Source organism: Ammodytes marinus (genome assembly GCF_949987685.1).
Source record: "Ammodytes marinus genome assembly, chromosome: 23".
Classification (NCBI taxonomy): Eukaryota; Metazoa; Chordata; class Actinopteri; order Uranoscopiformes; family Ammodytidae; genus Ammodytes; species Ammodytes marinus.
The window spans coordinates 4,347,142-4,452,298 of NC_137227.1; the positions used below are offsets into that span (position 1 = coordinate 4,347,142).

At 40.3% G+C, this 105,157-nt stretch overlaps 6 protein-coding genes across 14 annotated transcripts; all 6 read right to left on the reverse strand.

Annotated features, from left to right (window-relative positions):
* Positions 1 to 19,259: 19,259 nt before the first annotated feature.
* Positions 19,260 to 30,180, reverse strand: LOC307269263 (uncharacterized protein). 2 transcript variants are annotated; one of them, XM_080052167.1, is made up of 6 exons: positions 28,390 to 30,180; positions 22,221 to 22,384; positions 21,921 to 22,144; positions 21,234 to 21,360; positions 21,030 to 21,130; positions 19,260 to 19,726 (listed from the first exon to the last, which is right to left on the reverse strand). In XM_080052167.1, exons 1-6 carry the CDS (start codon positions 29,819 to 29,821, stop codon positions 19,507 to 19,509), a joined length of 2,268 nt encoding a protein of 755 aa, XP_079908293.1. In that variant the 5' UTR covers positions 29,822 to 30,180; the 3' UTR covers positions 19,260 to 19,506. The 2 variants fall into 2 exon arrangements, with proteins under 2 accessions (XP_079908293.1, XP_079908292.1); XM_080052166.1 differs by having other exon boundaries at positions 19,262 to 19,726; positions 21,234 to 21,363.
* Positions 30,181 to 32,262: 2,082 nt separating this feature from the next.
* Positions 32,263 to 42,097, reverse strand: LOC307269265 (uncharacterized protein). Of its 5 annotated transcripts, none has more exons than XM_080052170.1 (9): positions 41,935 to 42,088; positions 40,884 to 41,280; positions 37,817 to 38,717; positions 36,027 to 37,535; positions 35,749 to 35,912; positions 35,434 to 35,663; positions 34,710 to 34,839; positions 34,355 to 34,455; positions 32,263 to 33,857 (listed from the first exon to the last, which is right to left on the reverse strand). In XM_080052170.1, exons 4-9 carry the CDS (start codon positions 36,991 to 36,993, stop codon positions 33,623 to 33,625), a joined length of 1,827 nt encoding a protein of 608 aa, XP_079908296.1. In that variant the 5' UTR covers positions 36,994 to 37,535; positions 37,817 to 38,717; positions 40,884 to 41,280; positions 41,935 to 42,088; the 3' UTR covers positions 32,263 to 33,622. The 5 variants fall into 5 exon arrangements, with proteins under 5 accessions (XP_079908296.1, XP_079908295.1, XP_079908298.1 ...); XM_080052169.1 differs by having other exon boundaries at positions 37,817 to 41,089; positions 41,184 to 41,280; positions 41,935 to 42,084; XM_080052172.1 differs by lacking the exon at positions 37,817 to 38,717 and having other exon boundaries at positions 41,935 to 42,097.
* Positions 42,098 to 43,701: 1,604 nt separating this feature from the next.
* LOC307269262 (uncharacterized protein) lies at positions 43,702 to 61,348 on the reverse strand. Of its 2 annotated transcripts, XM_080052164.1 has the most exons (7): positions 61,218 to 61,348; positions 47,648 to 49,592; positions 47,392 to 47,555; positions 47,092 to 47,315; positions 46,437 to 46,566; positions 46,233 to 46,333; positions 43,702 to 45,835 (listed from the first exon to the last, which is right to left on the reverse strand). In XM_080052164.1, exons 2-7 carry the CDS (start codon positions 49,572 to 49,574, stop codon positions 45,616 to 45,618), a joined length of 2,766 nt encoding a protein of 921 aa, XP_079908290.1. In that variant the 5' UTR covers positions 49,575 to 49,592; positions 61,218 to 61,348; the 3' UTR covers positions 43,702 to 45,615. The 2 variants fall into 2 exon arrangements, with proteins under 2 accessions (XP_079908290.1, XP_079908291.1); XM_080052165.1 differs by lacking the exons at positions 47,648 to 49,592; positions 61,218 to 61,348 and having other exon boundaries at positions 47,092 to 47,526.
* Positions 61,349 to 62,309: 961 nt separating this feature from the next.
* On the reverse strand, positions 62,310 to 70,656 carry LOC307268950 (uncharacterized protein). Its single transcript, XM_080051763.1, has 7 exons — positions 70,562 to 70,656; positions 67,596 to 69,534; positions 67,308 to 67,471; positions 66,433 to 66,656; positions 64,257 to 64,386; positions 64,052 to 64,152; positions 62,310 to 63,602 (listed from the first exon to the last, which is right to left on the reverse strand). The coding sequence occupies exons 2-7, from the start codon at positions 69,514 to 69,516 to the stop codon at positions 63,383 to 63,385; spliced, it is 2,760 nt and encodes a 919-aa protein (XP_079907889.1). The 5' UTR covers positions 69,517 to 69,534; positions 70,562 to 70,656; the 3' UTR covers positions 62,310 to 63,382.
* Positions 70,657 to 72,909: 2,253 nt separating this feature from the next.
* LOC307269382 (leucine-rich repeat LGI family member 2-like) lies at positions 72,910 to 76,691 on the reverse strand (the record flags this gene model as incomplete). Its single annotated transcript, XM_080052342.1, is given in 9 exon segments — positions 72,910 to 73,727; positions 73,820 to 73,984; positions 74,161 to 74,330; positions 74,524 to 74,595; positions 74,782 to 74,853; positions 75,250 to 75,321; positions 76,082 to 76,153; positions 76,428 to 76,651; positions 76,653 to 76,691. Coding segments are annotated over 9 exon segments (1,704 nt in total).
* Positions 76,692 to 79,709: 3,018 nt separating this feature from the next.
* Positions 79,710 to 91,314, reverse strand: sepsecs (Sep (O-phosphoserine) tRNA:Sec (selenocysteine) tRNA synthase). 3 transcript variants are annotated; one of them, XM_080051749.1, is made up of 12 exons: positions 91,200 to 91,240; positions 90,306 to 90,421; positions 89,937 to 90,091; positions 89,263 to 89,381; positions 88,171 to 88,329; positions 87,445 to 87,598; positions 87,260 to 87,362; positions 86,956 to 87,085; positions 86,257 to 86,348; positions 84,372 to 84,465; positions 83,627 to 83,717; positions 79,710 to 81,505 (listed from the first exon to the last, which is right to left on the reverse strand). In XM_080051749.1, the coding sequence occupies exons 2-12, from the start codon at positions 90,417 to 90,419 to the stop codon at positions 81,259 to 81,261; spliced, it is 1,458 nt and encodes a 485-aa protein (XP_079907875.1). In that variant the 5' UTR covers positions 90,420 to 90,421; positions 91,200 to 91,240; the 3' UTR covers positions 79,710 to 81,258. The 3 variants fall into 3 exon arrangements, with proteins under 3 accessions (XP_079907875.1, XP_079907874.1, XP_079907873.1); XM_080051748.1 differs by lacking the exon at positions 91,200 to 91,240 and adding an exon at positions 91,073 to 91,150; XM_080051747.1 differs by having other exon boundaries at positions 79,711 to 81,505; positions 91,195 to 91,314.
* Between the last annotated feature and the right edge of the window lie 13,843 nt (positions 91,315 to 105,157).

Below are 105,157 nucleotides of genomic sequence, written 5' to 3' on the forward strand. Positions count from 1 at the left end.
TTCAAAGGGGTCTCTGAATTCCACCCTTGGGTCTTGGCAAATTTGTAAACACATCCAAAGAGTTCAGGAAACATCTCCATCAAATCAATGTTGGCTGCATCCTTGGCACTGCAAACACAATCATCATGCAAACAAGGTAATGAACACCCATGGCCAAAAGAAACCATCTTAATGACTCATGAACAACAGTCATTTTGTAAAGTTTGAATCAAATTTATTGCCATGATATTATTTTTGACTGTCTTCAATTTGCTGTAAATATAAAGCTTTGTCTTAATTATTTGAACACTTTTCTTTTCTTATTCGATACAGATGCAAAGTATGAGCAGCACTGATACTTTGCATCTGTATTACATTTTTTTAAATATTATTTTGAATATATTCCTAGAAATTCATTTGTCTTAAAGATGTACACAAACTGTAGTGTGTCTTTGTAGTGTATAATCATTGTTTCCGTGTTTATAAATCATGGAGAACCGTTTTTTTCCCATATTTAAATTCAAATTCACATTTCAACTCAGTTTCACTTACTGGTGATCACAGAGGTTTCGTATGAAGCGGAGTAAGGCCAGTGTGTTGTCAGGATAGGCTTTGTTTTTGGGATCCATCTTCTGAACGACCTCTGGTGAAAACTGTAACGCCAAATGTTATAATTATAATTAGTGATAAACTGGACTTTGGTAATACAAACTAGGTTTATTCCAAAAATATATATATATTGTTAGGTTGTAGTCACCTTATCTTTCCATAGTTTGAAGGTTCCCTCCCCAGCACATTTGTCCAGGCGAGAAATTAATTCTAGGGGCCTATCCGAAAAGTCCAATCTCCTAACCTATAAGCCTCCTTTCCTATGCCTTAACCCCTAAACGTCATCGGGGTTAAGGAGAGATGAAAGGTGCTTCCTATCGAACATAGGAAAGGACAGCGCTGTTTCAAATGAATTCGACTCCACTTTTCCTAACCGACGTCATTGCGCGACGACGAGTATTGCTGACGTGAGTCACTAGCGTGAAACTACGTTCTATAGCCTATTCTCCGAAAATTGACCACAACAAGCGCTCATTTGATCCATGCGTTCTTTTCATATTGATTTTAATCAGGTTGTCGCCAACAGAGTGAGAATCACTCCCATATATCCCAATTCACATGTGGAATAAAAAGAGGCTACACTTGTGTTGATGTTGAAATGAACTGCCCCCAGTAACTTCATTAAATGTGAAGTTGGTATTTTATTTTCTTATGGTGTAAATTATGTGCTACGAAAATAACTATTATGATGTTGGTCTTTTATGAGTTCTTTATTATCTTTAGCCTGTGTGTGTGTGTGTGTGTGTGTGTGGGGGGGGGGGGGTATTTTGTTTTAGCCGAGTTAAATCTTCCTCTCTTCTCCTCTCCTCTCTTCTGTTTTACCTCTCGTTCGTATTCGTGTAGAGTCGGTAAACTCCGGCGGTGGCCTGTTGCTTTAAATCTTGCCGCCGTAAAGGATTATGGGATACCACTATCTCCTTTCCTTTAGCATAGGTTGGTCAGGAGGAACCTATGCTAAAGGAGGGTTAAAGGATGAATCGAGGCTCCTTTCCTATGCCTTTCCTAAGCATTTGGAGAATTCGGATCACCTATCCGCCGAGTACTTCCGGTTCATCTCGATAGAAAAGGAAATTTCCTATGCAAAAAAAAGTTTTCGGATAGGCCCCTGGTCAGCATCTCGATACTTTGCCACTTCCTCCCTGTTACCAATCTTCTTCAAGTATTCTACTCTCCTGGAAAAAAAAATTACTTAAAGTTATATGTTTTGCAAAATAACAGAACAGAAATTCATGTAATATGGATTACAAATGGTGTTAAAGATGGAAACTAACCATTCCCTATCCTACTTGACCTCTAATGCCTCCATGGTTGTCATTCGTGATTTGTGAGAACGAGAAAAATGTCTGAACAACTTTTTAATAACTAATGATATTCTCTGCACCTTAAACTGGCAAATAGATAGTTCTTATTAACAATTTATAATATGCTAGCACCAGAGGTGGAAAGAGTACAAAAATATTCTACTCAAGTAAAAGTATGATTACTTGGATGAAATTTTACTAGTCTAAAAATCTACTGAAGTAAAAGTAAAAAAGTAGCTGATTTAAAATGTAATTAAAGTACAAGTTACTAGTTACTTTTTAACAGCGGGAGGGGGCGGGGGTCTCTTCAGTGTAGGGCATTATATATATATAGACAAACTAGTTTTGTTTAATTAATGCAACACTTTTACAAATTAAAGTGCACAAATTAAACAAATCATGTCACCACACATGTATGGATGTATACTGTGTCATTATACTTTAGATAAGCAAATATGGAGCAAATAGTCTGTTAATGTTGGAATCTAACCGGTCTACAGACCTAAACAGACTGCAGCTGCAGTTCTAATAATGTAATTGTTTATAATTGATCTAAACCATGGACATTGCAAGGTTAGGCTGCTCGATTTTGACAAATCATTATCATGATTGACATTGTGTAATCACAATTATTATAGACAATTATTCATTGATTTAAGAACTGCAACATGCACTTATTTAACATTTGAAACCATGACTTTAAACATAGCCTATCCTAATTGAACTGAAAACAAGGAAAATGCAAATAGCCTAAATAAAACATATTTTTAATAATTAAATAAGTGTCAAAATCAAAATAAACCGCAAATGATGTTGATAGGGCACGTCTGTTGTTGATAGGGCATATTTTATTTATATCTCATGGAGCTGGCTGGATAAGCAAGTTGCATTGTAGCCTACAGTGTTCTTAATTGATGATGTTTGGCTCTGCTGTGGTCAAGTCGCAACAGACCAAGAGATGCGATTTCCGGTAGGGCCTACTTGAAAATAGAGTTATCCTTAAAGTAAGTTAGGTTTTGGCAATCCTATTAATTTGCTGTAAATATGAAACGATGTGAAAAAGATTCAGCCAAAATCTTCAGAAATAAAGTAAGCTACTAGAGCGTTCCTGAAGTGGAATGATCAATAACAAGACGGAAATTGAAAATGATTTCACAAAAAATAAAAGCACACAACCTGTCACTGTAAACATGACCACTTCCGCCAGCGTCTATTCGCTTGCGTCGAAAAGCTACGCTGCCCTGACACAGCCCCCTCCTTTTCCGGTTGCTGGCTTTCCCCTATTGTGATCCCCCTCAAATTCGGAAACAATTCGCTCACAGTCAACCCGTGTGCTTATGTGCAGCGCTCTCTCTCACACACACTCACAGGGTGTGGGAAGTCACATTATTGTAGACAGAAATAAAGTGTGGCGATACTTCGGCGGTCCGGGACGCATCCTAGCTTAGCCTAGCTGTCCAACTTCATTGTACAACTACCCCCGGGCAGAAATACCCTCATAAACTCTGGAAAATGAAGCGTGGGGGTTTGAATTGAGCACCGGACCTTATAACCAGCTAGATTAAGATCCGCCGTTCCCTTTCTTTGGTGAATTAGGGACTAAGCAGCGGTGTTTTAGCGACGGGGAAAGATTCCAACGGCTTCCACTATCACCTAGCAACTTACGGCTACTTGCTGCAGTTGGTGTAGCGCTCACAACGTCAAAACCCTGTTCTGCCTGTAAACAGACGGACTACGGCTCTGACTACAGCGATAGGAGGTGGTGACATAAGTTCTCGAATGCTATAAATTCTACTCGACCGCCGTAGCCGTCCTCTCAACCGCCGATGATAATGTTACCAGAGATAACACTACGTGGCAAGTTAACTCCGGTTAAGTTATCCCGTGAGCTCCTCGGGGGCTAAAGTGTATGGTGTCTTGACATGCTGGTTAGAAAGCAACACACTATGTATATTCCTTTTGTCTTTAATAGTTTTTGTGTGGCGTTTGCGGGTTCAGCCATTTCTCTGACAGTCTCTGGGCGTGAAGACGGTCCATCAAAATAAGTCCCCCCCCCCCGGCACTATTTTGCAGGACACCGCTGCTGCTTCCCGGGGTTAGCCCCGCCCTAGATGATTGTGATTGGTTTAAACAAATACAAACAGGCTAGCCCAGTTTCCCCCGGTTTCCCCACCCGAATAGACGGCTCTAAACAGAGTGCTTCCAGACCATACTACTTGCTGTAGTTTGGTCTGGCTTTGCGAGACTACTGTAAACATGTCAATTATATTTAGAGTGATAGGATCAACTGTGCTTTGTTGATGCTTTTTTTAATCTATTTATTTAATGAGATGCAGGTCTTACGAATATAGCATTCTTAATACAGTGAGTATAGCCTATTGTGTTGGCTCATTAGGCCTACGAAGAACCTCATTATCATTATTACATACATTTCCAAGTGGCATTGATGGTCTGGTCTTAAAAGGTTAGCCTGCATAGGCCTAACAGCCAGTATAATGGCGAGGCTTCATGACGATCACATTTCTTGAGTGGCTAATTGAGAAGTCCACAATCCTGCCTCAATAAAGCTGGGAACACACCGCACTGGCCGCGCGGCGAGATTACATACAAAGTCAATGTACTAGCGCGTGGCCGCGCGTCCACCCAATAATCGGCGTCCAGCGGCCGGCGGATGAAATTTTTCATCTTTTTCTGCAGCGCCGCCGGGCACCGCGCCTCCACAGCCAATCAGCGTTGAGATTGCCCGGTGGCGGTGGTCTGAAAGACGAGGTGGGCGTGTGGAGTGAGGACATCGGGCTTCCAATACATTCTGCAAATATGTGTAGGCTATTTTGCATCTGTTTAGCTGTTGGTTGTACTTTAGCCAAGGTAGCGCCGGTTAGCATAGTGAAACTCACCAAGCTGTGTGCTGTTCCTGAGGATAATATACCCAAACTTGACGGCGGTGTCCGTGTGGAATTCCAATATAGTACAGGGAAGAACCGGTGTTGTCCTCCGTCAGCCGGCACACTTTCACTTTCAGGTAGGCTGATGTTTGCCTTTATTTTAGCCGCTGAGCACACATGCTGTTGTTAATGTGTTTAGTATGTTGCTGAATTGCTGTTAATGTGTGTGTATTTGAGATCGGGGTGCGTGTTCAGGCTGTTTTAATGATATTTGTGACAAGACTGCCGCTGGTTACACAGTGAACCTACATCTGTATTTTTTGGCACAGCTGGACCATGTTATTGTTGTTGTTGCACCGTAAGTGTGACGGGTCTGATCTCGGCGTCGGCGTCAGGAATATATGGCCCAATATGATCAAGCGGCGAGCCTCCTGCTGTCACGCGGCCAACCGCTGCCTACGATGAGGCTGCGGTTGGCCGCGGCGGCGACTGCGGTGAACATGGCCCAATATGACCAAGCGGCGAACCTCCTGCATTCACGCGGCCAACCGCCGCAGGCGGCCAATGCGGTGTGTTCCCAGCTTTACTTTTTGAGACAAAAAAAATCACGAATGCTAATCACTTTTATTTAATTTATATCTACCTCTTTAGCTCGATTTACAATTACATAAACTTACTATAAAAACAAACAAATCCATAAAAAAACAGATTTCATGTGAGTTTCACAAAACTGAATCAAGACTGTTTACGTACTTTTTTCGTACAAGCTGCAATAAATGTAATTTTTTTCATATACAGAAAACAAAGGAAACAAACATCTTTACTTAAATACATTTCAGACAAATTGAATTTATTGTCCTTTGACTTTAGCTGTTACCCTCCAGACCCGTGGCAAGCTTCCACTATTGGATTTGACGAAGAACAAAATCAGCACTGGTAACTTTATCAGAAGGAGCTTTTTTTGAGATAGAACGAGGAGCCAGGCCTGCAATATCAAGGATTTCAGATGTGATTTGCAACACAGTTTCCTTGGTATCGCCAGATCAATGAATAATTATTCGTCCCGCAACAGGGAAATTTAAATGATTTACAAGATTAGAAATAAAACTAGAAAATGCATGTCCACACTAATTAAACTGAATGGGGTTATTTTTAACATACTTCCATATTGTGTTGAAATGCAAGCTGCATCGATTATTACATTGTTCATAGAAAGTCATGTTTGTGACAAGAAAAGCCTTTTCTCTTAACAAGCTATTAAAGATGGTTATTCATCTGTTGATTGTCTTTAATGATCATCACACAAGTAGGAAGTGATTCGCAAACTGAGTAGCAAACTCAGATCTATATACAGGTGATACTCGTATTATTAGAATATCTTGGAAAATGAATTGGAATTGAGGCAAGAATTCATGCAAAAGGGGTCCAAACCAAGTACTGAGTACATATCGATGATTATACTTTATAGAGGGCCGACATTTCTGTTTTTAAAATCCCTTTTTTATTGATTTTTATGTAATATTAAAATGTTCAGATCTTTTGAATGTGGGGTTTTCATAAGCTGTAAGCCATAATAGATACAATTATGACAAATGAAGGCTTGAAATATCTCACTTTGCATGTAATGAGTCTATATAATATTTTAGTTTCCCCTTTTAAGTTGAATTACTGAAATAAATGAACTTTTACACGATATTCTAATTTTTCGAGTTTCACCTGTATGTATGTGTGTATATATATATATAGTATATATTTTAAAGTCACCCGTGGAAATGTACATAAAAAATGGTTGCATCGAGATGCATCGATAATCGGTTTAGAAACTAATCGTTGACCTTTGAATCGGAATCGAATCGTGAGGTGCCAAGAGATTTCAGCCCCTAGCAACTAGCCACTAGGTTTCAGAATCTTGAACTGAGATGTTGATTGGCTTTATGGAAAACCTTGTTCCAAACATTTCCTTCAGGGGGGTCTCCCCATTCCACCCTTTGCTGTTGGCAAATGTATAAACACATTCGAAGAGATCAGGAAACATCTCCGTCAGATTAATTTCAGCCAAGTCCTCAGCGCTGCAAACAGAGAATTAAAACTGTATTATTAAGATAATCCATTAAAATCATCCACGAGGTTTATGGGATATGGTAATGCAAAGGTAAAGGTGGACAGGAATGAACTTATACCAAGAAACCAAGAAATCTGTAAATGAGTGGGGAAAAACATTTAAATAAATACTGTCATTAAAAATAGTTATCTTAATCATTAATATTCCAGAGACTATAGGCATTGTGAAAATAATCAAAGTCTCAGTCCTCTGAGCATTTTGTCTCACTTTTGCCCTATTTATTTTCTTAACTGTTGTATCCTTTCTCTGGTGTTTTAACTGATGTTTTGTAAATGCATTTTAACTGTTTTTTTTTGGTGATTTTGATTGTTTTAACTGCACTTGTTTTTATTGGAAAGTGTATTGGGACCGTGTACCATGGTGATTTTGCACTTTAAATAATAAATTGATTGATTGATTGATTGATCTGCCATCACCCCAATATGATTTGGGGAGAATTAATGATGGAGCTCTGGGTAAAGTTAAGTTACAATTTCAAAACTCAGCATGAACATGTCTTAGTTTCTCTGGGTACACTTTTTCCTTTCTTCCAGCAAAACAACAGTGAGAGAAATAAGTCAGAAATCATGAAGTTGAGTGTGAGTTGTAAATCAAGACCCTTCATTAGCTTGAACTTACTGGTGCTCATGGAGGTTTCGTATGAAGCGCAGAAGTCCCAGTGTGTTGTCAGGATCAGGGTAGGCTTTGCTGTTGGGATCTATCTTCTGGATCAGCGTAGATTGAAACTGTAATGCAAAATGTTAATTTGTATTATATTTACGTAGTTATAGAGTAGACTACAAACAAGTGGAATTCCAAATAAAGCATACATTTGTGACATTGCAATCACCTTCTTTTTCCACTCTTTGAAGGATCCTTTGGCATCATATTTTTCCAGTGAATCAATTAATTGCTGGTTAGCATTTTGCCATTTTTCCACCTCCTTCCTGTTTCCAGTCCTTCTCAAGTATTCTACCCTCCTGAAAAATAAAATTGTACATTGTACAATTGTGCATGTTTCACAGAAAATAGTCAACTTAAATCGTCTTGCTATATATTGATATATTTAAAAAAAGTGGTGATCTACAGAAGAAATGTTGTTGGAAAAAGAACCCAACATGAGGCATGACTTTTGGTATATACATTTTTAATTAATTCCTTATTATTAGATTTTTTCGGATTCCTAGCAGATATATGGATGGCCAGTCCTACACTTCAGTTCAGACTGGAATATCTAAATGGATGGATTGCCATTGTATGGACAGACATTCGTGGTACCCAAAAGATGAATCCCAATAAATGACTTTTCCTCTAATGCCATCATCAAGTGAATTTCTTAATGTCTACAATACTTTGGTTGATGAACGAACACCTGAGCTAATGACATTCCCATCACTCAAGCTACACTATGCGTTTAGTACAAATTAAATATTTGTTTATCTTAACTCTAGTTAATGCTATGCTTGCTACAAAAGATAAATTATAGCGAATCAGTTAAATTACTGAGACTTAATTGTCCTTGGTAAAATGTATTCTACCTTTCAGTTTTCCAGAAAAGGGGGTGACTCAAACATTGTTCCACTGTGGGTCTGTCCTTTGGTTCTTCATTGATCATCCACTCAATGAGATCTTTTGCCACCGCATCTTGAACATGGTCCAGATTGTACTTCCCCTCACAGATGTTGCTCTCAACTTTATGGGGTATGTCACAGTCACCGAAAGGATGGAGTCCACCAGACAGGATATAGTAAATCAGCATCCCTGCCACCTTAACCATTAACAGAACTTGTCAGCAATTAAGGAAGTACTTTTCAGTGGTCATGTATATAAGTTTGTAAAGCTGAAAAACTGACCTGAATATCAGTGCTTCTTTTGTATGGTATGTCATCTCCTCCTGCTAAAGTCTCTTTGGCCCTCCAGCATGTTGTTCCTGCACTGCCTGTTCGATGAGTTGTTTGGCCTTCGATTAGCCGTCTGCTAATTCCAAAATCAGCTAATCTTGCTCTCCGAGTTACATCTGCAGGAGAAATGATGTAGACCAATTCAGCCATGCTTTAAACAAGATATAGTCTAATGTTCTTTGAATTCAGATAATGAGTTATGTAAGAGTTTAAATGTTAACTTGTCTTACCGATCAAAACATTCTGTGGTTTGAGATCCCGGTGGAGAATGGGAGGGTCGTGACAGTGAAGCGCCTTTAAACTTTTGAGAACCTGTTTGACATGTGTTTTTCTCAGGGCATCACCGTCATATTTTGTGAGGTATTCTTTCAAGTTGTATTCACAAAGTTGGAGAAAGAGATATCCAAAGCTGTCATCCTTTGCTCTGCCAACATATCGTACAATAGATGCATGATCAAGCTCTGGGAGTCGTATGAAGAGCTCTTCATGCTTCAGCACATCATAGTTGGTGCTAGTCATTCTCTTCACAGCAACTTCAATGAAATCGTCTCTCAGCCCCAAGAAGACTTCAGTTCCATCACTTCCCTTGGCTATGCGGAATTCAATATCTTTCACGTAACGTATGTTCTCAACTATGGTTGGGTTAGAATCCAGAAGCTTCTTCAATTCTTCTCTCCATCTCTCACTGATCGGTTGCCATTTGGGTTTCAGGTCTAACTGGGCCATCCTCTCATTGAGCTGGTTATCGGAGCTGTGAGGGGTTTGAGGGGCAGAGCTGGATGAGGTGGTGGTGACAGGTTTCCTCTTCTGGTCCACCGCAGCTTTGAACGAGGGGAAATCTTTTTCAAAAGTCTCCATGTTGACTTTGTTCCCTTGCACCATGACCGTTCCATTGGTGTACAAATGGATGGTAAGCAGAAGCTCATCAGTCCTAGGGCGTCCATCTTCAAAGATCTGCAACATGTGACCATCTTCGTCAGACTTTTTGATTTTCTTTTTATAATGTCTGCATAGAGTGTCTTCCCAGTGGGCGATGGAATCAGTGAAGAACCTGTTGTAAGTATTTGATTCTCCTTCGGTGAAGAGTTCCTCTGGGTTATCATGTACTTTGTTCTCCCTGAATTTTTTCTTTTCTTTATCTGTCTTAACTTCAGCAGGGTAGTCAAACTTCCTGCCCATGACGATTACGTGTTTAATCCAAGGGGAGCTAGGCTAACTGTTTATTTTGTTATTTTGTTTAGCTTATGAAATGTTTGCCAGTTTACCAGATATATAGTGTATTCAGATTGTGTGACCTGTTCAAGGGCTAATGTTACTAACAGGGATTATTTAGTTTTTGTTCAGTCTTCTGAGAATAACTCGTCTTCGTTTCTTTGGAGCGGTTTCCCCTTTAGGATGTTGGTAGCAGTTGGATTTTATTAGTTTTTAATTTAGGAAATATTCAAAGAAAGATTACATTTCCTCTTCTGTTCTTGGTTATAGATGCTGTTACCTTTTCTTTAGAGTCCTTTCTGAATAGAGGGTATCTGAGCATCTGGAGGTAATTCAGCAAAATCTCTCACTTTTAAGTCCCAAGTTTGAGATGGAGGAAGTCCTTTCTCATGCAGCTACTTCTTGGAATCTCTCTCTCTCTCTCTCTCTCTCTCTCTCTTACTTCTCATGAGCTCCAAAAACTTTGCTTCAGTTTTCCTCTCAGGCTGCTTACACAGTTGTTGAACGCAGCCACAGACAGTATCCAGGGCTGCAAAAAGATACGACCAGATTAGACGATACCAGCACAATGCTCTTTGCAATGAAGACAATTATTCAAAAGAATAAGGAAACACAACATTTTAAGCAGGTTGTATGCATAATAAAAGCTTTAAATAACATATTTTTGTTTTTTATACTACAAATATTATGAAAAGCAGAATATAGTAGCCTACGTTATCATAATCTGCTATTATGCTAGATCGTCTCCATCCCCCTGCTTTAATGCGAACTTTGAAGTAGGCTATCGAATCGGTAAACGTTTAATGGAAACGCCCAAACAAATGTAATGCCACACCTTGCCGTACTTAACTAACACACAACTATCAACAAACCATCTTCAATGACAATGAAGGAAGTATTGTGAATGTAGGCTTTATTTAGCATATTTAGTCTATTTACGATCAAATCTCCTCCAAGGCTCCAATACTGGTTTGCGTGCCCTCTAGGCTGTTCTTTGTTCAAATCAAACCCACACAGAGGATAAGGAGGAAGTTTCACATTCCATCACGTATCATTCATGTAGGCTACGTACTTGATGAAATGTAAAACTCAAGGAAAAGGAAACTTAAGAAAACTCAAAACTACCATAAATGACCACTGGAAGGCAGCAACTGACTAGGGATCAGCACAATAGACATTTCTTTTAAGATAGACAAAAGAAATTAACTTTGGAAATGAAACGTATAGCATTGAAGTCAAAATTCAAACTGTCACCATTTCTCAGACAGTATTTCTCTTACAGTATAGTTTAACATTCAATATTCTTACAATAAAATCCATCAAAACAATCTGCATTTTGATAAGTTTACATATTCCATAGGCCTATGTTTTCTGAAATAGAGAAAATACCAAGGTGCAGTGTGTAATACCTGAATATTTAGTGGCATCTAGTGGTGAAAGTTCTAGAATGCAACGCTCCCTAAGTAACCCTATCCCGACCCTACTGATGTGTGTATATTTAAAAGGCTCATTCTAAGGATAAATATATATGCTTCGGAAATAAAATAAATACATTTATTTTCAAGCGATTGTATACTAATTAAAACATACATGTGAAGTCGGAAATTTCTGAGTTCCCTGTACAACTGGAACGCACCGTCAGAAGCCGGCTCATGACATACATCACGACCAAACGTTATGCGATTGGTTGGCTGATCCAGAGTGGCACTGGGTAGATCCAATTGTTTTAAACTTCAACAGACAACCGCCTCCAAGTGAGTGAACGATTGCCAATAGGGCAGTTCCAGACCTTCTGTACAAATGAAATGAAGTACGATGGTCTGGTTGGACCAGGCTAACAGTAGCCTATAGTCCAAAATCAATCAAAAACAGTATGTTACATTTCTATTTGGAACTCTGCACATAACAGACACAATATGTTTTCTCTGAGGAAAACTCTTCACAGGACTCTCAAACTGTCAGTGTTCCATCTTTACACACAATGAAAGTCGTGAATGTGATATCTGAGCATGTATTCTTTCTTGCCCCACACTGTGCCCATGTTATCTGGCTTTACGTAAATACAACCATCTGAATTCATTTGTTCCAACAGAGCAGCAACAAGCCCACTATGGACTGACAACTGACTGTTACAACTTGTGGAGGAAAAGGGATAACACCAAAAGGTCTGTGCAGAGAAATATAGCAAAGAGGTGCTAACTCTGAGGACAGAATGCACGGTCGGACATGGACGTATCCAGGACATCCTCTATCACTCAATACATAAAGTAATTTACAACTAGAGTGAAATGTATCACACAAATAAACACACTGCCAAATAGGCTACAGGCACTTAAACATTTCATAGAACAACTTGAAACTTTCCTATATTCATTATGTTTGCTGAGAAAAGCAGCTTCGACTTTTTAATGCCCAAAGAGTGCCACACCTTGAGGTCACTGACTGATAACATTGAACTTCCTCATTGAAGTCTGAGGCCTATAGTATAACTTTGAATAAGCAGAGCAGTGAAATGTCTATATACACGTTTTGCTCTTAGTAGGCGTACAAATATATAAGATCATACATAGGCTATTGATATTATTTCAGTAAGTAGACATAACATTGTAAGGTAATTGTTGGATTGTAAGAAATGTACTTACGGTGTCCTCTGTAGTAGCCTATGAATAATATCTAACTCAACATGGTGTGCTTCTTTTGTACATCTATCCGCTCCTCCCATTTACAGTAAGTAAGAACAGTTTGGACGAGTCAGGGGCAGACTTGTTGGCAGAGATGGGTTGGGCATTCAAAGGAGATGTGGTGGCATTTTTGCATATGATATATCTCTGGACTCAAATGTTGGAATACTTATTAACCCTTGTGCCACCCTAACTTTTTTGTTACACAGGAGGCCCTGGCGGCCACAAGAAGCCACTCCCAATTAACTTACATAAAAACCTTATACAATAATGTTTTTTTAACTTTTTTTTTATAAACCATTTACCCCACTTGAGCTCTTTACATACATATTTAATATTAGTTGATTTTCATTTGCTTTTAATGCTTAAAATGATTGTTTTTGTGTCAAAGTTAGTATTTTTTCCCCCCTAAAAACGAAGAAAATGATTTTTTTCTGATATAATAGATGCAAAGTTGATTTTTTTAAGTGGAATAAGTAGAGTCTAGGGCAGGGGTGTCAAACTCATTTTGGTTCGAGGGCCACATACAGCCTCTCGGATCTCAAGTGGGGCGGACCAGTAAAATAATGGCAAAATAACGTAAATATGTCAAATCCAAATCTTTAGCTTTGTTTGTTATATGCTTTATAACTCAGCCTACATATGTAACCTACATTATCACGGATCACAAGGGATCTCTGTAGCCACCACGAAATGTCTTAGTAAAGGTTGCTGCTGGCCATGGGAATAGGAGGTGCGGCGTATTTGTGTATTCAAATAAACAACTGTTTATTTGAATACACAAATACAACAGGCACTGACCTTACAGTTGTCCAATTTTGTTTACTATATGTACAGGGACACATTTTGTGCAAACATGCAGACAGTACAAAATACAATTAAATAAAAGTGCAACTTCTACTGTTTTGATTTATTTTTAAATACAGAGGTTATTTGTTGTTTTGGAATACGTTTTTCCCAATTTGATTTAATTTTAATTTAACTTACTTTTTTTTTTTAAATGCTCAGAAATGTGTGCTCTACAAGTCGCGGGCCGGATGTTTGACACCACTGCCTTAGACACTTGACACAATCAATCATCAATATTAGCATGCTATTTGGCCACATATATTGGCCTATTTACAGCCCTCAAAAAACTGACAGCTCTTCTTAGATGCAAGTTCATCAATTCATGGCTTAAAATCCTGAGCTGTAGAACTTTCAGCAGACATTCCTAGCTGTAAGCCACGTAAGTTTCCTAACAGTTGGGAGCATATGCGACGTGCGGATATGGCACAGGCTCCATGAAGAAGGAAAAAAAAAAATTATTTATTTTTTTTATTTTTTTCAGAATTGATTCAAATCGGCCGAATTGATTCGCGGGCCACATCTGGCCCGCGGGCCTTGAGTTTGACACATGTGGTCTAGGGCATATGAATGATTTCCACAAAAATTTATTTTGATGCTTGTTTAGTTTTTGCGCATGCTCAGATGCAAATAAATTGTTACACAGGAGACCCTGGCGGCCACAAGAAGCCACTCCCAATTAACTTCCATAAGAACCTTATACAATAATGTTTTTTTTAACTTTTTTTTTTATAAACCATTTACCCCACTTGAGCTCTTAACATACATATTTAATATTCATTGATGTTTCATTGTTTTTTACCCTTTTCAGGCTAGTTTTTGTGATGAAATGACACTTTTTCTATATATAAAAATGAAAATAGCTGAACCCTTTCCATACAATAGATGCAAAATGGATTTTTTTGTGTGGATGTTTACGAGATAGGATCTATTAATGATCAACAAAAAGATTGACATTCTTGCATTTTTAGTTTTTGAGAAACAACAACATTTATATCACAAAAAACATAAATCGAACAGTAGAACAGGCTAGAATAGATATATATGCAGCTAAAAGGTGCTATTTTGGGGCTTACAGGTGGCTGCTCACCCAAAAGTTCACTGACACTCCCAAAAGTGTGTGTGTGTGTGTGTGTGTGTGTGTGTGTGTGTGTGAGCGTTTGTGTGTGAGCATGAGTGAGTGTGTGTGTGTGTGTTTGTTTGTGTGTGAGAGAGAGAGCGAGAGAGAGAAAAAGACATTCAATGGAAGAGGAACACACTTCGCTGGCAATTTTTGCAAATGTGTCTGTGACATTGGTAATGCTTGGCCATGCTGTAAATGAGCAGTGTGCCCTACACCCATACTTAAAACATTGGTCAATGTTGCACCTGTGTAAACAAACCCAGACTTTCCCAGACTTTTGTTTTCACTTCATCGGCATCTTTGTAGCGCTGCAAGTTGCAGGAGTGCGCATCATTTCAAAGAGTATTTACGAAGGATTTTCCATTATCAAAGAGGCTCTGAGCTGTTCTTTATTCTTATCCACATGAATACAATCTATATAAACTACTAAAAATTATTTGTTTTACCACAACAAATGTGGCCTTATTACACACACACACACACACACACACACACACACACACACACACACACACACACACACACACACACACACACACACACACACACACACACACACACACACACACACAGTTTTGGGAGAGTCTCAGTGAACTTTTGTGCATGCTGGGTGAGCAGCCACTTGAAAGCCCCAAAATAGCACCTTTTAGATGCATATATATGGAAGCACACAAAGACACACACATACGCACACACAATAATTTCACAACAAACACACAGACACAACCCTTAGGTATCCATATGGATCCTAACCTTTCATGTGTTGCTCATTTTTTTATGTATAGGTCTGCAACTCTAAAAAATTACAAAAACTATAAAAAATCATGTTTTTTTCTTGTTTTGTTTTAGGGAGCATTTTGACTTATCAGTAAAAGGTGAAGTAAATGAATAATTCAGCTAAGTGGGGGTAAAAAGTGTAATTTTGGTGTCTTAAGTTTGGGTTGCATGCCTAATATCATCACATTTACATATGTATGTCAACATGGCTATGGTTTGAAAAAGATAGGTTTTTACAGATTTTAATGCTTTCAAATTGAGCCATTTTTTACATACAAGTTTGGGTGTTTGAAGTTTGGCTGTCTGTACACACACACACACAAACCATAATTTCTCAATATCTACATATACACCACACACTGGTATCCCTACCAACACATCAACACCATTTAGGTTGAAATATTTTTTGACATTGACCTTTGGGGGGCGACAATATTGCAGGACTAACAACCAGGAAAATAGCCTGTCATTCAACCCCATGTAAAATATACCTAAAGGGCACCAACTAGTAGTTGGGGTGAAAATCACACATTTTGATGCCTTTTGTCAAGGATGAAAGCACAAAATAATAGAAAAATATATTTTATGCTGGTTTGTCAGCAGGATCAAATTTGGAAAAAACGGCTGTTTTAAATGGAAGTCAATGACGGCAGAAAATGGTCCCAGGGTCTCCTGTGTAACAAAAAAATGTCCTGCCTTTATTATAGGTGCTATGAAGTTGCTGAGTAGAAATTCAGAAATGATCTGCATAAAAATTAACCCTGGCCAAAATGTATTAGGCTAACATAAGCACAGCCAAAGTTATTCAAAAAACTAAACAAAAAAAAAGGCCAAATGGTCCCAGGGTGGCATGAGGGTTAATGCAATAGGAAACATTTGCTATTATCTTGTATAGACTCATGAGGATAATGAAATATATTGCATGTTGGTATGTCCCCCACCATCCCCCCTCACTCTCCCGTGTGGAGGGAGAGTAGCCAGCCTGACTATACATTTGAAAGGAGACAATGTTCCTACAGACAGCCTCCTGCTGTTCTGGGTCAGCCTGCCCCACCCACGATTATAATATGAAGGTATATCTCAAACCTGTCTGCCTTCCAACCTCTCTCCCCCTCCCTTCTCCCACCCAGCTTACCTGTCTCCTACTCCCCTCCCCCCCCCCCCCCCGCCTGTTCCTCCAACTCAGATCAAACTGACCCCTCCCAATGGTTTACAATAACAATGTATATACATTAGAACTATCTGCCTCTCAGCCTGTCTCCCCTCCGAACCACTGTTAGACGCCTCCCCCCCTGGGGAGCAAATGTCCCTTAAGTAGATGACGATTTTAAGGGAACAGGGCCACTCTTCGTTACACAATCACGTGTGTTGGAACAAGTGCGCCACTCCGCGGAGTCTTCTTGCTTATTGATTGAAAATAAACCTGTTTCCTATCTACAACGTGTAGATAGGAAACTGTGCTTGATTTTCTCACCACAGAGACAACACCTTTCACTCATATTGTTTCAGGCTGATTTTCTTCCTGAAGTCTTTCGAAAAGTTATTATCTGACTGTCCAGTCGCCATTGTCTAAATTTGAGAAGATCTGAGATGATGATAAAAATGTTGATATTCTCAGCTAAGTGCTAATACTTATTACCTTGAGCTATAGGGATATGCTTCATGAGCAGCACTGAACTTTAGCTTCAGTTAAACATTTCTACATACAGACATACACTCACCGGCCACTTTATTAGGTACACCTGTTCAATGGCTTATAAAACCAAAAAGCTAATCAGCCCATCCTCCACTGACCTCTGTCTTCAACAAGGCATTTAAAGTACGTCCACACAAATGCCGCTCCATGGATATTTTTTCTTTTTCGCACAATTCTCTGTAAACCCTAGAGATGGTTTACAGTGAAAATCCCAGTAGATAGGCAGTTTCTGAAATACTCATGCCAGCCCTCCTGGCACCCTCAACATTGCCATGTTCAAAGTCACTTAAAACCACTTTCTTCCCCATTCTGTTGCTCGGTTTCAACCTCAATAAGTTGTCCTGTCCAGGTCTACATGCCTAAATGCATTGAGTGGCTGACATGTGATTGGCTGATTAGTTATGCGTGTTAACAAGAAACTGAACCGCTGTACCTAATAAAGTGGCCGGTGAGTGTACATGTATGTACAAATTGGTGGCTATACCGATCAGGGCTGAAAAAGTTAACCACTATCTTAAAAGACACAAGAGGCGAAAATCTATTAAAAATTAAATTAAATGGAAGATAATACGAGACATAAATACAGAAAAGGATATGCCTTTCTCTCAATAACACCAATGTTATTTAAGTATGTGTCTGCTCAGTCTGGTGAGACTGAATCAAAACAGTGAAGTTGTGGCCTGTTATTAAACCAAAGGCAGAAGCTCAAAGTGCTGAAACCACCTAACTAGAACTGAGAATTGTTTGGTCACTTAGGTTCGTCATAATGAGTGACCTCTTTCACATTAAGTCTTTAAATATGTCAATATAGAAAAATAGTGTTTGTTACGGATCATGTCCAAAGACAGTAAAATAAATACATTTCACTTTAAATTGTGTTGACCACAACAAAGTAATTATTATTCTCAGAGGGGAGAAAAAATAATATTGTCAATGCTATTACCCTAACGACTAATGAATGATAAAACACATCTTACAATCATACTTTTACACGTTTATTTTGATACTCAACTGATTATTTACAGTATATTTCAAGAGTAACATTCAATATGCTTAAAACAAAATCATATAAAAGAATCTGCATTTCATAAAGCTTGCATATTCCATACTGTTTTTTTTAAGTTGCAATACCATTCACTTAATGAGTAGAAGCACTTGTAGACTTCTCTCCAGTTTTTGGGTTAATCTAAAAAGAATTTGGCAAACACCCTTTTTTAAAAAAAAAACATGCTCTTGCAAGCTGCAGTAACATTTTATTTTAAAGTAAGTGCAAAGATCAGTTGGGACTTTAGTGAGACAAACAGGTAGTGGCAATGCAGCCTTTGTTTTATGTACATGTTGAAGCTTGTTAGTCAACTTTCAGTATTTTTAAAGAACAGAATGACAGACTGAAAAAGCCTCTCAACTTGAGTGGAAATATTTACACAAACATTTTGTTTCCTTTGTTTTTGGGAAGATTCATTTATTAGATTCCACTGACTCCTGCTGTGGGGACCTTTTTATACAGTAGTTTTAACCTAAAAATAAAAGCTAAATCATGTCAGTAGTCTTTTCTAATAACTTGTAAGTAGGTTTCATTGCCCTGACATCACCTAAACACTGAATGGATAAAAAGAGCTTCTATCTGCTTTGCCACTTATAGTTCGTCTGAGCTAAAAAGTTATCTACCAGTAAGTAGGGATTTTCCATTCATATCTTTTTCTAAAAAGGCATTAGCTATATCCAGTCCTGAATATATCTCTTCCTTTCTTACTTTACACAATATAATCTAAAGCACCTACAGTATCAACTACACTCTAAGTGCTGGGGTCCCAGCTATGATAATTAAAGGCTTGTGCTTTCAAGACATTCCCTGTATGAAAAAAGCAAAGGGGTGTGATATTCTATCACGGCCAGACAGGGGCACTGTGGGTCCATCAGAACACAGAACCCCAGTGTTGATAAGGCAACATACTGTACATTACCACAGGGTATGAAGTAAATGACAACCAAACCTCTTAGACCCTTAGCAGGAAAATGATCTTTCACTCAGGTCCTGGTGTAAATTGTTGGGCTATGACAACAGGTCAAGTGCTAATGCGAAAGTCCAAAAACCTTACAGGCTTATCTCACTGTAGACATTTTGTCATCTCACAATAATAAAATGAACGATGACTGAATTCCATTTAGCTGCTTCAGTTTCATGGTGTATTTTAGCACACCATCATGGCTTACTGGGACGCTTGAATAGAAGAAAGCCATCTTTAAGGTTATCACTGATATATGTGTTTTTTCCTTTGTGATAGGTGTGTCAATGTCAGAGGTGAAGTAAAGCCCACTGGACTTCATTTCTGTGCAGTCCTGTTGCATAGTGGTGCCTTGCTTTTGAAGTTCTAAATCCTTTTTGAATTCAACTTCACTTGAAGTCACTGGGTTGAGACTCTTGAACTGGGGCACCCAGGTCCTCCTGAAGGTTCATGGATAGCTTTGTAAAGCTGGTGGTGATGTCTTCTCTATGAAACATTTCCTTCAAAGGGGTCTCTGAATTCCACCCTTGGGTCTTGGCAAATTTGTAAACGCATCCAAAGAGTTCAGGAAACTTCTCCATCAAATCAATGTTGGCTGCATCTTTGGGCCTGCAAACACAATCATCATGCAAACAAAGAAACAAATGAACAGCCAGCTTAAAAACGTTCTAGTCATCTAGTTTTAAGATCACACCCATGACCACATTAGGTCGTCTTAATGACTAATGCACAACAGTCATTTTGAGCCATTTTCAATACAATTTAATACCATGATTTTCTTTTTTACTGCCTTCATTTAACTGTAAAGAAAAAAAGAAAAAAACTCAAGAATATTTGCCTTTTGAAAACTGTGTTCTGTAGATGTACAGTGGCTTGCAAAAGTATTCATACCCCTTGAAATTTTCCACATTTCCACATCACGTTACAACCACATGCGTACATTTATTTTATTGGGATTTTATGTGATACACCAATACAAAGTGGCGCAACATTGTGAAGTGGAATGAAAATGAAACGTGGTTTTAATTTTTTTTTTAAATAAAAAACAGAAAAGTGTGGCGTGCAAAAGCATTCAGCCCCCCTGAGTCAATGCTTTGTATAACCACCTATCGCTGCCATTACAGCTGCAAATCTATAGGAGTATTTCTCTACCAGCTTTGCACATCTACAGACTGATATATTATGTCCATTAAAAACTTCACGTTTGGTCTCATCTGAGTATGCATGTCTTTTGGCAAGGGTTGGAGGAAGGTGCTCTGTTCAGATGAGATGAAAATTGTTGGCCTAAATGCAAAATGCAATGTGTGGTGGAAAACTAACACTGCACATCACCATATACACACCATTCCCACTATGAAACATGGTGGTGGCAGGTGGTCTGTAGATGTGCAAAGCTGGTAGAGAAATACTCCAATAGATTTGCAGCTGTAATGGCAGCGATAGGTGGTTCTACAAACCATTGATTCAGGGGGCTGAATACTTTTGCACGCCACACTTTTCAGTTTTTTATTTATAAAAAAATTTAAAACCACGTTTCTTTTTCATTCCACTTCACAATGTTGCACCACTTTGTGTTGGTGTATCACATAAAATCCCAATAAAATAAATGTACGTATGTGGTTATAACGTGAGAAAATGCAGAAAATGTCAAGGGGTATGAATACTTTTGCAAGCCACTGTATATTCATAGTATCAGCAATTAGTGGAATTTAATATTATTTGGAAAATTTCCATGATCTAAAAATGTGTCGCAAAGATGTTCTTTTCTTTTCTTGTAAGAAGACTGAACAACACAACTATCTGACTATATAAGAAAAATAAATAAATGTGCTTAATTACTGTTTCAGTGTTCGGATTCTTTTCTTCTTCACATTTTAAGTCTGTGAATCAATTTCAACTCAGATTCACTTACTGGTGCTCATGGAGGTTTCGTATGAAGCGGAGTAAGGCCAGTGTGTTGTCAGGATAGGCTTTGTTCTTGGAATCCATCTTCTGGACAATCTCTGGTGGAAACTGTAACGCCAAACGTTATAATTATACTAAGTAGTAAACTGGACTTCAGTAATACCAACTAGGTGTATTCCAAATAAAGAATGCAATGTTATGTTGTAGTCACCTTATCTTTCCATAGTTTGAAGGTTCCCTCCCCAGCACATTTGTCCAGCAGAGAAATAAATTCCTGGTCAGCATCTCGATACTTTGCCACCTCCTCCCTGTTACCAATCTTCTTCAGGTATTCTACTCTCCTGGTGTAAAGGAAAAAATACTGTTAAGGCCTTAATGCAGAAATTCAGTAGAAACTTACAAGATGTGATAAGGGACACCTGTTTCCTGTGGTATGCAGTATGCTATCCTCCCCCACACATCCTGTCTTCAACTCCCTAGTTTTGGTTTCCTCTAATCAAGAGCTACATGTTACCTTTTACAGACAAAGTGTTTCTTTCAACTGTCCTCTATATGACCCAGTGAATTGACATAGTGATGAAGAGATGGACTACTGTATAACAACTGATGCATTTGTCTAAACTCCAGAAATGCACTACCGTAGTTTGCAAGTAGAATGTTTGATCATTCTCTTGTTGCTTCTCTCCTTGCGTGATTAAATACTTAAATACATGTTTGATGTTATTCATGTTCTTTATTCTGAAATACATATATGATGTTACATTTCCATAACACTGGGAGAATAACTTTACGTTAGGATATATAAAGTGCAAAATAAACAGAACAGAAACTCATAAAAAACCAGCTGACAGGGATTTTTATCCATAAACGTATCAATCAATCAGTGTTTCTCTCGTACCTTTCAGTGGTCCAGAAAATAGGATGATTCAAGCATTCTTCCACTTTGGGTCTGTTCTTTGGTTCTTCATTGATCATCCACTCAATGAGATCCTGTGCCACTGCATCTTCAACATGGTCCAGAGTGTAAATCCCTTCATAAATGTTGCTCTCAACTTTAAAGGGTAAGTCACTGAAAGGATGGTGTCCACCAGACAGGATATAATAAATCATCATCCCTGCCACCTTAAAATTAACAGAACAATTCAGTAAGTATTTTTCAGCAAGTCATAAAAGAAGTTTGTATATTGGAAAAATGTACCTGAATATCAGTGCTTCTCTTGTACGGTGTGTCAGCTCCTCCTGCTAAAGTCTCTTTGGCCATCCAGCATTTTGTTCCTGCACTGCCTGTTCGACAGGTTGTTTGGCCTTTGAGTAACCGTCTACTTATACCAAAATCAGCTAATCTTGCCCTGCCGTTAACATCTGCAAGACAAAGTAAATAGACAATCTCAGGAAACAAGATTATGTTTAATAACGATAGTTACGTATGTAACTACGGTTCTATGAGTTCCGGATGACCGCCAGAGGCGGTGCTTACAGCACTGGATGTTCCATCGCGCGCATGCGCAGGTCGAGATCTTTATACCAACAAAGTCACCTGTGACACCTAGGTGACCCCGGAATGTCTATATATTCCGGAAGTCACCTGAGGATCTGTTCCACTGGATCTTCTCGCGGTGTCTGAGAAGTCTGAGTGACAGAGAACTCTTGCGGTCATCCGGAACTCATAGAACCGTAGTTACATACGTAACTATCGTTCTATTTCGTTCCTACTGACCGCCAGAGGCGGTGCTTACAGCACTGGATGACTTATACCAAAAAGGTCACGAAGAGTACTCACCACTTAAGGGCTTGCAGCCATCAACAAGACAGCCGTCTCCACCGGATGAGGAGCAGCGACATTCACTCTGTAGAACCGCGCAAACGTACATGATGAAGACCATGTAGCCGCGGAGCAGATATCCTGAAGAGGAACCCCCTTCAAGGCCGCCCATGATGTAGCCATACTCCTGGTAGAGTGGCACTTAACGGCCAAGGGCACAGGGAGCCCCTGTGCTCTATATGCATTCAACACTAGATCCACAATCCAGTGAGAGAGTCTCTGCTTGGACAGGGCAGCCCCTTTCCTGCAGCCCCCGTAACAGACAAAGAGGTTATCTGTCTTACGTAAGCTGGTTGTCGCTTCAACATACGCCCTAAGCGCCCGCACCGGGCACAGCGGGTCGGACACTCCCTTTGCACCCCCCGGAGAGCCTGGGGGATTGAAAGCAGCCAACTCAATTGGTTGGTTTGCGTGATGGGGAGACAAACGTTTGGGCAGGAAGGATGGATTCGGCCAGAGCACCACTCCTGACCCATCTGCGTGCCAGCGCATACACGCCTGGCTCACTGAGAAGGCATGGAGTTCACCGACCCGTTTCGCAGTCGCAATGGCGAGAAGGAAAGCCGTTTTCATAGACAGCCGCGTCAGATCTGCCTGACTTAGCGGCTCAAATGGGGGTAGACATAAGGACCTCAGAACCACTTGCAAGTCCCATGATGGTGCCCTCAGGGGTCGTGGTGGTCGAAGCCTCTGGGCTCCTTTTAGAAACTGCCTGACTAGGTAGTGGGATCCTACCGTCTGGCTATCAACCCTTGCATGTGCAGCCGAGATTGCAGCCACATAAACGCGCAGGGTCGAAGCAGCCCTGTTGTTGTCCAACACAGACTGCAGAAAGTTCAGTATCACCACCACCGAGCAGGTCTCCGGGACCTCGCCCTGTGTCACGCACCACTGTGAAAACAACTTCCACCTGTTTGCATAGAGCAACCTAGTGGAGGGTGCTCTAGCACTAAAAATGGTACGGACCACCGACTGGTCGCAAGACGTCAGCAGTGGGTCCTGGCTCTCAGGGGCCACACGCACAGCCGCAGGCGCCCCGGATTTGTGTGCCATATACGCCCGCCGACCTGAGACAGAAGATCCTGTCTCTCTGGAAGGCGCCAAGCCTCTCCGTTGAGGAGTTTCAGCAATGCTGGGAACCACAGCCTCCCTGGCCAATGTGGGGCCACCAGAAGTAGGCTGTGACCGCCACGCTGGACTCTGTCCAGTGTTGCCAGTATAAGGGGAATTGGAGGAAATACATAGAGCAGGCTGTCTGGCCAAGCATGAGCCAGAGCGTCCTGTCCTAAGGGGCTGGTCCTCTCCATCAAGGAGAACCAGAGGGGACAGTGGGTCGTCTCTTCGGAAGCAGAGATCTACCACTGCCCTGCCATACCTGTCCCAAATCATGCCCACCACCTCCGGATGGAGCATCCACTCCCCGGAGGGTGGCCCTTGGCGAGAGAGAAGGTCTGCCGCTATGTTCTGGACACCTGGAACATGGGCAGCCCTCAGGCTTAGGAAATGGGGGAACGCCCATGTAAGGAGCCCCTGCGCGACCCGCAGGTTCCGCCTCGATCTGGTGCCCCCCTGGTGGTTGACGTGGTAGACTGTGGAAATGTTGTCTGTCCGGACGAGAACATGCCGGTTTCTCAGAACTGTAAGGAAGTGCTTTAGAGCCAAGAACACCGCAAGGAGTTCCAACACATTTATATGCTCCAGCCTCTGCTGGGAATCCCACTGGCCTCTGACAGTCCTGTGGCGCCATACTGCGCCCCAGCCGGTAAGGGAGGCGTCTGTCTCTACGACCTCCCGCCAGCAAGCCAACCTCCCTAAGGGCGCCCCCGCAATCAGGTACGCCCTCTCTCTCCAGGGTCAGAGGGCCAAAAGGCACTGCCCAGACACCCTGACCATCTTGTCTCTGCCACTTGGGGTCCAAGTGGAGACCATTGGCCCAGATCTGCAGAGGCCGCAACCTGAGAAGGCCTAGCGGGACCACGCCGGATGCCGCGGCCAGCATATCAATCAGTCGCAGGAAGAGGCTGTATTCCAGCAACCTCCCCCGCCTGAAGCGCTGTAGTAGCTGCAGAATGGTAGCGACGCGCTTTGGAGAGAGGCAGGCTCGCATGTCCACCGAGTCGAGCACCAGCCCCAGATAACTCACCACCCGACATGGTGTAAGGTTGCTCTTGGAAAAGTTGACCGTGAGGCCAAGCCGATCCACATGGCTGAGGAGCCTGGCTGTGTCCCTGACTGCCTGCTCCCGAGTTGGGGAAATGATTAGCCAGTCGTCTAGGTACGGCAATATCGCCATACCACCGGCCTGTAATGGGGACAGGGCTGCTGCCACACACCTTGTAAATATACGTGGGGCAAGAGACAGCCCGAATGGAAGGACCTTGAATTGGTACACCTTGCCCAGAAATGCAAAGCGGAGGAACCGCCTGTGACGCTGTGAAATAGGGACATGAAAGTAGGCATCTTTCAGGTCTATCGACACGAACCAGTCCTCCGGAGCGATAGCCCGGAGGACATCTGCAACACGCAGCATGCGGAAGGAAAAGACCTTGAGGTACCGATTCAGCCGTCTCAAGTCCAGAATGGGGCGAAACCCGCCATCCTTCTTCGGTACCAGAAAGTAGGTTGAGTAGAACCCCTTGAGCTGTTCCTGTGGCTCTACTACCTCGATGGCACCCTTCCCCAGGAGGGTGGCCACTTCCTGGGTCAGGACCAGGGATCTGCCGGGATCTTTGACCACAGGAAGTCTGATCCCGCTGAAAGTTGGGGGCCGGCGTCGGAATTGTAGTGTGTACCCGTTGGACAGCGTGAACACCATCCACGGGTCTGTGGTCTGTTCTTCCCAGTAGTCCAGGTGCTGCTGAGAAAAACGTCCGACGGCCGGCCCTTGAGCTTCAGTACCTACCCCCCCTGCCCCTAGGGGCCTTGGGGGGGCGGCGGCTGGGCGCCGGGCCTCTTGGCGCCTGAAATGCCTCCCGTGGCGGCGGCGCGGTGGTACGGCGCCGGCCAACCTGCTCGGAGAAACGCTGGCCCCTCGATCGTCCAGCTGGACATGGTCGAGGGCTATTGGCACAGGGTACCACAGAGGCCCCTGGTCTGTAGTAAGGTGGCGGTGGACGTCGCAAACTCGCAAAATGCTGGCTGGCCTGGCCAGCCTGTACACTCCGCTCCAGGGCCTGAAGTGCAGCTGGCCCAAACGTCTGGCCTGGCACAACCGGGAGAGACCGGAGGGTCCGACGACACACCTCCGACAGGGGGGACTGCGCCAGCCAAACCTGGCGGCGCGCCAACGTAATTGTTGACATTAATCTGCCTAGCTCCCTAGTCATAAAAGCAAACGTCTGAAGAGAAATCTCACTTAAGGTCTGAGCTGAGGGATCAACCTCTGACCCCTGAATGGTCTGGGACAAAGCCAGAACGGTATGCGAAAGCGAATTCCCGAGACGGCCCATACGGGCAGCAATGCCGTAGCTTCTGGTAAGCAGGTCGTCCGTAATTCGGCACTGGGGCCGAGGGCAGCGCGCATCGGCCCTCAGCGCCTCATCTGGGGAGACAACCAAGGATGCTATCGCTGGCTCAATTGGCGCTAACCGGTCCAAGCCATAAGCCCCAGCGTCTCTCATAGCTGCCAGAGCTCTGCTATCGCTAGAGTGATGGGACCAAACCTTGGCCTCCGGCCAGCACCTATGCAGCTCCGCAATGTACGGCTCAGAGGGGGGCAACGTGAAAACAGAGGGTTGAACGGCCTGCGGAAAAAAATGCACTTACCGGTGCAGATGAAACCGGAGCCTCGTCTAACCCCAGCTTTGCCAGCGCCATACGCAAGGCTGGCCTAACTGTGCAGCGGCTGGGCACTGGCCCTCTTGCCGAGCTGGCCGCCGACCCCTGGGAGAAAGCCTGAGAAGCCAGGGACGCTTCGTCGATCTGTTCTCCCTCCTCTGTAAAGAGACTACAGGATGCTGTAGACAGCATATCATCCTCTGAATAGGAAAGTTGCGCAGCCGCGGGAACACACGCAGCGGTTGGTACACCCTGTGCCCGTCGGAGGTTCTCCAAGAGGGCTTTGATTTGAGCCAAGTCCCCCGATAGCGTGCTCACTTGGGTTGTCAAATCGTCTACCCTATGGGACTTCCCGGGGGGTCCCCCAGCTGCCGAGGAGCGCCGCTTGGCGCCACTAGGACCCGCACCCGACGGGGGCAACCCTAGTCCCTCCACCTCAGCCAGCCTAGCCAGTCTTAGTGCATGAGGCATGCAACTACAATTCATGCATGGATCATCCGACAGTGCTTCCCTCAGGTGCTCAACCCCCAGACATGCAGAGCACTGGTCATGGCCATCCTCTGTGTGCAGGGAGGCCAAGCAGATGACACAATTATGGGCGCTTGACATAATGGCAAAGTTAATTACCCTATCTCAGTAACTAATTAGCAAATAGCAAATTAATTAGTAGGCTATGCAGCCGGGCTCTAGGCGAGAGCACCGAGCACCGGTGTGACACCCCAAAATTAACCCCTTGAAGGTGACTCTGCTACCCGCAAGCCGCCTACTGGAGGCAAATTAACACAGGCTTAGGCAATCGAGCCCTAGGCGAGAGCACCCGAGCACGACGCGCCCCTGCAAAAACGATAAATCAAGTACGCAACTGGCCTAGGCGACACACACCCAAGCAGCAGTGCAGCAAAGCTAGCAAATACCGTGGCGGCGGCTATGCCTCGCAGCTCACTAACAGTTAAATCAAAGTAAGCAACCGGCCCCGGCGAACTCACCACCCGAGCACAGCGCAACAGCTAGCAAAAAGAAATTAGAACTTACCGTGGCGGCGCTAACCCCAGCCGCTCACTGGCAACTAATCAAGTAGCAACTGGCCTAGGCGACACAGCACCCAAGCAGCAGTGCAGCAAAGCTAGCAATTACCGTGGCGGCTATGCCCACGCCGCTCACTGACCTGGCACTCTTTAGAAAACAATAGTCGAGCATACAATCAGCACCGGGCTTAGTGAAAGCACACAAGCAACGGCGCGACTGAAATAATAACACGGCGACTGTGAAACTAGTCGCAGACTGTTACGAGCTCAATAATGCAAGGTGGAAGGTGACAGCTACCGCGGTAGCCGGCGGCCACGCGTAGCCTTCACACTTACTCACCCCTGCCCGGCCGCAGCCGTAGTAGAAACAATTGCCAGTCGCAGCCTTTGGTGGTCGACGTTAGATCGAAGCACCAACCCGTAGGTACAAGCTACTTGCGACAAAGCTATTCGGTATATTCTCTCACACACGCTCTGTGTGTGTCCTGCTAATCCGCGAGAAAATAGAAGGAACAGATCCTCAGGTGACTTCCGGAATATATAGACATTCCGGTGTCACAGGTGACTTTGTTGGTATAAAGATCTCGACCTGCGCATGCGCGCGATGGAACATCCAGTGCTGTAAGCACCGCCTCTGGCGGTCAGTAGGAACGAAATAGAACTATGATTTCAAATATTGCTGTACTTTATTTGATTTTCAGAAGGTGAATTCTATAATTTCAGGATATTTGAACTTGTCTTACCAATCAAAACGTTCTGTGGTTTGAGATCCCGGTGGAGAATTGGAGGGTTGTGACAGTGAAGAACCCTTAAACTGTCCAGAAGCTGATGGACAAAATTCTTTCTCATCAGACCACCATCATTGATTTTGAGATCAATGTATTCTTCCAATGTGTATTCACAAAGTTGAAGACCAAGATATCCAAAGTTCTCATCCTCCGCATTGTCAACATATCGTACAATAGATGGATGATCAAGCTCTGGGAGTCGTAGAATTCCTTCCTCATTCTTCAGAACTTGAAAGTTGGCGTTATTCATTTTCTTCAAAGCAACTTCAGTGCCATCGTCTCTCAGCCCCAAGAAGACTTCAGTTCCATCACTTCCCCTCGCTATGCGGAATTCTGCATCATTCACATAAACCATGCTCTTAATTCTGGTTACTTTACTTTCATCAGTGCTCAGAAGGTTCTCTAATTCTACTCTCCACCTCTTGCTGATCTGTAGCCATTTGTGTTTTATTGATGACGTAGTGGTGTTGACAGGTGGTAATGGCTTAACATTTGAAGTTGACTCCATAATGGGAACTGCTATTGGATCAGTTTCAGCGGTGCAAACTTCGTCTCTTTGCTCTTCTTGCGTTCCCTTCTTTTTCTTCTTCTTTTTCTTCTTCTTTTTCTTGGATCCAGGTCCAGCTGCACTGTCCTCGTGTTCCAATGTTGGTTTGCTGAAATGATTATCCAGTCGTCTGAGCGCTTCTTTCATATCTTTTAGCATGAGCATATCTGCAGATGTCAGTACGTCCTCGGGCACTGAGGTGATCCCCACTGATGTAAAGATTTCAGATGCATGTTCAAATGAAAGCATGTTTCCAAATATACCGTAAGTGAGGATTCTAATGGTAATCTCGTGTTTTTCTTGCACAAAAGGAGCAATTGTTTTGCCTAACTTCTCAGTAAAGTTGCAGTCCCAGCCATCCGTGCCTTTTGTTTTCTGTGTTATCACATATAGTGTTTGCAGAACAAGTTGCCATATAGCAGAAATCCCTTCTGAGCTAAGATGTTCCAGTAGATGGGGGATTATAGCTAGTGCTTGTTCATTTGGTATCTCTTCCACAGTGCACAGAACTGCATTCAAACTTACAATTGCAATATTGACATATATCTTAGGGATGTTTGGAAAGCGACAAACTGCACCTGCAATGTAGGAGTTCAGATTTCCAGTGTCCTTTAGCCATTTGATACTTCTCCGGCGGTATTCTTCTTCACCTTTTCCAGTAACACTAAAAAGTGGTTCAATCATGGTCAGGTGAGTCTGAGGATGCTCCAACAGCATGTGACTGTCAAATGTTTGCAACACTTTTTCAGGTGGCCCCCTTTGCAAAGCAATTTCCATATCTAGGAAATATCTGATTTTGGAGCATAATTCATGTCCTTTCGAAGCTAGGTCATCAATCATTTTGGTTATTTTTACATTGTGAGTACTATGTTCATGACTGACAGGTAACACTGAGATTGTTGCACCAGCAGAAATGAGCACTTTAAAGACAGACTCCCTGTCATTGATGGCAGCAGTTTGCAGCGGTGTGAAAGGCTGGAAATTACATCCATCTGGATCAGCTTTTGCTTCAAGCAGCTTCTCCACAAACAAAACTGGTCCTTTGTAAATTGACACATAATGCAAAGGTGTCAATAATGTGTTGGAGGCACAGTTGGGGTTTGCACCCTGCTGCAGAAGGAAAGTAAAAATATCTCTTCTATTATATACAACAGCAGCAATCAGTGGTGTTATGAAGTCCTTCAACTCAATGCATGGGTGAGCTTGATTAGTGTTGTCGTTGTTTAAAAGTTTTTTTAGCTCCTTGAGCTTGTTGTCAATTATACACTGTATTATAGGGTGTGTTTCTCTTGGGTAGACTGCCACTTGTAGCTGTTGGAGTAAATTCATTTCTTTGCTTCAGAGTACCTGAGAAAAAGACAACATTAGGATATTAATATTCCAAAATGTAGGATCCATTTTTAACTTTTGGCAAACAGAAAGCCATTTATTAGAATTTCAAGCATAATGTTTAATTGATTTTTAAGTATTTTTTAAATGCTTCTAGAAGCTCAGACCAAACTCCTTTTACCAACAGCAACACAGTGGATATGTAAATGTATTTTATATTATTATTATTATTATTTATATTATCTTCAATGAAATAGCATTTTTCTACTCTTAAAATATAATCCAAAATCAATCAAAAACAGGATGTTGTATTTCTATTTGAAACTCTGCTCACAGACAAAATATGTTTTCTCTGAGGAAAAATCTTCACAGGATTCTCAAACTGTCAGTGTGTCATGTTTACACAGGAAACTGACTGTTATAACACATGGAGAAAAAGAGATAAGCTCCGCTCAGAGAAATATAGATGAGAGGTGCAGATTAGTAAAGAATGCAATGCTTGACATGCACGTATCCAGGACATCCTCATCCTCTACAACTAGAGTTAAATTCATCACCAGGGCTATGAAAAAAATGCACGGCCAAATAGGCTACAGGCACTTAAACCTTTCATCGAACAACTTGAAGACTCTCCTATATTCATTATGTTTGCTGAGAAAAGTAGTTTCGACTTTTTAATGCACAGAGAGTGCCACACCTTGAGGTCACTGACTTATAAGACATTGAATTTCCTAATTGAGGTCTGAGGCCCATAGTATAACTTTGAATAAGCAGAGCAGTGAAATGTCTACAAATATACATTTTGGTCCGAGTAGGCGTACAAATATATCAGATAATATATAGGCTTTTGATATTATTTTTGTAAGTAAACATTCATTATAACCAAATAACTGTTATACGAATATATGAATCTGCACACATATTTTACAATAACATTGTAAGGTAATTGTTGGATTGTAAAAAATGGACTTACAGTGTTTACGTACGGTGTTCTCTGTAGTGGCCTATGAATTATATCTAACTCAACATGGTGTGCTTCTTCTGTACTTCTGTCCGCCCTCTGAAAAACTCTTAGTTTCCTGCTCCTCCCATTTACAGTAAGTAAGATTGGACGATTCTGTAACAGACTTGTTGGCAGAGATGGGTTGGGCTTTCAAAGGGGACAACCCCCCTCACTCAAATGGTTTCAGGCTGAAGTTATTATCTGACTGTCCAGACACCATTGTCCAAATACGATTAGATCTGAGTTGATAACATTTTTGATATTCTCAGCTAAGTGCTAATACTTATTACCTTGAGCTCACTGGGATATGCTTTATGAGCAGCACTGAACTGTTCAGTAAAAACCTTTCTACATACAGACAGGTATGTACAAATTGGTGGCTGTATACAGACATCATGAAGGGCTGAAAAAGTTGACCACCAACTTACAAGATACCAGAAGTGAAAATCAATCAAGGATAATATGAGCACAAATCTTTCTAAAGAAAAGATACAAATACAGAAAAAGATAGGCCTATCTATAAATAACACCAATGTTATTTAAGTATGTGTTCGCTCAGTGTGGTGAGACAGAATCAAAACAGTGAAGTTGTGGCCTGTTAAACCAAAGGCAGAAGCTCAAAGTGCTGAAACACTCCATAGAATTGAGAATCATTTGATCACTTAGTGGGTTCGTCCTTATGGGTGACCTCTTTCACATTAAATCTTTGAATATGTCAATGTAAAAATATTGGTTGTTACGGATCAAAATGTCCAAAGGCAGTCAAATAAATTTCACTTTAAATTGTGTTGACCACAACAAAGTATTCAATTATTCTCAGAGGGGAGAAAAAATAATATTGTTAATGCTATTACCCTAACGACTAATGAATGAAAAAACTCGTCTTACAATCATACTTTTACATGTTTATTTTGATACTCAACTGATTATTTACAGTATATGTCAAGAGTAACATTCAATATGCTTAAAATAAAATCATACAAAATAATCTGCATGTCATAAAGCTTGCATATTCCATCATGTTTTTAAAAGTTGCAATACCATTCACTTAATGAGTAGAAGCACTTGTAGACTTCTCTCCAGTTTTTGGGTTAATCTAAAATGAATTTGGCAAACACCCTTTTCTTTTAAAAGTCATGCTCTTGCAAGCTGCAGTAACATTTTATTTTAAAGTAAGTGCAAAGATCAGTTGAGACTTTAGTGAGACAAACAGGTAGTGGCAATGCAGCCTTTGTTTTATGTACATTTTGAAACTTGTTAGTCAACTTTCAGTATTTTTAAAGAACAGAATGACAGACTGAAAAAGCCTCATCTTGAGTGGAAATATTTACACAAACATTTTGTTTCCTTCGTTTTTGGGCAAATACATGACTTATTCTTATCAGATTTATTTCTTAGATTCCACTGACTCCTGCTGTGGGACCTTTTTATACAGTAGTTATTAGCTAAAAAGACAATTTAAATTATGTCAGTAGTCTTTACCTCGAACTTGTAAGTAGGTTTCATTTCCCTGACATCACCTAAACACTGAATGGATAAAAAAAGAGCTTCTATCTGCTTTGCCACTTATAGTTCGTCTTAGATAAAAAGTTATCTACCGATAAGTAGGGATTTTCCATTCATATCTTTTTCTAAAAAGGCATTAGCTATATCCAGTCCTGAATATATCTCTTCCTTTCTTACTTTACACAATATAATCTAAAGCACCTACAGTATCAACTACACTCTAAGTGCTGGGGTCCCAGCTATGATAATTAAAGGCTTGTGCTCTCAAGACATTCCCTGTATGAAAAAAGCAAAGGGTGTGATATTATATCACGGCCAGACAGGGGCACTGTGGGTCCATCAGAACACAGAACCTCAGTGCTGATAAGGCAAAATACTGTATATTACCACAGGGTATGAAGTAAATGACAACAACCAAATCTAGTAGACCCTTAGCAGGAAAATGATCTTTCACTCAGGTCCTGGTGTAAATTGTTGGGCTATGACAACAGGTCAAGTGCCAATGCGACAGTCCAAAAACCTTACAGGCGTATCTCACTGAAGGCATTTTGTCATCTCACAATAATAAAATGAACGATGACTGAATTCCATTTTTCCTTTTTTGTGACAAGAAAAGCCTTTTCTCTTAATGAGCTATTAAAGACGGTTATATATATACTTTCATATATATATATATATGAAAGTCACACGTGGAAATGTACATAAAAAATGGTTGCATCGAGATGCATCAATAATCGGTTTAGAAACTAAGCGTTGACCTTTGAATCGGAATCTAATCGTGAGGTGCCAAGAGATTTCAGCCCCTAGCAACTAGCCTTTTGTTTGATTGCAACTGGCGCAGGAAGGAGGGTTTCAGAATCTTGAACTGGGACTTTAAGTTGCTTTCCGGAAAACCTTGTTCCAAACATTTCCTTCAGGGGGGTCTCCCCATTCCACCCTTTGCTGTTGGCAAATGTATAAACACATTCGAAGAGATCAGGAAACATCTCCGTCAGACTCATTTTAGTCATCTCAATCATTTCAGCCAAGTCCTTAGCACTGTAAACAGATAAATAAAACTGTATTATTGAGTAAATCCATGAAAATCATCCACAAGGTTTATGGAATATGGCAATGCAAAAGTAAATGTGGTTGGGATTAAACTCATACCAAGAAACCAGTAAATGAGTGGGAAACACATTTAAATAAATGCAGTCATTAAAAAATAGATCCCTAATCATTAATATTCCAGAGACTAGGCATTGTGAAAATTATCAAAGTCTCAGTCTTCTGAGCATTTTCTCTCACTTTTGCCCTATCTGCCATCACCCCAATATGATTTTAAGAGAATTAATTATGTATTTGGAGTTCTGACGAATATAAAGTTACAATTGCAAAACTCTGCATGAACATCTCTTTTCAAAAAGAAATGTCTTAGTTTCTCTGGGAACACTTTTTCCTTTCTTTCAGCAAAAGCACAGTGAGAGAAATAAGTCAGAAATCATGAAGTTGAGTGTGAGTTGACAAATCAAGACCCTTGATTAGCTTGAACTTACTAGTGCTCATGAAGAATCCGTATAAAGCGCACAAGTCCCAGTGTGTTTTCAGGGTAGGCTTTCTTCTTGTCTTCTGCATTCTTGACCAACTCTGATGGAAACTATAACATAAAAAATTAGTTCTTATTTTATTAAAGGCATTTTAATCTAGAACACTTTTTGTAAAAATCAGAGCCAGAAGCCGCCAGAATTTAGTAGATTAATGTTTTTGTGGAATGGCCCGGCCGCTCGCTCTGATTATCAAACACGGTTATTATAAATTAAACAAACGTTCGCCTAAGAATACCTTTAAGTTATCAAATAAATTCTAGAAATAGAAACTAGTGGTGTTCTAAAATTGTTACATTGCAATCACCTTCTTTTTCCACTCTTTGAAGGATCCTTTGGCATCATATTTTTCCAGCGAATCAATTAATTGCTGGGTAGCATTTCGACAGTTTTCCACCTCCTTCCTGTTTCCAGTCCTTCTCAAGTATTCTACCCTCCTGAAAAAAAAATTGTACATTGAGGGTGCATGTTTCACAGAAAATAATCAACTTAAATCGTCTTGCTATAGATTGATAAATAAAAGAAAGTGGTGATCTACAGAAGAAATGGGGAAATGTTATAGGAAAAAGAACCCAACATGAGGCATGACTTTTGGTAAATACATTTTTAATGAATTCCTTATCATAATTAGATTTTTTCAGATTTCTGACCAGCCCTACACTTCAGTTCAGACTGGAGTATCTCAATGTATGGATTGCCATTCATTTTGTACGGACAGACATTCGTGGTTCCCAAAGGATGAATCCCAATAAATTAATTTTCCTATAATGTCAAACCAAATGAAGTGAATTTCTTAATGATGTGTCCAATACTTTGGTTGATGTACGAACTCCTGAGCTAATGACATTCCTATCACTCAAGCTACACTATGCGTTTAGTACAAATTAAATATTTGCATAATAAACTAAGGCGGAATTTTATGTCAATTTATATCTTAACTCTAGTTAATGCAATGCTTGCTACAAAAGATAAATTATGGCAAATCAGTTAAGTTACTGAGACTTAATTGTCCATGATAACATTTAATCTACCTTTCAGTTTTCCAGAAAAGGGGGTGACTCAAGCATTGTTCCACTGTGGGTCTGTCCTTTGGTTCTTCCTTGATCATCCACTCGATGAGATCTTTTGCCACCGGATCTTGAACATGGTCCAGAGTGTACTTTCCCTCATCAATGTTGGTCACAACTTTATGGGGTTCGTCACAGTCACCGAAAGGATGGAGTCCACCAGACAGGATATAGTAAATCAGCATCCCTGCCACCTTAACAATTAACAGAACTTTTCAGCAATTAAGGAAGTAGTTTTCAGTGGTCATGTATATCATTTTTTCTAGTTGAAAAACTGACCTGAATATCAGTGCTTCTTTTGTATGGTATGACACCTCCTCCTGCTAAAGTCTCTTTTGCCCTCCAGCATGTTGTTCCTGCACTGCCTGTTAGATGAGTTGTTTGGCCTTCGATTAGCCGTCTGCTAATTCCAAAATCAGCTAATCTTGCTCTCCGAGTTACATCTGCAGGAGAAATGATGTAGACCAATTCAGCCATGCTTTAAACAAGATATAGTCTAATGTTCTTTGAATTCAGATAATGAGTTATGTAAGAGTTTAAATGTTAACTTGTCTTACCGATCAAAACATTCTGTGGTTTGAGATCCCGGTGGAGAATGGGACGGTGGTGACAGTGAAGCGCCTTTAAACTTTTGAGAATCTGTTTGACATGTGTTTTTCTCAGGGCATCACCGTCATATTTTGTGAGGTATTCTTCCAAGTTGTATTCACAAAGTTGGAGAAAGAGATATCCAAAGTTCTTATCCTCGTCACTGTCAACATATCGTACAATAGATGCATGATCAAGCTCTGGGAGTCGTATGATGCCCTCTTCCTTCTTCAGCACATCATAGTTGGTTTTAGTCATTCTCTTCACGGCAACTTCAGTGCCATCGCCTCTCAGCCCCAAGAAGACTTCAGTTCCATCACTACCCTTGGCTATGCGGAATTCAATATCTGTCACGAAACGTATGTTCTTCATAACTATAGTTAGGTTAGAATCATGAAGCTTCTTCAATTGTTCTCTCCATCTCTCACTGATTGGTTGCCATTTGGGTTTCAGGTTTAGCTGGGCCATACTCTCATTGAGCTGGTTATCGGAGCTGTGAGGGGTTTGAGGGGCAGAGCTGGATGAGGTGGTGGTGACAGTGTTCCTCTTCTGGTCCACCGCAGCTTTGAACGAAGGGAAATCTTTTTCAAAAGTCTCCATGTTGACTTTGTTCCCTTGCACCAGGACCGTTCCCTTGGTGTACAAATGGATAATAAGCGGAGCCTTACCAGTTTTAGGGCGTCCATCTTCATAGATATCTAATCTGTGTCCCCCTTTGACGACCGTTTTTTCGTTGTTTGTATAATGGCTGCATACAGTTTCTACCCAGAAGTCGATGGAATTAGTGGAGAACATGTGGTTGTCCTCCTCGGTTGATCCTTCTTGAACATAGTTGGTGAAGAGTTCCTCTGGGTATTTACATACTTCCTCCTCCCTGAATTTTTTCTTTCCTTTATCTGTCTTAACTTTAGCAGGGTAGTCAAACTTCCTGCCCATGACAATTACGTGTTTAATCCAATGGGAGCTAGGCTAACTGTTTATTCTTTTTAGCTTATAAAATGTTTGCCAGTTTACCAGATATATAGTGTATTCAGATTGTGTGACCTGCTCAAGGGCTAATGTTACTAAAAGGGATTATTTAGTTTTTGTTAAATCTTCTGAGAATAACTCGTCTTTGTTTCTTTTGAGCGGTTTCCCCTTTAGGATGTTGGTAGCAGTTGGATTTTATTAGTTTTTAATTTAGGAAATATTTAAAGAAAGATTACATTTCCTCTTCTGTTCTTGGTTATTAATGTTGTTACCTTTTCTTTAGAGTCCTTTCTGAATAGAGGGTATCTGAGCATCTGGAGGTAATTCAGCAAAATCTCTCACTTTTAAGTCCCAAGTTTGAGATGCAGGAAGTCCTTTCTCATGCAGCTACTTCTTGGAATCTCTCTCTCTCTCTCTCTTACTTCTCATGAGCTCCAAAAACGTTGCTTCAGCTTGCCTCTCAGGCTGCTTACACAGTTGTTGAACGCAGCCACAGACAGTATCCAGGGCTGCAAAAAGATACCACCAGATTAGACGATACCAGCACAATGCTCTTTGAAGACAATTATTCAAAAGAATAAGGAAACAACATTTTAAGCAGGTTTTATGCATAATAAAAAGTTTTAAATAACATGTTTGTTTTTTATACTACAAATATTATGAAAAGCAGAATATAGTACTGTTAGGTTGATCAAACTTGCGTGTAAGACAAGAAACCCAGGCGTTAGTTCAAACAGACCAATGAGACAGACACAAAGATACACGGAGACAAAGAGCTCATTTTACTTGCCTATAGGACAAGGAGAGCGGTGGAGCAACAGATTGTCACGTCACCTCCGGACCGCTTCTGAACTCCCTCTCTTGTCCTCGTGCCTTTATTCAATCAACTGTTGCATACAGAACATAGATTTGTGTGTGCGTTACAACTAATGATTGACTAATGTCTCTGGGAACTTGTTTGTTTATTCCAGCTGGGGCAAGTCAGTGTGTTCTTGACCAGGTCACTCCTGGTCGTGGCGGTCCCAGAGTACTAGTTGAAACGACACGTATCAACTCACTTTAAAATACGTATGCTTACATTATGAAGAAAACTTTAACTCTTACATTTCCCTCCTGTTCTTCCATTCTTAAGCATATCACAACATTTTAGCAGTTTTCAAGGGCGTTGGGCATGATTATCTTGTTTTCACATTTTCTAATCAGTCTTTATTCATTTCAGTGATTGCCCATTCTCTAGGGGGCGGGTCTTCATGACACCGTCTGACTGTCAGTTAGTGTGAATCAGCTGACGTTGGTGTTTGGTGCACACGTAATAATCCTTTTATCTTGTGGCGTTGGCTTTGTATTGAGGCATATTTGTGCCAGGCATTTGTGTCCAAAACATGTTGTGATTCTTTGGTTTCCTTCTGGCGGTACGAATCATAGTAGAGCCACCATAGATGTCCCTCCAGTTGAGCCGTCGAGACGTAGCTTCGATGGGATGCTATGTTTGTTCGCTGTTGTCAGAAATGTTCATGACTTCATGTCGAAGCGTCAGCTGTTGTTTAGGAATGTTCATGACTTCCTGTAGTGGGTGACTTGGATCTTGTAGTTCTTTTGACTTTTGCTGTAGTTGGAAGTTTTGTCAGTGGGATTCTGGACTTTGCACTTTCCAACGTGTGCAGCTCCAATTTTGCACTCCACCCCCGCTCCTAGGACATAGGAAATTCTGACAGTTTATTCGTTCTCATACTTTGTTAGATTTATAAAGAGTTGTGTCATTCATTCGTGCAGTTCTCTGTTCTCTGATTCTGCATCATCATGCTTTGACAAGTTGTATGTCTGTATGCAATATATTCGTTATCATATCAATCTTCCCTGCTCTTGAGCAATGGCATGCCCATCGCTCAATATAACCACTATTTTATTTATATAAGATTGCGTGGTAGCACTATTTTTTAATTACTTCTATAATTTTTTATCTTCTTCTATCCAATTCCCGTTTGGTTCTCTGTCAGGTGCTCTGTCTGCATATGCACAAACAATTGCCTCACACATGCTTTTCTGATCACAAGGGGAGTTTTTAAAATAAAATCTCTTTTCTTTTCTTTATTAAATAGTTTGGAGAGACAAAGTTGAAATGGGGTAAACACTTTGCTCTTTGAAGACCAATTTCAAAAATAAAAACCTAATAATAATGTCTTTCGTTTATCATTATAATTTTATCTAGACATTTTTAAATATTCAACATAATTCCTATAAGAGTAAAACAATTCACTATTGTTCATGCTTAATCGTTATTATCTTACTACTCCTGTATCTGCTTTATATACCTTCAAGCCATCAATGTTAATTTAACTCCAAGTCTATTCAATTACTATCTCACAGTTTTAAGTTATTATTATTATTATTTTTATTTATTTTTCCCCTATGTCTCTCAATTCATTCGTAATTTCAGCAAAAAAAAAAATTATTATATATATATATATATATTTTTTTTTTTTCCAACCCTCTATATATATTCAACTTTTCAACTACTTTTCTATCAGAGAAACATTTTTAAATTTTTCCACTTCTTCACTCAGCTATCCAATTTAGCCTAAGCTGTTTCCAGCATTCACACGTATTTTCAGCAGGCAATGCATTCTCTAGTTCACATTCTTTTGCTGCTTTTTGTCAACTATTTTTATCAGTTGCTTCTCAATTTATTTGCCTTTTGGCTGTTTAAACGAATCTCAATTCGGTCGTCTTGGGATCTCTGATTATAACTGATGTGTCAGCTCCACTGACCCATAGGATTTTGGTTGTTACTCAGCATTGACTTTTGTGGGGCAATTTTTCTTTGCAATTCCTTGCCATGTGGCCTTCCCTGTTGCATCTGTAACAAATAAATTTTCCTTCAGCATTTAGCCCTCTATTCCTGTCTGGGCTCGTGCTATGTCTTGCCATATTGGCTTGCTCTCTCTTCATCTTCCTCTGTCTCTTTCGAGCTTCCTTTGCTTCTTCTTCCCATTCCAACCTTCCTTGTTCCTCTCGTTCTAACCTTTCTTTCTCTTTCTGCGCTGCCACACTCATACTTTCCTCATCCATTTTGATTTTAACCCTTTTTGCAATTAACTCTGCCTTTTCCAGTCTTTTTTCAGCCGTATATATCCATAACATGGCGGCCTCAATTTCTAACACACACTTCTGTCTTTGCCTTTCCATCCGTTCTGCAGCCTTTGTCTCTACCTTCTCTTTCAGTTCCTTACATTGTTTTAATACCAACTTGTTCTCAAACCCATATTCTCTCTGCCATTTCCTACAGTAATTGGTGCTCCCGGGCCATCGCTTTGTCATATATATGACATCCCATAGCTCGGGAGTCTTACTCTTTCCGTTCTCCATTTTACAAGTATTTAAATTTTTAAAATACAAAATCAAAAAAATGTTCTTACTCAACTAAGTATTTTTTCAGAACCTAAAATCCCCATTCACCACTCCGTGCAGTTCACTGGCCACAGATGTTATGTTTACCGTTAGGTTCTTGGCTGTTTCCACTGGTGACATTCATTTCTCAACACTCATTCTTCTCAACATTCCTTCTTCCGGTATTCATTCATTCCTTCACACAGATCTGAATTTGTATAGCGCTTGTTCAATTTCTTAGGGTGTACATACCAGTGCTGGGAAGGTGGTCAATTAAAGGATCACGTTCCCAGCACCCTGGTAGACACACACCTACTCCTTGGAGAATACTCGTCTCATTCCTTAACAGTGGAATAGACCGCTAGCTTTTGCTACCTCCTTCGTGGCGGAGAGACCCTTGTTTTTATTTTTGTTTTCTATTTTTCTCTCTTTTTTTATTTTATTTTGTCAGATCTGAATTTGTATCTCACCGTATATTGGTGTGTCTGGCTCGGTCTGGATCCCGTCAATCGTCGCCGAGGAGAGGGGGGTGAGAACTGCTTAAAACACCGGCTGGAGATGAATTCACGGCCCCAGTCTTTTCTCAGAGCTTTTCGGTGCGTCCTCTCCTTCCTCTCTTCGGTTGGCGATATATTGGGATCCGGCTCTCGAAGGACCAAATGTTAGGTTGATCAAACTTGCGTGTAAGACAAGAAACCCAGGCGTTAGTTCAAACAGACCAATGAGACAGACACAAAGATACACGGAGACAAAGAGCTCATTTTACTTGCCTATAGGACAAGGAGAGCGGTGGAGCAACAGATTGTCACGTCACCTCCGGACCGCTTCTGAACTCCCTCTCTTGTCCTCGTGCCTTTATTCAATCAACTGTTGCATACAGAACATAGATTTGTGTGTGCGTTACAACTAATGATTGACTAATGTCTCTGGGAACTTGTTTGTTTATTCCAGCTGGGGCAAGTCAGTGTGTTCTTGACCAGGTCACTCCTGGTCGTGGCGGTCCCAGAGTACTAGTTGAAACGACACGTATCAACTCACTTTAAAATACGTATGCTTACATTATGAAGAAAACTTTAACTCTTACAAGTACGTTATCATAATCTGCTATTTTGCTAGATCGATTATTAGTAGATGTGCGTGTATGGCAGGAAGGGATGGGGGGAGAGTAGAATAGCTGGGCCGTTAAAGCGTGCCTTTAGTAGCCACGTTTCCATCTAAATTTGAAGGGAATCGTTTGAAAGTTCGCAAAAAAGAAAAGAAATGCGAAAAAGGGCATGTTTCCATCAACTTGGGCAGTGCTAGGAGGCGATAAGACATTAGCTCTGCGTCTCCATCCCCCTGCTTTAATGCGAATTTTGAAGTAGGCTATCGAATCAGTAAACGTTGATGAACGCCCAAACAAATGTTATGCCACACCTTGCCGTACATACTAACACACAACTATCAACAAACCATCTTCAATGACAATGAAGGAAGTATTGTGAATGTATAGGCTTTATTTATGTAGGCTAGTCTACTTACGATCAAATCTCCTCCAAGGCTCCAATACTGGTGTGCGTGCCCTGTTCTGTGTTCAACTCAAACCCACACAGAGGATAAAGAGGAAGTTTCACAATTCCATCACGTATCATTCATGTAGGCTACGTACTTGATGAAATGTGAAACTCAAGGAAAAGGAAACTTAAAGGTCTCATATTATGCTAAATGCACTTTTTAAATGTGTTCTAACATATCCATGGGGCCACGGTGTGCCTAGAGACTGCCAAAATATCAAAAAAAATAACAATCTCTCCTTTTCTCACTCTCCCCCTTTCTGAAACCCCCACCCCTCCCCCCCAATTTACTCCGTTCAGAATTCTCGCCGGCTATGTCGTCACAGCCGGCACAGCCACATCCCCATATTTTCTATATATGTCCATGCTTCCGATGCTTCCCCCCCCACATTAGTAACCAGAAATTTCCACCGTGCAGTAGTCTATGATAAAAAAAAAAAAAAAAAAAAAAAGTCTATGATAACCCCACCCCCCCATTTCTTATTGGTCCACGGCCCGAGATCCCGTGGCCGAGATCCCATGAGATTCCACGAGATTTTCCCCTGGAAAATTTTCTGAGCGACAGCCATGTTGCTTTCCCCCTAAGCGACAAGAATGCCCATAGTAGCCTACAGCCTGAATGTTACATACACCAACACAGAATGCTTTTGCTCATACTCCACTAATTTATCTTATCCACAGCAGTCTATGCCTCGTTTTTAATAACACAACGGATAGGAAGCTACTTGTGGGTTTTTGCAAACAGTGAAACTGAAAGGAATGTTTTTATTGGTATTTTTGCCTGACTGGTGTATAGCTATTTAGCTTTGGGACAAGCATTCAGCTTTTGCTCATAAAAACATAATTCTATTACCCAAACCAGTCTGGAAATGCCTCGTTTTTAACAGGACAAAGGATTGTAACTTAATAGTGTGGAAGTGGAACTGATTTGTGCGGTACTTTTAGTTTATTTTATCGTCTGAGTCTTATTTTTAGCGTTAGCGCCCATGTAGCTTCTGATGTAGCACCAAGTTTTGCTCATAACACGCTGTTTATAGCTACTCCCCACAGCAGTTTGAAAATGACTCGTTTTTAATAGGACAAAGGATTGTAACTTAATAGTGTGGAAGTCAATTTTAAATATATTTTTTTCACTGATTTGTGTGGTACTTTTAGTTTATTTTATCGTCTGAGTCTTATTTTTAGCGTTAGCGCCCATGTAGCTTCTGATTTAGCACCAAGTTTTGCTCATAACACGCCGTTTATACTCCCCACAGCAGTCTGAAAATTACTCGTTTTTAACATGACAAAGGATGGGAAGATATTCCTGTAGAAATCAAGCTACTGTTTGAAGCTACTGTTTTCACTGGTTTTAATCATGTCAGGTCATGTCAAACTGTTCTCTTAGCCCGGAGCCTCTGGGTAACAACACTGTGTTCGCAGTCACGACTCACGCAGTGTCTCTCTAGTATCGCGAGAGCACGGCAGAGACGGTGGGAGAGCTCCATGGCCATATAAAGAAAGCCCGGCAGAGAGGTGGGAGGGGCCAGCCAGATCGCAGAAATACAGCTCATCCAGGACAATCAGGGTATAGAGGCTTGCTACAATAAATGATCCGAACGGGTTTTTCAGCAAACATCTAAAAAAATAAGTATTAGGGACTACTTGGACCATATAAAATTGACAGCAAAGTGCATAATATGTTACCTTTAAGAAAACTCAAAACTACCATAAATGTCCACTGGATGGCAGCAACTGACGAGGGATCAGCACAATAGACATTTCTTTTAAGATAGACAAAATTAATGAGCTTTGGAAATGAAACTTATAGCATTGAAGTCAAAATTCAAACTGACACCATTTCTCAGAAGAAAAGACGTTTCAGTGCAGGCTTGAGTTGGACCAAATGCTGATGCAATTAAAGGGTGGGTCATCACTATCTCGAAAGACAGACTCAAGATTCCAAAGTCTTTAGTAAAAGTTAAAACGTTAATAAAGAATATGTAGAGGGGAGTCTTGATCTATGACGATGTTCACAAACATAATTTTTTACATTTATTTTGATTCTTCCACTTAGACAATTCCACAGTATAGTTGAACATTAAATATTCTTACAATACAAATAAAAATACATCAAAACAATCTGCATTTTGATAAGCTTACATATTCCATCTGCTTCCTGTTATAGAGAAAATACCATTTAACAAAAGTAATTTTAACAAAACAAGGCCTTTAACAAAAGTTGAGACTTTGACACTCCGTTTTTTTCTCTCGTGTATCTTGTATGTTATTTTGTATTGTATCTTGTACAGCACTTTGGTCAACTGATGTTGTTTTTAAATGTGCTATAGAAATCATTTTGACTTTGAGTCAGTGCATTGTGTCACATCTGAATATTTAGTGGCATCTCTTTTGGTGAAAGTACAATGCAACCATACCTAGGTAAGGTAACCCTATCCTTTCGAATAATAGCAGAAGCTGTGGCCTTCAAGGACAAGCAGCTAGTTACTAGGGATGGCATCATCCACCACTGCTTTGAGTCTTTCCACAAAATCAAGTGATGAGATGAAGATGTATTTAGTTATTTATAGTACTTCTTCTTGGTCTTCCAACAGGTGCATTTTCCCTGGGACACCCACTTTATGAAATGCATATGGCCATAACGTTTTTCTTTCTTTTATTTCCTTAAAATGAGCAATATATAAAAGTATTAGATCCAAAAAGTATTGGAACATTGAGGCCAATTCCTTTATTTTTGCTGTAGACTGGAAACATTTACACTTAGAATAAATTAAAGTAAATAAGACTTAATATTTTGTTGCAAATCCTTCCCTTGCAATAACTGCTTCTGTGACCCATTGACATCACAAAACTTTTGCATTCTTCTTTTGTGATGCTTTCCAGGCTTTCACTGCAGCCTCTTTCAGTTGTTGTTTGTTTACTCTCTTCAGTCTCCTCTTTAGCAGGTAAAATGCCTTCTCTACAGGGTTTAACTCTGGAGATAGACTTGGCCAGTCTGAAACCTTCCATTTCTTGCCCCTGATTAAGTCCTTTTTTTTTTTTTTTTCATTGTGTTTTGGGTCCTTATCTTGCTGCACGATGAAGGATCTTCCAATCAGTTTGGTTGCATCTTTCTTTAAATTCGCAGAGAAAATGTTTCTGTAAACTTCTGAGTTCATTTAACTGCCATCATGTGTTACATCATCAATGAAGATTAATGAGCCCATCCGAGAAGAAGCCATGTAAGCCCAAGCCATGACATTGCCTCCACCGTGTTTCACAGATGAGCCTGTATGTTTGGGATCATAAGCAGATCCTTTCTTTCGCCAAACTTTAGCCATTCCATCACTTTGGTAGAGGTTCATCTTGACAACAACACAGTCTACAGAAACATTCGGTCTGCCAATTTAAAGAAAGGTGCGACCAAACTGATTGGAAGATCTTTCATCATACAGCAAGATAATGATCCAAAAAAACTGCAAAAAGGTTTTAGACTGGGCAAGTCAATCTCCAGACATAAACGCTTTTTACCTGCTAAAGAGGAGAGTGAAGAGAGTAACCCCCCAAAAACAAACAGGTGAAGTAAGGCCCCCTGGACTTCATTTATGTGCAGTCCTTTTGCATAGTGATGCCTTGCTTTTGAAGTTCTAAATCCTTTTTGAATTCAACTTCACTTGAAGTCACTGGGTTGAGACTCTTGAACTGGGGCACCCAGGTCCTCCTTAAGGTTCATGGATAGCTTTGTAAAGCTGGTGGTGATGTCTTCTCTATGAAACATTTCCTTCAAAGGGGTTTCTGAATTCCACCCTTGAGTCTTGGCAAATTTGTAAACGCATCCAAAGAGTTCAGGAAACATCTCCATCAAATCAATGTTGGCTGCATCCTTGGCACTGCAAACACAATCATCATGCAAACAAAGAAACAAATGAACAGCCAGCTTAAAAACCTTCTAGTCATCTAGTTTGAAGATGACTGCCTTCACTTAACTGTAAAGAGAGAATAAAATCAAGAATTCTTGGTTATTTAAAAACAGTTTTGTGTGGATATATATTCACAGTATCAGTGATTAGTGGAATTTAATATTATTTGGAAAATTCCCATAATCTAAAAGTGTGTCGCAAAGATGTACTTTACTTTTCTTGTAAAAAGAATGAACCACACAACTTTCTGACTATACAAGAAAAATAAATAAATGTGTTTAATTACTGTTTCAGTGTTTGGAAGTTATGGAGAATCTTTATTTCACATTTTAAGTCCCTGAATCAATTTCAACTCAGTTTCACTTACTGGTGCTCATGGAGGTTTCGTATGAAGCGGAGTAAGGCCAGTGTGTTGTCAGGATAGGCTTTGTTCTTGGGATCCATCTTCTGAACCACCTCTGGTGGAAACTGTAACGCCAAACGTTATAATTATACTAAGTAATAAACTGGACTTCAGTAATACCAACTAGGTGTATTCCAAATAAAGAATGCAATGTTACGTTGTAGTCACCTTATCTTTCCACCGTTTGAAGGTTCCCTCCCCAGCACATTGGTCCAGCAGAGAAATGAATTCCTGGTCAGCATCTCGATACTTTACCACTTCCTCCTTGTTACCAATCTTCTTCAGGTATTCTACTCTCCTGGTGTAAAGGAAAAATGACTGTTAAGGCCTTAATGCAGAAATTCAGTAGGAACTTACTAGATGTGATAAGGGACACCTGTTTCCAACCTGTCTTCAACTCCCTAGTTTTGGTTTCCTCTAATCAAGAGCATCATGTTACCTTTTACAGACCAAGTGTTTCTTTCAACTGTCTTCTATAGGACCCAGTGAATTGACATAGTGATGAAGCGATGGACTACTGTGTAATAACTGATGCATTTGTCTAAACTGCAGAGATGCACTACCGTGGTTTGCAAGTAGAATGTTTGATCATTCTCTTGTTGCTTCTCTCCTTGCGTGATTAAATACTTAAATACATGTTTGGTGTTCTTCATGTTCTCTATTCTGAAATATATCTATGATGTTACATTTCCATAACACTGGGAAAATAAGTTTACGTTAGGATATATAAAGTGCAAAATAAACAGAACAGAAACTCATGAAAAATCAGCTGACAGGAATTTTTATCCATAAACATATCAATCAATCAGTGTTTTTTTCTTACCTTTCAGTGCTCCAGAAAAGGGGATGACTCAAGCATTCCTCCACTGTAGGTCTGCTCTTCGGTTCCTTATTGATCATCCACTCGATGAGATCCTGTGCCACTGCATCTTCAACATGGTCCAGAGTGTAAATCCCTTCATAAATGTTGCTCTCAACTTTAAAGGGTAAGTCACTGAAAGGATGGTGTCCACCAGACAGGATATAATAAATCATCATCCCTGCCACCTTAAAATTAACAGAACATTTCAGTAAGTATTTTTCAACAAGTCATAAAAGAAGTTTGTATAGCAGAAAGATGTACCTGAATATCAGTGCTTCTCTTGTACGGTGTGTCAGCTCCTCCTGCTAAAGTCTCTCTCGCCATCCAGCATTTTGTTCCTGCACTGCCTGTTCGACAGGTTGTTTGGCCTTTGAGTAACCGCCTACTTATACCAAAATCAGCTAATCTTGCCCTTCCGTTAACATCTGCAAGACAAAGTAAATACAGACTCAGAAGACTCACTTTATTTGATTTTCAGGTGAATTCTATAATTTCAGGATATTTGAACTTGTCTTACCGATCAAAACATTCTGTGGTTTGAGATCCCGATGGAGAATTGGAGGGTTGTGACAGTGAAGAACCCTTAAACTGTCCAGAAGCTGATGGACAAAATTCTTTCTCATCAGACCACCATCATTGATTGTGGTTTCTCTTATGTATTCTTCCAATGTGTATTCACAAAGCTGAAGACCAAGATATCCAAAGTTCTCATCCTCCGCATTGTCAACATATCGTACAATAGATGGATGATCAAGCTCTGGGAGTCGTAGAATTCCTTCCTCATTCTTCAGCTCCTGATAGTTGCATTTAGACATTTTCTTTATAGCAACTTCAGTGCCATCGTCTCTCAGCCCCAAGAAGACTTCAGTACCATCACTTCCCCTCGCTATGCGGAATTCTGCATCATTCACATACATCATACCCCTAATTCTGGTTACTTTACTTTCATCAGTGCTCAGAAGGTTCTCTAATTTTTCTCTCCACTTCTTGCTGACTTTCAGCCATTCATGTGTTATTGATGACGTCGTGGTGTTGACAGTTGGTAATGGCTTAACATTGGAAGTCGACTCCATAATGGGAACTGCCATTTGATCAGTTTCAGCAGTACAAACTGTGTCTCTTTGCTCTTCTTGCTTTTCCTTCTTTTTCTTCTTCTTTTTCTTCTTCTTTTTCTTGGATCCAGTTCCGGCTGCACCGTCCTCATGTTCCAATGTTGGTTTGCTGAAATGATTATCCAGTCGTCTGATTACTTCCTTCAGATCTTTTAGCATGTTCATATCTGCATGTGTCAGTACGTCCTCGGGCACTGAGGTGATCCCCACTGATGTAAAGATTTCAGATGCATGTGCAAATGAAAGCATGTTTCCAAATATACCGTAAGTGAGGAGTCTAATGGTAATCTCGTGTTTTTCCTGCACAAAAGGAGAAATTGTTTTGCCTAACTTCTCAGTAAAGTTGCGATCCCAGCCACCTGTGCCTTTTGTTTTCTGTGTTATCACATAAAGTGTTTGCAGAACAACTTGCCATATAGCAGAAATCCCTTCTGAGCAAAGCTGTTCCAGTTGACAGGGGATTATAGCTAGTGCTTGTTCATTTGTTATCTCTTCCACAGTGTTCAGAACTGCATTCAAACTTAGAATTACATGATTGACATATATCTTAGGGATGTTTGGAAAGCGACTTACTGCACCTGCAATGTAGGAGTTCAGATTTCCAGTGTCCTTCAGCCATTTGATACATCTCCGGCGGTATTCTTCTAAACCTTTCCCAGTCACATTAAAAAGTGTTTCAATCATGGTCAGGTGAGTCTGAGGATGCTCCAACAGCATGTGACTGCCAAATGTTTGGAACACTTTTTCAGCTGGCCCCCTTGGCACAGCGATTTCCATATCAAGGAAATATCTGATTTTGGAGCATAATTCATGTCCTTTTGAAGCTAAGTTATGAATCATTTTGGATATTTTTTCATTGTGAGTACTATGTCCGAGACTAGTGACAGGTAACAATGATACCTTTGCACCAGCAGAAATTAGCACTGTAAACACAGAATCCCTGTCACTGATGGCAGCAGTTTGCAGCGGTGTAATTGGCTGTAAATTACATCCATCTGGATTAGCTTTCGCTGCAAGCAGTTTCTCCACAAAAAAATCTGGTCCTTTGTAAATTGACACATAATGCAAGGGTGTCAAGAATTTGTTAGAGGCACAGTTTGGGTTTGCACCCTGCTGCAGAAGGAAAGTGAAAATATCTCTTCTTTTATATACAACAGCAGCAATCAGTGGTGTTATGAAGTCCTTCAGCTCAGTGCATGGGTAAGCTTGATTAGTGTTGTCGTTGTTTAATATTTTCTTTAGCTCCTTGAGCTTGTTGTCAATTATACACTGTATTATAGGGTGTGTTTCTCTTGGGTTGACTGTCACTTGTAGCTGTTGGAGGAAATTCATTTCTTTGCTTCAGAGTACCTGAGAAAAAGACAACATTAGGATATTAATATTCCAAAATGAAGGATCCATTTTTAACTTTCGGCAAACAGAAAGCCATTTATTAGAATTTTAAGCATAATGTTTCATTGATTTTAAGTATTTTTTAAATGCTTCTAGAAGCTCAGAACAAACTCCTTTTAGCAACAGCAAAACCAAAGTGAAACACAGTGGATATGTACATTTATTTGATATTATTAGGGGGCCAAGCCCGAGCAGGAGCTGGGACCGCGTTTTGCACAGCAACGCGGTTCCCAAGCCCTGCGGGGCAGGGAACCCTATTGTTTTTGTGGCGATTATTATTAGGGGGCCAAGCCCGAGCAGGAGCTGGGACCGCGTTTTGCACAGCAACGCGGTTCCCAAGCCCTGCGGGGCAGGGAACCCTATTGTTTTTGTAAGGATTATTATTAGGGGGCCAAGCCCGAGCAGGAGCTGGGACCGCGTTTTGCACAGCAACGCGGTTCCCAAGCCCTGCGGGGCAGGGAACCCTATTGTTTTTGTGGCGATTATTAGGGGGCCAAGCCCGAGCAGGCTGGGACCGCTGTATGCAAAGCAACGCGGTTCCCAAGCCCTGCGGGGCAGGGAACCCTATTGTTTTTGTAAGGATTATTATTATTATACTTCGCCGCCTAAAACTGTGTCCACAGCCCAAACCGTAAAGGGTTGGGACATGCCACTTGCATGACTAGTTCAGACCCCCGGCCTCTCGGCCTACAAAAAAATTCAGACATGCCGGCCACTAGGTGGCGCTACACCAAAGAAAACGCGTTTGGGGTCATAACTCCCACACCGAACGTCCCACAGTCAAAAACTTTATATCCACATATGCACTGGAGTCAGCTGCATCATTTGGCATAGGCCACGCCCATTTGCGATATTATAGATTTTTCGCAAAATCGCGAAAACTGCAAAACTGACTTTTCGCTACTCCTCCCACAATTTTTGGACAATCGACACCAAACTTTGCACAGAACATCTACCGACCCACACGGAAAGAAATCATACGAAAGAATTTTGATCCGACCATGGATAACGAAACGGTAGCGTTTTAAATATTTGTTGATTAGCTACGTTTTACGAAAAAATTCATAAATCCAAATTCATAAGTCGGATCAAGTCCAAATTTTACATATATGTTGGGGCTACCCTTAATTAAGTTCAATAAAAAATTTGAAAATTTTCGCCATAAGGGGGCGCCATAAATTAGGAAATTTTATATCTCCTAATTGGCAGGAGGAATTTTCTTAAAACTCACGGGAAACCATCAAGGGGCATACACGAGTCTATATAAAAAATATGGCCAAGAAATAGTAATGTTTAAGGGACTTTTTAATAAAATTAGATTTTTTTTTTTCCGTCAAAGAAAAAAGGCGGGAATGTTAGCATGTCCATTGACATTACATTGTGCAATTAGCTCCGGCGGCCATTTTGTCAAGGCTGACAATCTGCTTTTGCTCATAACTCGCCAACCACACATCGCACATTAAAAAACTTGACATCCACTTGTTCTGTGAATTGAGCTGCATCGTTCCACCGTGGCACTTTCGCGAAATTCATCCGTAAACAGCGATACCTATACAACTCCCGCACCGAACATCCCACGGTCAAAAACTTTACATCCGCAGATTCCGCGGAGTGAGCGGCCGGCGCGGCGGTTGACGACGAGTTGCGTCGGAGGCTTGGCCCCCGGTAAAAACTGCTTGCAGTTCTAGTTATTAGGGGGCCAAGCCCGAGCAGGAGCTGGGACCGCGTTTTGCACAGCAACGCGGTTCCCAAGCCCTGCGGGGCAGGGAACCCTATTGTTTTTGTAAGGATTATTATTATTATTTTAATTTTTCTCCGAGTAAAAGTGGTGCTGCAGCCCAAACCGTAAAGGGTTGGGACATGCCACTTGCATGACTAGTTCAGACCCCCGGCCTCCCGGCCTACAACAAAATTCAGACATGCCGGCCACTAGGTGGCGCTACAACAAAGGAAAACGCGTTTGGGGTCATAACTCCCACACCGAACGTCCCACAGTCAAAAACTTTATATCCACAGATGCACTAGAGTCAGCTGCATCATTTGGCATAGGCCACGCCCATTTGCGATATTATAGATTTTTTGCAAAATCGCAAAAACTTCAAAACATATTTTTCGCTACTCCTCCCACAATTTTTGGACAATTGACACCAAACTTTGCACAGAACATCTACCGACCCACACGGTAAAAACTTATATAAAAGACTTTTGATCCGACCATGGATAACGAAACGGTAGCGTTTTAAATATTTGTTGATTAGCTACGTTTTACGAAAAAATTCATAAATCCAAAATCATAAGTCGGATCAAGTCCAAATTTTAGACATATGTTGGGGCTACCCTTAATTGCGTTCAATAAAAAATTCGGAAATTTTCGCCATAAGGGGGCGCCATAGATTAGGAAATTTCATATCTCCTAATTGGCCAGAGGAAATTTCTTAAAACTCACGGGAAACCATCAAGGGGCATACACGAGTCTATATAAAAAATATGGCCAAGAAATATTAATGTTTAAGGGACTTTTTAATAAAATTTGATATTTTTTTTTCCGTCAAAGAAAAAAGGCGGGAATGTTAGCATGTCCATTGACATTACATTGTGCAATTAGCTCCGGCGGCCATTTTGTGAAGGCTGACAATCTGCTTTTGCTCATAACTCGCCAACCACACATCGCACATTAAAAAACTTGACATCCACTTGTTCTGTGAATTGAGCTGCATCGTTCCACCGTGGCACTTTCGCGAAATTCATCCATAAACAGCGATACCTATACAACTCCCGCACCGAACATCCCACGGTCAAAAACTTTACATACACGGATTCCGCGAAGTGAGCGGCCGGCGCGGCGGTTGACGACGAGTCGCGTCGGAGGCTTGGCCCCCGGTAAAAACTGCTTGCAGTTCTAGTTAGGGGGCCAAGCCCGAGCAGGAGCTGGGACCGCGTTTTGCACAGCAACGCGGTTCCCAAGCCCTGCGGGGCAGGGAACCCTATTGTTTTTGTAAGGATTTTTTTTATTATTATTATTTGTACCTCCCTAAAACTGCGTGCACAGCCCAAACCGTAAAGGGTGCAGACATGCCAATTGCATGACTAGATCCAGGTCCGTCCGGACTACGCATACAACAAAATTCAGACATGCCGGCCACTAGGTGGCGCTACAACGAAGGAAAACGCGTTTGGGGTCATAACTCCCAAACCGAACGTCCCACAGTCAAAAACTTTATATCCACATATTCACTGGAGTAAGTTGCATCATTTGGCATAGGCCACGCCCATTTGCGATATTATAGATTTTTTGCAAAATCGCGAAAACTGAAAAACATATTTTTCGCTACTCCTCCCACAATTTTTGGACAATTGACACCAGACTTTGCACAGAACATCTACCGACCCACACGGAAAGAAATTATCACACAGAATTTTGATCCGACCATGGATAACGAAACGGTAGCGTTTTAAATATTTCTTGATTAGCTACGTTTTACGAAAAAATTCATAAATCCAAAATCATAAGTCGGATCAAGTCCAAATTTTAGATATATGTTGGGACTACCCTTAATTGCGTTCAATAAAAAATTTGGAAATTTTCGCCATAAGGGGGCGCCATAAATTAGGAAATTTCATATCTCCTAATTGGCCAGAGGAAATTTCTTAAAACTCACGGGAAACCATCAAGGGGCATACACGAGTCTATATAAAAAATATGGCCAAGAAATATTAATGTGTAAGGGACTTTTTAATAAAATTAGATATTTTTTTTTTCCATCAAAGAAAAAAGGCGGGAATGTTAGCATGTCCATTGACATTACATTGTGCAATTAGCTCCGGCGGCCATTTTGTCAAGGCTGACAATCTGCTTTTGCTCATAACTCGCCAACCACACATCGCACATTAAAAAACTTGACATCCACTTGTTCTGTGAATTGAGCTGCATCGTTCCACCGTGGCACTTTCGCGAAATTCATCCGTAAACAGCGATACCTATACAACTCCCGCACCGAACATCCCACGGTCAAAAACTTTACATCGGCAGATTCTGCGGAGTGAGCGGCCGGCGCGGCGGTTGACGACGAGTTGCGTCGGAGGCTTGGCCCCCGGTAAAAACTGCTTGCAGTTCTAGTTATTATTATTATTATTATTATTATTTTAATTTTTCTCCGAGTAAAAGTGGTGCTGCAGCCCAAACCGTAAAGGGTTGGGACATGCCACTTGCGTGACTAGTTCAGACCCCCGGCCTCCCGGCCTACAAAAAAATTCAGACATGCCGGCCACTAGGTGGCGCTACAACGAAGGAAAACGCGTTTGGGGTCATAACTCCCACACCGAACGTCCCACAGTCAAAAACTTTATATCCACAGATGCACTGGAGTCAGCTGCATCATTTGGCATAGGCCACGCCCATTTGCGATATTATAGATTTTTCGCAAAATCGCAAAAACTGCAAAACATATTTTTCTCTATTCCTCCCACAATTTTTGGACAATTGACACCAAAGTTTGCACAGAACATCTACCGACCCACACGGAAAAGAATCATTCGAAATAATTTTGATCCGACCATCGATAACGAAACGGTAGCGTTTTAGATATTTGTTGATTAGCTACGTTTTACGTAAAAATTCATAAATCCAAAATCATAAGTCGGATCAAGTCCAAATTTTAGACATATATTGGGGCTACCCTTAATTGCGTTCAATAAAAAAATTGGACATTTTCGCCATAAGGGGGCGCCATAAATTAGGAAATTTTATATCTCCTAATTGGCCAGAGGAAATTTCTTAAAACTCACGGGAAAGCATCAAGGGGCATACACGACTCTATATAAAAAATATGGCCAAGAAATATTAATGTGTAAGGGACTTTTTAATAAAATTAGATATTTTTTTTTCCGTCAAAGAAAAAAGGCGGGAATGTTAGCATGTCCATTGACATTACATTGTGCAATTAGCTCCGGCGGCCATTTTGTCAAGGCTGACAATCTGCTTTTGCTCATAACTCGCCAACCACACATCGCACATTAAAAAACTTGACATCCACTTGTTCTGTGAATTGAGCTGCATCGTTCCACCGTGGCACTTTCGCGAAATTCATCCGTAAACAGCGATACCTATACAACTCCCGCACCGAACATCCCACGGTCAAAAACTTTACATCCGCAGATTCCGCGGAGTGAGCGGCCGGCGCGGCGGTTGACGACGAGTTGCGTCGGAGGCTTGGCCCCCGGTCAAAACTGCTTGCAGTTCTAGTTATTTTAATTTTTCTCCGAGTAAAAGTGGTGCTGCAGCCCAAACCGTAAAGGGTTGGGACATGCCACTTGCATGACTAGTTCAGACCCCCGGCCTCTCGGCCTACAGAAAAATTCAGACATGCCGGCCACTAGGTGGCGCTACACCAAGGAAAACGCGTTTGGGGTCATAACTCCCACACCGAACGTCCCACAGCCAAAAACTTTATATCCACATATTCACTGGAGTCAGCTGCATCATTTGGCATAGGCCACGCCCATTTGCGATATTATAGGTTTTTCGCAAAATCGCGAAAACTGCAAAACATATTTTTCGCTACTCCTCCCACAATTTTTGGACAATCGACACCAAACTTTGCACAGAACATCTACCGACCCACACGGAAAGAAATCATAGGAAAGAATTTTGATCCGACCATGGATAACGAAACGGTAGCGTTTTAAATATTTGTTGATTAGCTACGTTTTACGAAAAAATTCATAAATCCAAAATCATAAGTCGGATCAAGTCCAAATTTTAGACATATGTTGGGGCTACCCTTAATTGCGTTCAATAAAAAAATCGGAAATTTTCGCCATAAGGGGGCGCCATAAATTAGGAAATTTCATATCTCCTAATTGGCCAAAGGAATTTTCTTAAAACTCACGGTAAACCATCAAGGGGCAAACACGAGTCTATAGAAAAAATATGGCCAAGAAATAGTAATGTTTAAGGGACTTTTTAATAAAATTAGATTTTTTTTTTTCCGTCAAAGAAAAAAGGCGGGAATGTTAGCATGTCCATTGACATTACATTGTGCAATTAGCTCCGGCAGCCATTTTGTCAAGGCTGACAATTTACTTTTGCTCATAACTCGCCAACCAAACATCGCACATTAAAAAACTTGACATCCACTTGTTCTGTGAATTGAGCTGCATCGTTCCACCGTGGCAGTTTCGCGAAATTCATCCATAAACAGCGATACCTATTGACGACGAGTTGCGTCGGAGGCTTGGCCCCCGGTCAAAACTGCTTGCAGTTCTAGTTATTAGGGGGCCAAGCCCGAGCAGGAGCTGGGACCGCGTTTTGCACAGCAACGCGGTTCCCAAGCCCTGCGGGGCAGGGAACCCTATTGTTTTTGTAAGGATTATTATTATTCTTATTTGTCGCCGCTAGAACTGCGTCCACAGCCCAAACCGTAAAGGTTGCAGACATGCCAATTGCATGACTAGATCCAGGCCCGTGAAATCTCAGCATACAACAAAATTCAGACATGCCGGCCACTAGGTGGCGCTACAACGAAGGAAAACGCGTTTAGGGTCATAACTCCCACACCGAACGTCCCACAGTCAAAAACTTTATATCCACATATTCACTGGAGTCAGCTGCATCATTTGGCATAGGCCACGCCCATTTGCGATATTATAGATTTTTTGCAAAATCGCAAAAACTGCAAAACTGACTTTTCGCTACTCCTCCCACAATTTTTTGACAATCAACACCAAACTTTGCACAGAACATCTACCAACCCACACGGAAAAGATTTTTTTGAAAGAATTTTGATCCGACCATCGATAACGAAACGGTAGCGTTTTAAATATTTGTTGATTAGCTACGTTTTACGAAAAAATTCATAAATCCAAAATCATAAGTCGGATCAAGTCCAAATTTTAGACATATGTTGGGGCTACCCTTAATTGCGTTCAATAAAAAATTTGGAGAATTTTGCCATAAGGGGGCGCCATAAATTAGGAAATTTTATATCTCCTAATTGGCCAGAGGAATTTTCTTAAAACTCACGGTAAACCATCAAGGGGCATACACGAGTCTATATGAAAAATATGGCCACGAAATAGTAATGTTTAAGGGACTTTTTAATAAAATTAGATTTTTTTTTTTCCATCAAAGAAAAAAGGCGGGAATGTTAGCATGTCCATTGACATTACATTGTGCAATTAGCTCCGGCGGCCATTTTGTCAAGGCTGACAATCTGCTTTTGCTCATAACTCGCCAACCACACATCGCACATTAAAAAACTTGACATCCACTTGTTCTGTGAATTGAGCTGCATCGTTCCACCGTGGCACTTTCGCGAAATTCATCCGTAAACAGCGATACCTATACAACTCCCGCACCGAACATCCCACGGTCAAAAACTTTACATCCGCAGATTCTGCGGAGTGAGCGGCCGGCGCGGCGGTTGACGACGAGTTGCGTCGGAGGCTTGGCCCCCGGTAAAAACTGCTTGCAGTTCTAGTTATTATTATACTTCGTCCCCTAAAACTGCGTGCACAGCCCAAACCGTAAAGGGTGCAGACATGCCAATTGCATGACTAGATCCAGATCCGTGAATTCTCAGCATACAAAAAAATTCAGACATGCCGGCCACTAGGTGGCGCTACAACGAAGGAAAACGCGTTTGGGGTCATAACTCCCACACCGAACGTCCCACAGTCAAAAACTTTATATCCACAGATGCACTGGAGTCAGCTGCATCATTTGGCATAGGCCACGCCCATTTGCGATATTATAGATTTTTCGCAGAATCGCGAAAACTGAAAAACTTATTTTTCGCTACACCTCCCACAATTTTTGGACAATTGACACCAGACTTTGCACAGAACATCTACCGACCCACACGGAAAGAAATCATTCGAAAGAATTGTGATCCGACCATGGATAACGAAACGGTAGCGTTTTAAATATTTGTTGATTAGCTACGTTTTACGAAAAAATTAATAAATCCAAAATCATAAGTCGGATCAAGTCCAAATTTTAGACATATGTTGGGGCTACCCTTAATTGCGTTCAATAAAAAATTCGGAAATTTTCGCCATAAGGGGGCGCCATAAATTAGGAAATTTCATATCTCCTAATTGGCCAGAGGAATTTTCTTACAACTCACGGGAAACCATCAAGGGGCATACACGAGTCTATATAAAAAATATGGCCAAGAAATAGTAATGTGTAAGGGACTTTTTAATAAAATTAGATTTTTTTTTTTTCCGTCAAAGAAAAAAGGCGGGAATGTTAGCATGTCCATTGACATTACATTGTGCAATTAGCTCCGGCGGCCATTTTGTCAAGGCTGACAATCTGCTTTTGCTCATAACTCGCCAACCACACATCGCACATTAAAAAACTTGACATCCACTTGTTCTGTGAATTGAGCTGCATCGTTCCACCGTGGCACTTTCGCGAAATTCATCCGTAAACAGCGATACCTATACAACTCCCGCACCGAACATCCCACGGTCAAAAACTTTACATCCGCAGATTCTGCGGAGTGAGCGGCCGGCGCGGCGGTTGACGACGAGTCGCGTCGGAGGCTTGGCCCCCGGTAAAAACTGCTTGCAGTTCTAGTTATTATTATTATTTGTAGTCATCTAAAACTGCGTGCACAGCCCAAACCGTAAAGGGCGCAGACATGCCAATTGCATGACTAGATCCAGGTCCGGGCCGTGTACGCATACAAAAGAATTCAGACATGCCGTCCACTAGGTGGCGCTACAACGAAGGAAAACGCGTTTGGGGTCATAACTCCCACACCGAATGTCCCACAGTCAAAAACTTTATATCCACAGATGCACTGGAGTCAGCTGCATCATCTGGCATAGGCCACGCCCATTTGCGATATTATAGATTTTTCGCAAAATCGCGAAAACTGCAAAACATATTTTTCGCTACTCCTCCCATATTTTTTGGACCATTGACACCAAACTTTGCACAGAACATCTACCGACCCACACGGAAAAAAATCACTTAAAAGAATTTTGATCCGATCATGGATAACGAAACGGTAGCGTTTTAAATATTTGTTGATTAGCTACGTTTTACGAAAAAATTCCTAAATCCAAAATCATAAGTCGGATCAAGTCCAAATTTTAGACATATGTTGGGGCTACCCTAAATTGCGTTCAATAAAAAAATTGGAGAATTTCGCCATAAGGGGGCGCCATAAATTAAGAAATTTTATATCTCCTAATTGGCCAGAGGAATTTTCTTAAAACTCACGGGAAACCATCAAGGGGCATACACGAGTCTATATAAAAAATATGGCCAAGAAATATTAATGTGTAAGGGACTTTTTAATAAAATTATATATTTTTTTTTCCGTCAAAGAAAAAAGGCGGGAATGTTAGCATGTCCATTGACATTACATTGTGCAATTAGCTCCGGCGGCCATTTTGTCAAGGCTGACAATCTGCTTTTGCTCATAACTCGCCAACCACACATCGCACATTAAAAAACTTGACATCCACTTGTTCTGTGAATTGAGCTGCATCGTTCCACCGTGGCACTTTCGCGAAATTCATCCGTAAACAGCGATACCTATACAAGTCCCGCACCGAACATCCCACGGTCAAAAACTTTACATCCGCAGATTCTGCGGAGTGAGCGGCCGGCGCGGCGGTTGACGACGAGTTGCGTCGGAGGCTTGGCCCCCGGTAAAAACTGCTTGCAGTTCTAGTTATTATTATTATTTGTAGTCATCTAAAACTGCGTGCACAGCCCAAACCGTAAAGGGCGCAGACATGCCAATTGCATGACTAGATCCAGGTCCGGGCCGTGTACGCATACAAAAAAATTCAGACATGCCGGCCACTAGGTGGCGCTACAACGAAGGAAAACGCGTTTGGGGTCATAACTCCCACACCGAACGTCCCACAGTCAAAAACTTTATATCCACATATGCACTGGAGTCAGCTGCATCATTTGGCATAGGCCACGCCCATTTGCGATATTATAGATTTTTCGCAAAATCGCGAAAACTGCAAAACATATTTTTCGCTACTCCTCCCACAATTTTTGGACAATCGACACCAAACTTTGCACAGAACATCTACCGACCCACACGGAAAAAAAACACGTAAAAGAATTTTGATCCGACTATGGATAACGAAACGGTAGCGCTTTGAATATTTGTTGATTAGCTACGTTTTACGTAGAAATTCATAAATCCAAATTCATAAGTCGGATCAAGTCCAAATTTTAGACATATGTTGGGGCTACCCTTAATTGCGTACAATAAAAAAATTGGACATTTTTGCCATAAGGGGGCGCCATAAATTAGGAAATTTCATATCTCCTAATTGGCCAGAGGAAATTTCTTAAAACTCACGGGAAACCATCAAGGGGCATACACGAGTCTATTTAAAAAATATGGCCAAGAAATATTAATGTTTAAGGGACTTTTTAATAAAATTAGATTTTTTTTTTTCCGTCAAAGAAAAAAGGCGGGAATGTTAGCATGTCCATTGACATTACATTGTGCAATTAGCTCCGGCGGCCATTTTGTCAAGGCTGACAATCTACTTTTGCTCATAACTCGCCAACCAAACATCGCACATTAAAAAACTTGACATGCACTTGTTCTGTGAATTGAGCTGCATCGTTCCACTGTGGCAGTTTTGCCAAATTCATCCATTAACAGCGATACCTATACAACTCCCGCACCGAACATCCCACAGTCAAAAACTTTACATCCACGGATTCCGCGAAGTGAGCGGCCGGCGCGGCGGTTGACGACGAGTTGCGTCGGAGGCTTGGCCCCCGGTAAAAACTGCTTGCAGTTCTAGTTATTATTATTATTATTATTATTATTATTATTATTATTATTATTATTATTATCTCTCATGAAATAGCATTTTTCTACTCTTAAAATATAATCCAAAATCAATCAAAAACGGTATGTTGTATTTCTATTTGACACTCTGCTCACAGACACAATATGTTTTCTCTGAGGAAAACTCTTCACAGGATTCTCAAACTGTCAGTGTGTCATGTTTACACAGGAAACTGACTGTTACAACATGTGGAGAAAAAGAGATAAGCTCCGCTCAGAGAAATATACCTGAGAGGTGCAGATTAGTAAAGAATGCAATGCTTGATTGACATGCACCTATCCAGGACATCCTCATCCTCTACAACTAGAGTTAAATTTATCACCGGGGCTATGAAAAAAATGCACGGCCAAATAGGCTACAGGCACTTAAACATTTCATCGAACAACTTGAAGACTCTCCTGTATTCATTATGTTTGCTGAGAAAAGTAGTTTCGGCTTTTTAATGCAGAAAGAGTGCCACACCTTGAGGTCACTGACTTATAAGACAGTGAACTTCCTCATTGAGGTCTGAGGTCATAGTATAACTTTGAATAAGCAGAGCAATGAAATGTCTATAAATACATTTTGGTCCTAGTAGGCGTACAAATATATCAGATAATACATAGGCTTTTGATATTATCTTTGGAGGTAAACATTCATTATAACCAAATAACTGTTATACCGCAATATGAATCAGCACACATATTTTACAATAACATTGTAAGGTAATTGTTGGATTGTAAAACATTTACTTACAGTGTTTACGTACGGTGTCCTCTGTAGTAGCCTATGAATTATATCTAACTCAACATGGTGTGCTTCTTCTGTACTTCTGTCCGCCCTCTGAAACTCTCTGCTCTCTGAAAAGGCTGTTTCCTGCCTCTCCCATTTACAGTAAGTTAATACAGGTTGGAAAAGTCAGGAACAGACTTGTTGGCAGAGATGGGTTGGGCTTTCAGAGGGGACAACCCCTCTCACTCAAATGGTTTCAGGCTGATTTTCTTCCTGAAGTGTTTGGGAAAGTTATTATCTGACTGTCCAGTCACCATTGTCCAAATACGATTAGATCTGAGTTGATAAAAATGTTTATATTCTCAGCTAAGTGCTAATACTTATTACCTTGAGCTCACTGGGATATGCTTCATGAGCAGCACTGAACTGTTCAGTAAAAACCTTTCTACATACAGTGTACAAATTGGTGGCTGTATACAGACACCATGAAGGGCTGAAAAAGTTGACCACCAACTTACAAGATACCAGAAGTGAAAATCAATCAAGGATAATATGAGCACAAATCTTTCTAAAGAAAAGATACAAATACAGAAAAAGATAGGCCTATCTATAAATAACACCAATGTTATTTAAGTATGTGTCTGCTCAGTGTGGTGAGACAGAATCAAAACAGTGAAGTTGTGGCCTGTTTAACCAAAGGCAGAAGCTCAAAGTGCTGAAACACTCCATAGAACTAAGAATCATTTGATCACTTAGTGGGTTCTTCATTATGGGTGACCTCTTTCACATTAAGTCTTTGAATATATCAATATAAAAATATTGGTTGTTACGGATCAAAATGTCCAAAGGCAGTAAAATAAATTTCACTTTAAATTGTGTTGACCACAACAAAGTATTCAATTATTCTCAGAGGGGAGAAAAAACTAATATTGTCAATGCTATTACCCTAACGACTAATGAATGATAAAACACATCTTACAATCATACTTTTACATGTTTATTTTGATACTCAACTGATTATTTACAGTATATTTCAAGAGTAACATTCAATATGCTTAAAACAAAATCACACAAAATAATCTGCATTTCATAAAGCTTGCATATTCCATCATGTTTTTTTAAAAGTTGCAATACCATTCACTTAATGAGTAGAAGCACTTGTAGACTTCTCTCCAGTTTTTGGGTTAATCTAAAAAGAATTTGGCAAACACCCTTTTTTTGAAAAAACATGCTCTTGCAAGCTGCAGTAACATTTTATTTTAAAGTAAGTGCAAAGATCAGTTGAGACTTTAGTGAGACAAACAGGTAGTGGCAATGCAGCCTTTGTTTTATGTACATTTTGAAGCTTGTTAGTCAACTTTCAGTATTTTTAAAGAACAGAATGACAGACTGAAAAAGCCTCTCATCTTGAGTGGAAATATTTACACAAACATTTTGTTTCCTTCGTTTTTGGGCAAATAAATCACTGATTCTAATCAGATGTATTTCTTAGATTCCACTGACTCCTGCTGTGGGGCCTTTTTATACAGTAGTTATAACCTAAAAATAAAAGCTAAATCATGTCAGTAGTCTTTTCTAATAACTTGTAAGTAGGTTTCATTTCCCTGACATCACCTAAACACTGAATGGATAAAAAGAGCTTCTATCTGCTTTGCCACTTATAGTTCGTCTGAGCTAAAAAGTTATCTACTGGTAAGTAGGGATTTTCCATTCATATCTTTTTCTAAAAAGGCATTAGCTATATATCCAGTCCTGAATATATCTCTTCCTTTCTTACTTTACACAATATAATCTAAAGCACCTACAGTATCAACTACACTCTAAGTGCTGGGGTCCCTGCTATGATAATTAAAGGCTTGTGCTTTCAAGACATTCCCTGTATGAAAAAAGCAAAGGGGTGTGATATCTTATCACGGCCAGACAGGGGCACTGTGGGTCCATCAGAACACAGAACCCCAGTGCTGATAAGGCAACATACTGTACATTACCACAGGGTATGAAGTAAATGACAACCAAACCTCTTAGACCCTTAGTAGGAAAATGATCTTTCACTCAGGTCCTGATGTAAATTGTTGGGGGTATACCACCATTATCACAGGGAATATTAGACCTAAACGGTATACATCCAAGTATATCAAATTATAGTTCAACCTTGCTTTTGAAGTTCTTAATCCTTTTTGAATTCAACTTCACTTGAAGTCACTGGGTTGAGACTCTTGAACTGGGGCACCCAGGTCCTCCTGAAGGTTCATGGATAGCTTTGTAAAGCTGGTGGTAATGTCTTCTCTATGAAACATTTCCTTCAAAGGGGTCTCTGAATTCCACCCTTGGGTCTTGGCAAATTTGTAAACGCATCCAAAGAGTTCAGGAAACATCTCCATCAAATCAATGTTGGCTGCATCCTTGGCACTGCAAACACAATCATCATGCAGACAAAGAAACAAATGAACAATCAGCTTAAAAATTTGCATCTAGTTCGAAGATGACACCCCTGACCACATTAAGTTGTTTTAATGACTAAAGCACAACAGTCATTTTGAGCCATTGATTGTATTTTTACTGCCTTTACTTAACTGTAAAGAGAGAAAAAAAATCAAGAATTCTTGGTTATTTAAAAACAGTTTTTTGTGGATTCATAGTATCAGTGATTAGTGGAATTTAATATTATTTGGAAAATTTCCATAATCTAAAAATGTGTCGCCAAGATGTTCTTTTCTTTTCTTGTAAGAAGACTGAACGACACAACTTTCTGACTATATAAGAAAAATAAATAAATGTGTTTAATACTGTTTCAGTGTTATGATTTTTTTTCTTCTCATTTTAAGTCTGTGAATCAATTTAAACTCAGATTCACTTACCAGTGCTCATGGAGGTTTCTTATGAAGCGGAGTAAGGCCAGTGTGTTGTCAGGATAGGCTTTGTTCTTGGGATCCATCTTCTGAACCACCTCTGGTGAAAACTTTAACACCAAATGTTATAATTATACTAAGTAATAAACTGGACTTCAGTAATACCAACTAGGTGTATTCCAAATAAATAATTAAATTGTTACGTTGTAGTCACCTTATCTTTCCACTGTCTGAAGGTTCCCTCCCCAGCACATTTGTCCAGCAGAGAAATGAATTCCTTGCCCGCAGTTCGATACTTTGCCACTTCCTCCCTGTTACCAATCTTCTTCAGGTATTCTACTCTCCTGGTGTAATGGAAACATTACTGTTAAGGCCCTGTTGCAGAAGTTCAGTAGCTTGGAAATCCAGACCCATATCTAGAACGATATAGCTCAAGGGGTGGCACCTACGCGTGCATTTCAAATACCACTGCACGCAATTGGATAGCACTACAATCAATCAGAGGTGCGGTATTAAGCCCTGTTCGTGTAGCGAAAAGCGAGATTAACTATTAAATAAAACTTTTGGCGTGGTCGGTCGGCAAAACAGAACATTCATCTTTCTTGCTAATGAAAGATTTGAGTGCCGGCTTCCAAATCGTTAAAGCTGGGGTATATGATTTGGGAGAAAATAGCAGTTGGGATAGAGATCCGAATCCAAATACCTGAACCGCTCCACTTGTGTTCTCTCTGGTCCCTCCCTGACACGCTCTACCTGCTATAGCTCTTCCCTCCCAACGACAGTTATGCGCGTTAATGTTTTTTCAACCAGTGTCTTTCCCAGTCTTTCCTCGTATCCTTGCTGCCTTAGCGGTGTAAGCAGTTGTTGTTAAACGGGATATAGGACATTTAGGGGCCGTTGATTGTAGACATTGCTGTTTGTTGGCTGCCATAGTGCCAAACTGTCAGACTGCTAGGGTCGTGAACGCTCACGCAACTGACGCAACAATGTCGTTGCCAAGGTGAACGGAAAGTCCCATCAGTCAATAAGAACGGAGAATCGGAGCCTCGCTCTGATTGGTCAAAGTGTACATGAGCAGTGGCAATTTTTGGGGGCGGCACACAGAGGCAGGGGAGAGCAAAGTGATGAGTAGATATTCTCAGACCATTTCACCTACATATAGCTGAATGGCTAATATGACATTTCTGCCAATTATTACAGAGAAAAGTTACCCACCCCAGCTTTACGTGTCGAGGTCAAAGCCGTCTCACACTCAACCAACATATCCACAGCCATCTCTGTTGTTTAATATCACAGCTTCGACGGAGAATACTGTCGTCATCCGGTAACGTCCGCCCAGAGCGCCATACATAGGGCTCTGGCCTGCCCATGTCAGATAGAACCAATTGAAACGTAGCTCAGAATTTTCTGACATATTTAATGAACTTCAATGGAGAGTGTCCAGACCAACAGGCGCAGCACATTTAATTTGCCAGTGGCTGGTCTGGATTTCCAGGCTAGAAGTACAGTAGAAACTTACTAAATGTGATCAGAGACACCTGTGACCTGTGTAATGCATTATGCTATCCACCCCACACATCCTGTCTTCAACTCCCTAGTTTTGGTTTCCTCTAATCAAGAGCATCATGTTCCCTTTTACAGACCAAGTGTTTCTTTCAACTGTCTTCTATAGGACCCAGTGAATTGACATAGCGATGAAGCAATGGACTACTGTGTAATAACTGATGCATTTGTCTAAACTGCAGAGATGCACTACTGCGGTTTGCAAGTAGAATGAGCGGTTTATGGTCAATTTTCATAACACAGGGAAAATAAGTTTACTTGAGGATATATGAAGTGCAAAATAAACATAACACAAACTCATCTAGTATTGATTTAAAATGGTGCTAGAGATGAAAACTGACCATTCCCTATCCTATCCCATCCCATTCCTACTGCCTCAGATAATTCCTGGACTTGACCCCTAATGCCCCCGAGGTTGACATTCTAGGGTTTCAGTTAAATGTCTCACCTATTGAATTGATTATCATGAATCATCTCCATCATCAGGTTTGGTTTTTGACCTAATACTTGTTAACTAATGATCTTCTCACCACCTTCAGCTGCAAATGTTTAGTTATGATTAGCACTTGTTGATATGCCATTACACTTAACAAAGATATGCATTAAAACACACATTGAATCAACATTGGTCGGGCTTATTGAAAGGTCACACGATCACCAACCTTTAAATTATGTGTGTGCCACTTCATCCAGTAAAGGTAGAAATATTTCACAAACATTTTTAACCAACCGAACAAATGACATAACAGTCTAAAGATTATTAAAACAATAAAATGATAAGGATTGTAATCCATACATGTATCCATCAATCAGTGTTTCCTTCTTACCTTTCAGTGGTCCAGAAAAGGGGATGACTCAAGCATTCTTCCACTGTAGGTCTGTTCTTTGGTTCCTTATTGATCATCCACTCAATGAGATCCTTTGCCACCACATCTTCAACATGGTCCAGAGTGGACTTCCCTTTATGAATGTTGCTCTCAACTTTAAAGGGTATGTCACTGAAAGGATGGTGTCCACCAGACAGGATATAATAAATCAGCATCCCTGCCACCTTAAAAATTACAGTAATTATTTTTCAACAAGTCATAAATTAAAGGTTCAGTAAGCGGAATGGTCAGTTTAGCTAACTTCCTGTCACTGACTTCAGTTAGCAGTCCCCTCCCTCGTCCCTACGTCACCACATTAATGCACTGCGGTCTTCAAGCAGCGGGTTATCTAGCATCATCTCAGATAAGTAAGAGTGATAAAACACGATAAAAACCATCAAAACAGACATTGGGAAGGATGTTTACCTGCTCCGCCATTGTAGGCGCATAAACATTCACCCATCTGTCGCTCTGCGCGTGCACCGGCAGTGAGACGGGTGCCAGTTTGTAGCTTTCTCTCTTTTGATTGGATATCAGTTTCGGGATCCCCGAAAAGTTTATTTGCCGATTACATGCAGAGCGGGTGACTGAGAGATCGGCTTTATGAAACACGCACACTATGTAAGTGATGACTGTATGAATAAAGAGCGATTCATAAATAAATCGCTTACTTCACCTTTAAGTTTGTATAGCAGAACAATTAAGCATTAACAGTTAGTTAATGATTAGTAAGCATTAACTTACCATTATTTAACTTACCATGAATAGCATTAACTTATCATTCATTAACAGTTAATTAATGTACCCTTATTATTAAGTGTTACCAAAAAATGTACCTGAATATCAGTGCTTCTCTTGTACGGTGTGTCAGCTCCTCCTGCTAAAGTCTCTCTCGCCATCCAGCATTTTGTTCCTGCAGTGCCTGTTCGACAAGTTGTTTGGCCTTTGAGTAATCGTCTACTTATACCAAAATCAGCTAATCTTGCCCTTCCGTTAACATCTGCAGGACAAATCACATAGACAATTTCAGGAGCCAAACGGAAATATTATAATTATAGTATCAAACATTGTGGCTCTTCTTTTGATTTTCATAAGGTGAATTTCATCATTTGAACTTGTCTTACCGATCAAAACATTCTGTGGTTTGAGATCCCGGTGGAGAATTGGAGGGTTGTGACAGTGAAGAACCCTTAAACTGTCCAGAAGCTGATGGACAAAATTCTTTCTCATCAGACCACCATCATTGATTGTAGTATCTCTTATGTATTCTTCCAATGTGTATTCACAAAGTTGAAGACCAAGATATCCAAAGTTCTCATCCTCCGCATTGTCAACATATCTTACAATAGAGGGATGATCAAGCTCTGGGAGTCGCAGAATTCCTTCCTCATTCTTCAGCTCCTGATAGTTGCATTTAGACATTTTCTTTATAGCAACTTCAGTGCCATCGTCTCTCAGCCCCAAGAAGACTTCAGTACCATCACTTCCCCTCGCTATGCGGAATTCTGCATCATTCACATAAATCATGCCCCTAATTCTGGTTACTTTGCTTTCATCGGTGCTCAGAAGGTTCTGTAATTTTTCTCTCCACTTCTTGCTGACTTTAAGCCATTCATGTATTATTGATGACATCGTAGTGTTGACAGGTGGTATTGGCTTAACATTGGAAGTCGACTCCATAATGGGAACTGCTATTTGATCAGTTTCAGCAGTGCAAACTTTTTCTCTTTGCTCTTCTTGCGTTCCCTTCTTTTTCTTGGATCCAGGTCCGGCTGCACTGTCCTCACATTCCAATGTTGGTTTGCTGAAATGATTATCCAGTCGTCTGAGCGCTTCCTTCAGATCTTTTAGCATGTTCATATCTGCATCTGTCAGTACGTCCTCGGGCACTGAAGTCATCCCCACTAATGTAAAGATTTCAGATGCATGTGCAAATGAAAGCATGTTTCCAAATATACCGTAAGTGATGATTCTAATGCTAATCGTGTGTTTTTCTTGCACAAAAGGAGCAATTGTTTTGCCTAACTTCTCAGTAAAGTTGCGGTCCCAGCCATCTGTGCCTTTCGTTTTCTGTGTTATCACATAAAGTGTTTGCAGAACAACTTGCCATATAACAGAGCTCCCTTCTGAGCAAAGCTGTTCCAGTTGACAGGGGATTATAGCTAGTGCTTGTTCATTTGTTATCTCTTCCACAGTGCACAGAACTGCATTCAAACTTATAATTGCAAGGTTGACATATATCTTAGGGATGTTTGGAAAGCGACTGACTGCACCTGCAATGTAGGAGTTCAGATTTCCAGTGACCTTTAGCCATTTGATACTTCTCCGGCGGTATTCTTCTTCACCTTTCCCAGTCACATTAAAAAGTGTTTCAATCATGGTCAGGTGAGTCTCAGGATGCTCCAACAGCATGAGACTGTCAAATGTTTGGAACACTGTTTCAGGTGGCCCCCTTGGCACAGCAATTTCCATATCAAGGAAATATCTGATTTTGGAGCATAACTCATGTCCTTTTGAAGCAAAGTGATGAACCATTTTGGATATTTTTTCATTGTGAGTACTATGTCCGAGACTAGTGACAGGTACCAATGATACCTTTGCACCAGCAGAAATTAGCACTTTAAACACAGAATCCCTGTCATAGATGGCAGCAGTTTGCAGCGGTGTGAAAGGCTGTAAATTACGGCCATTTATTGACACAGTATGTCCATCTGGATTAGCTTTTGCTTCAAGCAGTTTCTCCGCAAAAAAAACTGGTCTTTCGGAAATTGACACATAATGCAAAGGTGTCAAGAATTTGTTAGAGGTACAGTTTGGGTTTGCACCCAGCTGCAAAAGGAAAGTAAAAATATCTCTTCTATTATTTACAATAGCAGCAATCAGTGGTGTTATGAAGTCCTTCAACTCAATGCATGAGTGAGCTTGATTAGTGTTGTCGTTGTTTAATAGTTCTTTTAGCTCCTTGAGCTTGTTGTCAATAATACACTGTATTATAGGGTGTGTTTCTATTGGGGTGGTTTTTTGATGCTGTCGGATTAACTCCATTTCTTCGCTTCAGAGTACCTGAGAAATAGACAAAATTAGGTTATTAATATTCCAAAATGTTGGATTCCATTTTAAACTTTTGGCAAACAGAAAAAACATTTATTAGAATTTAAGCATGCTTCATTTTTTTTTAAGTATTCTTTTAATGCTTCTAGACGCTCAGACCAAACTCCTTTTACCAACAGCAAAACCAAAGTGAAACACAGTGGATATGTACATTTAGAGGATGTTGTATTTCTATTTGGAACTCTGCACATAACAGACACAATACGTTTTCTCTGAGGAAAACTCTTCACAGGATTCTCATACTGTCAGTGCGTCATGTTTACACAGGAAACTGACTGTTACAACATGTGGAGAAAAAAAAAGATAAGCTCCGCTCAGAGAAATATAAGTGAGAGGTGCAGATTCTGAGTAAAGAATGCATAGACATGGTGTATCCAGGATATCCCCTTCCGATCAATACATAAAGTAACGTACAACTATAGAAACATTTATTTCCGGGGCTATTGAAAAAAACGCACCGTTAAGTAGGGTAAAGGCACTTAGACATTTCATTCAACAACTTGAAAAATCTCATATATTAATAATGTTTGCTGAGAAAAGTAGGAACAGGATGAGTTTTTATTTCATCCAGACACAACTACAGTCAACTTTGGACCTTGGTCCTAGATTCCAAAAGTACTAATTCTAATGATTTAATTGTTTTAGATATAACTTGTTGATGCACTAAGAGTGCCACACCTTGACGTGACTGGAAAATAAGACGTTTAACTTCCTCATTGAGATCCGAAGCCATAGTATAACTTTGAGTTATAGTGAAATATCTATAAATAGGTTTTGGTCAAAGTAGGCATGATAATATATAATATAATAAATATGCTTCTTATATTGTGTTTGTAAGAAAACATCCATTGTAACCAGATAACTTTAAGAATGCATTAGGAATAAGATAGGGGTATACATTGTTATCTCAGATGAGCACAGATATTCAACGATAACATTGTAATTTAATTGTTGTAGGATTGTAAAAACATTGACTTACAGTGTTGACGTATGGTGTTCTCTTTAGTATGAATTATATCTAACTTAACATGATGTGCTCTTTCTGCATTTCTTTCAGTCTTCTGACACTCTTTCCTGCTCCTCCCATTTACAGTAAGTTACTACAGGTTGAACGAGTCTGTAACAGACTTGTTGGCAGGGATGGGTTGGGCTTTCAAATGAGACGAGCACCTTTCACTCGTATGGTTTCAGGCTGATTTTCTCCCTGAAATCTTTGGGAAAGTCATTATCTGACTGTCCAGACACCATTGTCCAAATTGGAGAAGATCTGAGTTGATAAAAATGTTGATATTCACAGCTAAGTGCTAACACTTATTTCATGGAGCTCACAGGGATATGGCTATAAGGATATGCTTCATGAGCAGCACTGAACCTTTGCTTCAGTTAAAACTTTCTACACACAGTCATGTATGTACAAATTGGTGGCTGTAGACAGACGTCATTCAGGGCTAAACAAGTAAACCACAAACCTAAAAGACACCAGAAGTGAAAGCAATTTAGGATAATACGAGAACAAATCTTTCTGTAGAAAAAATACAAATATAGAAAAGGCTAGGCCCATCTATAAATACCACCCATGTGATTTAAGAACGTGTTCACGTTGTGTGGTAAGGGAATCAAAACAGTGAAGTTGTTGCCTGATAAACCAAAGGCAAAAGTGCTGAAAAAATCGGAGAATTGTTTCATCACTTAGTGAGTTCGTCATTAAGACCTCTTCCACATTAAGACAGTCATTAAACACGTCAATGTAAAATTATTGGTTGTTACAGCTTTAAATCACTTTAAATTGTGTTGACCACAACAAAGTATTCAATTATTCTCAGATGGGAGAAAAAACTAATATTGTCAATGCTATTACACTAACGACTAATGAATGATAAAACACATCTGAAACTCATACTTTTACATGTTTATTTTGATACTCAACTGATTATTTACAGTATATTTCAAGAGTAACATTCAATATGCTTAAAACAAAATCATATAAAAGAATCTGCATTTCATAAAGCTTGCATATTCCATCATGTTTTTTTTAAAAGTTGCAATACCATTCACTTAATGAGTAGAAGCACTTGTAGTCTTCTCTCCAGTTTTTGGGTTAATCTAAAAAGAATTTGGCAAACACCCTTTTTTTGAAAAAACATGCTCTTGCAAGCTGCAGTAACATTTTATTTTAAAGTAAGTGCAAAGATCAGTTGGGACTTTTGTGAGACAAACAGGTAGTGGCAATGCAGCCTTTGTTTTATGTACATTTTGAAGCTTGTTAGTCAACTTTCAGTATTTTTAAAGAACAGAATGACAGACTGAAAAAGCCTCTCATCTTGAGTGGAAATATTTACACAAACATTATGTTTCCTTCGTTTTTGGGACCTTTTTTTCTTTAACCTAAAAATAAAGTTTAAATCATGTCAGTAGTCTTTTCTAATAACTTGTAAGTAGGTTTCATTTCCCTGACATCACCTAAACACTGAATGGATAAAAAGAGCTTCTATCTGCTTTGCCGCTTATAGTTCGTCTGAGCTAAAAAGTTATCTACCAGTAAGTAGGGATTTTCCATTCATATCTTTTTCTAAAAAGGCATTAGCTATATCCAGTCCTGAATATATCTCTTCCTTTTTTACTTTAGGCAATATAATCTAAAGCACCTACAGTATCAACTACACTCTAAGTGCTGGGGTCCCAGCTATGATAATTAAAGGCTTGTGCTTTCAAGACATTCCCTGTATGAAAAAAGCAAAGGGGTGTGATATTTTATCACGGCCAGACAGGGGCACTGTGGGTCCATCAGAACACAGAACCCCAGTGCTGATAAGGCAACATACTGTACATTACCACAGGGTACGAGGTAAATGACAACCAAATCTCGAAGACCCTTAGCAGGAAAATTATCTTTCACTCAGGTCCTGATATAAATGGTTGGGGTTATACCATTATTATCACAGGGAATATTATACCTAAACTGTATACATCCAAGTATATCAAATTATAGTTCAACCCTGGCTTAAGGAATGTCAGCAGGATTTTAGAAATTTGTTGAATTGTTTGATCACTTAATGGGTAGTCTTTGTTGAATGGTAGTATATCTGAAAGTCTGAGAGGCCATGAACACTGATAATAGGACAAGGCCATTAGGAAAAAGTTAAAACCTTGAGAAACAAACATTATTCCAAACACTACTTGGCCCAGCTCTGATTCGTGACAAAAAAACTATAGGAATTGATATTAAACAGTTCATCAAGAAGTTCAGTTCCAACCTTATCCCTTCATTTATGTGTCTTTTTGGTGGAAGACATTCGATTGCAGGAGGGGCGATAAGGCACAGCCCCCTCACAAGCTCAAGTCAAGGATGACATGCTCAAAGATCTGTGTGTTACCCTTGAAGCTTGATGTGAAGATGAAGTCCCTGCGGTCAGTGGAGACCACTGTGAAGGAGCGTGGGGCCTGAATGTACACCTCCTTGAAGCGGTCAAAGAGTTTCTTGTCATCATCCCACAGATAGATCTGCGAGAAGGTGTAATCGCTTCCCAGGGCCAGGTAGTAACGCTCTTTGAACAAGAATGGCTGGAGAATCATGGAGCCTCTTGAGGGCAAGGCCTGGATCTCTGCAAACTGTTTGGCACCCCAACGTACAATCTTGGAGTCACCAATATAGCGTGTCATAGCCAGATAGAGTTCCTCCTTGATCCGGAAGTGTTTGACAGCTACTACATCCTCCATGTTGGGTATCTCGCCTTGCAGGATAAACTTCTGGTTGCTTCGACTCCACTGGTAGATGACAGGCACCTGTGAGCGGCTTGCTAGGATAATATGGGCCTTCCCATCCAGGTCCAAGAACTCTGCATCTGTGTCGCGGTACCACTCGTGCAGAGACTGGTATGAATAAAAGCCTTTATCATTCCACTTGTAGAGGGTGGACAGGCCCGCTTTTGAACTGTCAGCAATCACAAAGAACCAGTCGGAACCGATCTGGAATGTCTCAATGTCATTGGGCTTGGAGATCTTGGACACCTCAATGTCTTGGAACTTGCTGAACCTGCTTTGGTCCTCGTCAAACTTGTAAATGTGGGAACCCCCAAAGAGCTGAGCCACAATGACAAACACCTGGTCCTGGATGACAACTGACTTACACCCAACAATGGACTGACCTGGGAAGCAGGAAAAGAGATAGAAAGGAGCCAATTACATTACAATAAAACTCAAAGGTATTCTGAGACACTTTATTAAGTTTTCGCCGTACCTGTGATGTTGTCATAAGTCCTGAAGTTCATTTCTATGTGGTCCCATTGGAAAACCATACAGCTGTCTGTGCTTGGAGCAGCAATGGTCACGTAGACATCATTTTTATAACTGAATGTGTCAACAGACAGAGACTCAGAAGCCACAGACTGATGTAGGACGAAATCTGTGGAGAGACCAATTCTGAATGAAATTTAAAAGCAAAGGCACATAAAGGGAGAATCTGAGATAAACAACAGGGCTGCCTTTTCTTTATACACGTTGGATGGAGAGGGTTGAGTTGGCTGATACTGATACGGGTTAGACCAGGGACAAGGCCAGCTGGCTCAGGGGTTTTCTCACCTGTTGAGATGCATTCGTTATGGAGGCTGTTCATGTCATTGAGGCGTTTGTCCTTCATATCCTCCGGTCCGGCACACACTACATCTGACACCGTAGCATTGGTGTTTTTCAGCCACATCATCAGCCACTTGGCACGACAATCACACTCAAAGGCATTGCCCCGCAAGTCCCTGGAGAATAGGAGTACTGTACATCATTGCAGACAAACAAAATACACTAGCTAGAAAGGCACCTTATAGAAGAAGAAACATGGGAGATATTTCTAAACATTATGTGTCAAGATAAATTCTTTACACTGATCATAAAGAAGAAACAGGACATTACGCTATTTTCCCTAAACCTGTAACTGAGTGGCAGACTTACAGTTCTATCAGTGAGTCTAAGTCAGTGAAGAGGTCCCTGGGTAAGGCCTGGATGTTGTTGTTTGCCAAAGATCTAGAAATAACAGCAATTAATCAATACATGCAATAAACATTTTAAGAACATCATAAGTTCATTGCAAGAATAACAGAAAAACATAATTAATGCATATATTGTGCATAAGTCAAAGTAATATGTAAATGCCCGGTCAACTCTTTTGTAGGTCTTTGTTTGGGGAGGATTTTAAAGGTTGAAACTTACAAGTGAGTCAGGTCCCTGAGTCCTCTGAAGGCATATTTGGATGCTGTCTCTAGTTTATTACTCTCAATAAACCTGTAGTAGACAACAAAAAAACATGTTGGATATAGTGATGAGCTCCTGCTTTTGGCAGTTTCCCAACTTTTAGGTTAACTTGATGTTTAAAAAATTAATATTGCAATTGTATATTTTCATCAGTTTATATTACATGGGTAAAGTTTCATTTACGCGTACACATCCTACAAACACAATGACCATCTGTTTCTGTCAATCCGGTGGAAAAGCCAACCTTTTTCCAAAAATAATTGGACTTTTATGATTATACCTATTCTAGTTCATTTGTTTTACATTAATAGATTATTAAATAGTAATGCAATTAATTTTGTACATTTTATGCAACAACTGATTTTCCGACATTATTACACTTATCAAATGAATGTATTTGCTAAAAAAAATAATAGAATAACTTACAGATATTCCAGGTGTGAAAGGCCTGCGAATGCATCATCCCTTACAGTTGTTAGAGAATTGGAATTCAAAAGTCTGTAATGAAGGGCGAAATATATGTTAACCTGCGGCTTCTAACATAATTTACCATTTTAAGCCTGAAAAACCAAATGGATTTTCTCAAATTTTGATTAAGGACATTACAAACAAAGTCAACTCAGTGAACAAAATAGTCAAATATTCTCATCCGAGTTCTGAATGCCAACACATGTACAATCAAGACTGGGATGAGTTATTAAATGGTAGTTTTTTCACCACGAAATGTATCTAGCTTTAAATCATCAGGTGCATCAGGACTTTGGTCAAATGCTCTTAATGTGCCACGCCTTTGTTTTATGCCTGCCTCCCAGACATTGCTTATGGAGTAACAAAGTAGATTGATGGCCTCTGGTAAGTACACTATTGTATGAGACTGCTCTGAAAGCTCAAGATGAGACATGCATTATGTATTTCCAGGTGTCCAACCTTTCAAAAGCATTCCAACTAATTTACTAGATTACTTTGCACAGACAGACTTAAGAGATGCTTTACTGTATCTGTATTAAAGTTATGTACAACAGAAAGGTAGTTACGGAACATTTGCTTGGACAACTTAAGTCTGTATTATTTACTGCTATTAGATGCATTTGCCATGTTTAACACCCCACACTCAAGACATATACAAGTTTTGAAACGTGCACAAATTGATATATTTCTGCATAGTGGTGTCCTTAGGCGTCTTTATCTACAAGGTAAGGGACAGTCATACATTATCATGATAATAAAGAGGAATGATACGCAGTTGAAGTACTCTTACAGTAGCTGGAGGGATGGCATGTGAGCAAACATTGCCTCTTTGACCTCGGAGAAAGTCCCATTGACGAGACTCCTGAAAGAAAGAAGCAGAAGAAATGAACATAAAGCCTCTCTATAAAGCTATGAAACGCTGACAAGTGATCAGAGATGGTGGAAAGGAGTCAGGACTGCCCTGCCTTGCAACATCAGCTCTCACGAAAAGACGGTGTACATAAAATAAAATACAGTCAGGTACAACTGGGATGAAACTTAAAAGGCTGCTATGTTGCTACATTTGCACATATACACGGTCTGAGTAGCCTATAGACTTTATAGAAAAGAACATCATACATAGAAGCTATACTCACAATGAATTGACGTCGTTGGGGGAAATCCTTGGGACATTGGAGGACCCGACGCAAATTATAGACTCCCGGGAGCAGCTGCATGTTGAAGGACATCGGAAAGCCTTCTTCAAATGACCCGGTTGAGAGAGGAAGCATAGCGACACGGTAAACAATGCCCAGGTCTTGAGAGTTGGCAGCATCTTTCTTGCCGGGCTCGCATGTGTGAGGTACGGCGAGAGCACGGAGCGGAGGCAGATGGCACCGCGCGTTTCCACCCTGCACCATGAAATGCTGCACTGGCTCCCTGACATCAGCAAATCAGCTGCAGCTCCCCTCCGTCCACTTTCATTATTTATTAAGTCAGAGCTCCAGCGGCCGGAGAACCGTTGGTTAAACAAGCACGCAGCAAACAATCGAACAAATAAGGCGTCATTGGGCCGCTGTTCTGACATTTTCTGCTCCCTCGTCAGATTTTGCTACCTATCAGAAAATGCTACCCTACGTCATGGTAGCGTATAGACAATTACCTCATCAAACGATGCATCCACTACAGAATCACGTTATTTTACACCACTACTCACCCTATGTAGGCCTACACACAGTGTAGCCTACACTGTAGGAATATGGGGAGCATATTTTGATGCTGTTAGTGTTTAATAGCCTATATCAAATTATGCTACCCTATCAGAAAATGCTACCTCACGTAATTGGTAGCGTATTTGATCTGTAGACCCATTAACTATCAAATAATGCTCCCACTACAGAATCACGTTACTTACAACACCACTACTCACCCCATGTAGCCTACACTGAAAGCTGTATATTTTTATGCTACTTTATAACGTTATTATAGATTTAGTAGGGTATAATGTGAGATCAATTGTCTCTATCAAATAATGCTCCCGCTACAGAATCACGTTATTTTACACCACTACCTATGTACACCCCCCTCCCACCACCACCACCGGCGAAAACTTTCTCCACTCCGAGTCTGGTAAAGTTAACACATAGAAAAGCCTATCATTTTACTTCTATATTCAGCAGCAAAGCCAGTGTCTACATGCTCACAGGTCAAAAGGCACAATTTAAACATATGTGTAGCATAATCACGCAGTTAAAAACATGTTTTGAAGAAAATACTCGGTAGCAAAAAAAGGTAGCAGAATCTGACGGCTGCTCACGCAGGATTGTTATTTTCGGAATGCGCATGCGCAGAACCACTAGGGAGCAAAATCTGACGGGTAGCAGAAAATGTCAAGTCACCGCCACACATGATCTGGTAACCGGAACGTCTCACACAAAACTGTAGCATATGTAAAATACACATATGCTAGAGTTAATTTGGCTACAGTTCATTTTGCATTCAAATAATAATGCAAACAAAATGGCAAATTATTTTTTATCGACATGTAGTTTCATGAAACAGACAGGCTTCGTGTTGTCAACCACGCACTTCCACAATACATTTCGAATGACATTCACGCTGTATTCACATTACATTTTGTTTAATCACATTTGACGTAAATGCACACACATTTAGCTTATTTCTGGCAGGGTTTTACAACATTGGGTTTGAATCAAAGACAGTATATTTTTTTCCGAGGAAACACCGTTTGTCTGCGACGTTAGGAGGTGGATATAATGTTACATAGGACTATTTGATATACTGGAATCTATAGGCTACCGTACCCCTCCTCCATAAAGACGCACAGAACTGCAGTACCACGGACAGCGCCTCTGCTCAGCTGATCGTGCTTTTTAACTACTGTAGCCTACATATAACGGCGATGTGAGGGGATACACATGCAGTCACAATGTAGGCAATATGTAGCCTATAGAGTAGACCATCAGGTTAAATTGGCAAAGTAGTTTTTGACAAATAGAAAAAGGGACTCCATTTTCCCAAATCACACTTCACATAATCTGCTTTCCTCTTAAATATTGAATTATTGGTTCAACCCCAGTAGCCAGAGGCAGAACACTGGTTGTCAAGTGTGCAACTTACTGTCATTGACTGCCAGCTTGATGTAACATGTGATTTTGCCCATTTTTTTTGTTTGATACACATATGCTACATTATGTGACTTTAAAATTGGTTTTGCAAAATTGATTTCAAACAATCTTTCATCAAACTTAACATTTGTTTATTTTATCTTTATTCATTTGCATTTTTCAAAGGGCATAAACAATGAGAACAAAGCTGATATTGTGTTTGCATGCATCTGTATTGCCTCCACTTGTCATTGTGGTTCTCCATTCTCCAGTTTAGCTTTTTTTTACTTTCCATTTGAGCCATTTTCAAATATTTAATATTTTCATATAGAATGAATTTCAGGTCATAACATTACAAAACTCTGAAGCTGAGAAGGCCAAAAGTTAAGTCCCTATCCAGGTGCTATGTAGCAGTCTGGTAATCCATGACCCTGTTGTTACTCTGTTAATCTGTGGCCCTGTGTGTGCCACTGTGGCCCTCCATCATCACCGACTTCTACTTGTGGCAGCTGCTGAGAGGCAGGAGCGAAGGGCCATTTGTCATCCAGCAACATCCCCGGGGTTCTTAAGACTTTTGATTGAGTGTTTGGAGCGCAGATTCAGGAGGAATCATTTGTAAGACAGACTATTTTGGTGAAGAGGGATAGAGGTAAACAATCATTTGGGTCGGAAAGTTAACAAGAGGCCATGGCATGTTAAGGTCCGGAAAACACTGTAATAGATAGCCTAGATCTAAGTCATGATGGGGCCAGTTTGCCCCATATACCTTTCCGTCTAAATGCCTGAGTGGTTAGATTTTTGATAACTCGATTGGATGGGAAAATATTGTGATGCCCTCTGCAAGTTTCTCACTGGCAGCCCTTTAGCAGTTTCACACACTGCAGTAGATTAACCAATAAAGGGGGGGGGGCACTTTAAGAGTGGCTAGAACAAAAAAAGTGGGTCTGACTCTCTCCATACCTGAGGCAACCCTGCAAAAGATGGGGTATCCTAATAAACCGATGACAGGGAACGGAGGAAAAACAAGACTTGGCAACTGGCTATTTCTTAGGCAGATTATTTCTTTAGCTCTGTCCTTAAATGACAGGGGTGCAATATTTGCTGCGGCATTAAACGCTTTAGTTCAGCTTGGGAACAGTGAAAGTGTGCTGATGCAGCAAACCTTATCTGTCTGACTCCAGACCACTTTCATATGCTGCCTGCCTGGTGTATTCTGTTCTGCTGTTGCTACGGCTACACATGCCTCCAAAACCTGCATAACTTATTGCAGACACATTCTGCTATACCCATGCACACCTGGGCCCAGCTCATATGTGGCGACTATGAGCAGCTGCTAGTTCCCATTTGAAATCAGTACATGAGTGTTTGGACTGCAAAATAAATGCACCGCACTCACCCCAAGCTTTTCAAATAACGATCAACATTGATAATCGGCAAGAACTTAGACCATGCAGTATCGAATATATAGATTGGTCCTCAGTCAGTGAAGCTTTAGTGGGACTCTATTATGCTTCAGGGCACTAGCTGCTCTGCTTCTTAATGAAAGAGTAGACAGCAGAGGGAAGGAATGAAAAGCTTTGAAATGTTCAAACGTGTAGGAGTCTTGTGTGATTAAAGATCCAAGTTCCCTGGTGACATTCTGGCTGAAATCCAAATCCGTCCTACGCTGTGTATCGGTAAAATACAGTAGAACAGTTAACCACATTTCTCTTGCATTGTTCAATGTAACTTTTATGCAGCTTCTTACTGATACAGTGAAATGTTCCATCTTTAGCGTACTTCATGGATTTGCTCCTTGCGATGTGTTTTCCGAGCCGGAAAAGTAAATCAGCTGGTCCAATGCAATGGGGATCAAATGGAGTTAACCGCTCCAACAGCATCTGTATCATGTTACCACACACTGCAGAGGACATGGCACAACATATTACATTGTAAAGATACATTCGCTTCGAATATCAGTAAGTGGATAACCCTAATGTATTCCCAAAGCAGAACTCTGGCATTGTTTTCAAAGTGAAATGCTATAATATGTCATCTAATAACGGCACTGTGGAGGCATTGGATGGCTTTGGTTAAGAAAGACGACACACGGGAAGTCAAGGTCACTGGAAGTGGTTGATCCATTCTCTATTTAGAGTTCAAAAGCAAGGAAAACATTGTCAACATATACAGACAGCGATGTGATTGTTCTAGGGCTGCAACTAACGATTATTTTGATAATCGATTAATCTGTCGATTATTTTCTCGATTAATCGATTATTAATCGATTAGTGTTTTGGTCTGTAAAATGTCAGAAAATGGTGAAAAATGTTGATCCATTTTCCAAAGCCCATGTTGATGTCCTCAAATGTATTGTTATGTCCAAAACACACAGATATTTCAGTTTACTGTCATAATAGGATTAAAGAAACCAGAAAATATTCACATTTGAAAAGCTGAAATCAGAGAATTTGGAATTTTTTTATTAAAAAATTACTCAAAACGATTAATCGATTATCAAAATAGTTGCCGATTATTTTAATAATCGATTAATAATCGATTTGTCGATTAATCGTTGCAGCTCTAGATTGTTCCTGCACACATTTTGGTCTAAGTTTAGATCAGTGGTGAAAAGCCAATATGCTCCCAAGAAGCAGTTGTATGCAGCTTAGTGTCCTTAGAATATATTAGAATTAGCACACCTTCACAGACGAGAGAATTAATCAGGGACATCTGCTTGTTGGCGTTTTAGTTTGTTGTGAACACCTGCACACTTTTTTGTCATCAGCTGTTGCTGTAGAGTTCCAGTCAATGTTTGGATTGATAATCCATCAGCAGATTCCTTTTGAATATGTTCTAAAATGTTCTTATTTCAGCTGAGTCATTTTGCAGTAGAGTCCTCCTGGCACGATGGCTGTACCGGGGAACTACTTTTCTCTGCTTTGGCCTCTTTTTTCAGGCTCTTCAGGCACTTGTCAAGCCTTTTGATGCACAGTGTCACGTCTTCACGGGTGATACCCACAGCCGAGGCAGCATTGAGGTAAGGACAGGGGTACGCCTCAAAGTGCGACATAAAGCCGCGGAACGTGTGTCCGCTTATGGTCTGCTCCTTGCCCAGCGGTATAACCCTAGAAACATGAACGAGAAAAAATAGGGATAATGTATAGCAGTTATAATCATTTAAAGGTGGATTCAGTGAATTTGGATGACGCTTGTTCTCAATTCTTTTTTTTTGTCAAAATCAGCAAACACTTTCTTATGATCCATTCCTGTCCGAACCACTTTTGCACTGGAAAAAAAAATCAAGTGTTCATACTCAGCCTAGGTTCTGTAAAAGGGTGTGTTGCTAGCTACGGTGGCCCCCTTTGTTAACAGGAGCCTAGACTGTGTATTAACACCAGATTTTATTTCAGTGCACACAAAGTACAGACAGGTCGAGGATCTTTTGCAGAAACAGTATTCACTTATTTTGACAAAAGGTGATTTTGACGTGTTCTCCAGAATATCTGACTACACCTTTAACATGAAGGGGACAAACTGCACTTCATTATTTTTCACAAATATGACATGGCTAAAGCTTAAGCGATTCATTTCACAAATAACTATTATATAACTATCATTTCAACAACAAACAATTTGTTGTATGGAAAGTGGAGGAATCATAAAATAATATAGTAATAAAAGGATCATTCAATTCACTTCAGCGTTTACATTATTTACTCAATGTAACATAAGCAAACAAACTATGCCCTTATTAGCAATGTTCTATTCTTTTGTTTTAAATAAAAGTCCCACGGCCCACAACTCTGTGCTTCTGTTACGGTTTACTGGAACAGCTGTGGACCTACACGAATTGTCGACAGATGATCTTTTCTTTTTCACAAAGAAAATGCCACTAAAATTGTCGTAGTGCAATAGTAAAATGGCAAACACACTTATACATGCAGCAGACACGGAGCAACAGTTATTCATTCATACATTCATTCGGAGTCGTGTTCCTGGCCATCTGACAAATGTAAGTCCAGTATTTACCTTTAAGCTCTGACTTGGTCTCCACCGACTCCTGAAGGAACTCTCTAGCTGCGTATTGCTTGACCGCAAAGTCAGGTGTCGGGTGGTTTTCAAAGTGTCAAACTCTGCAATACTGTAAACAATACGTATGCCTCTGACATTTTGGCGGGGTTTCACCTCTCTCTGCACAGTTCAGACTCACCGTAATGTGAAATCAATTACTGGCTAGCTATTAGGACTCTGTATGGGAGAGACCATCACTATAAAGAAACTGCATTGTAATATGATTCAGATCTCTATTAATCTGCTTTGCTGTTTACAGTGAATACGCTCACTGTTGTGCTGACTTGCACTGTTTTTAATGGTGAGCAACAATGATACCTTACTTGTTAAAACTGCATAATACAATGCTATAAATGGCATAGATCATTGTGTGCCATTGAAGCATAACATAAAAGTATGCTGCTGAATTACAATGATAAAGATTTGAGAAAGCTCAGCACTCCAGCCCTTGTCAAAATATTAATTTGAAATAAAATCATAAGGGGGAGAATGGAAGGAGAGTGGGAACTATTTATTTTAGTCTTTTTTTTCTACTGCAATTGAGCCATGAGTGCAGTAATGAATAAAAGACACACAAATAAAGTGTGATAGAATGACCTAAATAAATCATTTATTAGGGATATTTTAAAATATTTAGGTGGGCTCACATGCTTGGTGAAAAACCTATTAGGGGGGAAAAACATAATGGCTAATAGCACCCCCCACCCGACCAAACTATGTATTCTGGCAGGCATAGGTGACTGAAGCAGAAGGCCACAATGCAGAACTGACAAACGCCCTCCTCCCTATACTGCTGAGATGAAAACAGGGCTAGTGGGAGTGAGGAACACACAGGGCTGTAAAAGCTGCGTCACAGTTTGTCCCCGCTGTCCCGTTCTGGAGCGGCCCCTGATAGGATGAGCAGCACTCTAATCAACTAAAGTACTTTCTGCACATCCATCTGGCTGATTGCTTGTTCTCAGCGGCCATTTTGCTTGGTGACACACACACACACACACAACATCATCCCTCTCATATTTTGCAAACCCATTTCTGACCTTTGTGACACGTGTACTCCCTCCACGCGCACACGCACACACACACACACACACACACACACACACACACACACACACACACACACACACACACACACGTTGCTTTTTGTAGGCCTGAGTGTGGCAATATGTTCATACCTGGCTCCTGACACTTGGCGGGTGAACAGCATGGAGCCCAGCTGAGTCACTGTTTTGTCGCTCTCGGCCTGGAGACCTTCCAGAGACATGGCTGAAGGACAGAGGTAGGACACCCAAAACACACACGTAAATACATGAACCATCAAACATTAAAGCAATCGACTAATACTGGGTCAGAGGTGCGGCTTTTAACATTAAAAAATATAATGTATAATAAGTAGGTCTTTCACCATTAATCACGTTTATATAAAGTCAGAGCATAATGGTTTTTAGTTATTTTCATCTGCTTAAAGGTGGAGTCAGTGATTCTGGAGACTGCTTGTGGTCAAAATCACTTGGTCAAAATCAGTGAATATCTCCTCCTGCTACCTGTCCATACTGTGTGTCTTGAAAAATTATCTGGTGTTAGTACACAGCCAAGGCTCTGTAAATGGGCATGTTGCTAGCCACAGTGGGCCCCTTTGTAAACATACGGGTTCACAGAGCCTAGGCTGTGTATTTACACCAGATTGTTTTTCCAGTGCGCACACGATAGTACATACAGGTGGTGGATCGTGAGAAAAAATATTCACTGATTTTGACCAATACATGCATTCTCCTCAGAATTGCTGTGTCCACCTTAAACTAAGGACATTTTTTTAAAATGTGTCGTTTTACAGCCCTTATAACATAATATAAACCTTATTACATGAATAAAACACAGTGTGTATAGCTGCTTGGCCTGAAGCCGGTCCAATGAGCTCACCCAGTGAAATGGGGTTATGTGGGGTGTGGAGCAACCTCTCCCCGTGTGCAGAGGCCAGACTCTTCAGCTCCTGAGCCAGCAGTGAATACATCTCCTGCAGGACATGTAGACACAGAGAGAAAGGCATGAAAAGAGAGAAAGAGAGACACAAACACACTACAGGGAACTGGCGCCATAGCACAGAACTATAAATAGAAGCACAATGCTGCTTTCACATTACACCACAGCCTTTTTTTAGAAGCAGCAGCAGCAGTAGCCTTGCTTTTACTGCTAATCAAGCAAATCCATATGCAGGCAGACTGGTCCATGTCCATACCCCTCCCCTCCCCCCTGCACTCTCTTTCTCCTGCCTGCCTGCCTGTATGCGTTTCCCTCCAACCTCCAAAGAGTCCACTTCCTCTCCTGTCTGTGGCAGGGACCTTTACTCACGTCGCACATCAATCTCTTGGATCAATTGGAAAGGCAGGGCAATGCTTTTATCCTTTTATTTATTTTTTTACATCTACGTGCTTAGGATTAAGCTGACAGAGTGTGTTTAGCTAAGAGTCTCCAAGCAGCAGCAGTGAATAAGGCAGACGACGTTCCAGACTGAAGATGCACAACAACAAATGGCAGTGTTTCTGGCGCATATTCAAGGATCTGCTCACTGCAACAGTACAGTGGGCCTGTGTGTGTGTGTGTGTGTGTGTGTGTGTGTGTGTGTGTGTGTGTGTGTCTGCGTACTCTGCTGACTCATCATGCATTCCTAATTTGAAAACATCAAGAAAGGAAAATGTTTTTTCTCAAACACAAACAGCCTTTCAATGATGTCAAGTGTCTCCAAGTGTCCCCTTGTTCTCCAACAACAATGGCAGACGTTATCTTCTTAGGAGAGGAGGGGTGCAAGTGGTGGTGGACAGCGTGAATCGCCACGACTACGCAGACAATAAGTGTGTGTGTGATGACATCTTTACCAAGAAAACACACACCATCTAAGACATTTTCCAAAATGGTGGTATAAGGCTGTAAATGATTGTCCACGGATGAAATATCTGAATTATTTAAAGCATTGGAACCACAGGGGAGATGTGAGGAAATCACTTTTCTGTTCTGCAGACAGTATGGAAAACTGGTCCTGTACATTAATTATGCATGAGTGTGGACCAGGAGAAATCAATAAGCCTTGATAGGGTGCCAGGTCACGCGAGAGGCCAGAGTCTTTTTCCTAAATTAATATTTTTGTTACGTTATTGGAATTTTGGGGTATTGCATTTCATCCAGTAAGACTGTCATTTTTAGGTGAGGTCTAGTTTGTAATTACACCCCATTTTACAAATAGGGGACGTCAGAAAACTAGATGCAATCCATCTGAGGTCCTGTCTGAAAATGTCCTCCTCCAGTGTATGAACAATGAAGAGGTAGTCCCTATAGTCCAGTACCTTAACAGTACATCTATGGTTCAGCAGTTAGATGTGAGAATGCTGCAGTGCCTACACATTTGAAGAGGGGGCTACTGCATTGTGTGAGCAACTCTGCTTTAAAAGTAGAGAGCCACCAGGGGATGCTTTCTGAAACTCAACTGGATCAATTGCATATTTCTATAGCACAAGCCTCCCTACACAAAGCCCTTTGCTCGCTCAAGTCCTTCTCCTCAGGCAACAGCATGCAGGCAAGTGAAGAGCCAGACACAGACACACACACACACACACACACACATAGTCATAACACGTGATCCACTGCAATTCAATACAAATTATGTAAGATGGGTTTATTTTTAGTCTGTAGGGGGAAAGGTGTCGACGCAGCACGCATACAAACATATTCAGACTGACATTGCAGCAGTGTCTTTAATACCAACATATTCCCATATAAAGCCTCATCGAAGGTGATGTGTTCCTGCACTCACCTTTCTTTCAGTCAGGAGTTTCTTGTAGCCGCTGGCTCCCAGAGAGAGAAGGGTAATGAGCACGTCAAGGGAAGGCGAGGCAGAGGCGCGACCTGGACAAAGAGGGCCAAAAGGTGACGTTGCTGAACAGCTAAAGAAACCAGCTTCGTGCAAACCGAACTAGTATGAATGTCCCACTACCCATGTTTACTTTTTACACAACTCTGAAAGAAGCATCAGTGGCTGTACATGTGTGTCATCCCTATGACTGAACAGGTGTCAGTCATAGGGATGTTTTAAAGAGTTTGTTTTCGAGTATCAAACACTGTCAAGAATCAAAAGCCTCCATTTAAATGCTTGGGGATGAGTTTGGTATACGTATTCCTTGTTAATTTTAAAAGGTGGGTCCGATCCGATGATATTTCCTATGTATTTTTATATTATTTTCAGCATACTATCTTATCATTGAGCCACACAGGTGCACTGTATGACATGTTCTTCAATAAGAAGAAAAAGGGCAACAAAATACGCTATTTTCTATTTTGAAGCATAAATTGCTTTTTTTGGTAATCAAATATCTTTATACTTCATTATTTATTTATTTGCTTCATTATATAAATACTGGTTTCATATCACTCAATTTTACTCATGTTGTAGATGTAAAATGGCGGTAATATGGAAAAAATAAAACAGGGGTAAAAAACACAATCAGCTACTCACCTGGGTACATCTTGCTAATCTCCTGTATGAAGGACTCATCAAAACCTGCGATTATGGCGCCACCTACTGGAACCATAAAGTTCTTGTCCAAGCTCTGGACAAAGGCATCAATTCTTCCCACACGAGCCCCCTGATAAAAAAATTAAAAAAACATTAAGGACAATTTTAAGCAACGATCTTATCTGAGGTGAGCTTCGGGTTCAAACTGCCACATGCAATTACCGTACAGGTGGAGACAAGCACAGGTATTCTACCACTTCATAAAAGGCAAATGACGCATACATTGGTGATGGGTGCTACGTACCTGTTGAATGAGGTGCATGCATTTGGACGACTGTACCCCATATGCATTGTTCACGATGTGGGGAATGTTATTTTTGGCACACACGGCTGCCAGCTCCTCAAGCCTGCACAAGACAAGGTCAATCAAAAGACAAACTTAATAAGCTAATTATATTATTGAGAATGCTGAAAAACAACATAATTCACCTGTCAGGGACGCGAGGGGCAAAGCAGGAGGTTGTGGAATGAACACACAGAATGTTGTCGGCTCCGAGCTCATCGATCTTGCGCTCGACTGCTTCCAAGTCCGTCCGCAACTCGTCGCCCTCCAGAACATTCTCCACCACCACCGGTTCAAAGCCTGGAAAAGAATCCCAAACAACCTATCAGAAAGACTTTTGACATGGCATTATTTAAATTTTTGGAAATATCAAAAAACTATTTCGGAATTCCAACTCCAATCATTTCTGCCTGCTGCCGTATTTCTAGTGATCTAGCTATCTAGTCTGGGATCTATCCCTGCGTTCCAATACCCATACTATCTACTATTTAGTATGGTAGAAAAAAGATTAAGGATGTCCCGATTATTGTGGCCAGATATAGGATGGTTAGAAATACCTGGATGTCTACTACATCCGGCCGAGATGACCCACAATCCAGTGCGCACCGGAAGTGACGTCACATCGACAGAGCCTCCATATGAAAACAAACAGGGATGCAACGGATATGAAAGCAAGACGTAAGGCCCAATGTTATGATGAAATAAATAAGTAAAAGGTATGTCCCAAGTGTATGCCTACTGCATCCTTACTAGATTATTTTTATCATCAGATGTAGTATGTAGAATAAAATAATAAATAGTATGCGATTCGCAACGCAGGGAATATGTTACAGAGACTGATGCCATTGGAATATAATTAACGTCATTGTTACCTGCTGTGATCATGGCTTTGAAGCAGGACTTCTGGTCGATGCGAGGCCATATGATGTAGCGAGCCTTGGGTCTCCGGTGACGAAGAGTCAGGAAGCAAAGTGTCAGGCTCATTCCTGTGGCCATAGGAACTACAAAGCAGCTGGCCGCACTACGAACACCTGTGATCCAATAGAAAACAAAGCTGATTTTACTCCTGCAATATATATATCGGTGTTCACTTCACTCCACAAAAGGAGTAATACTCCTCAGCCTCTGACAACATCCCTATAATGTCTACTGTGGGCTAGGGCTGGCCCGAATTATTCGAATATTCGAATACTCGTTCGGAAAATTAGTATTCAGAGCTTAAATTAGTATTCGGAGCTTCGTTTTTGTTTTGTTTTTTAATATACATTTTTTTTTTGTTTAAAAAAAAAATATGTTCGCAAGAAGCTAGTACTGCAATATAATGTCATCAAATAATTTTATATTTGGATATAAAAGTTAGTAATATTGTAGTAGTAGTAGTAGTATTGCTCATTTAGGAGGATATTACATCACTAAAGGCCTTTGCACACAGGGCGCGACGCCAATAAACGCAACGTAAAAGCGAATGTTTTGAAATGTGAATTTTGTCGTGTCTCACTTTAGAAGCAACGTCCCAGAAAAATCGAACTCAGTTCGAAAAAATTAAAAACGCAAATTCGCGATGCGAAATGACGGCGCTGGTGTGGAAGCTTGTATTGAGTCTGTATACGTTTGTTAATTAACGGATTAATCGCACGAATAAAACGCGCCCGGTGTGCAAAGGTCTTAAGTGTCATAGCGCATCCATCACTTCACCTCCAAGCGCGTAAATCTTCAACAAAATATGCAGATACTGTCAAAATCGGTTCCAGGGAGTATATAGGGATTATTTACGTTTTTTTTTTTTTTTTTTTTTATTTATTATTTTTTTTTTTTTTTTATGTTGTTTTTGATGGTGTGTTTTTCTGGAACGAATATTCGCTCGGAAAAACCAACGAATATTCGAAGCCTGAACAATGGCATTCGGGCCAGCCCTACTGTGGGCATAAATAACCCCCTTTGTTTGAATGATAACATTGACATACCTGAGAGCTTTAAGATGTCCAGCACTACTGAATTGGTCAGCTTGTTGAGCAGACTGGACCCTGCAGCTTTGGGCTGAATTGCAGCGATGTCACCTGACCGACCTATGCCATGGATCAACCTACACACAACAGGACAATAGGAACTTTTCAACAACTTCTTAAATTTTTCAAAGCATGCAAATCTGATATTTTAAAGGTGACTAGTTTTGTATGAACTGAATGTACTTTAATAATTTGGTAGGACGGGCCAATACATTGGTATGAGAGATTTATCATAATTTGAGCAGTTTATTGATGGCTGGAAAAGCTTACAAGAGGAAATGAAATACATGATGTTGGTTAAAATTATTTAATAAACCAAATTCATGGGATCCTTATCAAAAACTTTGATAAAATCAGAGGGTGTATAATATTGTAGATTTTTTTTAACTCAAATATTAATGCTCCTGAGTAAACAAATGCATGACCTTAAATTAGACGAAACATGACATGCACAAATACTAAAGTGAATGTCCAACTTGAACCTGAAGGATGCCTACTGTATAAACAACAGACGAAGGGACTGTCAATGAGAACCAGCTTTTATATAAGATAACTCGGGTGCATTTACATCTTTCTTATTTTGTTCATTAATGCACACTCACTGTCCCTTTAAAAAAATAAAAAGTTTAAACCTGTAATGTCGTCTTGCCACGAGGCTGGATGCCACGCGGCCTTCTCTCTCTCCTACGCCACAGTTGCCGAGGAAGTTGTTGCTGTCCATCACGGCCAGCTCATTCAGGAAGAGCTCTATGGTGCTCTCACTCCAGCCCTCCTCTGGACACTTCCCCTGCAACACACACACACACACACACACACACACACACACACACACACACACACACACACACACACACACACACACACACACACACACACACACACACACACACACACACACACACACACACACACACACACACACACAATGTTAGAAAAGCTGCTGAATGTGCAGTGTCATGCTGCAGTGTTATGCTATGGGGGAAGCTGCGGCACTACTTTACCTGCTCCAGTAAGTGTCTGATGAGCTGCTCATGGCCGCGTCGCGCCTGGCTCCCCTGTCGAACGTAGGAGGACGACACTATCTTCTCGCTCAGGCTGAAGTTTTCACTGTTCATCTCTGTGGAATATTAATATGAATACTTCAAACTAAAGTACTGCCCTTGTTTAAGTGTTGTGTATCTAAAAAAGAGGTAGCCAAACATCAAAATAGTTTATATCTGTCTTCTTTACAGTAAGACAGATGTTTTTTATTATTATTGTATTTCTTTTGGCATTTATGTTGTATATACAATGAGTAACATGAAATGGCGGTATAGTATAGATAGAGAGATAAACCAGAGAGCACCCACAAGCTTATTGTTGGACTGTAAAATAAAATGTCCCACCTACTTTGTTCATGAATACATCTAAATTGATAAGGGTGTTTACCAACAAGGTGGGGTCAGAAAAAGACTGCATTGTGGGAAATGTAGGACCTTGTGCTTTTGGAGCTTGACCTTTAGAAGAAGCTTAAAAGTCAAATATATTGCAAGGATGTGTGTTATGGTGTAAGTAACCTCATGGTGCCTTCATGGACCCTTGTCATATGAAGTAACAGTTTCAAACAACTTTGGAATAGCAGATTGTTTACTAGACTGGGCTAAAGGACCACTACTTTCATTGCACTTTTATGCTGTACCCTCGTCACTTGTGATTTGTTTTTATTGAATTAGCAAGCGGTGAGCCTGGTTGCAATTTGGGGAAACTGTTGCCCCGAGTTGTTGTTTACCTGGGCAGCAAGGCGGCTAGCAACTCTGCTAAGCTAAGCAGGTGATTCTCGCGCGCGGAACAAGACAGTGCAGCTTTAACGACGCTGCTTTAGTTAAAGACAGTTATATTGCGGCTTCTTACCTCACCGCTTCCCCGTGGGACTCTCCGCGATATAAAGCTGTCAGAGTACCGAGTCCACACTGTCAACAAGCATGAACGCAGAGAGGGAAGCGGCATGGGCTGAGGAACAGTCTGAGACGAAGCTACGTCACAAAGTCACGTGACCTACAGGAGCTGGTCACGTGACCAACACTGACCGTCAGCGGTGTTCACGTTCCAGTCGTTCCAGTCAGATGTAAATCAAATCCCAATTCACTATGCAGGCTACAGTTTTACAATTTCTTATTTTTGATAAATTAATTTCCATTCGAATTTTTAACTAAGTAATTATAAAATTGCTGCAAGGAATAAACGAACCCTTTTTTTGTATAGGCCTACTTATTATTCGTCGTTGTGCTGGTTATCTGTAGCCTACAAACTTCCCCAGAAGCCAATGGTAGGAATTATTGATTTAATTATTCAATAATACAAAAATCACGCATAATTTCTTTTTTAATATAGCCTATGTTATGTTTATATGTTTTAAATTGGGTTGTGTAATTTTTGGAAGAGAAATGGAAGAAAAAACAAGGCTATAAAATAGGCACATTACACATTAATTATCTCTTAGGCTGTGATTTTAAAGACGTGTTTATTTATTGAGTTGTTTGAATTAATTATCATTCAATGGTGTCTAATCAGACATCCACACACATAGGCTACACACACTTTTGATATTGAAACATTCAGAAATAATTAACCAAAACAGACCATATATTTTTAGCTCTGGAATAAGATTTATTGGCATTATTTGTAATAGGTCTAAATTAGACAACAGCTAGGCTACATTACAAGGATGATAGTATTGTGACCAACAATAATGAAAATCCACGATATAGCTTTACAGGGGCAAAGGCAGTGAGGGAGATTTGTATAGCTTTAAAAATAGGCCTATACTGCAAATAAATATCTGTGCAACTATATTACAAGTAGACCTAGCCTAAATTAACTGCATTCAAATGTTAACTTGCAAGCAAAACACACACAAAATCAAATGTAGGCTACTTAAATTATAAGAAGTTAAAGTGAACTTTATAAACCCTTTTTGACCCTGTTGAAGAACATCATAAATCATAATGTAGCCTATAAATCACCATGTCACTAGGTGTAAGAAAAAATACATTCACTGTTTTGCATCGTGTCAGGGTAAAAATCTGCACTTGTGTAAAAACCTTACCCTTCATATAAAATAAACTCAAGTTATTTTGTTACCATTTCTCTACCATAAATAATGTAGACAATATCCATTCAGATATGGTAACAGCATCATGTCAATGGGATACAATTCCACTGCAGATCATCCTGTGAGTGGGGTGTACACTAGCAACTCAATGAATACACTCTCATGCACAACATTCCAGAATTATGAAAACTTTGTAACTTGACATTTATGCTAATACTATATAACCTGAATTTCTACTGTAAAGAGTTCATTACACTTTTGGTATAAAGCAGGATTCAAAATGACCAAATATGAAGCAAAAATGTAACCAAAAACGCTACAAAAAGCACAAGATAATTGCATTATAAAGAACTTGAATAAGTAAATCCTGATGGGTTATCTTTCTTTTTTGCCGCAAAGGGAAGGGAAAGATGGCAAGTCGATGGCATAGCAGGGCTTCCAACTCAACAGCTATGCCAACATCTTGCCTTCCTTCCCAGACCCAATGTTCACATAGAGTTCGGATCGGTCGGCCTGCAGTCCATTCTGAAGCGCATCTCCACGTTCATCTTCGTCCAGGAGTGCTAGAATAAATAAAAACCCCATCATATTTCTGATCATACTAAAGACATGTCCGACCTGAGTGGCTGATAAAAACGAGGCAAACATATCCAAGTTTATCCAACGGGCGTGTGCGTAATTATAAGATTATTCCATCGGAAATAAAGGATAGCCTATAATGTAATGCGGCAAAATAGGATTACGTTTGTACAATTGCTACATAGCCTCATAACCATATCCTAAAATAAATGAATAAGATAAAAAGATAAATGAATTAACAAAAATACCTACAACGACTAGCAGGAACACATCATCAAAACTTAGCCAAAATAAGACACTTTTTTTTTTTTTAACGCAGGTAGAACCAATAAAGAAGAAGGTTCCCCCTTATCAGAACGTGAACAAGTATGCCCTAGGTTAAAGCAGACTAAGAAACTTAGTGGATGTTGTAATTGTAGGCCTGTTCCCTCCCGCCAGCCTTTGCCCTTCTTTATGCTCTTTCTCACGCCTACCTGTTGTTGAGGTGTGTGTGTGAACAGAGAAATTCCATATGCAGCTCTGTCTCCGTCGCTGTCCCAGATCCATGTGCGTTGGCATCGGGCGTCAGCGGGGGTAAAAGTAGACCGTGGAATGAGATAAATGTGCCGATCGCCGCCCACTTCTGTGGCAGGCAGTGTCAGTGGATGACTAGGCTATCACAGTGAACAGTGCTGTAGGTGTGTCCGGGGTTTGGCACCTTTGGGCGCTGACGAGGAATAGCCTACCATTGGCCTGATTTAGGCTATACAGTCCCCCCAAAACAACTTTTTTTTTCTTTTACTAAAACATGTAACAACTTTATCAAAATGTAAAAATTGTACCCACGTATGTCTGAATAGGCTTCAAGGAAATATCATATAACTTTTGAAAATGACCAAACTGACATTAGAGGAATCTGTTTTAAAAGAAGGCCTATTTGTCAGAGTGCATACAATCGACTATATTCTTGTATTCTATGTTCACAAGTACAGCAATGCTGCCTCAGCTCACTAAATGGTGACTAGACTTCCATGATGGTAAAGTTCTTGTCACAGTGTTTCCCACTCACTATAATTCACCAGAACTCTGTCTTGCTGATCCACATTACAAGTTAAACTAGGACTGCAGGATCCGGCTAATTAATGAATCACACATAATGATTCAAAGGCCGTCTAGACCAGAAAACAGTGGCCATCCAGGACAGGAAATGTACATTTGAAGACGTTTTATACTGCCAATCCTTCTGTGTTGAAGTTAGATTTTGAATGAGGAATGTTTACCTGAAATAGTGCTTTCATATTTTGCTTCTTTTAACTCTGCTTGTCCACAGTTAGTCAAGATCGCACTCTCTATCTCACTCTCACAACAGGTTAGTTAAAGTTAAAAAATGTAATAAAAAAGGGTTTTCCATGGTCAATCATCAGGTTGTTTTAGGTCATTTTAAAGTCCACATATCAAAGGGCACAGTGTTGAGCTATTAAGTGCATTAATCTAAGCTGATGAAAAAGACATAGCCTATACAGTAATTATTTATTGTCATACAATTCGACAATGCTTAAGTTGGCACTTGTGACTCACTTCCGAAAGGTGACGGCACATGGCCACACCTGTCAACTCCCACAGAGTAAATACGTTAGTGTAAAAAAGACAATTGCAGGATGTGACATGGGTTAACGTTTCCATTACGTACACTGAACATTTGTTTATCATGGTTACCTTCATGTCAATAGAAATGGTTGGTCGCAATCAATGTGAAGTATTTCTAATGTTGGCATTCAATCATAGCCTTTCCAAGAGTGGTTCACAAGAAAGCACATAGACCAACATGGGTCAATGACGAATACTGACACATCAATTCTGCTTAATACAACTTATAAAAACGAGGGAAAGCATTCACTCAGATGCAAATCTCAGAGGTCATCACGCAAAGAAAAACAAACACTTAAAGCTCAAGATGTTACCACACATACCCACAGTTTTTACATGGAGTTGTGTGCCAGGTGTTGACGATAACATACATATCCCAAGGAGGGTTATTTCATGACAGATGTACTGTACTTGCATGGCCAAATAATTCAATTTATAAAAAGGACACATTATTGAAAAATCTAAATTAAGTCTTATGTGGGGAGAAAGGCAGAAACTACTAAAAACATAGAAATAAAATAATGGAATTAACAACCTACTCATATAACAAAAGACAAATACGATAAACACACAACTAGGACACCTCTTTATTCACGTGATTGGGACTTTTGCTGCAGGGCAAATGTTAAGGTGTGTCTGTTTTTGATCATACATACTTTTTGCAAAATTACGAAAGAAAAAACACAACTTTCTGTCCTCAAAATCCAATATGTTAACCTTTTTTTTAATTTCATATATTTATGGAATGTTTATTTACCAAAAGGACAAGTACTTAACATGGTCCTATTTACTAGGGTATTTATAGCCTGAGCTTGTTTGCACTGCTCCATTCCTAAACATAAACACTGACACAATAAATTTGCATAGAACCTCCATGACAAGCACCAGATAATGTATTGCTACATGACTCATGGAGCTGTAAAAGCTGTTTCAACTTGAGTTTCAAATGGCTCCATTCAAGTTCCACTGTGTGAGCTCAGTGAGGGTAACCAGTGCTACATGTTGATCTACTGAATCCAGAAATGCAAATGTCCAGACAAGGATTCGTTTATTTTTGAAAACTTTACAGGTTTGACCAGGTAAAATGCACACTTAATTCCGCCTTTTAAGCAAAGTTCCCCACAAAGGAATACACAGCAAAGCAATCGTTTCCATTGTTTGGTTATTCCACTGTTTTTAACTTAACCTTTCGTATCTGTAGTGACCTCTGGTATCCATTTAAGCCTGACATAGACTGCAACTAAGTAACTCAGTTAGCAAACTGAATCAAGAATGAAAGTTACACAAACAATGTCTCTAAAAGTATGCTAACTAGAGCTAAATTAAAGCCACAATAAGCCATGGTCTTAAGTGAGAATTTAGCACCAACACTAAGTAACATTTGTTGTACAGTTACCTCTGTGGAAACAAATGACATAATCACACAGTAATGATGAATGCTCAAACACAGTCTTAACGGAAGTGTCATGTGAGTAGGTAAACTACAAGCAGGGAGGAATCACAAAGTTAGCTAAAAAGTATTTAACCCAATTGTTAGTTACACACCAAAATACATCTCTGGAAGTTTGCTGATTAACTGATTTTTTAAAGACGGAAAACTAATTATTGTCTCATTTCAAAGGTCCAAAAACGGTAACTGGCATTCCTGTCATTTCCACACAAGAACTATTTACTTGTGAACACAAAATAAAAGTTTAATTTGTTTCCTACATTCCTTATAGTTGTACATTTTGAAGCGGTTGCCTTTGAGTGGCTGTTACTAGCCTATTCATTACAGAATGACTGTTTTCAATTTGGAAGGATCAGTTCAGTTGACTTGTACACGGACTGTTCTTTGTCCTTATTTGGTGTTATTTCACCGGCCCAGTTTAAAATGTCATTATGTCAACTTGCATATGGCTTTCAGTGTCGGCCTACATCACTTTTCCCTGCGTCGCAAAAAAACCAAAACCCTCTCTCAGACAATTCTGAAGCTGAATCACGGAGCCACATGTGCAGCAATTACAACTCAGACCGTGTTGTGAGTCATTGTATGGTCTCAAGTCCACTATGGCCCCCCCTGTCTTTCATTTTTTCAAGAGTAATGAAAACAAGCCACATGAATCCCCCCAAAAAGTAGAAACAGGGCAGTTTGGGTGATGACTCGCCCGTGTCTGGGATATTTTGAAATGATTCTCTCATATTTGCAGCCAAAGTCTGCCTCAGACAAGCTTCCTCTCGCAACAGGATCAAGTGAGTGTGCAGGATTTGGCCTGGGAAAAGCTCCTCTAAGTTTTTTTTTTTTTTTTTTTGCTGAGTCAAATACAAGCACACCCTATAACAGTGGGCAGATGAAGTCACACATGAGCAAAGTCTGGCCGATAGTGAGCTGACTTGCTGCTGCTAACCTTGCCCCCCTCAGAAACCATGAGGAGTTGATTAACTCGCCTGTGAATGACATAGAAAAAAGTGTGTGTGTGGGTCTGCCGTGAAAAAGTTAGCTGGAAGAGGGAAAATCCCCCAACCGGTTCTGCCAACACGGCTATTGACTCACACATTTAAAAGGAATCTTGCTTTCTGTTCAGCCGACATGGGGAATCAACCTGAATGTCTGATTCCGCTTTAAATCTTAGATGGGATTAAGCTTGTTGACATTTATTCTATTGAATACTTATTTCTCAGTGTGCATAGGAATGTATTATAGTATTCAAAATATTGTGGATCTTGATATCAAGTTGCACATTACAAGAGACTCCAACTAATCCCTCTTTAGTTCTGGGGCACTGATATGATATCCCTTCCCTCTAAATTCACCTGAATTGGCGTAATCGGTGCACCTCATGCAAACAGTGTCTGATGCAAGATATAATACTGTATAAACACAAGTATATAATAGAATGTAATAGAATAGAAATAATATAATATTTATGTACAGTATATTGATTCACTTTATGTGATGTATGTGAGCCTACAATTCAATAGTCAACTATCCAAACTAAGCATGTAGAAGCACATTACGTTTCTGTAGACCACACATCTGTAAAGAATTCCCAGCAAACCCCCAGAGGGCTGCTGTAACTCTTTTAAGAGACATAAAATGTTTCTGCACAGTAACTACCTGTTCCATTTATTATCCTATTCTATGTTTCATGTCATTTTAACTTGTTTTTTTCTCTTCTATTTAATCGTACCCTCCTTAAATTATTTTCATGATGATTCATTCAGGTAAATAACTTTAAATTGCCTCGTTGCTGAAAGGAACTTTACAAATACTGTCCTAACTATTACTACCAAAGTCACTCTACAACTGAACTGAAAGTTAAAAAAAACACAAGAGAAAATTAAAGAATAAAAGGAAATTCCGGTGTAACTCAAATGAGGAAAGAGGGTTTACTTTGGAAACTACACATCTTAATAGGATAGAGTACAGAGTAAATCACACCCTATGATCTATGTCTGTTCAGCAACAATAGTTTCAAAAATAATTTAGAAATATTAATTTAAATAACAGAACAATTCTTCAGTAGTCAGGAGCTAATCTTTGAAATGCTTTTGCAATAATTCCTAATATAAATAATGAATAGGGTAAATTATGAATTTTAATAAAAAATCAGCATGTCAGAGTCATGAATGTAGGAATTGCAGAGAATTGCATTGTGTGCAGAAAGACACAATTCACAAATGTAAGATTACATCCAATCAGGGAAAGGCTAAATCATTTTTCCTTTGATTTCTGATACTAGTTTTGAAGTATAATAATTTTATTCACAATTTAAATAATACTTTACAGGCTATTTTTATTTGTTATACCATTTGCTATGGACCCAGCTTTGAAGAGTAAATGCAGATTTTCCCACACAATAAGCTACTGTTCCCGTCTCAAGCTATGAATACAAAACAATGAACTGAGATTTCCAGCTAAGCAACACTTCATTAAAAAGTTCTTTATTTTTGTTAGACTCACCATGTTACATTGCCTTCAACAACAACGTTTCCTGTCTGACCAGAAACAAAAAGGGTATTCCAATCAAACATTTTAAATCTATAAACGCTATTTAAAACAAAGGTCTAACAATGATCCATAAAACCACAGTGTTAATATGGTTATCAGTAGGGAATAAAAACACACTTTGTACACACTCAAACTTGGAGGTTGGCTCCGTGCACATTATCAGTGCAACTTCCCCCGGTGATGACTCGACCTGAATCACCATAGCTGTGGCGCTGGATGGACATGTAGCATACAGGATCAGTTTCCAGGGAAGCAGAAGCCTTTTTCGGTTCTCCAGAAAAAAAAATCTGGGAATACCTGTGTGGGAATGATACACACTTCTGAGGAAAATGAACAGAGAGGGTTGTTACACAGTCTGGAAAGTCCTTGGAGTGACATGCAGACAAACTAATAGTGACGCTGTCTGAATCTGAATTCTGAGACGGTGAGCTTGGTTTTCTCTATCAAAGCTGTGGAAAAAGAGATACAAAAAGACTATAGGGAAACACATCAGTCAGTTTAGTTAGCAGGAAACACCTGGGGGATTACAGTACAGGTACATGCGTTGCTGCTCTTATAACCCCATACTCTAATCTTGAGGAAATCTCATTCCTCTCTTATCAAGTTTAGAAATGTGAAGCCCATCTCCTCTCACCCACATGCTATTTGACCTCTTTTTTTCCCTTTGAAACCAGTTTTTAAGCAGGATATCTTGCCCTTATGGAATGTATTGGCCTTTGATGTGACACCTCTGGAGGCCCTTGGGTGGCCCACAGTGTGTCAACCTCCAAACCATAAGGCTCCATGTTTGTGCATGTCAACATAGAGGTAGATATTTGTGTCCCCTTAAATATTTAGAAGTACTAAATGTGTCCCCCTAAAAATATATGTAAGACAACCCCTTCTCCCCAAAATAGGTTAGAATAACAGGGGTACATTCATACATCCTTCTTACCTGTAACTATATATATATTTACCAACAATTCCAAACACCATTAAAGTGGAACATACCATAATGTAGACATCGTAGTAATGTTTGTAAGTAACTACATAGCTTATGTTATGTTATTTCTTTTGATTTTGACTGGCATGGCTTTTATGTAGATTCAAACTTTGGAGGCAAAGGCTTTAAAAAGTTCTCAATCTCTAAAAGATTTGTTGATGTTTTTTTTAAAGATATTTTTTGGCATTTTTATGCTTTATTGACAGTGTAGAGACAGAGTTGAAATGGGGCAGAGAGGGGAGTGACATGCAGAGAATGACCGCGGGCTGGAATCGAACCCGGTTCCGCTGCGAGGCCCATGGGGGGGGGGGGGGGGGGGGGGGGCCTACCAACTGAGCTAAGGGCGCCCCAATGTGCAGAAAGTTTTGAATGAATTATTTGAAAGCAATACAGACACCTGAGAGCCTTACATTATATTCTATTATATTATTGTCACTTGGAGCCTGAATGATCAGTCTTATCCTTTACATAAATAAAGACATTCCTCAAGGAATTGATGCAGAAAAGGCACAAATTGGTGTGTAACAATTCACCAGAATGCAGTAAATGAAGTGTTTGACGCTCAAAAGATTTGTCTACATTTGCATAGCCAGCAGTTAGTTTACAAAACATATTACCTCTACATGTACTTCTTAGTATTCAATAATTACTATATCAGCATAAATCAAAAGACTTCTTAATTGTGTTAACGTGTAGAACCAAACATAAGACTAGAATAGGTTTTGTAATCAAAACGTTATGGGCCCTGCTGCTGTGAACAACAACAGTGAAACAGTAAGTGTTTGGGTACCTTTCTAACTTAAAACAGTTTTCCAGGGATCCAATTTTCCTGTGAGGAGAGTTGGTGTTTTAATTTATGAGAATATATATTTTTTTTTATGAGTTTTTTTTTTGTTGGCATTTTTATGCTTTATTGATAGTGTAGAGACAGAGTTTGAAATGGGGCAGAGAGGGGAGTGACATGCAGAGAACGACCGCGGGCTGGAATCGAACTTTAAATAAATCTCACTTCTCTTACACACCCACAGTTACATAGTGCACCTTTAAAAGACAGAGGTGAAAGGGTGACTCATGTTGTGTCTACTTCCAGTCAGAAAATAAAGAAAATATAAAGATAGAACTATTTGGAAACGTTTAACACAATTCTAAGGAAGGGCAAAAGCGATATCATTCATCGGAAACCTTTCCAACTGCTCAAAGACACTTTTCATGTGGGTGGACAACTACATCAAAGTCTTGGTTGCTTCATTGTTGTTGTTCACAAGAGGGCGCCCTACCCCACAAGTAGTCTTCATACATACAGGAAGGAGCCACATGAGAAGGTGGTAGAAAAAAAAGCTAATCACTGCCCTTGTACAGAGAAAAAAACGCAGTATTTCCCCCACTATACTTTACAATGATGATTGCTATTTGAGATCGCCTAGCATTGAAGCTTTCCACCATTCAAAATATTGATGCTGAAGATTACATCACAAGCTTTCTCAGGAAAATAACTCCATGGCTATACTGAAGGTGACAGCAGACAATTGAGATATCAAGCTTGTAGTTTGACAAAAAAAATGGGGTGTATTCATTTAACATCCAAGCAAAGTGTGTATGAGTCTCTCTCTCTCTCTGTCTCTCTCTCTCTCTCTCTCTTATGTAATATTCAGAGGACAAAAGCTGACTAAAGAATCCGCAGGCCACGTGTGCATCCCGAGAGGCACATTTTTGCATGACTGAGCACAGACTGCACTGACTTTATCTATGCACTTAGAAAAATCCTCCCAATTGAGCTCATGTATGTGTGGGTTCGTGTGCGGTATGATTTTGTCTTTTCAGTTAAAGTGTGTGAAATATTCTGCGTGATTACATGGCTATCAGAAAAATAAGCCTTTCCATTAAATGCTGCAGTAGGCCTACATGTAAAAAAGGCCGTACTTGAAATATTTAGCAGTCCACTTCCATTAAGTTCAAGGGACTATTTAAAGACAGGTTTAGAGAAAGAGACATTTGATGTCCTGACTTTTCGGTTTGAGCTCCAAAAACACTAGATACAACAATTCCCATAATGCAACTCAGTTCCTTATTTTATGAGCCCCCCCAACTGTCAATTAAATGCCCACTAATTTCAAACCACGATTGAGCAGTTTGTAATGCATAGATCTCCAGTTTCAAGAGGAGATAACCCTGATGAAATCATCAGATAACCCTGATGAGACCATTAAAGGGATAGTTCAGTATTTTTGAAGTGGAGTTGTATGAGGTACTAAAGCATAGTTAGTGGGTTACCTAATGGAGATGGCGGTCAGTGCAGTCACTTTAAGGAGTTTGGGGGAGATGTTTAGTTGTAGCAGAGGTCAGCCTTGTACTGTTGCAGAGGGGGCCAGAAGAAACATTTTTTTCTCTCCACATATATAAATGCTAACCTTAAACCTTAATATGCGTTCAATTGTAGGCTAAAATTAGATTTCTTCCACAGCTTTAGTTTGCCGCCAGACAGCCATTTTTTTTCTTTTTTTTTCTTGTGTCTCTTGAATAATCCACAGTAGCTCTGAATGGCAACGGAGGTCTGGCGGCAAACTAAAGCTGTGGAAAATGTCTCAGTTTAATGTAGAATTGAACAGATATTTAGGCTTTAGGTTAGCATTCGTATAGTGGTGACATTTTTTTTCTCCTGGCACCCTCCGCAACAATACAAGGCTGACTTCTGCTACAGCGACGTCTCCCCTAAACTCCTTATAGTGACTGCACTGATCGCCATCTCCATGAGGTAACCCACTAACTATGCCTAAGTACCTAATAACCCACTTCAAAAATACTGAACTATTCCTTTAAGGTTATGTTTTCAAACTGTAGAGTTCCCTCCAGAGCCACAGAAGACAAAATACAACTGCTTGGTGTAAATAGTCTACTAACTGACAAAGTACTCACATAAATGTAAAACGCCAGCCAACGCATTATTGCATATTTGAATTATCTTTATTTGTTTCATTATATACTTTGTGTTTTTACATAAAGAGACATTTCTTTTACACATATAGATTATATGGTTAATTTGTATCTGTATATATGTACACCTTAAATAAATCTTACATTAACACCAAGAAAATAAAACATTTACAGTGCAAGAATGTTTGTAGGTGGTCAACTTTCGTGGTAGATTACCCCTGGTAAACCACAACCAATATGCCAAGCCCGCATTCTAAACCAGTTTTTCTTCTTGATTGGAGTTTTTTATTCAACATGAATGGCTTCACATAAACATGCCAGGGGAACTTTGGAGGAAGAAAAAACAGTTGTGGTTTTAACAGAAGGGTTTTCTTTTTCTTCAAAAATGGAAGTTCACAGGTATAGTAAGTTTATGCCTAATTTGACCGTAGTGGTTGAAAACAAGGATAACTTAATTTAGCACAAAGACCAGAAACAGGGGGAAACAGCTAGCTTAGCTTTCTTGGCGCACACATTAAAACCCGTAAAAACATGTCAGTTTTTGTAGGGATTATACAAACAAGATATGACATGTTATTAATTCAATAAGAATGAGCTTCAGAGGAGCTGGTAATCAGATTGTATTACCTTTGGACTGAACCAGGCTAGCTCGTTTCCCCTTGTACGTGCTAAGAGAAGCTAACCATGTGCTGGCTTTCGCTTCATATTTGCCACATGTCCCATGAAATTCTGGGCAAGAAAGCAAAAAAAACGCACATTTCCAAAACGGATGGGCGAGTAGAAACTAGAGACGAGGTGTGAGTGTGTGGGCGCTATGATGGAAGAATTTTGTTGCAAGTGTGCAATGGAGAATTTCACAAAATAAATGATTCATCACAGAGGCCATAGATTGACTCTGAATCTGGGTTGTGAAAAGTTCATGGAAATGTACTATACGAGAGCACACCACATGTAACACTAAAACATACGACTTTCGTTAATCTGGGATCATTGTTATTCTTTTTTTTTGCTGTGCGTTTGCGACCTTAGCCAAATGTCAGAAAACATTGTGGCAGCAATTTGGTATTCAAAGTACTCGTTTTGGTAGCAGAACCTGAACTAACATGTTAACAGTGTAACGTATGCTAATGAGACGTTGAGTAGTAGTGTTTTCTCCCCTAGATAATACTAAAAAAGGGGCACCGTTGTCCTTTTCCATCCACTTTGAAGAAAAAAGAAGAATATAAATAAGAGTGAATAAAATACATGTGTGAACCATGTCGGTTCTTGCAGAAAACAGGCGTTGATATTTACAAAGTAAAACCGACGAGTTCTTGGTGTTTCCCTCTGAATGGATGCATAAAAGTGAACATACATAGTTGGTCTAAGCTCAGCTGTACAGTCGGTGGGTAACCAGCCCAAAAATTCCTCACATGCATTTTTCCCTCACACATTCAGAGAATCTATTTACTATTATCTTACAGTTAAGTCCTACTATGCTGCTGTACAGAGGCTGTGTTGAGGTAAAAGCGGGTGTTTTTTTTTCTTCTGGCCAGCTCTGACAGAGAGGGGACTGCGGAGAAATGGTCACACCACTTTTTCTTATGAGGGGTGGGGAGGTGGGGGGCGGGGGAGTTGTTCGGACCACATCAGGGAAAACAGACGCATGGGGGATGCGATTTCTCAAGACGACACACTCACACACATACATACACACACACACACACACACACATACACACACGGTATATTGCTGTTAAATCTGTGATTTCCACATTCTATGTAGCTTAACGAGAGTTGGGATTATGACGTCTATTTCCAGTATAAAACACAGATTGGTGTGTGTGTATATATATATATATATTCATATAATTAATTTTTTTTTGCAGGTAGTTGCAAAATACTGGTAGTATTACCTCTATTCATAGATAAATATAAGGGATGGTCATTGTGTGATGACTTCAAATGCAGATTGCACACATGCACACAAAAGCACCTTTGATTAGAAAAGAAATTGCACAAATTTTTGATATATATCATTGACCATACATGTCGACATTTTTTCTACACAGAGACTGAGCAGTGGTTTGCATCGAGAAGTTATGAAACAGGTTTGAAAAAGTGTACATTTTGGTATGCAACTTTTTAAATGTTGATTGGTATTATTTTTCACCTCTGAGTGTGTATTTTTCACATGCAGTTGACTCCTGGTGACTACTACCCCGGGAGCTTGACTAGCCGGTGAATTGGGCCCAGTTCTACTGTGAACAAAGCACTACACATAGACTAATCTAAAATCAACCATGACGCTTAAACACTGTTAAGTTCTTTTCAGATGCATTATTTTGACATTGACTTCATTATGGAACTTTAATGAGCCTACTGATTAAACTCATGCCTTTTATTATTATTAATATTATTATTTTTTTCAAACCAGTGAAAGATATTGAAGGCTAGCATATATTGTAAGAGGCTAAACTTCAGTGAGGCTTTTTTTTTTTTTTTTTTTTTTTTTTTCTTGGCTTTGTCAGTCGGTGCGTGTGAAGCAAAGGTTCTGTACGTGTGTGTTCAAATAAAAAAAAAGTAAAGAAGAGGAGCAGATTGTCAAGATGGCTCTACATGAACTAATACTGCTACAGTACATCTTACGCTACTTCTATATATTTCATGAAAAT

What these genes read in the sequence shown, in the direction of transcription:
- LOC307269262 (XM_080052164.1), bottom strand. Translation starts at nt 49,574, where the DNA reads ATGAATTTCCTCCAACAGCTACAAGTGACAGTCAACCCAAGAGAAACA. An exon ending in AGAGAAGCACTGATATTCAG is followed by an intron (nt 47,316 to 47,391) that starts GTACATCTTTCT and finishes GTTAATTTTAAG; the next exon opens with GTGGCAGGGATGATGATTTA. An exon ending in CGAAACCTCCATGAGCACCA is followed by an intron (nt 45,836 to 46,232) that starts GTAAGTGAAACT and finishes TTGTGTTTGCAG; the next exon opens with TGCCAAGGATGCAGCCAACA.
- sepsecs (XM_080051749.1), bottom strand. Translation starts at nt 90,419, where the DNA reads ATGAACAGTGAAAACTTCAGCCTGAGCGAGAAGATAGTGTCGTCCTCC. An exon ending in GGACATCTTAAAGCTCTCAG is followed by an intron (nt 88,330 to 89,262) that starts GTATGTCAATGT and finishes ATTGGATCACAG; the next exon opens with GTGTTCGTAGTGCGGCCAGC. An exon ending in ACATAACCCCATTTCACTGG is followed by an intron (nt 83,718 to 84,371) that starts GTGAGCTCATTG and finishes TCTGTCCTTCAG; the next exon opens with CCATGTCTCTGGAAGGTCTC.
- LOC307268950 (XM_080051763.1), bottom strand. Translation starts at nt 69,516, where the DNA reads ATGGAGTTAATCCGACAGCATCAAAAAACCACCCCAATAGAAACACAC. An exon ending in ACCACAGAATGTTTTGATCG is followed by an intron (nt 67,472 to 67,595) that starts GTAAGACAAGTT and finishes TTTGTCCTGCAG; the next exon opens with ATGTTAACGGAAGGGCAAGA. An exon ending in AGAGAAGCACTGATATTCAG is followed by an intron (nt 66,657 to 67,307) that starts GTACATTTTTTG and finishes GTAATTTTTAAG; the next exon opens with GTGGCAGGGATGCTGATTTA.
- LOC307269265 (XM_080052172.1), bottom strand. Translation starts at nt 36,993, where the DNA reads ATGGGCAGGAAGTTTGACTACCCTGCTAAAGTTAAGACAGATAAAGGA. An exon ending in AAAGAAGCACTGATATTCAG is followed by an intron (nt 35,664 to 35,748) that starts GTCAGTTTTTCA and finishes TTAATTGTTAAG; the next exon opens with GTGGCAGGGATGCTGATTTA. An exon ending in CGGATTCTTCATGAGCACTA is followed by an intron (nt 33,858 to 34,354) that starts GTAAGTTCAAGC and finishes ATCTGTTTACAG; the next exon opens with TGCTAAGGACTTGGCTGAAA.
- LOC307269263 (XM_080052166.1), bottom strand. Translation starts at nt 29,821, where the DNA reads ATGATTGATGACCTAGCTTCGAAAGGACATGAATTATGCTCCAAAATC. An exon ending in TCAAACTATGGAAAGATAAG is followed by an intron (nt 21,131 to 21,233) that starts GTGACTACAACA and finishes TTGGCGTTACAG; the next exon opens with TTTCCACCAGAGATTGTCCA. An exon ending in CGAAACCTCCATGAGCACCA is followed by an intron (nt 19,727 to 21,029) that starts GTAAGTGAATCT and finishes TTGTGTTTGCAG; the next exon opens with GCCCAAAGATGCAGCCAACA.